Below are 144,179 nucleotides of genomic sequence, written 5' to 3'. Positions count from 1 at the left end.
GCAAATAGCAAGGCATCATTTTTTTTATATCTGAGTAGCATTCTATGATTGTATATATCATATCTTCTTAATACACTCATTTATTGTTGGACACTAAGTTTTTTACATAACTTTACTATTATAAACAGTGTAGCAATGAACATAGGAGTGCGTCTATCCCTTTGAGTTAATGTTTTCAGATTTGGATTTGAGAAAAAATACCTTTTCTGGAAAGATGGAGGATGAATAGGAATGCAGATAGACAAGGCAAGGAAGCTGTTCAAGATGCCACAAGAAATAGACATAGGCCTACGTGAATGCAGAGTCACTAGGGTTTAAGAAAAAGGGAAAGTTTTAAGGGACACTTCAGAGAACAAAGTCCTATTTTTTTAGTTGGACACAGGCTGTTTGCTATCAACAAAAACTGATGAGGGAATGCTCATAAGAGTAGGAGAAAAATAAATGATGAAAACAGTTTCCGTAATAATTCTACTTCAAGAAATAATGTGTGGGGTGGGCTCTCAGATGGTTAGCTAAGTATGTAAGGTATCTTTCTGAGCAAGTGGGTCTGCCATTCAGGTATTTGTATGGTAGTGAGTTTGAAGTGGAGGTGTCAATTGATATGTTTCCTCAAAGACTTTCAAATGCTTTTCTTTTTGAAATGGCTTCTTAACAGAAAACAAAATATAACAAAAACAATAACAATAAAATTAATTGGGCAGATATGGTGATTACAAACTCATTTCATGTTCTCTGATGAAGCCTAACATTCATATGTTGCTCAGGCAATTCCACTTTTTTTTTTTTTTTTTAAAGATTTATTTATTGGGTCCTCCCTCGTGGCACAGGGGATTAAGATGCAGCACTGTGAAGCTATCCGCAGCCTCTGCAGCACAAGTTAGATCCCTGGGGTACAGGTCAGAGGTACCAGGGGTGAGAGGATTCACCAGAGACAGAGTCGGGAACAGAACAAGCAAAGTAACTGAAATACACTGCTGAGGGGAGCAGCGGGTGAGACAGGAGAGGTCTGCTGCACCATGTGGGTCACCTCCCTGGCCAGCCAGGGACCGAACTCGTACTACAGTGGCTGCAGATATCTTCACAGTGTGTGTCTTAACCCCTTGTGCCAGCAGGGAGGCCCCAATTCTATTTCATTAAATTGAGACACTGAATAAAAATAGAGCTTTTCAATATAAATGATTTTCCCTAAACTCCACCACTATCAGTTATTAACCAAAAATATAGAAAGTGTTGGAAATAGTTACACAGAACACCTACCTTCCTTTAGGTTACTAAGTCTTATGAAAGAACCAGCCACTTTCTGAAATGCTTCCTTTTAGAAGGTCCTGCATTATCAACTGGCATTTATTCATTAGTAATGGGTAAATTTGGAGATGAAACTTTGGGGGTTGCTTTGGTGTTGATATGGATATGTAATCCATATGAGAGTTTACTGATCTGAAATAAGGATGCAAGGGTAATTACTGCCATCATCTTTACAAAATCACAGATTGATTCATTGTGTTGTGATCTTCATCCATCACTTTAACTCTGCAAATTGCCAACATAATAGTCTTAGAGTTATTCTAATATCTCTTGAGAAGGAGTTTTTTTATGGATAAATCTTATAAATCAAGAGAATCACAAATGCCCCTTATCCTATTATTCATTTCCTTATAAGCAATTTGTCTCAACTTAAAAATGATTCTTACTGTATACTAGAAATATTTCTCTTTTTATACTATAAGATGATATTAATGAAAAATAGAAAATTAGATCATCATATTTGTATTTGCTCCCAGGTTTCCTTGACCTCCATCTAAACATGCAATTACAGCTTGAGAGTCCAGTAAAAAGCTATTTCTTAGAGAAAAACATTTTAATAATATCTCTGTATTTTAAAACAGCTTCTAATATACAGCTAAATGAGTTAGCCCATTGAACATGAGCAATTTGTCAAACTTCTATTAAAGAAGATGATACAGCAAAGATTATATCTTACTCAAGACTTAAATAAATTACTAAAATACAGGATATTTCATGTGCCCAACTATTCACCAAGGAGTCTAGTACAACTTCTGTTTGTAAGACTCTAGTATCATAAGTTGTGGTTGAGTTTTAATTTAATGTATTTATCTACATGATTTCTGTATAACACTCTTCCCAGGTATTTTTCCTCTGTCAACTTTATATATTGCTAGGCTTCTATATTAACTTCTTAACAGAAATATTATCATACATGTAAACAAGTGAGATTTTCTACTCTTGGGAATTAATAACTCAAAAATGTTGCTTAACGGCAATACTGGTGCAGTTTCCTTTCTTTACCTCTTTCTGTTTGTGTGACACTGCCTCAGTGACTTAGATACATGGTACCTCAGGTTTCCTGTTGGTGAAATGGTCATAACAGTACCTGCTTCATATTTTCTAAGATAATTAAATGAATACACTCACATAAAATTCTTTGTGTAATGCCCTCCAATGTAAATCTAGCTCAATAAATATTAGTTTTGATTAATAGGAATTGAATTGTAAGGAAAGGCAGAAAAAATAGGGCAACTCGAAAAACAAATTAAGAAACAGAAAAATGCTGGGTACTGGTAGTCTGTATAGGGAGGCTGATGCAAATGAAGTCCTTTCCATCAAGAAGACCTGACTGCAGAATGGGGAGTTGACACACAACTAAGTTGCCAGAGGGATTTATCTCCAAGCCAGAGTTTGGAAAACAGAGCCTATCAACAGTCTGCCATTTGATGATGGAAGATACTCCCAAACTCATCTGAACATGTAGTTATGGAGACATGATAAGGGATCATGACATATTGGGTCAGCTTCAGTCTGATCAAAGTGGAACTGAAAATGAGCATAAAGAGATTTTCCTATGAGCAAGGTCAATGGCATACCCATCACTTCTGTTATACATGGATCTGATTTGCAGCATCGGACACTTTTCCACTTTTAAATTTAGATACCAGGGCCTCCCCGGTGGCGCAGCGGTTGAGCGCTGGGTTGCGAAGCTGCCCGCGGCCTCTGCGGCGCCAGTTCGATCCCCGGCTGCTCCCCGGCCACCGGAGGAGGGTCCCACATGGCGCGCAGACCTCTCCTGCCGCCCGCTGCTCCCCTCAGCAGTGTACTTCGGTCCTTCTGCCTGCTCTGCTCCCCGCTCTGGCTCTGGTGAATTCTCTCACCCTCCCGCGCTTCTGACTGTACCCAGTGCATGTATAAACAAAACAAACAAACAAACCAGCAAACAAATAAATAAAGCATGCCTCTATAAAAAAAAATAATAAAATAAAAATAATAAATTTAGATACCAGCATGCTTACATTGAATAAAAAAATTCAAATTTACATGACAAAAAAGGACTAGCAGGTGACCTACTGCTAGACTTTATAAGGTATTTTTGGTAATTACTAGGGCAATGGAGCCTTATTTAAAATATAACCTGAAACATTTTATGCACATCTGTCACCTAAAAATAGAAACAAGTCCATTCTCTTATCACTAGTATCTCCTCTGAGTTCAAAATATAAAGTCCATACTAATTTTTTAAGTCCTGAATAACAGCTTCCAGAAGGGTGATTAGAAACTTGCTGATGGAAAATATACTTGTATATTTGTACCTCGAAGATTTTAATTCCCCAAAATTAAGTGTGGTGAATGAAGACCCATAGTAACAGTGCCTGTGGTGATTAGATTTAAAATAATAAAAATGAATGCAAGAATGCCAATAATTTCTAACATGTATTGAACAATCACTATATGCTGGGCATTATGTATTATCTAATTCATAGAGTTTATATAATGACTACAAGCTGCATTTTATGTAATAAAGAAATATAAGGAGAAAGCATTATGGTTAATTAGAGCAATATGATATGACTTCTCTCTCCCTGATAGAGTGACATGGACATCGGGGGATAATCCATCAGACTTGCCCTTCAAAAGGACTCTAAGGATTCCACTTGTGACCTTGATAATTAGCCTACAACCAATATCTGCTTCAGAAACACAACACTGTAAACTATTTTTCTCTTGGTGACAGTCGCATAGTAATAAAAATAAAAATGTGAAAGTGATATATAAAAACATAGCAATCACAATGTTAATCTACAATAACTATTACAGAGGCAAGAATTTTCCTAATCCAAATATCCAAACTCTACCTCACTTTAATAAGACCTAAATGTGAAGCCAAATATAGTGGAGAGTTAGCTCAGGGTGTAAGTAATAAGAACAAAGAACAATTTAATGGCGAATTAAATGTTAATCAAAATTAGTCTTACTTTGCCTAATACAGCCATCTGGCCACAGGGGTGATCTTGCCCAAGCACGAAAAAGAGGGAATTCTGATGTGTAGATCTGTCTCATTTCAGGGAATGCTTGACTGGACACTGAGGAGATTTGCTTCTAAGGACATACTTTTGTTAGACTTCCATGACTAATCAGTAAATTTAAAATCTGATTTAAATTCTCTATATTGAAATATCAAAACTTATAATCAGGTTATATTCAAGTCCATAATATTTGGAAGATTTTGTCTTTCAAATATGAATGTTTTTTTTTTGATTTTTCAACCTCAGCAAATGTAATGATTTGATTGGCACTACCTTGAGAGGTGGAGGTACATATCTAACTGAACCTCTACATTTGTATTTGATTCTTTAAATTCTGGAACTAAAATGTACTATTAAGTCAATATTCTAATTTGCAAAATATCTTTCAATTGAGAAGTTCAGTGTGCCAATGGTGAGCTTACTGAGTAATTTTTAGAATAAACTTAGCATTATCACTGGAATCACAGAAAAACCAAAAAACACCTGCAGCCGTGATCTGTTTGCTCAGAAGCTCAGCAAGACAAATCCTGTTTTGCTTGACTTTCAGTCTGCAATTGTTACACCATAAATAACTTCTCTTTCCTTGTACATTAGCTTTAAACATGCATACCCACTCATCTCATTATTTTTAACCCGTGTGAACAGCTGGATTCATTAGAAAAACAGAACTTCCTTTTTCTTCTACAGAGAAAAAGATGAGAGAGTAATTTAAAACATTCGCAACAATATTTGAATGAATTGGCAAATAGGTAAGATGTGAATGTCTTTCTGGGTTTCTGTTCCTGCAGCTACTTGTTTCCCAGTAGGCGACATGCTGCGCTTTTCTTAATGAAGCCCAAGTGCTCTGTATTGCTTGCCCTGTAATTCTCTGGACAGAGTGAACTGTTGTCTGTGCCAAGAGAGCTACACACTCCATTATCTTTTCAATAGGCCTGAAAATTATTTGTTTAAAAATCTTTCCACTGTCACTTTTTAGAAGTGTTTACAAAAGTTATTGTTGTAGATGTCCCCCTAATTATAATTTCATGGCTGCTTCCCATTCATTTTCTTCTATATTTCAATAAAAAACTAAACTGGAAGTTTAAAAGTCACCTGTCTTCCATGGCTTTGTTTCTTTCTCAAGAGTCATCCCTCCTTTATTCATCAATATTCGAGTTCACAAACTACTTTCTGCTCATGTATTCAATTATTCCCTTTTCACTCTCATGAGAATGCTGCACATCTCATCTTCTGCAGAACAGGTTGTACTATGCCCTTAATTTGTCTCTTCAGAACCCACAAAGTCATCTCTTAACTGCACCAAAAATTTATCTAGTACAGCATTTGATTGCTGATGTGTTTTTGGTTTGAGGAATGCCATAATTCTGAGGTCTTATTCTACTACATTTGCCTCGTGTTTCAAAAGAATTTCATCATCCAGTCCTCTAAACATTTCTACAATCGTAAGAGTTTTACAGAGATTTGATCTTTCTACAATTTGATTTTTTCCCTTTTAACCCAAATTTCTCAATCTCCTCATTATGGTAGATCTATACAGCTGCTAATGAACAAAACCAATTTGAAATATCATTGATTGCTGACATTAGCATATTTTAATATTTGGTGTAATATTTTTCCTCACCAAATGAATTCTACTCTCATAATTATCCTTCCTTCCCTACTCTTTTCCTAGCAGATAGCAGTTCTTGGCTCATTTTTTAAAATATGTACACATTATCTGAAGTCACTTTCTTTTTCAGACCAATTGATCACAAATGGTAGTTTCAAACCCATTTGCCTGCGTTAGGAGTAGCAGAAAGTTACCAGAAAATGAGTAGAGACTGACGTGAAGTCCTTTTTCTGCTGTGATTTAGTTATTAATATTTGTTAAACCTCTTTGCCTACAATTCTGATTTAAAGAAAAACAAAGCTTCTCTGGAGCAGATTTACTTACATTAGAAATCACTGTTTTACGAAGAATTCAGTGGAATGTTGCCCTTTATCTGTGTGGCAGGAAGGGACGGCTCTCTATGATTCTATGCAGACGGGTGAATGAGGAGTCCTGGAGCCCTCAGTGGCTTTTTCAGGCTTTCATTGAGTTTACCAGGTACACAGCAAAAAGGGGCCTCCCAGCACCCCAGCCCCTGGCGAATCCTCCCTCTTCCTGGGCTCTCTGGAGTTCTCTCATGGGCTTATTCTTTTTCTTTGGCTGGTTCCGTCCCTTCACTTGTTCTTCTGTGGTTCTGCTGCTGGTGTTCTCATGATGCTGCCCTTATAAACCCAGTCTAAGCCCAGGTGTACCCACCTACTATGCCCACATCCTACTCCAGGTGCCCACCATGAGGCATGCATTCAAGACCGCAGGGATCCATCATTAATCCTATTGGCAGAAGGGCAGAAAAGTCTGACAATCATGTACCCTGCATCATCTAAAACTACATATTCTGGAGTCATAATTTAGTATCTTCATTATTCAGATTCTGGTGCAGCTAGAGTTCTTGATTTGATTTATATTTAACCATAAAGATTTATTTATTTATTTTTAAAGATTTATTTATTTATACAAGCATTGGGACTAGTCAGAAGAGCGGGAGGGTGAGAGAATTCACCAGAGCCAGAGCGGGGAACAGAGGAGGCAGAAGGACCAAAGCACACTGCTGAGGAGTGGCAGGAGAGGTCTGCGCGCCATGCGGGACCCTCCTCCGGTGGCCAGGGAGCAGCCGAGTATCGAACCAGCGCTGCAGAGGCTGCAGGCAGCTTCGCAACAAAGCGCTCAACCGCTGCACCACCAGGGAGGCCCTTAACCATAAAGATTTAATCAATAAGATTTGAAAGGTAAAAGTCAAGAGAAAGAAGAGGATCTCTTCCTTTTTCTGTTTATTACAGTAAAGCACAATCTGGCACAGTTTATCACTTATAGCAATAACATTAACGAACATATAATCATGTTTACACCCATTTCTTGAACCTAATTTCTATAGAGTAAAAAAATGAGATTGAGGAGATACCTGCACACACACAATGGGTTATATTACAAGACAGAAACTTTAAACTTGGGAAATCAGCTTTAATGGACAATGATCTTTGCCTCAGGAAAAGACATTATCTATTTTTGTGCTGGACTGTAAACAATTTGACTTGCTATTATTTTTGTATTCCTATATTGCTTGTTATACAAATATATTTGAAAAGATAGTGTGGGACAAAAGCATCTAGCGACTGTGTTGACAAGAAGTACAAAAATGTGAGGAATTAAGAAAATTATTTTAAAAATCTCTACCCCCTCTTTCTATACCATGTCAGTTTCTAATGACTTTTCCCAGAGATTATGTCACTTTATTGATTCCTCTGATGAATCTGCCTGATAGAGTTTTGAATTACATCTGTTTAGTTTGTTTCATATAACATTTAATTAAGGCTATTATAGACTTTATTCCAAGAAGTAAGATGAAGCAAAACTCCAGCATTGACCAGTTATGAGTCTCAAATCCAACTATCTAAAAAAAAAATCTCACAAACTATCAGTCTATCTCAGGAAGGCAGGAGATATTTTCAATAAGATTTTTTACTGACCTTTCCACTTATCCCAAAGCTTAAAATTCATGTTGAATTAAGACTCTGTCTTGACCCTCAAAGAGGAAGACTATTAACCCTAACAACCGTAGCCAGCAGATGAAGATCACCTGATTGTCTTTATGGGTGAAGACAATGTCATTGATCAATTCAGACAAAGTCAGTAAGCAGATTTCCTACCCTCTTTTCTAACTGGATGACTCCTATTATAGGGATAAACTGCCCTCAGGATGCATATAAATAATGAGTCAGTTCTCTCTCCAATAAACTTTCCTGAATAATTATGGAAAGAGCTCCGAGTCTGAGGACTAAATGACCTACTGGCATCGTTACCTTAAATACTTAAAGGCCTGTGAAATACAATTCACCATGTTAGTGTCAAGTTAGTGCCTTATTTTCACAAATGAATTAAAATCCTGGAACACACATGCTTGCCTTTGGAAAGAAAGTACTATTTGCAACAATTAAGATTCTCAAACTGGGCTCATATGTAATTTAGGTAGGGAGCACAAACAGGTTGACTTTACCTGCAATGAAGCTAATAGCAAAATACACCTGAAATGCTCACAAAAATTATAATTACAAATCATAATCATTATCAATGGGAAAACAATGGACAGAAGAATTTACTCATAATTCTTTTCCTACCTGTACAGAGAGTAGATGTTGTTATAATATATAGATATATCTATATCTATATAGTTATATCTATTTTCCCCACTCTTTATTTTATCCACATTTTACATACTTTATGTTTGCATAGAGTGTCAGCACAGAATTGTGACTGTACTAATGAAGAATTGAACTTGAATACTTTCCAAAGAAAAATTCAATGACTGCTAGATTTTTTTTTCCATTTTGGAGAGTTGTTGAAAATTTGTGCTGTTCAGTGATGGTTTCATTATGTCTGATGTGTTTATTGTTATTTCATTTGAGTCTTTCGTAAATTTAAGTATGGAAAGAAGGATACATTTGGAAATAGACTAGAAAGTAAACTGTATTGAATGAGATAAACTGGTATTAGGATAACTTCCTATATTTTGGATGTTTAAAAGCTAAATATTATATATTCCAACTTCTGGATGATTTATGTATGCCCCATAAGATGCAGTTCTGTGAGATATGGAAGACTGGTCATCGTAAAGACTGTTTCTACTTTACTGCAACTGTTTCAGCTAACAAATAGAATGGTAAAAGCAGACAATTTTACAAAGCAGCAATAGTAGATGTCCTAGTTACTAATTTCATGGGTGTTAAGAGACAAGACACAGAACAAGAATTAAGTTGGTAGAGATTGTATGTAACACATTAATGTTTTGGACCATGCAGCATGATTCCAGCCTCCTGCTTAGGGAGTCTTCTTGATTGTGGCAGTGATAGTATAGATCTTAGATCAGTTATTTCTTAGAGAAGAGATAACAACTTTGTTAGTATGGTCCTGTCTTAGCAATATTAAATATTTTCCTGAAAATCCATTTCATATTCTATTAGATTTTCTAACAATTTGTAAGTCCTGTAATAAATAATTACCTGTTTAAAATACCCAAATTGATATCTGTTTCCTGCAACTGAAGTCTGATAATTAAAATGACATAAGTTTACTCTATAGAAATAATTATTTAGATTTATGTGAAGTAGTCACTTCAATGGCCTATAAATTATAAGCACAGCTCATATAAGATGAATACCCTTCATATACTTGTATATATCTAAAATTATCTGAATAACACTAATTTCTTTAAACCTACAATCAAAATCAATTTATTTAAATTCTAATGCTTTGAATAATTAACTTATTCAGGCACTGAATTTTTTAATTGTTTCATTTTCAGAAATGTGTACAATGTGTATGAGATACTTGAAGTTTTTCATGAGTAAGTAATTAAAAATGAAGTTTGTCTTTTTATAGCAAATATTAACATGATTGTCACAGCTGCATCCTGACACATGCAATCTGAAGATGTTTTCCTGGCACTTATCTTTTTAATAAGTTAACTCTGCTTTGTTATTCAATTGAGTAATAGAAGCAAAACTATCATGGACAATGATAGAAAACTGAATGTTTCACTACCTTCAAGATAAAGTCATTTCCATTTCAGCTTTCTAGTGAAATCTGCCTGTACCAATTGCCAGAATTTCTTTTAGAAACTTATGTAGTCAGGAAATCTGTTAACAGTCTTTGGGTATTTAGTATATGCAGAGAAACAAAGTATATACTAGAGCATACATCTGACAAAGGGTTAATATGCAAGATTTACAAAGAACACATACAATACAACAAGGCATGTAATGCAATTAAAAAATGGACAGAACTAAATAGAAGCTTCCCCAAAGACATGCAGATGGCCATCAGGCACCTGATAAAATGCTCATCATTACTTACCATCAGGAAATGCAAATCAAAATCATAATGAAATACCGCTAAACACCCGTATGAATGATTTATGTCAAAAAAAATATGAGACAAAAGTGTTGGCAAAGATGTGAAAAAAAAGAACAATATATTTTTAGTGGGAATCTATAATGGTCCAGTCTTTAAGGAAAACAGTATAGTGTTTTCTTAAAATTTTAAAATTATATCTACCACATGATGCAGCAAATCCACTCAGGTCTCTAAGAATGCCAAAACAGAAATAGAACAAGACACAAAGAAATGGAAAGACATCCCTTGCTCATGGATTGGAAGAATGAACATTATTAAAATGGCCATCCTACCAAAAGCAATATACAGATTCAATGCTATTCCAATAAAAATTTCAATGTCATTCTTCAAAGAAATAGAACAATTATTGATGAAATTCATATGGAATCACCAAAAACCCCGAATAGCCAAAGCGCTCCTGAAAAATAAAGAAGGAAATGAAGGCATCACACTCCCAGACTTCAAACTATACTACAAAGCCATAATCATCAAAACTGCATGGTATTGGAACAAGAACAGACACACAGACCAATGGAATTGAATAGAAAATCCAGAAATAAACCCACAGATTTATGGTCAACCAATCTTTGACAAAGGAGCAAAGAATATGCATTGGAGCAAAAAAAGTTTGTTCAATAAATGGTGTTGGGAAAACTGGGTCGCTACATGCAAAAGACTGAAGCTTGACTACTACCTAACACCATGCACAAAAACCAACTTAAAATGGATTAAAAAACTAGACATAAGACCTGAAACCATAAAATACATAGAAGGAAATATAGGCGAAACACTACATGCTATGCACATCAAAGACATTTTACAGACACATCACCCAAAGCAGTGATAGTGAAGGCAAAGATAAATAGTTGGGACTACATCAAACTAAAGAGCTTCTGCACAGCAAAAGAGACAAAAACCAAAACAAAGAGAAACCCCACCGACTGGGAGAACATATTTGCACACAACACTAATGATAAAGGACTGATCACAAAAATCTACAAAGAGCTGATGAGACTAAACAACAACAAAGAAAATAATCCAGTCAAAAAATGGGCAGAAGAGCTAAAAGAAACTTCTCTGAAGAGGAAATGCAAATGGCCAACAGGCATATGAAAAAATGTTCAACATCACTTGTAATCAGGGAAATGCAAATCAAAACTACAATGAGATACCATCTCACACCAGTGAGAATGGCACATATTAAAAAACTAGCAACAACAAATGTTGGTGAGGTTGTGGAGAAAAAGGAACTCTCCTGCACTGTTGGTGGGAGTGCAAACTGGTCCAACCACTATGGAGAGCTGTGTGGAGATTTCTGGACCTACTAAACATAGAGCTTCCATATGATCCAGCAATTCCACTCCTAGGTATTTATCCAAAGGACACAGAAACATCAATTCCAAAGAGCAACTGTACCCCTATGTTTATAGCAGCACTGTTTACAATAGCTAAGCTTTGGAAACAACCCAGATGCCCAAAAATAGATGACTGGATCAAAAAGATGTGGTACATATACACCATGGAATATTACTCAGCATTCAAAAAAGATAAACATATGCAATTTGCAGCAACATGGGTGGAGCTGGAAGGGATCATGCTCAGTGAAATAAGCCAGAGAGAAAAAGAAAAATACCAGATGGTCTCACTCATAGCAGGAATCTAGAAAACTTAAATAAGGGACCAGGAAAAAGAATAACTATAAGAAAGAAAATATTAAAATCAACAAACAACTATGAACCAGAGACACTCTGGGGGGGTGGGGAAAGGAGGGCTTGGGGTCAAAATAAGGGGGTTGTAATTATAAGGGGAATATAAAAATAAAATTTAAATTAAAAAAAGAATGCCAAACCACTAATTTGAAGGAATATATTAATTCATTTAGTACTATTTAAAATACCCAAGTTATATATACACAATTGGGTAATATTCAGGTATAAAAAATAGATGAAATTTTTCATTTCCAATAGTGCAGATGCAATTGGAGCAGATTAGGCTAATCAAAATAAGTCAGAATGAGGAAGAGAAGAGAAAAAGGTTAATAGATAATGACTGAGAATTTTCCAGAATTTACTTAAAGAAACAATCCACTGATTCCAAGAATGCCTTTGAGTTTCAATTAAAAGTTTTGAAAAAAAATAAGCATAGTCCTCATTAAGAATACTACAAAATAATGGGAAAAACTCATATTCTGAGTGAGGATTGGTAACCTAGGAACTCACCTTCAATTTAAGGGTATGTAATCAGGCACTGGTTATTCACAAAAGTGTTTTGAAACCCACCAGTTCAGTGGAAAGTTGTTTGCGAACAGTACTTAGCTTCATCATAAATAGGCTTGAGTGCCAAACTCTCTTTCCACCCTTCAATGCAGTGTTCATTTGTGGGTAGCAAGAAAGAGAAACAAACAAGAAATAATGTGGAGCCTAGTTTTGTCCAGCATAAGTTTATAAAGTATTTAAAATTTGTCTATGTTCAAATCAAACAATAAATTATTACTTAGTGTTACCATTCTATTAAGATATTAACTACAGATCCATTCAATTTAAACTACTCACAACTAAAATTCAATATTACAGAAATTATAATAATGTCTACTTAATAATGATACATTAATAGTGACACCCTGTAAAAATATAACTTCATTCTTCTAAGCAGAAAGTGAAATTATAAAATCATGCTTTCCAAAATTTTTGAAATATGCTAATCAAATAAATTGAGCTCCTATTAAATGTTAGATGCAATCACTATTCTCCAGTATCAAAGTGTCTCATATAGTACAAGAAGAACACTAATTACAACCTTTGAATAAAAAAAGCAGTAAGATACTTAGTGCACATTTAGCTGTATAAATTAATATTGAAGGTAAAAGGCAAATTATAATTTGTGAAGCCAGGGAAGATCAAGTCTTCAATTCTTGATTATTCTTTTTACTCAAAGTTCAAGACTTATTTCTTAGTCACTGTATTCTGTTACTCTAAAATAATACAGTATTTGCTTCTTACAACTTTACTTCACTTATATATTTTACCTAATATTAGTGTGACCCAGCAAGTATTTTCAGCATAATGTTTATTGAAGACCAGGGAGATATTTTACTTCCATTATTTGTCATCAGTAGGCACGCATCTCCTTCATTTACCATGTGCTCCTGTCCCACTCCAGTTCTGCTGCTTCCTTAACCCTCCTGTTTATGCAATTTTGCCTGTTCATTGTTTGCTATTATCTGAAAAATTCTTTGCTAGAAAAATAGTTGATTGTCATTAAACTTTATTCTCTTTCCAGTACCAAATCCCTTAGGAGAAGAAACGGAAGATTTCTAAGCCCAAAGAAAGCCTTTTGAAACTCCAATTCCTCCCTTTCAGAATCCTTTAAAATTGACACTAAAGTTTGTCCTCTTATATATGTAATCTAAAAAAAAAAAAAAAAAAAAAAAAGACATTTTAAAGAACAGAGTGAAAAGTAGCCTGGGAATGACCAGAAGGAGAGCCAAAACAATAATGATGATGATGACAATGATGATACAAAAATAAGGTAGTTGTTCCCAGGGTTTGTGAGGTAAAGTTAAATTTAAGAGGTAAAGTTACTTTATGAGGTTGGGGTAAAGTTAAAGCAAAATAGAATTAGAGAATTATAGATGTTTTTCTCCTCAGGTACCAATTTCATTGTCTGGAAAGGACTGAATTTTGAGAAAAGTGCTAGGGTGAAATCTTTCTGTAAGCTGTTGTTGTACACAACCTGATTTAAGTGGCAGGCATAACAATGTTTAAATACTGGAGAATTATTTCATTTTTCCATTCATCTGGTATTTCATGTTTATTTTAGTTTTGGAAGTAATGCTAGCTTTTGACCTGCAAGTGTTAGGGCAATTCAAAGTGCTTCATTCAATACTTTTGATCTTTTTAATATTCTACATCTTAAGAAATGATTTAGAAGTTATCCATATGATTATTTTTATCGATACATGGAAGGAGGTATCCAAGGATGTGGATTTTTTTAAAAAAGATTTTTTTGTTTATGCATACAAGAACTGGGGTACAGGCCAGAGGTGTGGAGGATGAAAGGATTCACCAGAGACAGTGAGGAGCAGAACAGGCAGATTGACTGAAAACACTGCTGAGGGGAGCAGTGGGCGAGACAGAAGAGGTCTGCTGTGCCATGTGGGTAGCTCCGTGGCTGACCGGGGATCAAACTCGTGCTGCAGAGGCTGCAGATAGCTTCATGGTGCTGTGCTTAAACTCTTGCGCCACCAGGGAGGCACAGATGAGGATTTTACCTGTAAAGGAACCCCAAATAATTAAGCACCAAAATATTCAATGTAGTTATTGAAAGGGAAGGTAAAATGAAAGGAAAAAAAAAGTACCTCTTTACCTGATTTCTTAAACCAAGAACACTGGATATAATTCAACATTTTCTCAAGGGGCAATTGAGGAATTTAATTTTGTTTGTGGTACATGTAAGTGGTTTCCCATTTCTCTGGTTTCTATCTGCATCTGAAAACTCCCAATAGTTAACATTGATGTCAGGCGGGGGAGTTGAAAATCTTTTCCATTTGACAATGAAAGGGTCTTCATGGACAACGATTTGAGTCTTTGTGATTTCTCAGCAGTTTCTTGGCTTTACAATCTAAAAGCGAGGAAAAACTAACTCCAAAGAGAGTCTATTTGAGTCTTCACTTCTTTTCTAAATGCTTTAGCATGAAGATGACATACATTTTCCATTTATAGCATGTTTTACTTTACATGATTCTGACAAATTCTGGATTATAAATTGATATTAGGGAAATTAACTGGTGAAATACATACGTAGCACTTTGCTGCCTGTAATTTTACTGAGATGGAATTTGGAGTTTAGTACTCACTTCATGATTTAAATAGCATATTTCCCTTGGGCAAATAGCAAAAATATGTTACTGTATTTTTTTAATATTTGATTAAAAAGCATAGGGTAAAAATGACAATTATATTATTTTATATACATGTTCACCTTGCTTAAAATTAACTACAGGTATATGAGTACAAATTAAGAGTAAGGATAATTTAAATAAACTGATTAAATGAACTTTTAAGAATACCTTGTTATACGATGTTTGATAGTATCACTTAATTTTACTATATTTTGTGAAAAACTTCTAAGTGCTTGTATGGTTCTTCCTTTCTTTAATATAGACTAAACGTAAAGCTATAGACAACCAAGCAGAGATCTCCACAATAGAAAAACTAGAAAAATTTCATGAACTAGGGTATGAAATGAAAACATACATACACATAGTGTTGTAACAGGATGGTCTCTGGGAAAAGGGGAGGCTCCAGGCTCCCTGCCCCACTCAAGGCAGGGTGGAGCTGAGCAGGAAGGCGGAGAAGCAAGAAGGCAAGCTGGAGAGGAGAGCAAGGAGGAGACCTGGAGGAGGCACATGAAATAGAGACATGTGAAGAAGCTGTGCTTGCTTTTAGGCCTTGGGCTGATACCAGGGATTTAAGGAAAATGGAAGGAGCTACTTGAAACAGACTTGGATGAGAGACCCTCGGGGAGGTTAACAATGGCAGCATTTCTCTTGATTTTTATTTTGCTCCTTTTGTACAAGATTTGCATGTGAGTCCCCAATAGAAGGTGCCTTAGACTTGAAACAAACTTTCAGGCCTCAGCAGTCCTGCTTTGGGTCAACCCTGTTTAGCGGGGCATTTACCCACGAAGGGATGGGTAAGTTTGGGTGCTTGATTTGGAAACGATATTCTTTCCCTTCTCTTTATTGCACACTAATTGTATTAAAGTTCCTTTCTATTGGGCCTCCCCGGTGGCGCAGCGGTTGAGCGCTGGGTTGCGAAGCTGCCCGCGGCCCCTGCGGCGCCGGTTCGATCCCCGGCTGCTCCCCGGCCACCAGAGGAGGGTCCCACATGGCACGCAGACCTCTCCTGCTGCCCGCTGCTCCCCTCAGCAGTGTACTTCGGTCCTTCTGCCTGCTCTGCTCCCCGTTCTGGCTCTGGTGAATTCTCTCACCCTCCCGCGCTTCTGACTGTACCCAGTGCATGTATAAACAAACCAGCAAACAAATAAATAAAGCATGCCTCTATTAAAAATAAATAAATAAATAAATAAATAAATAAAAATAAAGTTCCTTTCTATTAAAGTTTTTACACACTAGAGTATGTTTGGTCTTGATGTGGTGGATGACAACTTATTTAGAGCAGGCAGGCTTGGGGGTTCTGGGGTACCCCTCACCCCACCCAAGTAACAGTGGTAGAGAATTACTTGTAGACTTCCACAAGTGTCTCTCTACCCACCTCACTGAATATTCTTATTCAATTTTTTTACAGTCTTTTTTTTTTTAAGATTTATTTATGCATACAAGAACTGGGGTACAGGCCAGAGGTGTGGGGGGGTGAGAGGATTCACCAGAGACAGAGTGGGGAAAAGATCTTGTTCAATTTTTTTCATGTAGAACTCACACTGGTGAGTTTAAAACAATGTTAAAGTACAGCTGTTACTAAATTTAAAAAATCAGGTTTGCGTCTGATTAAACTGAAATACTGAGGCATGGGTGTTTGGAACGGCACCATCTGAGAAGACCTGGGAAAAATTCTCAAATCTCTCTTGCTGGTAGAAGCAGAGTTCTGTAATATATATCGGGGGATTGGCATGCAGGGGGTGTGGGAACGGGGAGCATGCAAAAAGAACTTTTATTTTCCAAATTGCCAAGTTATGACCCAAATAGAGTCAGAGCTGCCAGGATGTCTTCACAGTTACTTATTGCTAAAAGTAGATTCTTAAATTATCATATGAGGGTTCATTTTTCCTTTCACAAATGGACAGAAACATTAGTAACTAGATAAGCTAAGATTTGGGAACAAAATGTGGAGTGTGTACATGCATGTTTTCAGGTCATCTTGTCCTACCCTAAAGATCTAATGTGTGTATCAATCATTAGTTTGCAGGAGAGCCTTTTTCCTCCTTTTTAATTCATCTTGGAGGGGGGCATCTGAAAGAAATATTCCCAGAGAAACTTACCATGTTGATAATAATTGCTATTATTTTACTTTTGATATTTAGAAATATCTAATTCAAGTAATATTAGTAAAATAGTAAAAATCAAAAGATGACCTCATTTGAATAATATTGCATTAACTTAACAGATTCAATAAGAAAACTATAAGCTCTCTGGTCTACAAATAGAATGATCAACTAGAGTCTATCTAAAGAAAAAATCTTATTTATTTTATTTAATAGTTTCATGTAAATGTGACACTTTTTAAAATAAAAGTTAGCTTTTGGGGGTAAACTTGTTTTTCCACAGCACCACTTTGAGTGTTAAAGATTGTTGTTAGCAATTCATGATGTCTCCCCACCCCCAACCTAAATTTCAGGGAAAGTTATTACTTTCTGGTTACCCTATAATTTTCTATTTTAAAAAGAAGCTTAATAAACTAACAACATTTAAATTTATATTACAAAATATCAGTGTTATATCCCAGTATAAAAAAACACATTTACAAAACATTCTTGTGAGCAAACATGTCATGAATAGAGTACAAAAAACACAATTTTCATATCAACTATATTTAAATTAATTTTAATAAGTAGAAAAAGATAATGTTTATCATTAATTTGCATGTGATTAGTTAGGAATTTTCTAAACAGCAAGCATTATGACATGTTCAATAAAGGTCAAATTATATTACATACATAAAAAAGTGATGTTTCCCAATTACAACAAGGTCACAAATTATAAATATTATTAGTTCCTGAATGATTTTCTCAAACTAGAAAACCTGTCTTGTAAATACACTCTCACTAAGAAAATTTCCAGTTTCCCTTATGCGGATATTCACCAATCATTGTCGATTGTTGGACCTCTATTATGCATGTGACTTTATTATTAATTTGTAGCAAAGGGAAAACATTTCATTCCTTTTTGGTTTTCCTTCTTTTCTAATTAACAATAAACATGAAACTTTTTTAAGTAACCATTCATGTTACCTCATGAAAATTGTGATTCAATAGTTTGGTTTCATTTAAGCCCACTTCTTCATCAAACTTCTTCATATATTATGTAGGATTTAAAACAACTAACTGCTTCAATGACAAGGTTGATTATTATAAAAATAAGCAACTTGGATGAAATCAATAAGCTATTACACCTAAAGTAAGACTGTGTCTAACTCCTTTGCTTTGCCTTTCTTGTACCATTTGTTTCATAAATAAAATTAGTTGGGAATACTCATATTTACCCAACATTATAGGATTGCATTGCGTGGTGTGTTATGAGATCCTCTATGTAAAGTGTTTCCACTAAAACAAAGCATGAAAAACTGAAAATGTTATACCAACGAAGCTAATTCAACACTTATATCCCAACATTGGCATTTATTTGAGGTCATACTAGGCTTCTTTCTAGAAATACTAATTTGCAATAAAGTGATAAAATCATATATCATCCTTGAAGTTCAATGATTTTAAATTTCATGAAAACAAATAAAATCTTTCCAGAATAACTGGAAAAATTAAAAATAGGAAAAAAAGGGAAGCGCTTATTATTTTTGTGTGCTTCATCAACTGAAAGCATTTTGTACATTATAAATCATTACTTATACATCAAAAAAAAAGTTTACCTTCATAGGAAGGATATTTCTACATGGATGCATGACTCCAGACTAAATCAAGGAATAAATTTGTTGCAGATCTATTGAAAAGCTATTATATTAACTAAGTTAATTGCCTTTAATAAAAGTTACATTTGTTGTTGGACTCATTAATAGAATAAAAGTCTAAGTTTTATAAATTTGTCAGAATTTCTCAAGATTCTTTCTTTCTTAGGAAACAACAACACACACACACACACACACTGCTTCTAATCAAAGCTAAGACCTTTCTGAAGGTTCTTTTGAAATAGTACTATAAATTTGTTAATTATTCTTCCCTATTGTCAATGTTAACTCATGTTATACATTAAATATAACATAAAGTGGTTTGAAGTTTTACATAAAGCTATGTATCTTTTAAAAATGTGTGTGGTTACAAGCATCTGAGAAGGTGTGATCCTGAATCAGGTTGTGTTGTAATGTTACTTATAATGTTACTCAGGTTGTTTTAAATGCAATAAAAAATAAATAAATCTAAAAGTACATTATATATGCAGAGAAAAATAGAACATTTCAACTAAATAAAATTTAAAAGTGATTTAAATATATTTGATAATTAAGATTTTAAATATAAAAATTATTACAAATAGTAGCTATTGAATAATTTATTATTAATTTCCCCAAATGCCTTTCACATGAACTTTATATATTTTAGTATTTTACCGATGATGCTTACCTTGTAATAATGACTGTCAAATATTTCTGTTATACTTATGATGAATAATTTCTTCTCTTAGGACTTAAAAAGGAATATGCTTCACTAGGTTTAATTAGTAACAGACTTATTTTTCCAGGAGTGGGCAGTTTCTCTTGTTCCCTGTTTTGGAGGTCCTAAATTTGTCTTTTAATTTTATGAAAATATGAGTGCTTAAATACTAATGGGGAATATAAGAGTCTTATATATAAATGTTGATTGACACACATTATGGATATTGAAGAATTTTATAAAAGACTGAATTTTATTGTTCAAAACATAGAGAAAAATGTTATTATTTGTTTTGTCCACAATGTTATGAGTGATTTTAAATGTTTCCCTTATTTCCAAGTATGCAGATGCTAAAAATATACCATATCCTTCCCCAGTTTAAGTTTTATGCTTCTGAGTAATCTAGATTAATAAAAGGGAAGTCCATGGTGCTCACAAGACCTCAGTTAATAGGAAAAACAATGGCACTATAGGGTGGTAACGGGTCAGCACACAATTCCCTGAAATACTGACTATTTTTATATTAAAAAAAGACAACTGCTTAAGGAATATGCAGATGGATATAAATGTACCAAAAGACCAAAAACAGGAGCAACCTGTTTAATAAAGATATAAATATGGTCCCAGATTTTATTTATTTATTTATTTATTTATTTATTTATTTATTTTTTGTTTTTGGTGGGACCCTCACCAGTGGCCGGGGATTGAACTGGCGCTGCAGAAGCTGCTGGCAGCCTCACAACCCAGCACATAACCGCTACGCCACCAGGGGAGGCCCCTGGTCCCAGATTTTAAATTAAGTAATACACAGCTTAATGCTTCACAAGCACCAGCTGAGGGCATCAAATAAGGAGGAAAAGAAAAAAAAATACAATAAATGATGAAAGCGCCATGATTTTTCAAACAACTTGAGTTACTTTCATTTTCCGCCCAATGGACTGATGACAAACCATGCCACAAAACGGTACCATGGAACTCATAGAGCTTTGGAGCTTAGTGTTCCTGTAGTATTGTTATAGTATGATTACAAATGTCAGGGTTTAGTTCTTTGCAACCAAAATTTTAGAGTTACATGAACACACATGTGATTTACACACATACATACATGTAAACACAAGTATATACACAAATGTGTATACACATGTATGTATACACACATATTTACAAAGGAAAATCATGAGTGAGTACTTTCTTTGTGTTTTATAAAATAAATTGTCAACTATTGGGGAAAAAATGAGAATGTGACTAAAGGGTGTCACTTCTTCAAACCTGAGAAAAATATGAAAGAGACTGATGCCCAAAAAACCCTGATATTGGCATTAAGTAACTGATGTAAAAATTAACTAAATGGTTATACTAGTTCCTTTTTATTTTGAAACAAATAGGTACATGGATGGGGAAATGCAGCAAACAGCCACCACCTTAGCCAAGTAGTGATCTTACAGCTCATTAAACAGCTCTCAGTTCTAAACTAATTTGCATGTTCCATTTAGTCTTTGATTTTAAGCCTTTACAAGAATGAGATGCACTTTAATTTTCATCTAAGTTCTGTGGGTGTGATAGGAATGATATTAACACCATCTTCACATGCCATGGCACAAAGTAGGAGGCAAAAAAAAAAAATCAGAAATATTAGCGAATCAGAATAGCAGCTTTACAACAATGAGATTATATGTCTACAGACATGTATTTATCTACATTTTATACATACTGCAACTCTGTATGTCAATGTGCAACTGCATAAAACAGGCAGAATATGGGCTAAAAACACCACTATTCATATATTTAAGCATTTCCTGAAAAATGAGTCTTATTTTGATAATTCACATCACTTTTATTTGTGTTTTCATAACGGTTTATGGAAGGGAGACTATTTGTAAAGACCATGGTTCTGTAATTTAAAATCTATACCCATAGAACATTCTCCTTCCCTCCACCAAGCCCAAAAGTTCTTTTTGGTTCATCTAAACTTTAAAGACTTAAGAAATGTGTAAAAAACACACTGAAGCTAGAGAAATTATAGATCTTGAACCACATTATCAGTAAATCTGAACTGTAAGGATGCCATTAGACTCAAATAAGATTTTAATAATTGATACTAAAATAAGAATAACAATAATGGTAATAACATTTCTAGTCAATCTTCCATAAATTTTCATAAAACTGGTGCCATCCATATAGATGCAGTGTTTTGCCCAAAACAAAGATGAGTCATGTTGTCCTACAGAAACTGCTATTTACAACTATTTTTACATATGTACATATTTATAAATTTATAATAATAGGCAGACTTTAGGGGGCAATGCAGAACTTATAAAATTATTTGTAAAGTGTCTAATAATACATACCATACAAAGCATTTTTATTGCCTACTATTGCACACTTCCCTAAACAACACAGAAAACTAATCTATATTTAAATGTGTAAGAAAATAGGATATCTTCTATTTCAATGTATGAATAAAGTACACATTTTCAAACTATTTTGATGACAAAAAATGTTACTGGAAGGAAATTAAATAAATACATTTTTGGCTCAAGTAACAATTTTATTAAGGATTATGGATTACCTTTTGTACGGGAATTTTTAATGCCAAGGCTGTCTTCACAGCAGATTTTGTTAATAAGATGCATTTGTGACCTTGGTATTAATACGATCATGCAAATACATAATAGAATCACACTAAAATGAAGAAAATTTAAAAAACTAAAATGTAAATGAAACAAAGGAATAACAACTTTTGTTGTGATTTTGCTTATTTCCATAAGATATTCCCTTTAATCAATTTTATGAACATATCTATTTATGCACTATACTGAAATACTATACAAAACTGCATGAAATGCCACTATCCAACTACTAATATTTCTATAAAAACACCATTATAAAGGTGTAGCTATTAGTAAAAGTCAACTAATAACTGCTAATGTATACGTGGGTCAAAAGGATTTTTAGTTTGTCAAAAATGTTGAATCTAGGCAAGAGTCAATTATTGACTTTTATTAGCATATTTTAGGGGCATAAGGAGTAATTTCAATATTAAAAGAAAGATTGATTTTACCAATTAATAATTAGTAATTATGTAAAATTGAAAATTGTTTTAATTTAACTACTGTTTGTGTCTGTATTCTAATTTAGCTAATTGTGTGTATATGTGAATGCCTGTGTTTACATTTTGCACATATGAACTAATCCACAATCTGTAGGTGATGCTTTAAAGTTCAGTTTAAAAATGTTCAACTCTTACCAAAACCTCTTCTGGTATACAAAGCTGTTGTAAATTTGAGTCAGCGAAATTTAAAGTTGCAATTTACAAAAGCAGATTTACATTAAATCTTATCTGAAAGAGCTGCTTTCAAGACAGAAAAATGTGCCAATTAACTGCCCTTTTCTTTATAATTAGTGGCTTCTATGTCCTGATGAAAAGAAGCCTTAAGGCAGAATTTGCAGTAAACAGGAAAGAAGAGAATCGTATAAGTGCTCATCTATACTCTTTGACACCTATGAATTCTCCTCGAAGGGAGTTTTTGGCACAGTTTTCTAATCCAATATGAACATTGCGTCACAGCAGCCAAACTGGATTCCTTCTCCAGTCTCCAGCACCAAGAAAATTTAGCTGATCAATTTCAATACAACTCATACCTGGAAAGGGTAAGACACATTTGTCTTTTTTAATTTAAGGTAGTTTCCAATAATTAAAATAATCTGGAAGATTTCAATTATTATTCTCAAATAAAGTCTAATGCTAAAAGTGTAATGACCATGACATTCTGATAGTTTCTAAATTCTAGGTATAATTAACATCCTGTCAGGGGTGACTCATAATTATTTGAGCTTATCATGCTGTTATATGTACATGACTATAGTTACTATACAGAATAATTAAAAGCTGATTTCAAATGTCTAGTTTTTCTTCTGATGTGTGCCAAGCTTCCAATTACACTAGCAGGGATTCTGGCACTCAGGAAGGGAGCTGATGATGCAGATATGAGATTATGGTATTTAGAGTTTATCTCAGAATGAGGACGTTATTTTACATTACAGTTAGGCAATAGTGAAAAACACTCCTGCCTAAGACCTAAGACAAAAGGATCCCTGAAGGGTGATAGAGGATCCCCATTTTCATCAGTGTTGCAAGAATAGGAAATAAGTCAGGTCATTTGAAATTCACTTTTAACCAGGTCTTAGGGTTAAGGTTTTAAAAAAGGCAATGGCTCTTTTGGCATTGGTACTTTCTGTCTGCAGTTCCACGAGTTAGCAAATGCGCGTCTCCATTAGAGGGCTACTGGTGAGCTAGATTGCTATATACACACTGTACATGTTGGTTCACAAATTAGCAGTTATTAGTCAGACTGTACAGAGCAAAACAAATGAAGTTTAATGTTGCTTTACATCCCCAAGGTAACTGTGTAAGGTTCAAGGACTGACCCCTAATACAGGTTCCCTGTTTAAATACGTAGCCCAATAAACTAAATTAAATGTACCAAACAAAACTGGGAAAACTATTCTAGACATTCTGTCAATTTTGCTGACACTGTTGAAGGTTTTCTTGGCTTCAGCTGGCTTGTTTTCTGGCTTCTTGTTGGGTTCTGGCGTGGTTGCACTCTTCGAGATGGTGGAGAGAACCGGATCTTTTGAAAGACTCGGGGCATAATTGGCAACAGCCACGGCATAAGCATTGTTCTGGATCATGACAGAAGATTTTTCTTTTTTCTATTGAAAAATACAAGAATTAATAGAATGTGGGTTGGGCCTGCTGCTTAACATTTTTAAAACTCCATTTAAAATTCTGAAAAAAAGGTATTTTCATAAACATCATTATCTATTAGAAAGAAGACATTCAGGGAAATAAATAAAAGGAATTAACTAAGTCCTAAAACCATGAGGGCAAGGAAACACCCAGGATAAAATTAATGGTATCATTTTCCTGGAGAACCATTTTCTGGTGTCCAGATGAAAAATAAACAATAATAAATAAAACAAATAAATGGTACAACATTTTTTACTCTTACAAATCACTCAAATATTTTGTGAAATGAATGAACAGATGAATAAGTGAAATGTAGAAATATTCCAACAAGATCAACAGTCATCTATAATAAATAATTTTAAGAAATTTAACTTGATAACAGATTTTCTCTCATTCATGTAATTATCATACATCAAGGTTTTACTCACATGGGGGGAAATTATAACCATACACAGATGGCAATGTAATATATGCTAAAAACATAGAAGAAAGTTGAAATACCAACTCTGGGATTTTTGCTTAGTTCATCCACACTGTGTTCCTCTTTATAATCCCCAGTTCAGTTCTTACCCACTCTAGTCTGGGTCATTATTATGTCCCGCCTGGACCATGTGACTTTCTTTTGTGTTCCCCCAGTTTTGCTTAACATCATCCAATCTTTAGACATGCTACAGACACAGAGATAAATTGGATTATGGCATTGCTCTGCTGAAATCTTTCAAATATTATTTCATAGAACTTGCAATAAAATCAACACTCTTACCATGAGTTCTTTCTTCTGCTCATATCAGTTTGAGTAAAATAATTTCAGATTTTACAACACTTATTACCTTTTTGCTTTGATTAATCTTACCACAAAATACCTTGCCTCCATCCCATTTTTCACATGATCGATTCCCTCTCAAATTTTGATCTTGGTTTAAATGTCATTTTCTCAGAAAGACCTTCCCCAACAAAGCTACTCTACCTAATGTAGTTTCTGTTCTCACTGCATGCCCTTCCCTGGCATCCACTTTGTTTTCATCCTGGCATTTATGTGTAAATTCCTTCTTAAGCTGTGATTTGGTCAACATCTTCCTTTCTCATTAGAATATTTCTTCAATGAGTGTTGGTGCTAATTTCATCTTGTTCACCATTGAAATCTTATCAGTTAACATTATGCCTTCCAAGAGATAGGCTCAAAATATGTAGCTGAATTAATGTAACTTGGAAATAAAAATATTTACCTGCATTTCTATGCTAATATAAATGTACTGTTAGTTATCTATTTAGGTAACTAGGCTTTCCCATAGTATACAATATGACTTTGTTGTAATTATTCCCCTTTTTTAAAACTAGAAACTGAAGCAGGGAGAGGCTAAGGAATGTTCCCAAGGGCCAGATTCTCTATAAGCTCAATTTGATATCATTTTATATGGTGTTAGCTATAGCTGAAGAATTACAAACACTATATAATACATACTTTGTGGCAATGAGCCAACAATGAATTATCCTAAATAGTGAATAGTATAACTCTATGGATTTAGAGGATCAATTGGTTCGTAACAAAATTTCAAACATCTATTACTTTTTACTAAGAATTTTCAAAAAGACCAAGTAAAATAAGATAAGAAAGGGCCTCTGAAATCCCAGGAGTATATGAAAACAGGCCAGGATTCCCTGTACTTCACTAGTAGTGATAGAAATTCCAGATCTGGCTGGAATATAAAGGGAAAAAGGGTGAGGGATTACCATTTCTAACTTTATAAAAGTATAAAACAACATATCCTCAGTAATGACATGTATAATTCCTATGCCACAAATGGAGAGTAATCCCTAAGTGTATAACTGATAACAAGATGACAGCTAATGTCTTGAGCACTAAGAAATGTTAGGTTGAGTGTTAAGCCTGTGGGTATCAACTCTGACAAACTTCACTACTGGATAAGAAATAAATTTTATTATTAACCCCATCTTACAAATTCACAAATGGAAGTCAAAGAGATTTTGTGACGTGACATGACAACATCTGTTCCCTACCAAGTGATGTGTATGAATTCTAAACTCTGCTTTTAACACCATGCTATATGACCTTTTCTTTGAAGAAGCTCTTTTCCTGGGAATACTATTTCTTAAAATATCCCAACTGAAGTTTCTATCACTAAGTCAGTCTTCTAAAGGGAGATTTCCACAAAGTATGTACTGTATAGTGTTTATAGTGCTTCAACTCTACCTAACACCATATAAAATTAAATCAGATTGAATTTACAGAGAATTTGGCCCTTGGGAATGTTCCTTAGCTTCTCCTTGCTTCAGTTTGTAGTTTAAAAAAGGAAGAGAATCACAACAAAGTCATATTGATACTTTGGGAAAGCCTAATTAAATAATGTATATTTTAAACCACATCGAAAAGCAGTTTCTTAGTGGAGAGTAGTGACAGTTCTAACTATTAATAAGGAAGAGGGTAGAGAATGGTATACAAGAGTTAGAGTTATAATATTTTATAATTTTGAAAGAAAACATAAACATTGAGTGACAAAGCTCAAGGAAGGTTTTGTGGATAGGAATATTTAAGTTAGATCAGGAATTATAGTATAGGGCTCAGAAATTTAGACAAAGAAATATAAAATACAAATGCCTCTTATTGCAAGAATAGTCTGCAGATTGAAACTGTACTGACTCTTACAAACACCTTCCTGCCAACACCAACTTGAATAACCTTTAATGCACAGTCAATTCTAAAAATACTTAACAAATTCTAGAGCAGAAGTACTAACAAATCAGAACAAATACTCTGACTAAAATGCATAGATAACAGTTATAAAAATAACCAGAAGTATTGTGCCAGCATGCACTAGTCAAATATCAGTCCTGCATATTTGTATATTGGTATTTCTTGTTTTATTCCAACATTGTGAGCACCATAATAAACAGCAATAAAATTAAGTACAAAATATTTTTGTGACTTTTGCTGACTTAGTTTCATCTTATTTTTTCAACGTTAAAGTTTGTCCTCAATTTCTCAATATAAGTATGAAATTCTAAAGCAGACTTCACACTTTGGAAAGTCATGAATTGGCTTCCAAATACTCCCTTAGAACTTGGAGATGTGACTATTTTTAGATGCAGTGGCAAGCAAAGTGCAACAGCCATGAGTACAATCTTCAGTCAAAACCCAGAGTTTGGCACCTATGATTTCTTACCAATTCATTGAAGGTAGGGCAGGGTACCCCCAGCTGCCAGACCTTCTTAATTCATAGTGATAGCTCAGTCAAGCTTTTCTGGCTCAGCATTTTACAAAGTCTCATTTTAAAAGAGTAAAGAACTCCCCTTAGTTCATTTGAAAATAATTACCTACTACAAATCTATGAAGCAATTTATTCCTATCTGTATAAGATTAAAATTATATGTATAGAGAAAAATATTTTTGAATTCATAACAAATTTACAATTCTAAGATCCATTAAAGAAGAGTACACATTAAATCCATATAATGTATTCTATTACTATTCGTTATGAGACATAGGTCTGCTATGAGGGTATCCAAAGAATATCTGAATGCTAGGCCATTACTAGAAGATATTACCTTGTCTGATTCATTACTGACTACAATTAAAAGAACCCAATTAAAACATACATGTTATAAAATTTTCTCAGTAACTCTAGGTTTATACTAGAACTATGAAAATAAATAGTCCAATTCAATATTTGTTATTTCACTATTTGAATTAGTATTTACTGCTATGAAGTACTTTTTAGAATATTCATGTCCTTAAATATTTTGTTTCTTTTAAGAACTAGGCAAACCCAATTTAAAAAAAACCCAATTTCCCAAAATTTAATCTTATTCTGTACTTCTTATTAAGGCTGTGAGGTTGGTCACTTTCAAAACATAAGGTCAGGCATGGGTAAAAATATAAGTGAAGAAAATAATGTTAGATGTGAAGAATAAAACCAAATGGAAGGAGAATGACAGAAACAAAGGCACAGAGTCTCTATTATTTCCTACAATTTTAAGTGACTCTTTTGCTTTCTATATAGATGACTGATAACATATCTCTCATCAGAATTTTAGCCTGTATTCTCTAAGCTGTGCATAATACTACAATTGAGCCAGGAACTGGGAATCAATCCACACTGGTCCCCAATCACAAACATAACATACAGACTGGGTCAGCTCAGAGTACCAACTACTTGAGATATCACTTCCTATTACTATAAGTCTGTCTTCCATGTTTTTCTTCACAACACACTGGTGCTTTTCTCTGTAATTGTACTTATTCCTTTTTTTAACTTCTTTCCCCCCTCTCTTGATTACCAGCTCAATGAATGGATAGACTTCTATTTATATCTTATTTCATAATTTATGTTCATGCATTCTTTTGGTAAGCTGCCTGAAAATGCTTTTGGAACAAGGCAGAATGTTCAAAATGCAAATAAATGAATAAAAGCACTTGAAATTTGATGTTTTCTGTGAAATGCATGGAGTGAATCACAAAATAATAGTACATTTGGTGTTAGTTCAGTTACTATGTTGCTATGTCTGTGATTTTAGTAATTTAGTATCTATTGTATTTCCAGAGAACTATATGCTTCTCTTGGGTAGCTTAGAAACCTGACTCACATTTAAAATGTAAACAATCTCAAGCAAGTCATTTATTTTTTAATTTAATTCAAATAAACTGTGTGTCAAATGATATGCTATGTAATGGTAAAGATGACAGATAAGACAAAACTATTACTCTCTCAGAACATATTGGAATAGAGTTAGAAGCCAATTTATTTACAATAAATGTATAATTTAATGAGGTTACATAAAATGGATTTGTTGCAGGTATAGTTGAAATTATATTTTATGGCAATTAGATTATTTTGAAAAGTTCCAGGATTAAATAAAATTAGATGATTTTGAGCAGTAAGAATTCATCAGGCAGGTAGGAAGGGAAGAGCACCTTAGCAAGAACATTAGTACATCTATTGTCATGAGATGGACAGAGGCAAGTATGCTTGGAGATGTTAGTGATGGCTAGAGGAACGTAAGCATGGATTTTCGATCTGTGTTCAATCTTCAGTACACCACTTATTTGGTAATGTGATCCTGAACAAGTAACTTTACTTCAGCAATAGTACATTTACTCATTTCTAAAATGAATATATTCTTATGCACATAGTAGTATGTTCAGAATAAAATTTTAAAATCATTCTTATTATGTATCATGCTGGAAGTACATGAGAAAGCCATATTAGCTGAGCACCTTGAAGAGATGCCTTCAACTATTCACTAAAGAACAAATTAACTAATTAGATTTCTGTTTTAGAAAGATAACTCTCATAGTAAAAGGTGGATTAGAGAAAGACATGGTTGAAGATGAAGAGGAATAAAGAGGTCCAAAGTAAAGAGAGATGTTCAGGGCATAATATATGTATACAGGTAAGAGAATGGACATGATTTGATGACTGACTAAATGTTAAGGGATACTTAACATTTGTTGATGTTAAGATTAAGTTTTTCCATTAACTGAGGTACAGATGAACAGAAATAGGAGTGGGCAGGGAGAAGATATAAAATCATAAAAATATGCAAATTATAAATATATAAAATTATGAAACTTGAGAGGTTTTTTTTGCTTGATGCTTATTATCTTTTTTAAAAATATGCATATTGAGATATTATATTCATATAGAAATGCCCAGAGAACAGGGTGCATGTATGAAATTGGAAATTCAAAGAAAGATATGGGATGCAGTTGTAGATAGCATATTCTGGAAGGTAATAAAGCATAAGTGATATGTTTGATTTGGTTCTACTTCATTAAATTTATATTATTGACCATGTAATATAATAAGATACTGAGCAAAAAGGCTAAGAATAAATGATTTATTAAGATTAACAGTCATTGTTATCATTATCAGTGAAGAAGCTGAGATATAAATATGCGATTACAAACTGATAAAGATTCAAGTATTAAATAAGATATTATCGACATTTATAATGGAGCCTAATTATTAGGAGTGGGAGCAATGGTTCAGAAATTTCCTGAGGATTGCTAACTATACTGGGGATAATTAGGGACTTCTGGTTGGGGACAGTCTTTTTAGTGTTTCAAACATTCCTACAAATAATTTTCAGTAAAATCCTTAAACTACAAATCACACTGTGAATAGTAGAATTAAAAACAACAGTAAAGAAAGCTGAGAGACTGTTTTGGTGATAAACAAGAGCAGATGCCAGGGAGGTTAGATTCAATGTGAAAATGAAGAGAGAATTACAAAGAATAGAATGAATAGTGGCAGCTGCCAAGATTTAAGAAGAAGGAAGCTGATATTTTGAGACCAAATCTAAAGAGGAAAAGAAGAGAAAAACTTGCTGAAATAGAGTTCTTCGACATAACAGTATTTAATGGATTCAATGGTGCTCCCTTGAGAAAAATAGAAAATTATTATCTGATAAGAAAATGTGGAAGTTATTGGTGTCCTTCAGTTACAGAACAATAAATGGAGAGGAAATAAGATTACCAAGAGTTGAGATTAAATTGAATGTGAGAACACAGTGTTATAAGCAATGCTTTCAACAAACTTGTATGGTGAAAAAGGGTGTAGACTTTGAGGATGAAGTCTTATGGTGACAGGATCTGGAGAGAGTTTGTCTTTGATTTTATGGTAAATTAAGTATAATTCACATAAGCACTTTCATAAATTGAAAGGAAGGAAGCAGGGCCTCCCCTGGTGGTGCAGCGGTTGAGCGCTGGGCTGCGAAGCTGCCCATAGCCTCTGCAGCGCCGGTTCAATCCCCGGCCACTGGCGAGGGTCCCACATGGCGCGCAGACCTCTCCTGCCGTCCGCTGCTCCCCTCAGCAGTGTATTTCGTCACTCTGCCTGTTCTGTTCTCCGCTCTGGCTCTGGTGAATTCTCTCACCCTCCCGCACTTCTGACTGTACCCAGTGCTTGTATAAACAAACAAACAAATAAATAAATCTTTAAAAAAAAAAAAAAAAAGAAAAAGAAAGGAAGGAAGCAGTTGAAAAGAACTTAATGCTTTTGAAGAAATAAACACAGAAACTAATAACTGATGGATCAAAGTTTTGAAAGGAACAGAAAGGAAAGGGAGCCAGTGTTGAGGTGGAAGAGTCAGTCTTAGGCAAATAGAGGAACACTGGGTTGTGGGGTGGTTCCCGAAGAACTGGGGAGATTGCATAAATTGGTAATTTTGTGGATCAAAGTGCATAAAAAATCTGGAGTTGCATCACTTAATTCAGAATAATAAGATTTTGTTGCTAATTTCACACTGGAGGTTAAATAGAAGTAGTAGAAGTCATCCAAGGTTATCGAACAAGATAGGCTTTGTCTTCGAATTGAGGGCTCAATGCAAAACTAACTTTAAATATCACCAGAATACAAGCTACAGGTAAACTCTAATTAAATATTTTTAGATAAATAATATTGAGTGATTATTCTTTTTTTTTTAAGATTTATTTATTTATTTATACAAGCACTGGGTACAGTCAGAAGCGCGGGGGGGGGGGGGGTGAGAGAATTCACCAGAGCCAGAGCGGGGAGCAGAGCAGGCAGAAGGACAGAAGTACACTGCTGAGGGGAGCAGTGGGTGGCAGGAGAGGTCTGCACGCCATACGGGATCCTCCTCCGGTGGCCGGGGAGCAACTGGGAATCGAACCAGCACTGCAGAGGCTGCGGGCAGCTTCACAACCCATCGCTCAACCGCTGCGCCACCGGGGAGGCCCTGAGTAATTATTCTTATGAGCTAAATTCCTTGCCAGCCTATAAATTTTTCAGAACTTTTCATATGTTTTTTGAAAGTGACAGATTCTTTCATTGTATGTACTCATGTTAACTAAGTTTACAAGTAGAGGACTTCTACTAGTCTGGTTAAACTGAGAGAACACCAATATGTCCCCAGGATAAAAACTCTACTTCAATAAAATTTTTGTTTTTGACTTAAAAATTGAATTTAAAGAAAACTAAATCAGAAATAGACTGCACTGAAATAATCTACTTGGTTTTCTTTTACATCTAAGTTCCATGTTGTTTTCTAAGGTAAGTTTAAGAAATAGCTCCTAAAACTCACTTGAATCATGAATGGAATTGAGTGCCCATTTACAAATTTAACACTGCAAAGTTTGTTTTGTTTTTCATTTTTTATTTTTTATTTATACAAGCACTGGGTACAGTCAGAAGCCCGGGAGGGTGAGAGAATTCACCAGAGACAGAGCGGGGAACAGAACAGGCCAACTGACGAAACACACAGGAGAGGTCTGCCTCGCCAGTGGCCTGGCAGCCGGGATCGAGCTCAGCGCTCAACCACTGCACCGCCAGGAGAGGTCCACTGCAAAGTTTTAAAAAGTCTTTCCAAGAAGGCACAGAAGTCCTCTCATCAGCATCATTACATACCAGATTTAATATCAGAAACTAATAATTCTTTCATTCAGTAGGTATTTCTGACTGCCTACTAATGCCAGACATTGTGGTATGAAAAGTGAATAAAAACAAGCAATGTGTCTATTATAATCTTTATTTTAATATAACTACTAGAACTGAAATAATACAGTGTTACTTTTCTTAGAACATCAATGATATTGAAGTAAATTTACCTTTACTATTGTCATTTGACATGTGGATAGACTTAAGTTCAGCATTTTTAGTACTAGGTTATAGTTTTTAGAATGATTTAGAGGTACTTTTATTTTCCATGATTAAAGACTGTGAAGGCATATTATTTAATATACCAAATCACAATATAACTTTGACTGGCACCCTCATAAAATTAAAAAAAAAATCTTTCAATAAATGTCCATATGGGCATTTATACTGCAACTGCAAACCATTATTTAACTTTTGTGACATAATTACAAGGGATTAGCTAGCAGTTTACCTTCAAAAAGTGTTAGCGTGCAACTGGATGGGCAACTAATATTGTTAAAAAGAGTAATTGTATAGGTAGTAATGATTAAGGAATGTATACATAGGGAAAGAAAGCATAATTCAACAATAAACTGAAATTTAAAAGTTGAAATAACCCAGAAGCTAAACATAGAAAATTAATCAAATTCCTTATTTGTTCTTGACTGTTAGTATGCAAAAAAATAACATGCAAAATTAAATACACTATCATTCATTAAAACTTCTTATACTTTACAAAATTAAGGAAAAAAAGAGAAAAGCTTTTAAACTACAGAATTAACTGTTTGGGTGTTTCAAGTGTAATATGGTTATAGAATGAGAAAAAAAATATCCAAATAATTGAAAAGGAAACAAAATCAGCAAGTATGTAATTCCAAATTTAATGGAAGGATTACTTAGGTACCTCCTCTAAGTTCAACTGTTTTTCTATTAAGAATGCTTTATGGTGGGGCCTCCCTGATGGTGCAGGTGGTTGAGTGCCGCACTGTGAAGCTGTCTGCAGCCTCTGCAGCGTGGGTTCGATCCCGGCCAGGCGACGAGAATCCCACATGGCGAAGCAGACCTCTCCTGTGTCGCCCACTGCTCCCTTTAGCAGTGTATTTCATCAGTCTGCCTGTTCTGTTCCCTGCTCTGTCTCTGGTGAATCCTCTCACCCTCCCATACTTCTGGCCTATACCCCAGTTCTTGTATAAATAAATAAATCTTAAAAAAAAAAAAAAAAGAATGCTTTATGGGTTGTCTCAGCACTATCACCACTGCAGTCTGAGTTCGATCCCCGGCCAGGGAGCTAACCCACGTGGCACAGCAGATCTCACCTGTCTCGCCTGGTGTTCCTCTTAGCAGTAAATTGCAGTAAACCTACCTGTTTTGCACCCCACTCTGTCTCTAGTGAATCCTCTCACCCCCCATCCCAGCACCTCTGGCCTGTATCCCAGTTCTTCTACACAAAAAAAGAAGTGCTGCTTTATATCTCATTGTGATATAACCAGTCTCCTCTTAATGCAGATAATTAATAATGTATAGAATAAGAAAAGAATACCGACTGTATCAATGTACAAACCTCTCACCAGCTTGAAACCTAAAAAAATCAACACCAATAATGCCCAAATATATTAATCTGAAAAACAAATAATTTTTATCTTCAAGACAACTTGAACAACTTAAAACTTCTTAGTTGTCTAGCACCTACCTACTCCATACAACATGGGAAAGTCACAGTGCTACTTGGGCTTTGATAGCAAAACCACAGAGCAATTCAACTCACTGATAGGTTTGAAATTCATAACATGTAAAACTTAATGCCACTTTCTTTTCCAAAACTGTTTATTATATAGCAGTATGGTGTTTAAGAGCTTGAACTTAATGGTCAGACAGATTAGGGTTAATGGATAATTTATTAACTAGTTGTGTGAGCTTAGGAAAATAAATAAATTGACTATACCTCAGCTACTTCATCAGAAAAAGAAAATGAGAATTAAAAGACACCCTACTTAGAATATTGTAAAGAGTACCTGAGAGCAATGTAAAAGCTTAGCACAGTGCCTGACACCAGACCCTAGGAAGTGGTTTTAACAGAAGTAATACTAATAAAAGCACTCCTGGAGAATTTCAAGCAGGAGCACACTTTAAAAGAAAACCATGATATTCATATATATTATATGTATATGTAATACATGTCATTTAGATTTGAATGTTCCAATCAATTTTTAGGATTGTTATCTGTTACCAACTAAATATGTTAGAGGAGTTTCTTAATCATGGTGAGAAGTAAGTCTTCACTTACCTTGTCATTTACTACACTCTTTCCATCCCAAGCCCATCCTCTTTTGGTGAAGTAATTAACTGTTGCAAATTCAATGAGGGCAGAGAATACAAATGCATAACAAACAGCAATGAACCAGTCCATGGCAGTTGCATAAGCCACTTTGGGGAGTGAGTTCCTAGCACTGATGCTTAGAGTTGTCATTGTTAGAACCGTTGTTACCCCTGCAGGGGAGAAGATAGGGACCAAAAACATTAACGTTAACAGCACAGCAATTGAAGTATTTTTTTTCCCTTTTTTAAAAAGCCATTTTTAGTGTCATTTTTACCCTATTAAAAGAAAACAAAACATGGATGGTGCTGGAAGGGATCATGCTCAGCCAAATAAGCCAGAAAGAAAAAGAAAAATACTGGATGGTCTCACTCATAGCAGGAATCTAGAAAACTTAAATAAGGGACCAGGAAAAAGAATAACTATAAGAAAGTAAAAATCAAAATCAACAAACAACTATGAACCAGAGACACTTTATTGGGGGGGGGTCAAAATAAGGGGGTCGCAATTGTATGGGGAATATAAAAATAAAAAAAAATTATATAAAAAAAATAAAAGAAAACAAAAACAATAAAGAGAAAAATACTGGAAGAACACAGTGCAAAATTAATTATCAAAAATGGTAATTATATTTCTTGAAGCAATGACTCTGAAATGCTTTCAGTTTTCATTTTTGTTTATAGAAATCTATCTTTGCTATCAATTAGGGTATAGGTTAAAAGTTTGGTAAGATTTAAGTAAAATTTCCTATAAGAAAAAGTAGGCACTTCAAATTGACCCATTGATTATCATCATTATCTTTATAAATTCTACAAAAGTCTCACATTAGTTTGTTCATCATTTATTTGAATTATGCTAAAAGACTGGACCAATCATCCACACCAGTGATCATGATGAAAACTTGATTAATAATTTCTTCATTCAAAGTACAGCTACCTAAGTATAAAATCAATTCTGAATTGCTTAGCATCATGACATCATAATTTCTTTCATAATGAAGCTTAGAATCAATACAAAATAAAACAAGCAACTAAAATCAAAAGCTTATAAAATGTCAGTCACAATTTTTAGAATAATATATACTTCTGTTTGTTTAAAAAATAAGCTGGTTCTTTTCATTGTAAATCTTCTCTGTCAGTAGTTAAGGAAGTCATAATAGTTAAGTAAAAAGCAATAGACCAACCCATGAGTTCTAATATGAGTAGACAAAATGTCTATAATGACCTGTTTTATAGGAGATTTGATGTAAGCTTAATTATATACATAGGGGATATATTAAATTAGAAGAGATTTTAAAATCTTAGGGAAGTATTCAAATTTTGAGGATTTTGTATTGACTTTTTTCATTCCTTTAGAATAAAGCAACTTTGGGCCTCCCCAGTGGCGCAGCGGTTGAGCGCTGGGTTGCGAAGCTGCCTGCAGCCTCTGCAGCGCTGGTTCGATCCCAGCTGCTCCCCAGCCACTGGAGGAGGGTCCCACATGGCATACAGACTTCTCCTGCTGCCTGCTGCTCCCCTCAGCAGTGTACTTCGGTCCTTCTGCCTGCTCTGCTCCCCGCTCTGGCTCTGGTGAATTCTCTCACCCTCCCGCACTTCTGACTGTACCCAGTGCTTGTATAAATAAATAAATAAATCTTTAAAAAAATGCTTTAGAATAAAGCAACTTTAAAAAATATAGAGTTAGTAATTTAAAATAGTGAAATTCTATTAATCATGAGTTAGTCACCCAGGAATATGATAGTAGTAGTAGGAACAAAGGTAAATGTATAAATTAAGTTCACAGTTGCTGAGTCTATATTAGAACACATAGACAGAAACACATGGGGTTTCTATGTGCCAAATTAGGAGAGGTTTTAAATTGTAAAGGTATTTTTTTAAGATTTATTTATTTATGCATTCAAGAACTGGGGTACAAGCCAGAGGTGTGGAGGGGTGAGAAGGGTCACCAGAGACAGAGTGGGGAACAGAACAGGTGGACTGACTGAAATACACTGCTGAGGAGAGCAGCGGGTGAGACAGGAGAGGTCTGCTGTGCCATGTGGGTCAGCTGCGCCATGTGGGTCAGCTCCCTGGCTAGGGATCAAACTTGTGCTGCAGGGGCTGCAGATAGCTTCAGAGTGCTGTGTCTTATCACCTCCGCCACCAAGGAGGTCCCTGTAAAGGTATTTTCTACTGAGAATATGACAAAGGAGAATAATTAAATAGAATATAAGAGACACACCCATACAAACATACAAACCACAACTGTATCTCTCACACACACACACACAAAATGCAAGATAGCAAAACAAATGACAAATCAATATGAAAATATACTTATCTTCACTGACAATCAAGGGGCTACAGTGATAGTGAGAAAACTTTAAAACAAGATTACCAGAAAAGTGGGGATTTAGAGCACTACTTTCCAAAAATAACTCTTAGGCTTTGAGAAAAATATAGTGGCTACCAGATTTGAAGGGGAAAAAGAGGGGAAGAATCAATCCATTGGTCAATTGATGGTGTGTGTGGTGAGGTATACACACACATCACCTGTGAAGCTGCACAACCAAAACTTACATAGTACTGTAAAGCAAAGTTAATGAAGTTTTATTAAAAAATAATTTATGAAGGGAAGAGAAAAAAGAAAAATACAATAATGCTTTTCAGTAGTGTTGAGTTGCCAAATGAATTATTGTATATAAAGCAGTGTCTCTATTATGGATTCCTGAATAATGTGAGGAAAAATATCACCCTGAAAGCAAAGTCAAGAAATTTAAAATGGAAAGATGAAATAAAACCCTCTTTATCTCTGTCAAATGTTTATGTGTAAGTATTTGTGGTTGGGAATGTGAGAAAGTCAGGAAGGAACAATTTCAGAAACTAAACAAACAGATACAAAAACTGCAATAAAACAGAAATGTAAAATTGTTTGATACCACCTACTGGTTACTGTTAGAAATGACAGAAACAACAAACATTTTGACAGTAAAAGTATTTGTTTCATTTTTTCCCCCTTCAGTCCAATGGGCAAAGCAATATTCTCCTCCCCGCTTCCAAAAAACCCCTAAACATTTATAAATACAATATAGTGTACTCTGAAAGGTTGCAATTTTATCTGATTCTGCTTTTGAGTTCACAATTTTAATTCACAACTTTACAACTATATATGATTAAAAACATCAAATCTATGTGCTAGGAGACAGAAATCACAATTAAGATAACGCAGTTTGGTCATAAAACCCAATTAACCCAAATTCCATTAATTTAAACTTTGTGAGAATTTAGACACTTTCATGATCTGTAAAATACTGCTGGAAAGATCAGTTATGGTTTGGACAACACTGTGAGGAAATTACAACCTTTACCTGAATATATTGTGGATTTAATAAATGTAAAAGCTGATATCCTGTTTCCCAAACCCTTTTCTTCCTGAATTCCTCTCAGTGGCAGCCTCCTACAAGTTAAAGAATGCTGTTTTTTGTATTTTGTCAGTATGGGCAATTTATTGATCTGGGTATCATACTGTTTCCTATATCTAAAATCATTTCCCTATCACTTATCCCTCTCTCTATTAATTAGCTAATTTCTATCCCATTTTTTAATAAATCAATGATTGCCTATTAAATGCCAGGTGTTTTTGTATACTCTGGAGACATACCAATTAACAAAATAACAAAGGCTCCTGCACCCCAGAGTGCACATTCTCCTAATGTTGATGCTTCAGTACACACAGCCCAGCTCGTACATTCTGCAGGTCATATGCAGGCCTCTATTATGTCCTTTATGAATATTCTGCTGGTTTACATGGTTGCATACTTCAGAATATTATAAAGTGTTTGTCTTCTCTTCAAAAATTTAAAAGGTGCCTAGTAGAAGGTAAGATATTATTACATAATTTTTAAATTAATTAATATTTGTTGAAACTACTCTTGCAAATGATCTATAATCAGTAAGTACTCGTTTATTAGGCTATTTGTGAGAAATTTATTCCTTCTTTTATGATACAGCTGTTAGGGGGGAAAGGCGGTCCCAAAGCAAATTCCATAAAGGCTTTGTGGACCCCACCCCCACCCCAGGTCAAAGCCAAAGACACTGGGAACTCCAAATCCCATCACCACCAAAGGGAAGGTGGCTGGGACCTGAGGGTGGGGTTAAGCAGCCAGGTGGATACAAAAGGCAGACACGTGGGCTTTGGGGGCGCTCCATTTTTGGGCTCTCGGCCAGCTCGGAGCGTCAGGCCAGCTCTGAGAGTGACTTTGGGTTTCCACCTGGCTGCTTAACCCCACCCTCAGGTCCCAGCCACCTTCCCTTTGGTGGTGATGGGATTTGGAGTTCCCAGTGTCTTTGGCTTTGACCTGGGGTGGGGGTGGAGTCCACAAAGCCTGTATGGAATTTGCTTTGGGACCGCCTTTCCCCCCTAACACAGCCATGAATTCAGTTCCCACTTTGTGCTAGGCACTTTGGATCTATGATTGGAATGTGAGTGAAACAAAGTAAGCATTCTATATTTTTTTTAAAAAAGAGCAAAGTACCTTAGTATACCAACTGCACAAGGTCTATGAGAACCTATAATTATGTGATATACCTACACTGGGAGTTAGTTAAGGTTTTCTTCCCTAAGGAAATAAAGAGACAAACTAAAGGAGTCACTGGACAAGGAAAAATAATACTAGGCCAAGAACAAAGTATGTGCAGATGCCCAGGGACATGCAATTTAAGAGGAATAAGAAGATGACTGCTGTGGATTCCCCAGCCCCCATGTTCTGGGGTATTGTCTTGGTGCCCAGAGTTCCTGCTGGTCAAGCAGGGTGCCTCTCACCAGGACAAAAGTTTTGGTATGAGTATAGCTGCTGAAAACAGCAGGTAAACATTAGAGCCAGATTAGCATAACCAGCTAGACCACCTTGACAGGAAGTTAATTGTAAACAGGGACTAGAGATAGGATGTTTTGATCAGCAACAACAATGGAGCTCCCCTGACAATAGCCCCTATTCAGTCCCCCTAGCTTGTGCCAGACAATTATGTATCCCCAATATACATCCCCACCACATACAGAGTATTATGCATTCCTAATCCACATCCCAACAGGCACATTCCACCACCTATTTGCCCACCTTCCTTTAATCTGATACCCAATAAATGAGAGACAAGCCAGGAAAATAGGCACTGCATCTAAAGAGATGCAAGCCCCTCTGTGTCTCTCTCACTCTACTTGGACTTTTAGTTGTCTTTGTCTAACACCACTCCCTATACTGCTGCTCCTGGAGGTGAAGCCTGTGAGGTGGAAAGGCAGAAAGGATTTTATGGAAGGAAATGAAGCCAGAGAAGCAAGAAAGGAGCCAGACTATTCCAGGTCTGTTAAAGTGTTAAGGTGGTTAGAATTTCTTTTCCAGAGCAATGGGAAACCATTACAGAGTTTATTTTAAAAGGGTAGTGACATGATCAGTATTTCTTGTTTGAAACATTACTTTGGCTGTGGTTGCTCTGTAGGTGGTTGTTTTGTTCATCTATGGTCTTTAACATTTTCTCCTTGCCTTTGGTTTACATAAATGTGTGACTATGATGACGAGGTGAATTTGGTTTTTTGGTATTCTTTTTGTATTTATCTGCTTGGTATTCTTCGAGCTTTCTGGAACTGTGGTTTAGTGTCTGTAATTAACATTTGGTAAGTTCTCAGCCATTGTTGCCTCTATTTCCTCTTCTGTTCTGTTCTTTTTCTCCTGATATTCCAAATGAGTATGTTACACCTGTTGAAAAATGTAGCATAGTTCATGGATATTTTGTTCTGTTTTGTTTTTATTCACTTTTTTCCTGCCTGAATTTTACTTCAGAAAATTACTAAGGAGATATATACAAACTCACTGATTCATTTCTCAGTCATGTCAAGTTTATTGATAAGTCCATTAAAGGCATTCTCCCTGTCACTCTTTTTTATTTGTCATTCCTTTTGATCACTTGAATTTCCATCTCTCTGCTTACATTAACCATCTCTTCTTGCACGCTGTTTGTTTTTCCCAAGGGAGAAATTAACATATCAATCATAGCTATTTTAAATTCTTTGTCCAATAATCCCAACATCTATGTCATATCTGGCGCTGTTGTTTGCTTTTATTCTCCTGTGTTTTATTTTTGTTTTATATTTTTCCTTATGGCAGGCTTTCTAATTTTTTGTTGAAAGTTGATTTGGGTAAGAGGAACCGAGAAAAACAGACCTTTAGAGCAGGATGTGTCTTCATCTGGTTAGAAGTACTATGTTTAATGTTTATTGTCATTATAGGTACCACAGTATTCGAGTTCCTTTCATGTTCTTCTAGTTCCCCTCTTGCTTTTGGACTTCCTAAGTACTCCTGTGAGAGTGTCTGTGTTTTCATCTCTTTCTGCTGTAAGTGATTGCTATTCTACTGGAGCTTTGCTGGTGAGATGTGAAGTATAGCAAAGAGGAGAGGTCTATTTTCTGTTGATTAAATCTCAGTCTTTCAGCAGTCCTGTGTATCAGGCTGTAACCTTCACAAGTGCTTCTCCACCTACACTCTTTATTTCCTTTCCTAGAGGCAATCTGTTTCAATGCAGGGTATCAGCATATGACCCAATCTGTTTCCTTGAAGCTCTGATCTCTGTTGACTATTTATTTTCTTTCCTCATACTCTTTTAGCTGACACAGTAAGGTTAGAGGGGCAGTAGTAGGAGGAATGCCCTTGGATCAGTTGAGATGAGGCTCTGGTCAAGTCCCTTCTCCTGGACACAGGCTTTTATTATGGAGAAGACACTATATATTTTTCAAGAAGGAGAAGGTGTTATTTACCTCTTCCCCTGCCTTAGAGTTTCAGCTTGAGAATCTGGTGGGATTCTTCATGGTCATGAACATGGAAGCTTCCCTATAACACCGTGGTCTCATTTTTACATTAGCCCATGTTCAATTTCAAGCAAATTCATCAAAATGATCATTTCAGCACTCTGCTGGTGCATGGCTTCAGTAGCATCTGTCTTAAGTAGAAGGAGCTTAACTGAGTCTCTCCAAATTTGCTTGTCTCTTCATAATTTGAATGATAATTTGCCTGTAACCTCAACTTCCTTACAAATGCAATAATAAGTCTTTGATTTTCAGTTTGTTCAGATTTTTCTTGTTGTAATGGGAGTGACGACCTACAAGCTCTTCACACGTCATTGAAACCTGAAACTCAGTGCCTTGAATTTAATATGTGACATTTTTCTTGCAACTTTCCATGTTATTAGTCAGGTGTCATTTATTTTTTTCTGGGTTTCTTGTGTTCTGGCCAGTTTGAGTTCAGTAGATAATCACAAAAACTAGGTAATATTAAGCAAGGTACTGTATTGACACAATATGTGTAACTTTCTGGAAGTAAAAAATGAGTTGATATCAGCATATGACTAATATTTAACAAAGCAAATTCACAAACCTCTGAATTTGGCCAGCATAATTAAATTTGAAACACAGATGCTCTAACAGTTCACTGTGTTCCTGCTAACAGAATTTTAAATGGGGAAATTTGAAAATATGCCAAAATGAATTAGAATATTAGAGTATTGTTACAATATTACTGCCTTTAAGTATTTTTAAAATAACTTAAAACAAAAAAAAATTCAAGAAAACAACCAAGTTGTTAAGTACTATGTAGCTGATTTATTCAGTCAGCTTTCCTAATATTTCCTCCCCCACTAACTGACTTGATTATATTTTGTCAAAAATATGATCTATAAAATTTGGTCAAATTATTTAATGTTTCACCACAAACATAAGCAAAATCATATTTAAGATTGGAAATAAAACAAGATCCATATAGTGATGTTACACTAATTTGACATCTATGCATACTAGCTGTTAAATTAGTAAGATGCTAGAAAATTTCATGAATACATGGCCAAATTTATTTGCAACCAGTGCGTGAATATGAAAGTACATGTACATATATACACATGAATAATCTGGAACTCTGGGAAATCAGCTGGAAGCTGTGAGGATGAGTTGATGTTCCAAGTGAAGATTCAGTGTTCCTTTGATGTTATTATACTATACCCAGCTTATTCCCAGAATAAAACAAATTGTAATATATTCATTTGTTTATTTTTCCATCTTCTCATACAGACTATAACCTCTGTGAGGGTAGGATCATATTTTTTTCTTTATCATTGTCCCTGGAAGGCCCAGCATAATAAGGACTACATATTTTTTAATTGAATGAATGACTTAATATAGTTTATGAAGCAAATGCACTGTGTGGTTATAGACATAGAATTGAGTATATGTGTATGCCTATGTATATACAAAAAGGCACTAATGGTAGCTATTTTTCCAGAATTCAAAGACTGAGGAAATGGAGCTTTAGAAGATTTGGGATCAGAGAGATATATGAGCATTCCAACAATTTATGTATTCAATAAAGCTATTCAAATATATATTGTAATACAGTACATATTAGCATGTATAAAATATATATAGCAGTAAGGGAGGCAGAGAGGTATGCTTGATTTCTTGATTCGATGTATACAATAGGATCAAGACTTCTACTACACTGTAAGTTATTGGGAACAACTTATCATCTTTGAAATAAGGTCAGATTGTCTGGACACAGACTGAGTAAATTGGTTGAAAATTTGAGAGAGGGGAAAAAGGAGTGTTTTATATTGATGTTCTAAAATCTCAAGCTACCTAGTAAATAGAGCTCAACCTAAATTCATTGATTGACCTCTTGCAGGCCATTCCACTGTGTTTGCTATACAATTGCACCTTCATGACATTCCCAAGGCACATTTCCAAATACTTTGGCTCCAAATGAATAGAGATTTAGAAGTCAATTAACAGTAGAGATACTGCAATTCCACGACATCCTATCTCTTGACCATCTTCTTTCATTCTCTTCATAGGTTATTTTTCACAACTTGTCACTTAATTGCTTGTATTTCACAGATAACATACTGTTCTTCTACTCTTTCCAATTTACTTTCTTTATTGACAATGTTATTGACTCTTTTTTCCTAACCTGCTCCCATATGATGAAAATTTTTATTGATTTATAAGCACCAGGGCCAATACCTGACCATTTTCTGTATACCTCCACATAGACCAACAAAAATGTATTGAGGCTCCTATATGACCTTCATTTTTTTTTCATTAAAAATATATCTAATCTACTATGGGAGTTACTTTATTATACATGAGTGCATAAAAACATGAATTTAAATACTCAGGGAGAATATACTGATAGTATAAGTGATGGGAAAAGATTGAGACACTTTGAGATGACCTACAGGGCACTTATCCAAGATTCTGGAGTAAGAGAAGGCTTTCTAGAGGAAGTAATATATAAAAGAAAATCTGAGAATGTGTGCAATGAAAACAATACACATTCCTTGGTTTGATGTAGGTTGACAAAGCAAAAACATGGATGCACAACAGGTTGGTCAGGAGAGAACTTATAGAGGTCCTAAATCACTGTAAGCGTTTCCATTAGTGGCCACAATGTGAAACCATGGAAAGGTCACATGCAAGTCTATATAACTAGATCTGAGTTTTAGAAAGATCACTTTTCCACACTGTGAAGAATGAGATAGAGAAAGGGACAAACTAGGGACAGAGAGATCAAAGCACCCTTTATATAGCAATCTGAGAGAGATGGGAAAAATAGAAATATCAAGTTTTAAACACTCACAACTGAATCTATAGTTTCCATAGTTCTCTCTTACAGCTGCTCAATTAGAAATCTAGGGATATTCTGCAATGTCTATATTTCTCTGGCTTTCAGATTCACTATGTCCCACATTATTTTCCCTCCCTAATATCTCAAATTTGTAATTCCCTTTCCACTAATATTCATTGTCCAATTTCAGTCCTTTATCATTTTTTACCCAGATGATGTCAATTATCTATTAGGCAATCACCCTACCCTATATCATTCATATAATTGCAATCAAATTATACTTAGTCCCCATACCAGTCTTTTCTAAATTCAAGTGTGTCCATTTTTCTCCCTTGCAGAGAAAAAACTCTTCAAGCAGTTTCTGTGGCTTTAGGATGGTATGTAAGATTGAATAGGAACCAAACTCTATCTTACCATCCTTACAAAGAAAGAGACCCTTTGTCTGAGATACAGCGGTAACAATTTGTTGTTCATATGCTCCATTTTGCTTTTTTGGTAACTGTATGCCCTCCACTTGGAATTGGCCTTTTCCATATGCTAATTTGCAAGGCTTAGCTTAATACTTCCCTTTGGACCTCCCTGTCTTTCTCAGATATAAGTGCTTCCTTCTTTTTGCCCTTAGTTCTTTGTGGAATATGTCTCTCCTAGCACCTATGATCTTTTACTTCATTTATTTACTTTTCATTTATTTATGTCTGTTTCATTTCTCACTGCTCTGAGCAACTTGTGGGCGTGTGGCTCATTGTGTCTTTTTTTTTTTTTTTAAGATTTATTTATTTATTTATTTATACAAGCAGTGGGTACAGTCAGAAGTGCAGGAGGGTGAGTGAATTCACCAGAGCCAGAGCAGGGAACAGAACAGGCAGACTGACAAAGTACACTGCTGAGGGGGGCAGCAGGAGTGGCAGGAGAGGTCTGTGCTATGTGGGAAGCTCACCGGTGGCCGGGGATTGAACTGGTGCTGCAAAGGCTACGGGCAGCTTCGCAGCCCAGCACTCAACAGCTGCACCACTGGGGAGGCCCTCATTGTGTCTTTTTAAAAGGCTGTTACCTAACTAAGATTCTGGCATCAGTAAATATTCATTATCAGCTGGTTCAATGAATGAATTGCTTTTTAAAAATCATGAACAGTAATACAGGTGAACTTTATTTAAAAATTCTATAAGAAGAAATACAAACATTAAGACTAGTAATCTTTAAAATTAGGCAGAGCAGTAATCACTACATTGAAATATAAATGTGAATAAAAATGGCATAAATTGATGTTTTGCATCTAAATTTCCTATCTTATATCACTCTAAATAAGATAATAAAAGGAGCTGATGAGGAGTATCTACTGTATGGCAAGTCCTATTTCATGTAAGCACATTTCATGTATTAATTTGTTTAATCCTCACTACATCCCTATGACTATCATCCTCATTTCCAGATGAGGAAACTGAACTTAATCCAGGTTGAGTACATTACCAAAGATCATGTTGCTGGGGCACAGAAGAGGTAGACTACAAACCCAGACAGTCTGCTTCCAAAGTCCTCATTCTTCACTAAATTACACTGCCTAGTCTACAAATGAAATTCTCTTCTAATGTCAATAAATCCATATCATGTATTTTTCAATATCATGCAAGCCAATCCTTGCATTTCACTGCTGTAGTCACCAAAATCTTTATACATTTTAAAGCTCCATCTAGAGTGTTTAGATTGCTTGAAAAGTGGTTACACATAGAGACAAATGGACACTTAGGCAAAGACTGAGGTTCTGTTTTTCCACAACAGCTTTTAACTTTTCCAAACTTCAGTTTATCTCCTCTTCTGAAAAATGGAAAGAATTGTTTTGAAGGAGTTGTTTTGGGGACAAAGTGCATGCATCAATGTCTGATACATAAAATTGCCCAACAACTGTTAAATTCCCCCTGTTTCTAATATGTAAGTTATAATACACATTTTATAGACTTATACATTAAATGATGTATGCAAAAACCCCATTTAGAACCTAGCAAATAAAGAAGCAATAGCTTCCTTGTTATTTATGAGTTCATTAGGCGCCCAAACTGTGGATAAAGTTAAGATATATGGCCCCCCCTGGTGGCGCAGGTGGTTGAGCGTAGCGCTGTGAAGCTGTCCACAGACCCTGCAGTGCCAGTTCAATCCTGGCCAGCTGGTGAGGGTCCCACATGGCTCCACAGACCTCTCCTGTTGCACCCGCTGCTCCTCTCAGCAGTGTACTTCATCAGTCTGCCTGTTCTGTTCCCTACTCTGTCTCTGGTGAATCCTCTCACCCTCCAGCACATCTGGGCCTGTACCCCAATTCTTGTAAAAATAAATAAATCTTAAAAAAAAATCATAAACCAAGGATGCAAGAGTCCCATCTAGTGGTGGTTAAGGAAAAATGAAAGGACATAGGGATTGCATTGCTTAAATTGCTTGCCTAGAAAGCCTTGGCCAATCTTATTTTAATCATTCATTTCCCAGTTAGAGAAAGAATTTAATGTGGCTGATTCTCCTCCATTCTTCCACTTTTGGAGAAAGTACAAAATCTTTTCAGAGTGCATCATATACACCTGGTCTTGTTAAACCCATATTCTTCATGATTGAACTACTACTCCATCCTTAGATTTCTAAGAGGACATGATTCAGCTTCTTACTTAGGCATAATTTGATAGTCTGATGCTACAAATGGATTTATCAGTGTCATGACTCAAGACCAATCTCTTGTGAGACCTACTCACCAATCATAATCTTCTATTACATTTAAAAGATGACTTCCAAGAAATCTTGCATGGCTCGTATTGGCTTTCAAATAAAATCAGGAATGAGGTCTAAGTTCTGGATTAAAGTAGAACTAGATCTAAAAACAGATGAATCTTCCTATGTGGGTTATTACTCTAAAGACCATTTTCACCTCTGCTCCATTATCCAAAAAAGTCCAATCAGGTGTAACTGCTAAATATCACAGTGAAGTGTTATAGATGCACATCTATGTTGGCCCAAATTTACATTTTGGGAGCTAATCCCGGATGTGATGATATTTATTTATTTTTTTTAACCTTTTTTTTTTCAAATTTATTTATTTATTTATACAAGCACTGGGTACAGTCAGAAGTGCGGGAGGGTGAGAGAATTCACCAGAGCCAGAGCGGGGAGCAGAGCAGGCAGAAGGACCGAAGTACACTGCTGAGGGAAGCAGCGGATGGCAGGAGAGGTCTGCGCGCCATGCGGGACCCTCCTCCGGTGGCCGAGGAGCAGCTGGGGATCGAACTGGCGCTTCAGAGGCAGCGGGCAGCCTCGCAACCCAGCGCTCAACCGCTGCACCACCGGGGAGGCCCGAATGTGATGATATTTAGAGGCGGGGACTTTGGGAAGCAATTGGGTCATGAGGGTGGAGTTCTCATGAATGGGATTAGTGCCCTGATAAGAAGAGATCAGAGAGCTACCTCACCTTTATGCTATACGAAGATACAGTGATACAAAGTCCACAGTCTACAACCCAAAAGTCGGTGCTAACCAGAACCTCACCATGCTGGTATTTTGATCTTGGACTTCCAGCTTCCAAAACCATGAAAAATAAATTTCTGTAATATCTAAATCATAAGGCTTGGGGGACTTTGGTAAAGCAGCTTGAATTAGAACAGTATATTCTGATTTCATGAATTCAAAAGAAAATAATATTTTCAGTGTGACGGCAATAAGACAATAAAAGAACAGGAAAGTATCCTGTATAAACTCCCCATTGTTATCAAATCCTTTTACTATTTCAATCTTGTAATTGCACTGCCATAAAATGCAAGGTGATTGTTCAGATGTTAATAGTTTTGGTGATTTCTTAGAGCTTCCTGTTGTGACTTAACTGGGTAGATATTATGTTATTTGTGATGAATAATACATTATTAAAGAAATTTTATCACAAAAAGTCACTCAAGTAGAAATCATTTCCTTGACATAGTAGGAAATATTTGAAAATAAGTAATAGCTTTTTTGAGGATTAAGAACAGAATAAGTATGCACTGAAAATTTGCATAGTGAAACTAAATATTTAATGATCAAAGTCTTTATTAAAAAGTAAAATAATTAGAGTAGACCAAATTTTTTTCTTTGTTATTTCAAAGCCTAACTGAAGAAAAACAAAAGCAATATTTATTAAAAGAGAGAGAGAGAGAAATCTTTTACACACCTGAAATTTCCTCCACATGCTCTGTAAGATTATTAAGCTTACAGAGATGAGTTCCAAGATAAAATATGTTACAGAGAAATGGCTTTACAGAATGCAGTCAAAAGCAGTAACCAAAATCTCCACATCAGACTAAACAGACACTTCTCATAAATGCTGTAAGTATCTAGACTTTTAAAGAACTGGAATAACTAAGTAAATTTTGCTTTAAAATTCAGAATTGGGCAGGCCTGAACCTTGAAAAGTCATTTAATGTATTTGTTGTTACATCATAATATAATAACATCAACTTCAAGGAATTGGAAATACATCAATGTCAGTTGTTGATAGTAACAGCTAACTTGAGTTCACCTCTGAATATTCACTTCAAATTCTGGTCTATGTTTAGTAAGCCTGACTCTGCAACTTATCTATGCAGGGAGCAACAGCACAGGGTATTTCTGATTTCAGGGTTTAAACGGAAAAAGTAGTTTGATGGCATAATGGTGCAGTGCAGTCTGGTCAAGTTCTTTCTTGTTACCGAAATGCTATTTAATAATAGAGTGGCCTCTTAACAGCTCCAGATTTCAGTGCTTTTGTCTGAAAGGGAGACATTTTTACTTTCCTAATGGGGAAAAAATTTTGTTTTCAGAATTCAATAATGAGTAAATATGAAGTGCCTAACAAAGCATGTGACACGTAAAAGGTGCTCAATAAATGCTATTTAAATTTTTTCTCATCACTATTAAAACAAAAATTTCAGTGTAGGAAACTAGAGTGGATAAGGTGCTTATATGACTTTAATGTTCATGTAACTATGGAAGTGATATTTGAATGCTCTGTAAAAACCTAAAATTGAAAAAAAACTGACAAACCAATAACATTTACTTTTAATTATATTCTTATGCCCTTACTAATAATTCATTCTCATCAATCACACTTAAGCAACCACCTATATTCCTAAAATAACTTCTAAGCCTGCCTGAAGACTAGAACTAGCTAAGCTTTCTAATTTTCTTTGCCATGGCTTATTAATGTATTTTGCTTCAGTCACTTTCCTAATTGGCAGTGGCTGACTGGGATGAGTCTGTCAGCGGGGTGGAGGGCGGCTGGTGGGCTGGCAGCTTGCTGATTAGCATGTGCTGCCTTGTGCCAAAGTCAATTCTGGGATGCCAGGTGTGCTGCCTGTTAGCACTCCACAGCCCATGCCTTGTGGAAGGCAGGGATTTGGAATGAATTTTGCAGAGATTGTTTCTGCCCTGCCCAGGCTTGCTGTTCATTCGTTTCATATTCTGCTACCACCCAGGCATTCTACTCCTGGTGCCACTTTCTCGCTACATTCTAATTAAAACCATCTATGTCTCTTCCAAGACTGCCCCAATTCATTAGCCTGGACAGGCTGAACCTGTACCCAGGTGACTTTTCATTTTCTCTTTTCTTAAAGTTTTAAAAAATGTGTTCAGCTTTACTGGGATATAAGTAACAATTAAAAACTGCAGTATATTTAAAATTGTATAATGTGCTGAATTGATACACAATGTGAAAGGATCCCCTACGCAGCACTAATTACCACATCCATCATCTCAAGGGTTTTTTAATTTTCTTGTTTTGGTGGGAACACTTAATTCTACTCCTCTAGCAAATGTTAGGTATACAAGACAGTAATATCAACTATCATTATCATGTTATACATTATACATTCAGACCTTATTCTGAAAGTTATACCCTTTTTCAGTCTCTCCTCCATTTTCCCCATCTGCCAGTCCCTGGCAGCCACCATTCTATTTTCTGTGTCTGAGTTCACAACTTTTACTTTGCTTTCCTTTTTCCCCAGTTCTTATGGAATTCTTACCTCTGAATGCCCTGATTCATAGGCTGCAAATTTCCATGTCCACAGGGATGAGGCAGAGAAAACAAATAGGTAAGTTGGGAAGCAGTAGGCAGGGGCTGTGATAACCTAGAGACTAAATACTTCCAAAGCCACTGCTGTTGTTAGTTGCAAAAAAAGGTTGCCATCAAAGAATGATTCTGGCTTTACAAAGTTTTCTAATTTTTTCAATCCTATTTTTAAACAATGGAAACTATTAGCATCTACATTTTTATCTTTATCTGTACACATATAATATATGATTATATATTTTATATATTAAGATATATAAATTTTACTATATACAAATCACCTAATTATCATCTAAATAAAGAAGCATGTTTTCCCACTCACCAATTCCAATATAAACAAGGTATTCCTAATGTTAAATAATTTATTGTACAAGCTGATAAGAGGAAAGGAAAGCCCCAGCTTAGAAATAATGTTGAGGCCTATGAGGAATTAGACAATGACGTTGGAAACAACATAAAATGATGGTAAGAATGGGGAAAGGGAACAGGAAGACTAGAGCCAATATTGATGAAGAAATGAAGAATGAAGATATACTGATAGGGCCTCCCTGGTGGTGCAGGGGTTAAAGGCAGCACTAACAAGCTATCTATCATCTATCGCCAGCCATTGCAGCATGAATTAGAATCCTGGCCAGGGAGCTGACCCACATGGCACAACAGACCTTGCCTGTCCCGCTAGGCTTGCTGCTTCCCTCAGCAGTATATTTCAGTAGATCTGCCTGTTCTGCTCCCCACTCTGTCTCTGGTGAATCTTCTCAACTCCCCCCCCCCACCGCACCTCTGGCCCACACCCCATTTCTTGCATGCATAAATAAAAAAAAATCTTTTTAAAATAACAGGCACACATGTGGTTTTTTTTAACAAGATACATTGATAACCAAAAATGATAATCCAATAATTAGACATTTGACTTTTGGCTTTATAATGTACTGTATATTGAATCTGTCATAATGAATGCTAACTTTACTCAGAGAGGTCTGACCTTTGCCCCAAACTTCTAGGCATTGAAAGGTCATACCTGAGAAGAGTGACTTTACTTGCCTGGGTCCCTTGGCCCAGCCAGACAGTAATGAAATTTAAGATAGGTGGTTTGAATTCTGTCCTATCAGCTCAATTTGCTTCAGAGCTTCTTGAGAGCTAGAAACTGAGACTAAGAGACCAGTCCACTCTGCCAATGTGCTAGAGCCCTAATAAAAACTCAGAACACCAAGGTGCAGGAGAATTTTCCCTGCTGTCAATTCTCTGGGGGTGTCATCACATATCAACACCAGGAGAGTAACCAGGCCTGTGTCTGCATTTGGAGCTTTTCCTTAATTCTAGTCTCTGTGCTTCTTCTCTTGGCTGATTTTATTTTTTTATTTTTTTAAAAAAGATTTATTTATTGGTTGATTGATTTATACATATATGCATACAAGCATTGGGTATAGTCAGAAGCGCGGGAGGGTGAGAGAATTCACCAGAGCCAGAGCAGAAAGCAGAACAGGCAGAAGGACTGAAGCACACTGCTGAGGGGAGTAGCGGACAGCAGGAGAGGTCTGCGCACCATGTGGGACCCTCCTCCAGTGGCCGGGGAGCAGCAGGGGATCGAACCAGCGCCGCAGAGGCCGCGGGCAGCTTCGCAACCCAGCGCTCAACTGCTGTGCCACCGGGGAGGCCCTGATTTTAATCTGTATCCTTTCCCTGTAATAAGCCACAACTGTGAGAGTAAAGCATTTTTTCATTGTTCTAGGCATATCTTTATTAAAATCTGAATAAAGCACTTCAGCAAGCTATTTTTTCTCTTGTAATATAGTTACCCTTCCCTAACTATACCCTTACCCTTACTCTAAAAAAAAAAAAAGCAAAGGGTAATACATGTCATTGATTATAAAAATCTATATTCTCTAATAATAAAAAATTCATTTCCAGTGTGTTTTAGTTATTTCTGAAGAACTCCATTACTTGTCAGTCAATTGCCTAAGATGTCAGTGGAAATATGCATAATCATAGCTAACTATAAAGTATTTAAAGTATAATAAATTCATTCTTCAAGTTTCCACCTTTAAAAGAAAAGAGAATGGGACAGAGAATAATAAATAAGATATAATACTGAATCAGTTAATAAGAAAACAAGAACAACTCCAGTGAGAAAATAGGTCAGACCAGAATTTCTCATGCTCATCACCAGCAGCTCTTCTGAGCTATCAAGCCTGAGGATGATTTGGGGAACCCTCTGCACTTATAGCAGGGTCATAGTAGTGGCAAGCCTTAGCAATGTGTTCTCTATAAACTTCACAGGTGTAGAAATATCACAATATGTAATTTTTCTTTGTTTATTTCTTGCCCAACATCCAGTCAACCCTCTTTTGAAAACGGCACTCTGATTGCCTATGGCTAACCACCTTGCCTCTGTTTTTGTCTATATGGTTATGGTTCTGCTAACCTACTCCTATAGAAGCCACAAATATACGTGTCTACCCATCTGTTTCTCTATATACCTATCAATCAATATAGTCATTTTCATTTATTTATTGCTTTACAATGTCAGAGTTTTACACACAAGAAAGAGAGACAGAGGCATCTTTCATTATTGTAAAATCTGTCTCTCTTCCTTTTTATTTTTTCCATTGAAACGATATGTTCATCCATATGGGAAAGTGTCATATTGCTATCTTACAAAAAAATTCACTCAGAAATATTTATCTCTCTATATGCATGTAAATACTAATATATTCAGATCTGTATCTCACAATAAAGTCTTACATAGTCATTATTTAGACTTTTATGATAGTTCCTGTTACCTGCTATTATGGAAAGAATTTTTTTTTCCCAACTATTGCTATTATGCTGGAAACCTGCGGATCTTTTGTGCTATCTGGTTCTAACCATTTTAACAAAACTTGTCTCTCTGAATTTATAGTTAAATGCTTTTTGTATATTATAATCAATAAGCAATACTAATTTTTATATTTGTGGGATGGAAATCAATAAATATTTGTTAGGGCCCACCATGTCCTAGACATTTCTCTAGGTCCATAGGTTAAAAAAAAAAAATTAGTGCAAATAACGGCTCTTGAAGGTTAAAGTCTAGTGGAAAATACAGAAATATATTTTTCTATAAAATGCTGGGATACTATATTGCAATGGAGAAAAAAAATACAGTAAGACTAGGGGGAGCAACAGAGGATTTGGAAGCATTTCACAATTTTAAGTTAATCAAGTAAGCCTCTTTGAAAAGAAAATAATTGAGAAAAATCCCTAAGGAGGTAAAAGAAAGAGCTATTTAAATATCTAGGAAGTCCAAGCAGAACAAAATAGACAAAGCTGGTAGGTGACTGCCTGTTAATGTTCATGGAATAAGGAGGAGGTCATGTTAGGGCAAGAGTGGGAGATGGAAATGGTAGCAGAAGTTGAGCATAAAGGGGAAGGGAGCTCATACTACATGGAAACTTACTAACTTCTGAAGACTTTTGGCTTTTACTCTAAGTATTACTGGTGAGCCAGTGAATGGTCTGGAGCATGTGTGTGACATGATCTCATTTACATTTTGAAAAGACCAGTCTGACTACTATGTTGAAAACTTATTTCCACAAGGGTGGACGCAAGAGACAGCAAAGAATCTATTGCAGTATCATGGACTTAAAGCTTACATCCCTCCAAAATTCACTTATCAGAGCCCAAAATCCCAGTGTGGCTATATTTGGAGATCAGGCTGTTAATAAATTAATTTAAATTAATTGAGGTCATAACATTGAGACCAGATTCAACAGGTTTAATTTCTTTACAGTAAGACACACCAAAGTGTTCTTTCTGTGTATGTGTGTGTGTGTGTGTGTGCATGCACAGCAGGCTAAGATAGACAGTAGTCAAGGAGAGAGATATTGGTGGCTCAATCTAGGATATAATCAAGGTTATAGGTAGAGTACATTTTGAGAGGAGGAAGAGGAAATGTTCAGTTTTGTTCATATTGAGAGGCAGATCAAAAGAATGTTGCTACTAAAAACTAAATGAAGAAATTCATTTCAAGAAATACCTTCTCAGCTGAGCTAGGTGCCCAGACCAAGTCTTCCCTTAATGAAATGATATAAAACACCCCCCATCCCCCCACCCCCAGCCCTGCCTCCCACGGCGGGTGCCACCAAGGAAACCCTCAATAACCATGTGTTTTCGAACTGGGGTACAGGCGAGAGGTGTGGGGGGTGAGAGGGCCCACCAGAAACAGAGTGGGAAACAAAACAACAGATGTACTGAAATACATTGCAGTGGGAATCAGCATGTAAGACAAGGAGAGGTCTGCTGCACCATGTGGGTAGCATCTGGCCTGTACCCTGACCCTGGTTCTTGTATAAATAAAAATAAATAAATAAATAAATAAGCCTTTAAAAATAATATAAGAATAAAAAAAAAGAAATAACTTCTCATTGAATAAGAAGGATGTACTCTGTCAAAGGCTGCTCAGTCAGGTCAAGTCATTTTATGTGAGAATTTGTGAGTGGATTTAGCAACTGGAGGACCTTCACAGGAGGTTCTGGTAGCGTATTAGAGAAAAAAGCCTAATTAGAGTCAGCTGGAAAGACCATAGGTAGGGGGAAACTGGGGACAAGTATAGTAAACTAAAGTAAATCTGCTCGAGAGGAAAGCAAAAAAATGAGGTGGCAGGCTAAGGGGTTGGAGTCAAGAGAATTTCATTTGAGGATTGGGAAAGTAACACTATATTTCTTTTTCTGTTTTAGAATGATTGACATTAATGGCATTAAAGAGACAAGTGAGAATTGTTGAAATCATGCCCTCAAGAAGTTGAAAAGGATCAAGTTAATAAGGCAAGGGTCGAAAGGCTGTTATTATATAGACACATAGTTAAGCAGAGTTTGTGGGTAAAGGAGCTTTAGTAGATGAGGCTGTGTGATTCTAGGAACATTCTTTCCAATTGCTTCACTTTTCTCAATGACATACAGATCAAGGTCATCATCACAGATCTAAATGAGATGTATTTGAGATACAAAGAGTAGACAGTAAGGATGAGAAGAGTTGCTTCCTTCTAAAAACAGTCCCCAATTCTTCTTCAATTAGGAACTAATCCAATTTCAGAATTGATTTGACAATTTCCACTTGCTCAAGGAGTGAGCCTGTTATATACATATATATATATGTATATATATATACATATTCATATATATATGTCTTGTTAATCGGTGTGGACCTGTTCATGATAATTATACAGTAGAGATGAGAATGTGACCCATGCCTAAACAATAAGACCCAATTCTGGGACTTGAAATGGGATGCAAATCTAAGATTTTTCTAAATGTTTCATGTATATATGAACATATTTGTGTGTTTGTGTGTGCATGAGCATGAGTATATGTTAACTCCATACACTACCTCATGAGGTTGATGTTATTATTCCAATTTTACAAAAGAGTGAAACTAAGGTACAGAGGTTAAAACTTACCAAAAGTCCTCTAGTTTGATAATAATAGAGCCAAGCTTCAAGCCAACACACTCTCCCTTCAGACTGTGTGCTCTGAATCATTTTATGACCCTCATAGCAAATATTTTCTTACTGTAGCAGAAATTACAATCTATGAATCCAATATTTAGCCAATCCATAATATTAGAGCTCTAAATTAATCTGAGAGGATGTCTATATCTCAGACTCTCCAATTATGAGACCAAGTTTGATTAATGATATACAAATAGATCATTGGAAAGACTTCTAGGAAAGCATATTAATGACATACAGAGAGACCTTTTGTTTTTTTCACTTCTTCCTTCCTGTTTCTTGGATTATGAATATTATGCCTGGAGTATCAATAGCGTTTTGGTCTATGAAGCAAAATTCCATGCAAAGAATATCAAAAAGAAAAATAGAAAGTGACAGATACTCGTATTTTCAAACCACTATAGTAAGGGTTCTCTGATGTAAATAGTCAAATTGAATCATGAAAATTTGTTGAAGAAAACTGTGCAAACACAAACATATCCATTCTAGATTTCTAATTACTCCAAAATTTATATAAGACAAGCACTAAGGCTTTTGCATATGCTAAGAACTCTACATGCAATATAAAACATTTGAGCGCCCTATACGAACCTACATCCAAACAGATGTTTTATTTGATTTAATTTTATTTTGTGGAAAACTCTCTGTTCCATATTGAATTTAAGATTAAGAGAAAAATGTCAGGACATATTTTGTACATATAAACTTAAAAACCTACTCATATAGCCTTATGTTCATACATAAACAGTCACATATGCATGTATAAATATCCATAAATGCAAAGTCATTCAGCTTCACATATAGAGATAATAATTGGCACATTCTTTATAATTAATTCCTACTGAAATGAAGTTCTGGAGAACATTAAGCAACCAGAAGCCACAAATCTCACAAAACAAAATAGAAGCACCAAATGAGGTTTTTATGAGTTCATTGCCTACTCGCAGGAGACTTGAAAGCACAAAAACCTGAGGTGTAAGATTGAAAGTTTGCCAATTGCTTTCTTTACACTATTAGCAAAAGAGCATCTACCTCATCGTGGAGGGAGGTCATAACTACTGAAATAAGCCAGGACATGTTTGACTTGGTTTTTGTTCAAGGGTATATCCCCAAAATCTATATCAATGCCGACTGGTAGCATTTGCGGTGTTGAATGAATTGGACATGGACACTCACAGAAAATCAAAGGGGACTTTAATCATCATAGGGTGCATGGGCAGTCGCTCTGAAGAAATAGCTTTGAAAAATATCAAACTCAATCTACAACCACAAAATGAATTCCACATACAAAAAATGATTAGATAAACCCCAATACAATGGAGCAAAGTCTGATATCTTTTTTTGCTGTTTCTTTATTCTGTTCCCAGTTATAAAAACAGACATCAAAGGTTGAGAAAGTGGCATCTGTTTCCCAGGGCACAATAATTTCTTAAATGTAAGAATTCTTTTACTGGGGTGGATTACCCAGCACAGAAAGCCTTAGAGGCTTTCTCTCACTAGCTTGGAAACCTGACTGTGAATTCTGAGAGAAATCTGGTGGGGTTGAAACACTGCTTAGGGAACTGCTGAGCATCAGTCAGATGATGATGTTCAAAATGTGGCAGAAAACAATGAAAGATGGAATAAGGGTGTAGCATAAGGATACTGGGGAGTTTTCAAATACCATTTCAGTCAGGACATAGGAACTTCATTTAGTGGACACACACGCATACACACACACACACACACACACAAATACGGAACACATGAACAGAATTATATAGCAAGCTTTACACAGAATAACTTGTAGAGATAATATTAAGAATGCTTTCACCACTGAGAAGTGTCAATTTATATAAAATATGACTTTTGGATCCTTAAATCTGCATTGTAAATAACTCACAAAAAATTTAACAATTCATAATAGCCTAGATTTTAAATCATATATACATATATATATAGAGATAAACACACAACACATATTATGTTTGTCACCAATTTTTAAATATTTAATACATTTGTTATAGTTAAGCCTAGCAGTAGGCATAACTATGTGTAACACTAACATATGCCGCTTATTCAAAATTAATTTTTTTCATTTATTTCTCTTCTATACCGTGGCAATCTTGTATTGGTTTCTTTTAATATAAAATTTGCATGATTAATGATATGAAATCTCTGTTCTCTTCAATGCAGTATTATATTTTCCTCATAATCTTTATTAAACAAAGACCTCATTTTATATGTACCTCATTCTTTTTTACACATATACACATATTTTAGGACTGAAAAATATTCACATATGGGAATATATGTATGTGTATATATAACTATGTGTGTATGTATGTATGTATGTATGTATGTATTTAACATATTTTCTCCAGCCATTGTTCTATTGATAAGTATTTAAGTTGTTTCCATATCTTGGTTATTGTAATTACTATTGTAGTAAACATGGAGGTATACAATTTTTTCAAGTTAGTGATTGATTTTTATAACTCGCCATTTCTTAGATTTGCTAAAGGTTTATCAATATTGTTGTTGATCTTTTCAAACAACCAACTTTAATCTTGTTAATTCTCTATTTTTCTCTATTTTACTTATATTTAGTATTTATTTTTCCCTACCCTCTATTAGGGTTCAAACAAAGAAAATCAACTTTGTTATTAAATATATTAATGGGAGTGAATGAGGGATCATATACATTCTCAATCCATTCCTCCTTCCCTTTCTCTTCCTCTCTGTCTCTCTCTCTCTCACACGAAATAGTAATCTATTTTTCTTCTCACACAAAATAGTAACCTATTTTTCTTCATCTAGAAACAAAAATAAAAATAGACATAGAAAGCTTAGAAGTATTGCACTGTATACCTTAATATAAAACCTCTAAGTATATTCTCCTTTTTAACATGAATGTTGAAAAGCAAAATGACTTAGCAGAAAGAAGTCTGAATGTATCTCTAGGAAATCTCAATACTGTTTATGACCCATATTGAGTGTAGTATTGACAGTGCATTTTACCTCCCTGAGCCTCAGTTTCCTCATCTACAAGGCGAAACCAACACTCCTTGTCCCATTCACTACATTAGTGTAACAGCATCGAGAGAGAGAGAGAGAGAGAGAGAGAAAGAGAGAGAGAGTGAGAGAGAGCAAGAACAAAAGAGTGCGGGGAGAGAGAGAAGAGCACGCATTTTTGAAAGTATGGCATGGAACAAAAAGTGCTGCACATCACAGTGTATAATTACTCACTCACCAAACACCGTTCTTGCAGGCACAGATTCTCTGTTAAGCCAGAATGACACTTGGGAGAGAATGACAGTCATGATGCAAGGCAGATATGTCTGAATCACAAAATACCCAATTTTTCTTTTCAAGTGGAAATGAGCTGTCATTACAGTATATTCACCTGGAAGAAAAATTTAAGAAGCTTAAGGAACTGTAATAGTCAATAGTTTGAACATTTTGGAAATGTAAGGGATTAAGGAAAGAGCAGTATTCAAAAAAGAGTTATCAAATATATGACATGAAAATTATTTAAGTTTAAATGATTCCCTAGCATGGCAAGGTTATTTAAATAATAATTTCAATATTATCTAGAAACTTGCTTTCCATGTACTATGGTATAGTGATATTTGTTTTTCTTTCTGCAGGCTGTGCTTATTTTACAAGGATTGCATATTCCATAAATTCTCACAACCCATACATTATCTTACAAGTTCAAGACTCATTTCCCCTCTGGCAACAACCACAAGACTCTGCTTTGATTATTCTACTTCAGTCCTCTCTGACAGTTTAAAGTGCTGATCCAATCTTCAAGACTGATATTTTGGTCCATATTTTCCACTTTTAACCCCAGAATTATTACCCATTACGTTTCTCTCGCTGCGGTATGTCTTCACTCTGGAACGTTCTATCTGACCCTTAAAGCTACCCTCCTCTCTACTCTCTGGGTTTTAATGATTGCCTGATGGAAAATTTATACCAAGTAGCTGCCTTTTCTCAGAGCAGTGCAGTCCATAGAAAAGGCATCAGTTTTCCCAAGAAGTTAGTGGTAATTACCCACAAATCAAGAGTAGAATAATTCTCAATTATCCAGAATAATAAGAGAAGAATCAGAAAGCTGAGGAAATTGTAAAATTGTTTGAAGGTAAAATTCATTTTTCTCAGAAGATACCTTTTTTTTTGCATATAAGAAGTAGGGTATAGGAAAGAGATGCGGGGGGTTGGGTGGGTGAGAGGATTCACCAGAGACCAAGTGGGGAGCAGAACAGACAGATTTACTGAAATACACTGTGGAGGGGAGCAGCTGGTGAGGTAGGGGAGGTCTGCTGGGCCATATGTGGGCTAGCTCCCTGTCCAGGGATAGAACTCAGGCTGTAGAGGTGATAGCACTGTGAATTAGCCCAGTAGATACTTTTTGAATGCATAGTATTCTTTAGACTAGTGTTTCTTATACTCCAATGCACACTTGGTGTATCTTCTTGGAATCTTATTAAAATGAAATTCCTGACTTAATAAGGTGTGAGGCCTTAGATTCTGAATTTCTAAAAATGTCCCAAGCACAGTCTATGCTACTCATTCTTAGACCTCAAAAGTAAAATGTTTTTGATAAGCAGACACATTTCAAATGATTTTAATCCATTAATTTACTTTAAAACTAACTTTTCTTTAGATTTATTTTACTAACCTGTACTGGATTTAATTGTTTCCTTCCCAATTGATTGGCCCAGGAGATCATATTGATTTAACCTGGAGCCATCAGGAGCAACTTGCACTGAATCAGATGCATTGTAAGTCCAAATATAAGTGACCTCTGAAGTTGTATATGCATCTGTAGGAAATCAGGAAAAAATAATTTTAATCACTTTAGTAGAACCATCAACAAAGTGCAACATTAAAGATAGGTATTTTATATAATCATTATTTACTATAAAATTGACATATACATTCACACTTTTTAAGGATTAAAAGTATCCTTGAAATTTATGACCTCAATAGGAAGGATGTGAAGCAAACATGTAGAGACATTTATGACTATGAGAGTATTTTCACAGCAGCCAAGTTGAGAGGTGAAGGGCGAGTTTTTCTCTAGAGCCTTCGAAAACTGCTAAGCCTTGAGATGATGTACACATCCCTCATAGACCTAAGCTGTTTAATGAAGACATTGTGGTAAAAGGTTATGAATGTCCACAGTCCATTTAAAAATTTTATTTAGAAATAGCAATCAGTCATGAAATAACAGTCCTAATCCAAAGTTGTATTGCTTTCCGGACATAAAAGTAACTTAATTAAGAATTAAATGACTTCGCTTTCATGATACAATGCATTTCATTAGAAGAATAAAAACTAATTAGTGCAGAACATGTTAAATAAGAATGTCATATTTTTCATATACGTGCAAATGCTTTTTAAAATATGTTCATTTTAAAATGAATTAATACACACAGATGTCATTGAACTATACTTTCATAGCATCCTAGTTATGTATTAGTAGGAAGAGACAAAACACATGCATCCAAGTTAAAACTTCCAGATTTATTTGGCCAATGAGTTAGAACTCAACACAAGTGAGATGACTCTACACTTGGAGTTTAGGCAGTATATCTTGTATTATCTGTCCTCTGGCCCTGGCCTTTTCCTTGTACCTCTATGTCCTGATGGGGGACCCCTGACCTCTCCTTGCAAGCAGAGTATCTCCACAGTTGAATGAACAGACAATTCTTACTATACTTCTGATCTCAATAAGAACTTAAATACACTTTAATCAAGGGAAAATTTAGAAATATTAGGTACTCCTGCTCCTTGAGGAAAACTTAGCATCCTGATCACATTCTCAACTGAGGGATATAAAGGGCCAGCGAGTTCTGGCAATCACCTTGCCTCTAGCCATCCAGGACATCAGAGAGCTCATTTTCCTGCTCTCTACAAGTTTTCTAGTTTAATACTATGGTACTGAGTGGGTCTGGTATGTACCTTGATCCAATTCAGTGACCACAAATCAATTCCCACTTAAGCATCAGTAATAATAAAGGGAATACTTAAGAGTTTGTGCAGTTATACTAGGTCTAATTTTTTATTAATATCAGTTAATCATTGATGATATTGCTGAGATTAAATAATTTACATTAATGATGTGGATAACTAGCAACCTATTTTCAGATCATCAAATGGCTTGTTTAGTTTCCCCCATGAATATATATCATGGCCTTCTCTCCAATAAAAATTCAAATGGCCCAAAACTAAATAAATCAAAAGACAAACTATATGAGCCACTTTACCTCAAAAAGCCTCATGATACTCAAATGTTATAAATCTTATTAAATTATAAATTTTTAACAATTACAACAAATCACTTTTTAACTGCGATGTTGCTTTTCAGTATACATGAGAGAGTGTGACATGATGACATCTTTAAGAAACTAGTGAGACACTGATAAACAGAGACTCTGCTTCATGTCTAAACTTTCAGCACCTGGTACAGTGCCTGAAACACACATATTCTCAGTTCATTCTTGACAGAATAATAAATAAACTTACATATTTGATGATGTTATTATTATGGAAAGAAGAAATCTGGATAGGATTTCTTAACGAATATGTTAAAGAAAGTAACTGATCCTTCCCATGTTTTTATAAAAAACAATTACTGCATTTCATTAGGTAGAGAGAAAAAAATCATACATATATATATATCTGTATCTATCTATAGCTAATCTATATATTTGAGTCTGAGGAGAGAAAACACGCATGAAGTTATGCAAGGCAGTTTAGAAGCACCCCCTTGTACACTAACACAGATATAAACCAGGAGCCATTGCAATGTTTCCCTGTAGAATTTATAAAAAGAGAGAACTGGGGTTTGTTCTATGAATTTGATTCTAAACTCCAGCTCTAAATTAGGTTTCATTAAATGAATTTATTTAATTCTGTTAAATAACCAATTTTTGACTCCTAATCTGTATGAAACATCAATACATACTGATTGATTGATAATAACTGGCAATCCGCCCATGCCCAAATCATTTTTATCAAATTTTATTTAAAAAGACAATTTATCATTTTGGGGGGCTAAAGCAGAGAATAAGCCTAACTCCCATAAGGAAACTTTTCAGTGAAGGAGTAAGAAAATATATAAAGATGTCAGACATCAGAAATAAAACAAAACTGGATTTAAAACTTATAGAAAAGATGCTTCCAATTGGAGACAATGATAAAGTTCCATAAATTCCATAAATTTGGGGGGCAGAAATATGAGAGCCTCTAAGCCTGAAAGAAGTAAATGACTAAAGGAAAAAAGTCATGGCTGCTTCTACCAAGATTGTGTAGCATTCTAAGGTTTGGGTTGAATTGTTAGTCTATTCTTCTTTGCTACTCTCCACACAGTTGCAGCTAACACCTGCTATTGGCAAAGATAAATACAGGAATATACAAATTGTGCATTCAATGTGTCAGAAAATGAACATAAAGAAATCTAAATTAAAAGATGATTGATTGTTCAAACAGAGAATGCCCAAGAATGAACTGTGTGTTGCCCATGTCATGTCAGAAACAGAAAATTATATTCACTAGCACACAATATTCTACTGCTCTGCAAATAAACTATGGGGAGTTTTTAAATTTCATTTAAAATTTTTTCAGGTGTATTTATTTCTTATTCAGAATTGAAACACCACATTATATTTAGCATCTTAATGGCACTAACTGATCCAATGAAAAAATGCTTTTCCTTTTTACGCTGTTACTGCATCTTGAACGAATCCTTTCTTTGGTATCAAGGCTTTTCAATTTTCTCTTTAATGCCACTTATGCAATGCAAATGAGTTTTTCTCTGCTGCATCTGCTGTAGTTTTTTCAGCATCATGTTTATGTTGTATAACATGATTGACTATCTTAAATAATTTTGGAAGAAATGCCAGGATTGAAGAGATGGTTTCCATGACAATAAAAGAAAGCTTTGTAGTTAAACAAAGAAGAGATTCTCAAAGAAAATCGAGAGCTGACACCTTTTATAAGAATGAACAGAACAAACAACAAGATTGAACTCCTCATTCCATCAAACTATGGTCATCAAAATAATTAGGGGGTTTTGCATTCATATTAGTCATCATTCTTCCCTTTTCTTTCACTTGATACAGTCTGTGGGAAGAAGGCACACTGTTCAGTCAAACATTTTTAATCAGGTGAGAGAACTGCCTTTCTATTAAAGAGAATGAAAAGCCAAAAGCTGTTCAGAAAGGACAAAAACAGGGTTGCCAAAAAGAGCAAGGTTTCTGGAAAGGTCAGGCGATTGCACATGCTCGCACAAGACACGCCGCTGAGTGTGTCCATGAACATATCCTGAACCTCCCTGAACGCTCATGGGCCAAGGGCGATGACCTGACCTTCCCTCTTTTCAATTATTTTGGGCAAGTGGATGCTTCTGCTTGACACACAAGATATAACCTCAATGACTTAAGGAATAACTAAATGCACCCAGACTTTTCTGATATAGTTTACGTTCAAAAATGGTGCCTGGGTGTAGCAACCAAGCTAAATCATTGCCTTCAAATTTATTTTAGGAAATTTTAAAAGTCCATACAATCCAGCTTCCTTGCCCACTAGTAATGGAATGGTTGCTACTTTAACAAACAATAGAATTTATCCCTTACAATTCATTTGAAAAGCATGAAATACTTATTTTCATTTTTAATGCACTAACACTTGGAAAAAAGGTAACTGATATAGTCCTGATCTTTAAGGAGATCCTGATTTAAATTTACACACATGAAAAGATGCATGATGCTATTTATTAGCAGTAAAATTCAGTGTAAAAATTCAGAAAAAAATTATTAGCAGTGACAATTTTAACACCTTAGATTAAAACATAATGATTATGAGAATAAAATAGGACTAGCCAATTATTTCCTTGAGAGAAATCAGTATGTCTTTTACTCCAGGTATCTTATTGGGCATTCTATAATACAAGAGGGAACTATAAAATCAAGGAGTGCTCTGGCTATTCCTGATATGACTGACTCAAAATGTATCATCCCCATACTTACAGCTGCCAAATTTCAGAGGACATGAATGAGCATCCATTGGAAAATCCTCCAAGTGCATTGGACATTCAGCTTGAACTGTAAGCCTAAAAGTCAAAATTCCACTCTTTGTTTAAATAAATTGGCAGGTCAAGATAAATCACTCCTTACAGTTGTCAACAAAATTAATGATGAGATAGGACCTACATTACAGCATCTCATTAAGCTAATTCACAATTAAACATGCTTTTGTTCCTTCACATTTAATTTAGATGATCCTTCAGAAGTCATTAACATACACAAAATCTGAGCTCAAGTAAAATATTATTTATAAATATAATTTATTCGCCATTTTTACTCTGTTGTTAAGAAGTAAAGCGTTTTTAAAGGGGTTATTTTCCTATTAACCTTGCTATTCCTATATTTGAAATCTTAGAGAGAAAATGAAAAAAATCTTCATTGTTAAAAGAATGTCATCTTCCCCATCAACTCATCAACAACCATACAGCAAAATCAGTCTTGTGATTCAATAGTGGCTCACAGGAGCTCCCTTCAAAAATAGGTAAATTGTGAATGATTCTAGCATTCAGTGTGATTATAAATATAGAAATCTATATAGATACAAATATTGATATAGACACAAACAAGTATCTTTTAGAAATATCTTGTTGAGGCTAGACTATTGGCTAAATTATGGACACGATGTATAATATTAAGTAAATATTTTTTCTTTTATCCATATGATCACAATAAAAAGCAGTCATAGCAAATTTGTTATAAAGTTGTCAATGCTTTCATTTCACACAAAGGCAAAGTAGATAAACAGGAAGTACATTGAACTTACAGAAGTATTCTTATGATGAGCAAAACAAATGTGATTAACAATTTAATTAATTCAAATTCTTCAAACCAAATGTGATTAACAATTTAATTAGTTTAAAAACTTAGAAGAGTATTTAAGTAGAAGCCTAAGCAGTATTTTCTAAAACTTTGTGTTCCTTCCCTATATTTTATTTACACTTAACATTTCTGATCATTGTTTCAGTCTACAGGAATGAACAAAGTGTAAAATCAACAGGGGTTCTATATCCATATTATAAGATTCAGAGGAAGAAGCTGGAAAAAAGCTAAGCTCCATTTTTAAGGCAATGGTCCATTTTTAAGGCAATTTAGTTATGAGTCCTTGAGAGATTTTTCTCTGAAGATCAGGACTTAGAACTGAAATCCACCACTTAACATTTCATATGAAATGATAATACATAAAAAGCCTGGAATATATATTTGTTTTTAGAAAGTGTTGATGAAATTAATCCATGCATTAAATTTTTCATTAAACATTTAAATTTTAGATTATACATCATTTATTAGATTAGTGATTATTTTCCTTGTTTTAAATATGAACAAAACTTATTTTAAGATATTAACTCATGGAAACAGTTAAAACAGAATGCTGTTAGAGTCAACAACAGTATCTTTCTTCAGATAACTTTTAGGGCTGAATCATAAAATTGATGCTACATGACAATTTTTAATTTATAAAATGGCAACATCTAATCTTATCCAATATAGATGCTTATGGTATCCAATTTACTTATAAGTCTTATTAAATAAAAGCTACCTCTCTGAATTAAATATATTTTTCTTCAGAATAACTTCATAAGGAAGATAAAAATATTAAAATAAAAGTCTGTTTGAATATTTCTTTAAATTTTGATAGGCTATCTGATGAGATATTAAAAATGAAACTACATGCTGGCATAAAGAAAATTTTGAGACACACTATTAAAGCTATGCTTAATTAAAATGTAGTATGAAGTATAGTTGAAAATCAATTCCTATAGGTAAGGCAATTCTAAGTTTTAACACACTAAGAGGGGACACAAACTCATAAATACTATTTATCTAATTTTTCAAATAGCCCAATACATGTGAAACATACTATGGGTACTTCAATAATCTGTTATGAAAATATTCAACTGTACTTATATTTGACAACTAGGTGGCTAGTTTTTTTTTTATTTCTTAGTATTCAAACACAACATAACAAAACTAAAAACATACCTCATTGTGTACAGCAAAGTCCCATCATCCTGAATTCGAAGAAGCTTGTTTGGCATTGTCATATTATGAGCTACAGATTTTTTCCCATTGTGAAAGAAGGTATCTGGAGTCCAGATTTTGCTAGCCATTAAATTATTGAGTCGAAGAATGTTCATTGGACCTTTAAACTTTAGCCGCTCATCTTTCCATTTTTGTCGAAAGAAAACATCAATTGTATATTCCTAAAATATTAAATAGGATTAAAATAATAAATGTTTTAGATACAAGGACATTATAAAATTTCATATGGATGTAAAAAATGCATAAAACAAAAAAGGAGTGCCATAAGTATACCTGTAAAAATGTTCATTAAAATTGCACAGATATAAAAAAATATCATATGGAATAATATACTTTTAAAGAGAGAGCTACAATGAAAGAAGTATGAATCAAAAAAATCTTTATCAAAAACAATTTCTACTTATGAGATTCAAAAAACACTATTAGCTACATATTCTTCTGAAAAGAAAAAGAATAAATTTATTTGACCCTTTTCAGTTGAACAAAATTTCAGTAAAGTTGCTTAACTGCATCGTATGTTTTAGAACTGCTTAGAGAACAGGGTATGCTTCCACAAGAACTGGGTGGATTGTTGTAAGTAGTTTATCTCACGGAAAAATGAAAGGCTGACTAGGTGGGGGGAGGGAAGAGGAGAATAGGGAAGGGAAACAACTATCAAACACAGTGTCACATCTGTATGAGTCATCATCCCCTGCTGCCAAGAAACTGTAGAATAGCATTATTCTTTTATAATCCCTCTCAAATGTTGAGATGTCATATTGTTAGCAAGAATGTATTAAGGAATGATGATTTTAATACAGTTTATTTTGTGAAATTAGTTGTAATAAAAATATTTGAAAAGTTATTAGAATGATGAAAATGTAAATATTTTGCAAGTAAACTCCCTGTGGTTGAAACGTACTTTTAATTATTCATACAGACCAGTTAGTGATCAATTCTTCATTATCATTCTTCAGTACTTTAGTTAGCTAGGTCTCCCCTCCCTTCACCTTCCCTCTCTCTTTCTTCTCTCATTTTCTCTTCCTTCCTTTCTTTCCCTATCTTTCTTAAGATTAGACAACGTACACATTTTAGATGATGTACACAGCCCATATTTGCAATTAACAGAGTCTACCAGATATTTTGTCAATGTATGCTTGTGCAAGCACTCACATGATAAATAACTCTAGTGAGTAATAAATAACTCAATACACCGTGGGTGAAAATTCAGAAACTGTCCTTTGAGCACAAAACCATAGTCATCACATGTTTGAATACAAATGCCACATAATTGTCTATGTTGTTCAATAGGGTAGATTAAAATGATCATATACACATGAAATATAATAATCATTTCTAGAAATCATATTTAAGAGAATAAATGATTCTTAGTGTTCTCTCAAAAATGGAATGGATGAAGATGGTGAGTAGCAACTATAGTTAATGGCATATAGGTCAGAAATGAACAGTGACTCTGGGATACGCTCTTAAATCTTAGAGGAAAATTTCATAATCAAATCAAAAAATTCAATTTTTTCCATTTTTGTAAATTATGGTATATTTTTATCTGTTTCAGAAGCTATTGCTTGTAGTGAAAGATTATAAGAATTAGTTTAGATCAAAGGTCAGCAAACCTTTTCAATAAGGGGCAGTTAGTAAACAGTTTAGGCTTTGCAGGACTTAAGGACAGAATCATAACTATTCTGTTATTGAAAGTGGCTATGTTCTAATAAAACTTTGTTTAAAATAATAGACAGCTGGCAGGTTTTGACCCATGGTCTACAGGATACCTATTGTGGCTTGAGAAAACCAACAGTATTAGAGGAAATTTATTGTATGTGCATCTTCAAAATAACAAGACAGTATCAAACTGAAGTCCCAAAATGAGTCTACATTTATATTTCAGTTAGCAGTATATGAACTTTGTAATTTCTCTAAACTTTGGGATAGATAAAATATTTCATTTCAGTCATTATGATTGGTACCAAAAGGTCCATAGTCTTACCATTGATATTTAATGTTGTCATTGATATTTAATGTTACTCTAATGTTTCATATACCTAATTTCCATTTCTATAAATTGTTCATTTCATGTGCTTAGTTTCCTAAGGTTTGCTGTCTTTTTAACTGAATTATATAAAGTCCTTATACTGAATTACAGGACTTTACATACATGTTCTTTTTATTGAATTATACTGAATTATAGAAAGTTTCTACATACTAATACTTTCTTAAATAAAGTTCTTGGTAAGAACTGTCATGAAGATCATAGATACATACATAATTATAAATAAATTCATGTATATTTCTTAAAAAATTTAGAAGTTCTGATTTTAACATTTAGTTCCTGGGCTTACTATGTACCATATGAGATAAAAATTTAACTTCACTTGACAAAATAAGTTTATGGTATCATTTATTCACTAGTTCATCTTTCCCCACAAATACGAAATATTATTACTCACATATCTAGAGTTCATGTAAATAGGGATCTGTTTCTGAAATTTCTATTATTTTCTATTGTTTATGTTTTTATCAATTCCAAAGTCAGCTTCTAAATTTATATAATAATTACAATTAATAGCATTTCATCAGTATCCAATTGAAAATGTTTTGTTTTGTTTTGTTTTTAAGCTTCTTTTTTTTATAAGATTTATTACCATATAAGAACTGGGGTACAGGCCAAGATGCATGGGAGGTTGAGAGGATTCACCAGAGAACAGGGAACAGAACAGGCAGACTGAAGAAATACACTGCTGAAGGGAGCAGCGGGCAAGACAGGAGAGGTCTGCTTCATCATGTGGGATTCTTGCCAGCCAGCCGGGATGGAACTCACACTGCAGAGGCTGTGGACAGCCTCACGGTGCGGTGCTCAAATGCCTAAACCACCAGGGAGGCCCTCCAATTGAAAATGTTTTATAATTTCCATTATGACTTCTTTTTCTTTATGTAGGATATATGGTGAAGTATATTTCTGTTCCAAATTTATTGATTTGTTTATATTTTTGTCATTGATATTTAATATTACTCTAAATTTATTGGTTTATTTATATTTTTGTCAATGATATTTAATGTTTAGACTATGCTCTGAAAATACCAATTCTTTGCAATTTATTGAAAATATCCTGAGATTTTTTTCCTATTGAATCTGACCATTTCATCTTTGAATTCATTTCATTTGCCTTTATTGTGCTTACTAATATATGGGACATACTCCTGGACTGTATTATTCTAGAAGTGATAAATATATAATAAATATATAAATAAATATATAAGGGTGCTAAATATATAAAGTGATAAATATATAAGGGTTAGTTCATGATTAACTGATAAAAACAAGTAAGGAAAGGAGTAGGAAATTGGGGAAGGGGATGCATAAAAGAACACATATACACCCTAGAGAGCAGAAGGAGAGAAAAGTATCAAACAAATAAAAATAAAACTTTAGAAGCAATAAAAATGTCAATAGTGCTGAAAGAACTCAAAAGCTGAGAAGTGGAGAGGGTAGAAGCCAGATTGCAATGAGCTGATCCATTAACAGAGTATGAAAATGGTGGAAATGATGACTGACAGTAGAGCAGAGAGAATAAAATTGATGGATGTGTTTTAAAAACTTAGTATGACAGTTCAGTAACCAATAGCCATCGACACGCTTCTTAAATTTAAATAAACATATCTTTTGACATATAACAATCATTAGATAAGTACTAAAATAACATAAATTTAGAATCAGATCTTACAAGGTATTTAAAAAGTTCTTTAGAAATGAAATAAAGGGCCTCCCTGGTGACACAGCGGATTGACCGCAGCGCTGGGGAGCTGTCCGCAGCCTCTGCAGTGCAGGTTCGATTCTTGGCTGGCCAGGGAGATTCCCACATGGCATGGCAGACCTCTCCTATCTCGCCTGCTGCTACCCTCAGCAGTGCTTTCGGTTCCTCTGTCTGTTCTGCTCCCTGCTCTGTCTCTGGTGAATTCTCTTACCCTCCGGTGCCTCTGGCCTGTACCCCAATTCGTGCATAAATAAAAATAAATCTTAAAAAATTATAATAATAATAAAGAGGATATTTAAACATATTAATTGACATAATATTATGAATAGCAATCTGAAGTGGGGATAAAAAACTTCATTAATAAACATCATAATTAATGCTGAAAGTAATATGCATTTCAAATTTTTTCATTCCAATTTTTGTGCTTATTTTATAACATCTTAATATATTTTGCATAAAATATATAGGTATGGATTTATACATAAATATGGCCTTGATTCATTGTTTCTTTGATTTTGTTTTTTATGTTAAAACAGCAGGGAAAGCAATCATTTCCAATGAATAAATTAATTGCATAACCACTAAGTACAAAAAGATTTCCAAACAAATTATTTTCATGTGATTCCCTTAAACACATATATAATGCAGTTTCAATATTTGAAAAGACATTCTTGAAAGACTCCTTAAATTTCCTTCAAGCTTACAAAGTGAATATATTAATAAAGTAACACCTGATTTGTGTGTTAAAATAAAATTACTAGAGAAGTACAAAAAAGGCAACTTCCTTACACAAATTTAAGACTTACACCCATGAATCAAGATTCTAAAAAAATAAATAAATAAACAAAAACAAGATAATATACCAAGTTCCTCAGAGAATTCACAAGCAACTGAGGACAAATTTATAAAGAAACAAAGAGGTCATAAGAACCTATCAGTGTGCAACTATTCTATGGCTACATACAGAAGACATGGACTAACTATTGGGGGAGACTGAAGAATTGAAACCTCTACACACTTCAAGATTTGATAAATTGTTTACAGGAAATTCAAGCCAACTTATCCTTCTTACGGATGAAATTATAAATAAATTCATTCAACTTCCTGCTCCCAAACTTCTTTGGGGCAGGCAAGGATGCAGTTCCCAGTTCCACGTTTTCACTATCACTAAATATTATTTCCATAATTTACATTCCAAACAAGGAAATCACTCTCTATTGCACAATTTATTGTATAAACATGATTTCAAGGACACATTAACTTAGTGAAAACAGCATTTTTTTTAGTGCCTGGTTCATTAATTAAGAGTCAATGCTTATAGTCAATTTCTGAAGAATTATATCTACTTGGTAAAACATAACTAAATTGCAGAACTGCCCTAGGAGTAATTTCTCACTTGCTTTGATTTACTAAATGCATTTTAAACTGCCAAAATTTATTTCACTATATCCTTTTTGCTAATAAAACAGTCTCTTCTGAGTAAGTTCTAATCAGTGTGTTTCCTCTATCACAAAGAAAATTGTGGTTTATGAAGCAGGTATGTAGCAATTAAAGAAGCAACACCCTTAAACTATACAAGAATGGGTAAGTGCAAACACTTTCATCTGGTACTCAAAGGGGCATGAAAAACAAATTTAGCCCAATATTAGCATTGCAAAAAATGCAAAAAGCTTAAAAACATATCAGCAGAGTGCCAATAAATCCAATTAGTACAAGATCATAAAATTCTGTTACACAAAGAAGCTCACAAAGGGACAGCATGTTCTGACCACTGTGCAGGTAAGATTTCTGGACTTTCTCTTTGCAAGGAGGGAACGGGCAAGTTGGACAGAGTAGAAATGGATAAGATTCAGATTTTATAGTAGATTAAGCTGTATAATAATCAAATTATTCAAAGTAATAGCTATAATATATTTATAGCAATACACTTGATATAGCTTGGCGTTAAGAATTCATAATAACCTTATTAAATATGCAAAAAATCTCCATTTTACAGGTGAAGAATACTTCAGATGTCATTGTTATTTTAAAAAAGGAGAAAGAGTATAGAGCCAAAATAAAAATTTTATTATGCTTCCCAACACCGTGCTTTTTCCTGTTAGATCATACATAAAAATGATTCTCTGAGGCAGGATATCAAGAGTGAAATTTTCTTCTGTAGACAAATAAAAGGCACTAATCTTGGATTATGGAAGGTTTGGAGTTTTCAAATGTCTGTCAAATTCTTTCCACATTTAAAATTGACTTAAACATAGGGTCAAAGGTTAACAACAACAATAATAAACTGCATGCTATGAAATAAGTTACAAATGTGGGCCCTTACGTCAGGTAGAGCAGGGTACCTGACCTTGAGCAGATTATTTCATCCTTTTTCCAGTGGATTTATCTATAAAATGGAGAACATAATCCAATCCACTGCCTGAACTCTTATAAGGATGGAGTAAGAAAATATACATATAAAGGTTTTGGGAACTATTTGAGTATCAGTGAAGGCAGCTTAGCATAAATCACCTTTAAACTATCCCTCCCCCTTATTTTCCATACTCAACAGAGGATACCCTGATAAGAAAGGAACATCTAGTTGCAAAAAATCATGAAGTAAAACGTCAGGGACCAGGGTGGAGTAGGATTCCACAAGAGGCCCATGGGGAATAAACGCTGTGTTTGACAATAAATAGGTTCCTGAAAAGAAATCACAATGTGACCCCACATGAGAGAGCCTTAACTGATTGACCAATCTCACAACGGCATCATTTACCAAGAAGGAACTACGAAGATAATGAGCTAAATAAAAACATATTTCCCTCCTTTTTTTGTAATCTCCCTTTTCCATGTCCCAAATCTGAAAGACCCAGACAGAGAAAAGGAAGAATACACCGTCACCTCTCCACCACCAAATATCTCCTAGCTGTCAACATGGATAAGAAAAAAGAGATGATCTAAATGGCACAAGATATTGATGTTTACACTGGACTGGACTGGCCTCTTGGATATTTTAAGGTGAACAGAAAACTGCAGAATGTAACCAGATATAGTCATGATGTGGGAAAAGGAAATCCAAAGAATGAAGTTTAAGTGAGTTTGTCCAGTTGAGTTTGTAAAGCCCTTAGGATGACGTCCCAATATTTTCTCATAGTCTCCACGATCTACATGATCTCTCCTCCCTCACTGTCTGTCACCCTATTCAGCAATCCTCCACACACACACACACACACACACACACACACACACACTTCTTGGAGCAGTCTAGAGACTGCAGGGCCTCTGATGGACCGTGTTCCATCTTACTTCCCAAACTCACTAATCTCTATGGCAGTGTCTCTTTCTTACCAGCCCCTATATTTGGCCAACTTTTACTCCACACTGAGAACTGGAGTAGAACCATCTTCTTCAGCACTGTATCACTAGAGTCTAACAAGCTGCCTGGAATATAGGACACAAAAAACTAGTCAGTAATGAAAAAGAAAACCTGACATTGTTACTTAAAAGTAGTAACAAGATACTGGCAACAACTATGCTAAAGGTACAAAGAAGAAAAGCATCAGCAGAGGCAGATAATCTCGGATACCTTATGGCAAACAATCACCTGTGTGCATACCTGATCTTTATATTCACAGGTGTGAAATGTCTGCTTGTATGTGTGTGTCAGGATAGTTATATTAAACTCATCATGGTAGGCCTTCATTCTGTATAATAGTTACATTTTATATAACAACACATTAAAAAGTCATGCAATAATACCTTTTCCAGCAACAAAGGTCTATTGCATTTTAAAATTTCGGATAGGGAAGTTTTATGGTTTGGTGGGGGTGGTAGTGGCAACTGGTTATAAGACCCTTGAATTCTATTTATTTATTTATTATTATTTTTTTTTTCTCGCGCAGACCTCTCCTGCCGCCCACTGCTCCCCTCAGCAATGTTTTCAGTCCTTCTGCCTGTTCTGCTCCCTGCCCTGGATCTGGTAAATTATCTCACCCTCCTGCGCTTCTGACTGTACCCAGTGCTTGTATAAATAAATAAATAAATCTTTTGTTTTTGTTTTTTTTTTGTTTTTTTAATAAATTTTATTGTTATATTCCCCATACAATTGCAGCCCCCCCATTTTAGATCATTGTTCATTTTTAAACAATGTTTTTTTTTTCTTTTCTCAGGTGTAGACCCCATAGACTTTCCACCACACAAAATCACTCATGTGCCATCACCACAGTCCCCTGTGCTCCTCTCTCCCTCCTTCCAATCCATTTCCCTTCCCCTCCCCTGCAAGATGTCTCTGGTTTATAATTGTGTTTGTTTTTGTTTTGTTGTGTTGTGTTTTATATAGTTATTATTTTTCCCCAATGTCTTATTTCCCTATATTCCTCCTATAAGTGAAATCATCTGATATTTTTCTTTTCCTTCTAACTTATTTCACTGAGCATAATTCCTTCTAGCTCCATCCATGTTGGTGCAAATGGCATGAGTTTATCTTTTTGACTGCTAAATAGTATTCCATTGTGTATTTATACCACATCTATACCAGTCATCTATTTTAGGGCATTTGGGTAGTTTCCAGGTTTTACCTATTGTAAATAGTGCTGCAATAAACATAGGGGTACCGGTATTCTTTTGAATCAATGTTTTTGTGTCCTCTGGGTAGATCCCTAGGAGTGGAATTGCTGAAGACCATGAATTCTTTCGAGTTCTTCTCTAGCTTCATGTCCCCCCCAAACATCTTAAGAGTGTTCTAGGATCCATTGCTACTGAATTTTATATCTTATTAAACTCAATGCATTTTACCAATTTGTGCTAAAACACTGTTACTTGTCTAGCTGGCCAATTCTTATTTGTCCTCCTCAGTAATCTTCCTTTTCTAGAAACATTCTCAGATAAAAGGATCCTTTACTCACAGACCCTCTGCTACCATATTAATTGATCAATACTTGATAAAAGAATAATCACACTTTTAAAAATTGATGATTTCTCTTAACTCCCTCCTAGTACATTGTAAATTATTTGAAGACAAGCTCTGGCTATACATCAATATTTCAGCTCCCAACACTATGACAGACACAGTGTAGGTACTTAGTAAATCTTGTTGAAATGGACAAACACAACTCATGCCATCTAGTAGTTCAGACTGCGGTAAAGAAGAAAGACATGTAAAGGTTTTTAAAATCCAGTGTGCAAAGTCATAAAAATGTGTGAACACCATCTGGTGGAACACAAGGACAAGAGTCGCTGACTCTACTTGGAGTAGCCCAGAAAGACATCAGAAGAGATGAAATTTGAGCTTGGTCTTGAATAAATAAAATATCTCTAGTTGGCAAGGAAGGACGAAAGCATAACAAGAACAGAGAAAAACATTTGCAAGGCCAGCGAGTTGTTAAAGATAATGGCATGTTTGAGAACAGTGAGAAGTTCAATGCAATCTTTAAAAATAAAAGTCTCACTGATAGTTATAAAGCCTTAGAGCTTCTGCCCTCTGTCTCGCCTCCTCTCTTTAACCATGCTGCTTAAAAATGTTGCCTCTACTCTTTCTCCATTTCCGCACCTCCCACATGCTTCAACCCACTGCAATCTGTCTGCTTTTACCACGATCAGCAAATATCTCCTTGTTCTTTATCTAATGACACATTTAAATCCTTTTCTTGGCTTTGCCATAATGTATCCTAATGTTGTTATCTCCTTACATTTTCAATGTTTTCCTGCACTGGCATGAAAATTGCATTATCCCAGTACTGTGAGAAACCCTTGGGAAAATCCTCATCATGGGATCTGAGACCTGTATAAGCCAACAACCTATGTGCAAATGTACGGGGGTAACACCAATGGATAATTCCTACTACTCTTAATCAAAGCAGACAAATTCTTTATGGCTTTCCCCAAAAGACAGTTTCTATCCTTGCAAGGTGGTTTCCCCATGTAAGCTCTGCAATTTTTATTTTAAAGATCACTTCATGTCCAGAAATTATAGTTGTTTGTTATTTTGCTTATAGGAAAGAATGGGGGGTAGCAGGGAATGTACATATCTCTCTCTGTCAAGAGAGCTATGACAAGAAATAATACTAAGTTTTTACAACTCTCCTCTCCACAGTAAGGGTGATAAGAGTTAAACTACCTTTATCTGTTCTCTTTTCTGGAAATGTTACTCTACACTCTAGGTAAGGTTTTACTGTGGATAAAACCTACAGGTTAATCCTGAATTACACCACCTACAATGTATGGAATTCGATCTTGACAGAGGCTGCAAGTAATACACATATCTTACTATTGCCCCCTCATTGAATCTGATCAAAGGCAGAGGCCTTTGACTTTTGCTGTTAAGGATCAGAGCGCATTCTAACTCAGAAAAAGAAATCTCTCTTCATTTTGAAAGATGCTCATAGTTGTTACTTTTAATGTTAGTATTTGCCACGTTTGTAGCAGATTTCATTATAAGCTATATTTACAAATGCCAACATCTCATAAGGATTAATGGTAAGTCTATGATTTTTAATCAAATAAAGAAAATTTAGGACTCTTTAAACATCCCTAACTGAAATATGTAATATTTCAATAAATTATGGAAAATCTAAGAGAGAATGCAGTCTCTGTGTTCACAGACGTAAGAAAAGTACTAACCAAGAAGGTAAATGTGATCAATTTTTGATCATATTTATCACGACTCACTAACTTCCTTCTTCTGTATAGTGTAATAATCATTTCTGGATAAAAAATCTTGAGAAAAATGAAAAAATTCCATTGTTCAAGTCCTCATTCTAACATTTAGCACTGCAAAAGGTAACAATTTAAAATGAAGTTCTTAGTCTAGGTTTAAGTGTAGCATTTATAGCTATATATCACTTATGACTGGAGAATATGCATACACAATGAAACTGTTTACTAGTACGGGAAAGGACATCCTATATAGAAACCAAGAAGAAAAGAAAAAAGGACTGAGTTAAAATTTACTGAAATGCACATGCCTACTTTTGTCACTTGTCAGCTACGATACATTCAAAAGTTTAATTATATTCTTACTCATGAATTTTTTAAATGTTGAAATAAAAGATTTTAACTTAATTCTAGAAATTATAATTAGAATCTTTAATTATAATTTAGATCTGCAACTTTCTTTGAACAATAATACTGTCTAATGATTCTGAGACAGCAGCTTGTGTATGTGTACATATGCTCTGTGTGTGTCTGTTTGTACTTTTGGTTCTTAATTCTTTTTGCCATGCTGCCTTTTCCTTGCAAGCTAATGGCAAGATAAATCTACATCACCGACTTGAGCAGGAGGACTTAGGGATTTAGGTCTTGTTAGTGAGCAAGTGCATTGCATAGGAAGAAGTATATCAGCTAAGTTACTAAAAATGTAATTAACTTTATTCTTTACCTACTTCCTGGTTAACAAATTACTTCTGTAAGACATGAATTAGCTAACTTTATATCCATCTGATGTGTGGGTGATAATAATATATGTGTATTTTCTCTCCGCATTATAATAAATTTCTTCCTATTTAGAGTGTTAGTCAAAGGTATTTTCTCAACCTGGTCATCTATACAGTACTAATATAAATTCAAACTTTCCCTCTTTACTGATCTTGATTTCCAGCAAAGCAATAGCATCAAGATTGCAAATCACTCCACTTGATCATCAGGAAGACCAAATCGTATCTCTTTACAAAATGTATATATATTTTAAAATATATCTTCCCCTAGTAGTTTTGTATGTTTGTATATGTTTGTGGTATGCTGGAATGTTGGTAATTCAACTTTTATTTTCCCCAGCTTCACCTTTCTTACTGTCGTAATAGAAACCCCTCCCCATGTCACCAATTATTATGTACACCAATTTTTGGAGCATTTGTCTGTGAACTTCAAATCTGCCTTCCTTTTCCCTTCATTTTGATACAAGAGGACCCTGTAAATATCGCTCATAATTCCATTTTTCTTAGAATGATTTATACATAAACCATTCAGAATGTTAGCATTGTTTGCATGTAGATAGTAATGAAAAGGTACCCACCTTCCTCAATGCCAAGAGAAAATTTTCATTCATAACGAAGCAGTTGAAACTGCATAGACTTCCCTTATAGAAGTTCAAGCATATGACTGAATTCCAGAAAATGGTTCTTAGTAATATAATTATTTTTTTAACAATTGTTTACCACACTGTAGTTAGATATAAAAAAATTAGAAAAGAATATGAAAGATAAAGGGCTAGTCTCAACACCCAAACTGGAAAAGTACACCACAGATACAGATTAATATCCACAACTTTCCATATATTTGGTTAGACTAGAGGCATGAGACAATTACATAACTCTCTAATGCTAAAAATACTTGTTTATTCCTCTCCCCGTTATATAAAGTAAAAATACTATTTAATGAAAAACTCACCATATCTGTATCTGAAACGGGGCCAAAGCTGGTCACATAGATGTTGGTGAAGACTTCAGTAATACTGTCTAATACAAGAAAAAAGAAATTGAATGCAGATATTATAATGAGTGTCACAAGAAAGAAAGGATCAAGTACACAGCAAGCTAGAAAATGATATTTAGGAATATAGTTTTTTGGTTTCTTTTCAGTTTCCACAACCAATAAGAATAGCTGTACTGATCAATTATTTCCTAGGTTCTCACAATTCTAAATGCAAAAAGACGGAAACCACACCTGATTAGAAACATTCTGTTTAAAGTATAATGCTCAGAGTTGAGTGTTTTGAAATCCATCTTAAATGAACTAGTTTACAATAAATCTATTATCTGTACTAAAAACAGAGTATGGTTACCACTTAAAATAGTCCTAAATTTGATTTTTAAACAAATGTTTCTCACATAGTTTTTCAAGATGGTGGAGACTGTAGATCGCAAATTAGTGTATCTTCTCAATAAAGCATAAATAGCTGGTTAATAATTATAAACAGTTCAATTAATATAAAATGATTTATTTTTCAGTGACACAAAAATAAAAGCAAATAACATACATCAATCACAATGGATTAATTCCAAACAAGCTTGCCTTTAATTTAATAATAAGCTTAATTTAATAATTCCTGAAATGCTAAGATTGAATTAAATTAGATTCTAAAGTTATATAACTTATTAGCTTAACAATTAAATGGATTGCACTATCAACTAGGTTATTTAGAACTTTTATTTTCAATAAGCTAAATAGCGATGGGGAAAAGTTCAAAGAAAAATCCTTTCAATGTTCTTATAAGAAAAAATAAATGAATGGCTTATTTCATTCATTATAAACTAAATATTACTGTCAAATTTTTAATTCTATACAAACAATATCATGAAACATTTCTAATATTATATTGGATTGTAATCCCAAAAGTGAAAGAGAGTAAACCAAGTTTGGAATGCTACATCCAAGAAGGCAAAAATGAAAACTTAAAAGAATTTGGAAATAACAGAAGACTTTGCTTAAACTCTTAAAGACTTATAATAACTTGCACGATAAATATATGAAATAAATTCTTTGTTGTCATTCCATATATCACCATACATAAAGGTAAAGAAATGCACGCAATTATCCGCACTAGAGTGGATAGTCAGGATTTAGAACCCAAGCAATCTGGCTCTTGCACCATCAGAGTAAACCAAGCAAGTCACAATCAACAATAAACTTAAAAATAAGAGTTTTCTCTTTAATCACATATTTCCACAATACTCTATGCCAAATACAGTTATAGAGTTCCAAAAAAAGTAGTCAACTTTATTATCACATGTGCTATTAACTCCAAAAATCATATTCATGAAATTTTATTATAAAACTCATTTGAAACATGAATGTATTTACAAAGTTATTCTTGACTGCCACCTGCCCCAAAGACCTGCACAGGGTCAGCTGTTGGGCAGGTCATTTGTGCAGTTACACAACACCCTGTGCTCAGAAAAGCTCCTCTGATCCCCGCCCATGCTTAAATTTCACTCTCTTAAAATTCTTAATTAATTTTTGAATAAAAATTTTCATTTTCATCTCGGACTGAGACACACAAATCATGTAGCTGGTGCTGGACCTGAATTATATATGCTATTAAAAATAAACCATGAAAATAGGACATAGTTGTTTGTTTGTTTTTTTCTCTTGTTCATAGCAAATCAATCATGCTATCACATTTATTCTGTAGGAAACTGAATGAAATTTTAGTCATGATCAATGCTGGTTTAAAATGTTCCAGAGAAGAGAAATTAAACTGTTATGGTAGATTTTACCTAAATATAGACAAGTGATTCTTCTTAGTCTGGAGTAGTAAGAATAGAGCAGAAAAATGACCCAAAAATGTATGAATATATTCATGGCAGGGCTATGGAGAAAGTACTATATGCCAGAAGGCAAGAAAAAGGCAAGGGAGAGTATTATCATTACCCAGTGACCACACAGAGGTGTCAGCTGAGAGTATCAAGAGAGAAAAACAAAATTACCTGAAAGCTCTAAGCAGTAAAAGCAATATCTAATGAAGCAGAACACAGATATGAAAAGTTGCCTAAAAAGAAATTATTACATGGTTTATTATCTTCATAGACATATCTAGAGAATGAATGCATTGCAAGGGATATTCTCCTACCATAGGAAGTCAGAAAAAATGAAAATGAGCAAGCCAAATACTGACTATGAATCTCCAATTAGCAAAGGGATTCTGAGTAATGAGATATTGAGGGTTTCTATATGGATGGATGCATGAAATGCATTAGTGAAATATTTCAGTTGTGATTTCAAATATTTGCTATATCTAATACAACCTTCCAGAGTGCTATATTTGAAGTGCAATCTTTGATTATGCTTTGACTTTTTCCATAAGAGAAAAGAAAGGGAGGAAAGAGTTTATGAATATACATTATTTTCAGATCTTGTAATACTGATTTGTCAGTTAGTCATTGTATCCTTTGGTTATATTTTGTTTTCCCATGTGGATTTAGAATAGGGTTAAATTGTTATTAATAATGTCAAAATAGCCTGATCCATGTGGCAGATGCATGTCACAGAATAAACAAATGAACTAACATTTTGGAGGTGGTAGCCTCAGTCTCCTAGTTTAGGCACCAACAGTTATCTTTTGAAGTCCTGATCCCCTCTTAGGGTAGCACTACGCACTGTGTTGACTCCAACTTTTCACACTGGCAATTACAGCTTCTCTTCCAGTCTTAGTTAATTGCTTCTCTGCCTTTAAGACTCAATTTAAATGTTCTCTCTTCATAGCAGGGATTTACTTTCATGCCTATGTAATATAAATCCTCTTTTCTCATTTCTCTCTGATACTGTGATTTTTTTCAGGATCTTTCAGAATTTACCATTTTTTTCATGTCCAAATACTTTCTACTTGTCTTTGTTCAGTGTTTCATCTGTTTCCCCTACACAGATACAAATTTGCTAAGGGACAGGGGCCATGTCATTTCTGTTCAGCATTGTACCACCAGAGCATGTGCAATACTGGCCCCACATTAGGTGCTTTATATTTGAATAAAATAATTTGTCATCATAGTTTATATAGAAATATATCGTTTCCATAAATAGCATGTCAACATTAAAACTGGCCATGAATAGTGATTATTACTCAAAATAAAAGGGCTCTGCAATCTGTGAAGGTGGAGCCAAACTGTCCACTAATAGAAAGAGGCTAAAAGTCTACAGATTAGTTTTTTAGTGAAGAAACAGAAAGCCAAGCCAAACAAGAAAATGCATTTAAAGAAAGCACTATTTCCAAACAGTGTATTCTGTTTGGAGATGTTAAAATAGTTAAGGCAAAAGAAAAAAATGACACTGAGACTAAGAAAGTATAGAAATCAAGGGAATTAGGATGGGGGGTTATGTAATATTTTTTTAAGATTCTGAAACAGGTCCTTTGTTTGACTACTGCAGGATATTTAAAACCTGGAAATGTAGTTTCAATCTAATTGTACAGATATTTAAAAAATATAACTATTAAATAATAAGCAACTTTTAACAGAAACATCTACCTTGACATACCTCAAAGTAATTATATATGAATTAAATTTTAGGCTTCAGAATTGCCAACAATATAAGATGTAAAAGTGAGGTTATTCTATATAGATTTCTCCAGAAACAAAAACGATAGGGTTAATAATAGGTGCTTTAAGATAAATGTGGAATGTATGTGGTAAATATAGAAGAATGTGTGACCCTTAAAAACAATCATCAAATTCAAGATGGCAGCTCTCATTGGGGAGCAAGGGGAATAGTTTGTAGAGGGATAATGAAGGGTACCTTGTGTACAGCTAATATTTTATTTCTTTTACAAGTGATCTCAATCATTTTTGTCAAAATCTTAGGATTTAATGAAGCTGGCCATTGGTCAAATTTTATTATTCTCTGAACTTCCGTATTTTTGATATACTTTTTAGAAAAAATAAATATTCCTATAGGATATCCAAAATGAATATATAAATTATTTCAAGGGGCACTTAAATTAATGAAAATTGTTCTTCACTAGGCAATGGAGGATATAATTACAACAAACCTTCTTTTAAAAGCCCAAATAGCCTCCCCGGTGGCGCAGCGGTTGAGCGCTGGGTTGCGAAACTGCGCGCAGCCTCTGCGGCGCCGGTTCGATCCCCGGCTGCTCCCCGGCCACCAGAGGAGGGTCCCACATGGCGTGCAGACTTCTCCTGCCGCCCGCTGCTCCCCTCAGCAGTGTACTTCAGTCCTTCTGCCTGCTCTGCTCCCCGCTCTGGCTCTGGTGAATTCTCTCACCCTCCCGCGCTTCTGACTGTACCCAGTGCATGTATAAACAAAACAAACAAACAAACCAGCAAACAAATAAATAAAGCATGCCTCTATAAAAAAAATAAATAAATAAAAAATAAATAAAAGCCCAAATAATTGAGTTGTAAAGAGTTAAAATTTGGTTCATAAATATGGTTAAATATGCAGAACATCTGGTTATTAGGTTGTAAAGAAAGGTGGAGGCTGTATCTAAAAAGACCTGAGGTACCACAGTGATGAGAAAATCGTCTCTTGAAATAAGGATTTAGCAGGGATTTACTGAAAAATTTTGATTTGGAAAATATTATACCCAAGGCTATTTCATTATAAATGTTAAATAACATTTATAAAAATAAGCACACAGCATCAGAGGAGATTGAAAACAGTGTATCCTGTTTGGAACTAACAAAATAGGTAAGGCAAAAGAAAAAAATGACATTAAAAATCAAGGGAATTCGGGTGGGGGGTTATGTGATATTTTTTAAAAGATGCTGAAATAGGCCCTGCATTTGACCACTGGAGGATCCTTAGAACCTGGAAATCTAGTTTCAGTCAAATTGTAAGAAGATTTAAAAAGAGGAGAGAGAATTAGAAAATAAGTGGTGGTCAAGACATATAGAAAGCAAGTGGATAATATTTTCTTGAAAAGCTTGTCAAAAAATATTTGGATGAAGTCATAAATTGTTGAACTGTTCCAGGTGATATAATATATGCGATAGCAATAAACCTAAGGAAAAATTCTAGCATCAGGTAATAATAAAATAATTTAGTTTTGTAAAAACAGATGGACATTTGCGATTATGCATATGTCATGTTGTTTCCAGTAGCTCATCATGGTTGGGTGTATGGCTTTCAACATGATTGAATACAGCAGTGGACTTTCTATTACTTCCTCAGTGAGGTACACCTTACCATCCTATTTTAAATTGTAACCATTCCATATTTCTCCCAGCTCTATACATTCATTACTGATGCTTAGTACATGTTGTCTATATCTACTTAGGGTGGACAGAAGCTACACAAGGCTATCTAAATTTAAATTTCAACTAATTTAAATTTTAAAATTATTTCCTCAGTCACACTAGCCACATATTATCCACATATCAATATGATTATCTTATTAGACTTAACATTTCCAGCATCACAGAAAATTCTATTAGCTAATGCTCATCTATATTCTCCTATTAGAAGTCAAGCTCTAAGACATAGCTTTGCTGTTCAGAAATGTAAATCAACACAAAACAACCCTTGATATAGTATATGCTTTTTAAATTTTAATTATTATTATTATTATTTTTGCATAGAAGAACTGGAATGTAGGTCAGAGGTGTGGGGTGTGAGAGGATTCACGAGAGACAGAGCGGGGAGCAGAACAGGCAGATCTACTGAAATACACTGCTGAGGGGAGTAGTAGGTGAGACAGGAGAGGTCTGCTGCCCCATGTGGGTTTAGCTCTCTGGCTGGGGATCAAACTCAGGCAGCAGTGATGAAATGGCTGAGACTTAACCCCTAGGCAGCCAGGGAGGCACCCTCTTAATATGTCTTTGTTAAATAAATGGATAGATTAATTTATCCTTCTTAGTTCTCAGAGTCATTTACAGTAGACAAAGCTTCTGCTATCACAATGACATTTACTACTGCCTAATGAAGAGAGGTAATATACAAAAGCAAATAAAAATATAATTGCAGGCATGATAAATGCTGTCTATAAAACAAAGGGAAATTTCTTTGCTTGTAAAGTACTTTTTCACTGGATCTCTGGAAAACCAGTCTATTTTATTACAACCTTAATGGTTACTTCTCTGAATCCTCCACTCTTATCATCCCAACCTATTAATATTGAAATGTCCTGACCCTGATGTTTGGTTCTCTTTATTTAAGCTTATTGATGATTCATTTCATGAAGTCAGGGACTGCTGAATTTCTATTTTAAGTCTGTATCTTTTTCCACAGCTACAATCTAGTTGACATCTCCACAGATTTCACAAATATAGGAACTTGTATTTTCATTGCAGTACTACTTACAATATCCATACTATGAAACAATTATGTATGTGTACATATACATATACAGAGAGAGAAAAAGAGAGAGGCATATATATTGATATATATAGATAGCTATAGATAGATATCTAGATATATATATATAGATATAAATATAGATAGATAGATAGATAGATAGATAGATAGATATCAATATGGTATCACTAAAGTGTGGAACATAGACAAACAAAACATAGGGTCAGATAAAACCAAACCAATAATAAACTACAAATCTGACTGTTTTTTATGGGGGGGGGGAATGAGGTTCTTATATTGTCAAATCACAGGTGTTCTCCCACAATCTCTTAATTCACAAACTAGACTATGTCTCTTTTCTTCAAAAAACACTATAATGGTCCCTTATCTCACTGAGAATAAAAGCTACAGCCCTACATAACACTTAATGACCAAAGAAAGTGTGTGAGTGTGAGACATGAGGAAGAGAAAAGCTAAAGTAGTTTTAAACAACCTTTGGGAAATTTGACTGGAAAGTGGAAGAGGACTCCAGCAACATGAAGAAATGGGGAGAAAGAGGCAGTTCTTTGCCTGTTTAAGTTGGAGGATAATTGAGCATAAGACAATGCAGATGGGAGCAGATGAGTTAAGAGAGAGAGGCTGAAATATGCAGGATACAAAAAAGATCAATAACCAGGAAGCTTTCTGATTAAGCAAACAGCTCATTCATTAAGAGATCAACAATAGGTAGCTGGAGGAAAGGAGTAGGGATATCCTTGATGATAACAGGAGTAAAGACAGTGTTGACACAAATGGAAGTAGGTCTTTATGCTTATAGCAGGAAAGTTAAGAAAGTTCCTGGAGAGGAGATAAATTCTAATTGCATGCAAAATATCATTCTTATTATAACTGATGATGGTTCCCAGTCAAAAGTTTGAATATTTAAACAACTATAGTAATAACATTTAAAATATTACATATCTAGGGCCTCCCTGGTAGTGCAAGGGGTTAAGTCCCAGCACGATGAAGCTATCTGCAGCCACTGCAGCACAAGTTCAATCCCTGGCCAGGTTGCTGACCCACGTGGCACAGCAGACCTCTCCTGTTTCGCCCACTGCTCCCAGTAGCAGTGTATTTCAGTCAGTCCACCTATTCTACTCCCCACTCTGTTTCTGGTGAATCCTCTCACCCCCACACCTGTGGCCTGTACCCCAGTTCTTGTGCATAAATAAATAAATTCTTAAAACATATATATCATGTATCTATAGAAGGCCAGCATAGCATTGCTGCCAGTTCTTTATATGCATCCCTTTGACAATCATGCTTCCTCTACATTCTGTGTTGTTCTGCAGTGAGTGCCTATGATTATCTGCCTGAGGGTTTCCCTGGCTCTGTAGGGCAGACTAGAAGTGCACTGAAGTTGGTGGTGCTAGGAGCAACCATCAACCACTGACTATTAGAACTTGGAGGAAATACAAATCTTGCCCTCAGTAAAGACACTTCAGCATGTTCCACACAATTTCCCAGAGGTGCTCAGTGAGACTAAGCCCTAGTTGGTCTCAGAAATAGCCTGCTTCATTAGCGTACCCCGCTTTGGGTCTCACCCCTTACCCTGGGTCATGCTAACATGCTGACAACTCTCCTTCTCTTGGTGCTTCCTGATTACACTTCCCAAATTAATCCATATCTCAGAGTCTGCTTCTGAGGGAAACCAAAGTCAACTTTCACACATCGTTGATTTACTAAGAGAAGGAAAATAATCATATTGAAGACACAGGAAGATATTAATTGTATTCACTGGAGCTAAACTTGCAAGCAATCCTATTTTCATTCATGTCATTTCAATATTAACAGTAATATTAATAAGGACATGAACTTATAATATTGAGAGTAAAATCAAACTATAGATGACATCCCTTCAAGAAGATTAGGATGCTAATAAATTTGCTCATCATGTATCATACTGGAATGTCATGCACATATTTTAAGACAAGTTAGTCATTGCTTTGCTTTACTCTCTCAGCAATAACAAAGACATTTTGCTTCCTGGAATGATTCTCTTAACACCTACATATGCCAGTTGGCATCAATCAATTTCATTAAAGTCAACAAATAGTTCTTAAGTGACTTTTGCGTATATGGCACTTAGTGTTCCCTATTAAAAGCCGAAAACTTTGAATTTGATAATATAATTTGTCACCATTGTACCGTAAATAAATTGCTGCACCTTACCCAGTATCTTCCTCCCAGTAGGCACTCAACATGCTTGATTGAAAGGATGACTTCAAAAACACAGGAACATATTTGGCTGGTCAGAAAAATTCCCATAAAAGCAGGAAGATTTAAGAATAATCAATTCTATGTCATGTTCTGCATACAATCATTTTTCATTATAGTTTTAAGTTTTGGTTGGTCTTTGAATTTTTTGTGACAATTCAGAAAAGTGAAACATCAACATAGATTGAATACATGAAATTTCCTTAGTGTAAGATTCCTGGTACATTTTAATTTTTGCTTCTTTACATATTATTTGTTGCTTTAATTTTGTTTCTTTGATTATATTTTTTCTTACTAATGAAAATGCACTGATTTTTTTTTGAAGATTTATTTATTTAAAGCCTCCTCGGTGGTGCAGCAGGTTGAGCTCAATGCTGTGAAGGTGTCCACAGCCTCTGCAGTGTGAGTTTAATTGCCAGTTGGCCAGGGAGATTCCCACATGGCATGGCAGACCTCTCCTGTCTCGCCCACTGCTCCCTTCAACAGTGCTTTTGGTCTGTCTGCCTGTTCTGCTCGCTACTCTGTCTCTGGTGAATCCTCTCACCCTCCCATGCCTCTGGCTTGTACCCCAGCTATTGCATAAATAAAATTAAATAAATAAATAAATAAATAAATAAATAAGTAAATAAACAAATAAATAAATAAGATTTATTTTTGCATACAAGAACCTGGGCACAGGCCAGAGGCGTGGGAAGGTGAGAGGATTCACCAGAGACAGAACAGGGAACAAAACAGGCAGACTAACTGAAATACACTGCTGAGGGGAGCAGCAAGCAAAACAGGAGTGGCCTGCCACACCATGTGGGTATCTCTGTGGCCAGCCAGGATCACACCTCAGTTGCAGAGGCTGCGGATAGCTTCACAGCGCTGCGTTCAACCACCTGTACCATCACGGAGGTCCAAAAAATACACTGATTTTTTTTAAAAAATTTATATCCTCCATCTTTTTTTTTTTAAGATTTATTTATTTATTTATACAAGCACTGGGTACAGTCAGAAGCGCAGAAGGGTGAGAGAATTCACCAGAGCCAGAGCGGGATGCAGAGCAAGCAGAAGGACCTAAGTACACTGCTGAGGGGAGCAGCGGGCGGCACAAAAGGTCTGTGCACCATGCGGGACCCTCCTCCAGTGGCTTGGGAGCAGCCGGGGATCAAACCAGCGCTGCAGAGGCTGCAGGCAGCTTCGCAAGCCAGCGCCCAACCGCTACGCCACTGGGGAGGCCCAAATACACTGATTTTAAAAGTTTAGTCCTTTTGAGAACCCTGAACAAAAATCAAGATGCTTATATGCTTTTGGACAGGATACAAAATGTCTTAAGGGATAAACTAAAAATACCCCATCATGACAGTGACTGATTACTGCAGATGCTTATCCCCAACAGGTTTTTGGACTATCCTGGCCCATAGACCCACAATCAGATAGATGATTTGTAGACTCCTCTTTCTCTGAATTGTCTTTCTTCATATTTAATGATTCAGCTTATTCTGGTGAAGAAGTTGTAGATACACCTCTCACCTCAAAGCACTAATAAAGGAAATAAAACAGGAAAGAGGAGTGAGTGACTGCACATTGATTCCCATTGATTTTGTGGGACCATTTGGCTCAATACAAATAGCTACTAAGGGTTTACTAAGTACAGTCCAGAGACATCCCCACCCTGACAGACATGGGAGAGAATGTTTCCAAAGGGAAGCAATATGTGGTACCAGAAGCAATTTATTTTCCTCAAGGTAATGTTTCATCAAGTAATTGCTACATGCTTAGTCTGAGACTCTGACAAGTGAAAAAACCGAAGATGTTCGCAAAGATTTCACTTCTGCTACTGCAAGTTAAATTATCTTGTGAAGAGATTCCAGTGACCCAACCTCATTTCGAATTGTTAAACATGGTATCCAGGGCACATGAAATATTCTAAAACAAGAAGAGTGAATTTAAAAATAAAAAGCCTGCTGATATACATTCATATTTTGTTCCCCAATTATATATTAATGAGATGGGTTTTCAATATCTAACATAAAATATTTTTATCTGTATTTTGTATAAATCAAGATAAGTTAAGGAGTCTTAATGCACTAAAAAAAGAAATGCATATACTTTTCTAATATCAAGGGGTTGAAAAAATGTTACTGTATCATTTTCTTTATTATGAAAAAAGATACAAGTGAAAGCATGCTAACTGAATTTTTCTTTTATGACCTTTTTGCCATCTCTACAGAATACTGCTGTCGACAACAATATTTCTGTTTACCTAGCAAAAGTTTTTTGTTTTTTCTTTACTATTTTGTAGAAGCATTTAAATGTAATAGAAGCATTAACATTGAAAACAAAAGCCAAAAAGTTTCAAATGATTGTATAATCCATGGACTGCAAATACTCAAAATTCTGTCTGCTCTATTTGTTGTCTTGGTGCAAAGAGTCATCATCTTGTCAGTTGTCAAAATTTTAGACTCAATCTTAACTTCTTAGTAATAGCCTACACTTTAATTGTTCACTGGGTTATGTCCTACACATATTTCTTTTTTTTTTATTTTTCTTTCCTCCTTGTCCTTACAACAGTCTCTGTAATGGCATCCTCTAATCCTCTAGCTTTGATCATTCTTAATCTGTCCTCCCTGGTACTGCTAAAATATTCTCTCCTAATTAGAAACACAGGATGTCTCTTGGAATGAATTTTTTCACCATGATTCTCTGTTGCTTAATGATCAATTTTAGAGTTTAGGATGGCACATAAGACCCTTCATGATCTGTCTTTGTCCATGTTTCTATCCTGATCCGATGACATTCTATATTATGTACCTTAGCTACCCCACACTACATGTCATTCTCCTTCATGCCATTCTTTTTTTATATTTGCTCTTTCTATTATACAAAATATCCACTTCTTTAAACCTTGTTGGTAAACATTAAGCTCAAATAACACTTTCAACTGTGAAGGTGTCTTTGCCATCTCTGGTATATTTAATAAATCTTTCTGTTGGTTTCAGAAAGTGTTACTTCTTTAAATGAAACAATCAGGGCCTCCCTGGTGGTGCAAGGGGTTAAGCACTGCACTGTGAAGCTATCTGCAGCCTCTGAAGCACAAGTTCGATCCCTGACCGGCCAGGGAATTACTCACATGGTGCAGCAGAGTTTTCCTGTCTTGCCTGTTAGCAGTATATTTCAGTCAGTCTGCCTGCTCTATTCTCCACTCTGTCTCTGGTGAATCCTCTCACCTCCCCTGTACTTCTGGCTTGTACCCCAGTTCTTGTATACATAAATAAATAAATCTTTTTAAAAAAATAAATAAATGAAATAATCAAATCATACTGCAATTTTCAGTGCATGCAAAGTTGTTAATTGGTTGTGTATGTGTTTGGTTACTCTCTTCACCACTCAACAGCTCCCAGTACTTTGTTCTTTGTAAGTAACATTTAGCACCATAGATAATCATAGAATGATGCAAAGCAAAATCCTAAGAACAATCATTGTGCCATTCATTGTTTTCTATCATACAGTTTATATGAACTTTAGAAATAAGGTTTCTAAAAGTAGGGAATTAATTTTGATCTTTTTTTGCAACTCTAAATAATTAGTAAATTATAATTAAGGATAAAACCATACCAATTGTGTGTGTCAAATGACTCAAGTGTGAAATAAATCAGTGTTGTCATTACAACTATGTATAATATGGAACAAATTACTGTAGAAAATTATTATGGGGTAAACCACTGAATAACATTAATCATATATGAAACATTTTTCAAGGCAAGGTTTTAGTTTTAGATGTTAAAAACACAAGATCATCTGCTTTGGTTTTCAGTAAAGTTCAGATCCAATATTTAACAATCCAACATTTTTAATCTTTGGCACTTCAAAATTAAATGGAGGGAGAGCCTTGCTGACAATATCACACACCCTTGCTATCTTTCCCTGAATTCTCTGGATCAGCCTCAAAAAGAAACATGGAGCTTATTGGTATTTTAATTTGATGATAGTATCACTTTCTTCTTTAAAATAAGTTTAATTTAAAATAGAAGAAATCTCCTGAAATAAATAATTTTATCACCCACCACTGGATGCTGTTTCCAGATGGTACGTGCTTTAGAAAATGTTATGATTACAAGATATGGCCACCTAGTATGTAATTGGGAACTATTATAAATGTTATAGCAACCCTTAAGTACTTGTCCAATCTGTGCGATAATAAAAGCAATCTACCATCTATTAAGCATTTACTACATATCTGGACTCAGTTAAATTTTAAATATATGTGGTGTGATTTTATTTCATGATCAATGTGTGAACAGTGTGTAATTATTTCATTTTATTTCTCATCTAAATTCAATAGCTTATAAAACAATGCCACATATTTCTCTCACTTAAAATCCCATGCTCAAAACTGTTCCAAAATTAAAATGGAATTCAAAACACAGTTAATGTGAAAGATTTTTCATGGAGTTTAAGATTGATTATCTGGTATATTGAGTAGTGCCATATAATCAACCCATATATGTTTATCAAATATCCATCATGTGGCTCAAGTCATATATTTAGGAGTTATAATGATCTCAAAATAATAATAAACTTACAGTCTAGCTAAATAGCCAGTGTTAGTTTTGTAAAATATAATGTAAATCAATTAAACTTTGATGTGAAAAGTATAAATGTATGTGTGTATGTATATAGATGGTACATACATAATAACTTTTCATTATATATATCGTATATATACACATGTTATATACAATGTGTGCTACATTCATGTACATATATATGTATATACATGTATCAATATATACATATTAGTATTGAACTGTCCCATATTTAAATCAAAAGACTTCTATCATAAGTCTGGACATTCTATCTTAAGTCTGGGTATTCTAAAGAGGGCTACAGATGAAAAGACATTGAGCAATAGATACTTTCTTTCTTTCCTCCCTCCTGTTTTTGCCCTTCAAATAAAAACACATGAGTACCTGTTCCATATGCAATACATTCAAACAAAAGATTAATAAACAGCATAATATATAGATAGCATCATGGTCTCAGAAGGAAAAGAAACTAGTAAATAGATTATTATCCATGAAGTGGCATGGTAATGCAAGAAGTGGCACCAAACTCAAAGCTGGAGTCAGAGAAGCCTTCCTAGAGCAAGTCCCCACACCATCACTTTATGGACAAAGCCTGCCTTTATTCTTAGAACCTTTCCTTTCACCTTATATTATTACATGGTCTCATAATTGCAGACTCAGAGAAGAGTGGAAGGGAGGAGAGGAAAGGGCAGGTAAGGAAAAAGGGAGGAAAGCTACTAACTGTAAGAATTATTAATACTTTTGATAGGCCCTTTGAAAAAATTTCAGAAGATTTGATTTTTACTAGCACAAAATTCCAAACAAGTAGTTGACAGCAAGCATTTGGATCTTCAAGTGAGTGTGGAAACTGGCAATAAAAGGAAGAGGACAGAAAACATCACTGGATTAGGAAAGAAATGAAATGACAAAAAATAGATACTATGAAATTAAAATGATGGCAGAATTCTCTAGAAGGCTTTCAAACTGGTTTTGGATGCTATACTTCTGGTCAAGATACGGCCACTTTACTTAAAGGCAAGTTCTCAAATTCACGATTTTTTGTAATTCACATTCATTTACTTTACTCCAAATTTACCCCTGAATCCTAATTATGTCTACATTTTTCTCAGAATAAAATGTTTTTTTTTTCTTTTTTTGTTTGTTCGTTTATTTATTTATTTATACAATTACTGGGTACAGTCATAAGTGCGGGAGGGTGAGAGAATTCACCAGAGCCAGAGCAAAGAGCAGAGCAAGCAGAAGGAACAAAGTACACTGCTGAGGGGAGCAGAGGGCGGCAGGAGAGGTCTGTGCGCCATGCAGGACCCTCCTCCCGTGGCCAGGGAGCAGCCAGGGATCAAACCGGGGCTGCAGAGGCTACGGGCACCTTCGCAACCCAGCGCTCAACTGCTGCGCCACCGGGGAGGCCCAAAATAAAATATGTTGTATTTTAAATATTTGTGGCTAAAGACAGAGTAAAGAAACAAGATTTTTTTAAGAAAAAATTTTTTAGAAATATTCGAAAACATATGTATGGGTAATAACATTAAAGACTTAAGCATGAAAAACTAAACTCTCAAGGAAAGTGATTACAGGCCATATTTGAAATAAAAAATGGATTTACTATTTATTAGCCTATACCATACCTTTCATTTCTCAGTTCTGTTTCTATGTTTTATGGAAAATATTTCAGTGTGACTATTCAAATTGCTTTACTTCTTTTTAAGTTGCTTTTAAAGTTTATTCATTTTCCTTCTCTGCTCTTTTACTAAATGAACAGTTGGTTATTTTTTCCCTGTCCTCAATTCAGTTTCCATAACTACTTCCTATAAAAGCTTTTGTTATATAAACTCGTAAGTTGATATACTTGGAGTTTTACCAGAAAACCATTCCCACTTGTCCATCCTTACTTTTCCTGCCATTCCTGGTCATCTTTTAAACTGCTGCTTCAGCTTTCCAGGCAGTTTTGAAAAGCAATTGTGATACAACCTCAGCTAATAGATCAAAGAGATTCACCCCAAGATTGCCTTCTTTAAGCTCAAAATGCAGACTCTCCAGTCTATTGCTGTAAAGGCAGAGAAATCACTGACAAATGAGCCTCTGCACCTCATGCAATAAAAACAAGTGCAGTTTATAGTCATAGGGACAGTTCCAGCTAAATCAAGGTATTTTGTGTATACCCTGGTAGTCCTCACCCACAGCTCTCTTGTTTAGAACTAACACTACAATTCTGAATGCTGTTTACAACTATTGGGCCTCAAGATTTCGCTTATATTTGTGATTTACAGATTAGGAAGGAAAAACAGAAATAGTAAGTAAATTACATAATTTATTTTCCTTTGGTCTCCCCAGAAATAATGTTTTCTTTTCCCCTCTGTGAAAGTTTTTATGTGCCTCATCTGTAAATGTTTACAAGAATATAAATCCAATCCATAACTGGAACATCATTTCCAGCAGTATTGTGATAGTTCTTTAGCTTCTAAGCCACATAAAGAGAAACACTGAGATCCTCTTTGCCCATATAATTGAAATTCTAGACAAAATTTTAAGAATTTATTTAGTCAGGTAATTTCGCCCATTGTCTATTTCCAGCGACTGACAGTCCTTGTCTCTATGTGGCTAGGGAAAAATAAGGCCAGATCACTACTAAGGTTCTTAACAAGGGAGACCATTTTCTGCAATCAAGAAGGCTGTGGGCATCCATATTGATTTTGGAAAATGGCTGTAGCAAAACGCTTGGATCAGCTAGTTTAACGGGTGTTGAGCAGGCAGGGCTGGACCTAGATCTAGCTATAACGTAAAAAGATGTTTTTCTCTGGAAGACCTTAGTATCTTTTCATGCCTGACTGTTTCCTCTGAGTCATAAACTCACCCCTATACCCTCAAAGATTCTACTATCATTCATTTAGCACCATCTTTGCATACACAGTTTTCATAATATCATAAAGGATATAAAGAAGCACAAGTGTATTCACTGCTCTTTCTTAAATATATAAAACAAGAAACCATAAATTATAAAATAATAAAAGTCATCATATTTTCTATAATCCTTCCTGATGATTAGGCCAAAATCTTGTAATTATCTTTGATGTTCTTCTATCTCCACAGCAATTCCATTAGGAAATCTCTTGGCTCTATCATCAAAAAAATATCCACAATCCTACCATATGCCAATTTCTCAACTGTTACCATCCTGTTCCAAGGCATCACCACCTCTCACCAGGATAACAGCACTGAACTCTTAATTTCTCTCCTAGCTTCCATCCTCACGCTTAGATAAGGCTGCTTTCATCAGAGCATGCAGAGTGGGTGTTATGAAACATGAAAATAGAATCACATTATATTTCTGCTCAGAAAAATCCCCCACAACCCCTCCACTCAGAGTAAAAGCCAAAGTCTGATAAATAGCCAAAAAGGCCTCAGTGATGTGGGTCAACCTCTCCTAACTCTTCCCTCTATCAACATAGCTTCCTTGTTCTATACACACACTTACCTTAAAATCTTGGAATTACCAAAGAACACCTGCACCCCTATGTTTATAGCAGCACTGTTTACAATAGCTAAGCTTTGGAAACAACCCAAATGCCCAAAAATAGATGACTGGATCAAGAAGATGTGGTACATATATACCATGGAATATTACTCAGCATTCAAAAAAGATAAACACATGCAATTTGCAGCAACATGGATGGCGCTGGAAGGGATCATGCTCAGCGAAATAAGCCAAAAAGAAAAAGAAAAATACCGGATGGTCTCACTCATAGCAGGAATCTAGAAAACTTAAATAAGGGACCAGGAAAATTGAATAACTATAAGAAAGTGAAAATCAAAATCAACAAAAAACTATGAACCAGAGACACTTTTAGGGGGGCGGGGGCGGGAGGGGAGGGATTGGGGTCAGAATGGGGGGGCTGCAATTGTATGGGGAATATAACAATAAAATTTATTTAAAAAAAATAATAAATAAAAAAAGATTATTAAAAAAAAAAATCTTGGAATTAGCTGCACCTTCACCATCCTAGAAGGCCCTTTTCCCGGTCATCCATCTAAGTGACTCATTCAATCTTCTTTAAATTCTTACAAAAATGTCAACACCTTGGGCCTCCCTGGTGGCACAGGCAGTTGAGCGCAGCGCTGTGAAGCTGTCCGCAGCCTCTGCAGTGCCAGTTCAATTCCCACCGGCCGTGGAGCAACCCACATGGTGCGGCAAACCTCTCCTGGCTCGCCGGCTGCTTACATCAGCAGTGTGCTTTGGTCGATCTGCCTGTTCTGTTCCCCACTCTGTCTGTGGTGGGTCCGCTCACCCCCCCCCCCAACATCTGGCCTATACCCTGGTTCTTGTATAAATAAATAAATCTTAAAAAAAAAAAAATCAGAGATACTTTCTCTGGTCTGACACATGCAAATAAGAAAGATGTAAAAAAAAAAGAAAAGTCAAAATCTTAATGAGGCCAATATTGTTAAACTTGCACAAACTGGAAACATACTCATCCTACTCCCATTGCTGGGGACAGCAAGAGTTGAGGGTCCTTGGTGTGGTATGAGAAAAGAACTTCACTCAGCACTGAGGTGGCAAACAATAGAGTTCACTGGAGAGTGAAAGTGTAAGACAAGGCAAGGGACAGTCAGAAAGCAAAAGATGTGCCCTGTACCTCTACAGGAGCCAGATATATTCCTTCTATCTGTGTTGGGTGGAGTTTCTTTAATTATGCACACCTTTCCCCAAGCCTCCCCCACTTTTCTGCCCCTTATTGGGTCTGGTCAGAACTGTCCAGGTGATTTGGGAAGCAGGGGATAAAACCCCAAGCCCAAAGATACGCTAATTGACTGAAGGTCCCAGAAAGGCAATGGATCCAGCCCACAATAATTTTCAACCTTTTTTTTTTTATAGAGGCATGTTTTATTTATTTATTTATTTGTTTGTTTGTTTGTTTTGTTTATACATGCACTGGGTACAGTCAGAAGCACAGGAGGGTAAGAGAATTCACCAGAGCCAGAGCGGGGACAGAGCAGGCAGAAGGACCTAAGTACACTGCTGAGGGGAACAGCAGGTGGCAGGAGAGGTCTGCGCACCATGTGGGATCCTCCTCCAGTGGCCGGGGAGCAGCTGGGGATCGAACCGGCGCCGCAGAGGCCGCGGGCAGCTTCGCAACCCAGCGCTCAACCGCTGCGCCACCAGGGAGGTCCAATAATTTTCAACCTTTAAAGGGCCGGTTGCTAAGCACCTGTTGGCACCAGCTGGCATTCCTTCCTGGTGGGTGCTCTGGCACCTCTTGTGCTATCCATGACACCACTGCTCATTTCCCTGCTCGACTTTTAATTTTTATTTTTCCCATAGTATTCATCACTTACTGCCATACTAGATAATGTAACTTACTTGCTTTGCTTATATAGTTCTGCTCCATTCACTAAGATGTAACTTAGAGGCAGGAATCTGTTTTGTTCACTGATGTGTTCCGATGGAATAGAACAATTGCTGACACATACTTAGCACTCAATAAACACTCACTAGAAAAAGCAATAAATTTATTTTAAAATGAATAAGAAATAACCATCTTTCACTCAGTGCACAATGCATGTATTGTTTGGGTCTTTTTTTTTGAGTAGAAGAACTGGAGCGTAGGCTAGAGGTGCAGGGGGTGAGAAGGCTCACCAGAGACAGAGTGGGAAGCAGAGCAGGCAGATTTACTGAAATACATATACTGCTGAGGAGAGTGGGGATGAGACAGGAGAGGTCTGCTGTGCCATACGTGGGTTAGCTCCTTTGTCAGGGATCAAACTCAGGCCATAGCAGTGATAGTGCTGAGGCTTAATCCCTAGGCCACCAAGTTAGCCCAGAAATAGAATTTTGAAGTGTGTTACTTATCCAAGGCTACACAGCAGGTAAACAACAGAGCCACCATGTCCAACTCTAAAAAAGGGAATGTTAGCCACTGTCACATGTTTAAAGTGGTAACCTGTTTCACTACGCAGTTCTGCATAACCTTAAATACTATTATATTTGGGGAAGATTTTCAAATTTATTAACTGGAAAGAGGAAGCAATTATGAAGAGATGTTATTCCTGAGTCTAAATTTAGGAAATTTTCTAAATAAAATATGAACTCATAATTTGTATAGAAATAAGGCAGGAGATATACAGAAACATGGATACATTTTCACTTATTATTTTAATTTATTTAATCATATTCTGATTTTCAATTCTCCCCTGGGAATTACTGCCAATTTTTCTTTAATGTTTGACCTTTTACCTTGACCTTCAATGAACGCCATACTCAAACCATTGGTAAATTCAGCCAGTGATTTATTTGAAATTTTCAGTCTGTTTGGAATCATGTGAGCCAAACAACCAGCTCATTCTTAGCTGCTCTCCATGATTCCTTTTGAATTCAGCTATGTTCTAAAGAATGAAAACACATGGTTCATCTTGATAAAAACTTAGTAATCTTTTAGTTTCCCCCCTGTCATGGTTCACTTCATACACTTGTCCCTTTTTTTATGCAATTCCCTTATTTGCCACCTATCTCTTAGATTCCAAATTTCCATGGAAGACAAGAGGCCTGGATATCACTATACACATAAACTCAATTTAGATATACCTTGCAGGCAGCTACAAACTGAGTGGACTCTTAATATGTGCATTCTGATAAAAATAGCCTAGTCTACTCCCTTCTGAGGCACTCTTCACCCACGCCAACACTTCACTTTCTCTCTCATTTGCCTGGTGAGTCATATCAGTGCTGGCAATTTATATTAAATGATTCAATCTCAATTTCTTACTTTCTTTTTTGCCAGTATTTTTTTTTTTTTTTACTGTGAAGTCGTTGCAACTGCAGTTGTTCACTTCTTGTGTTATAAACATGGAGGGATATATAAGTAGTCAAAGGTTCCTGGCATTTCAATAGACTAAATGATATTTTTTTAAGATTAAATATCCATCATGCTTTAAAAATACTCTAGCAGACTGTCTTTCTAAATGGTGCCTTAAACAGCAGTTGTCCCTTCCTTTGGAAGCTCAGTGAAGAGATAATATATCCTTTGGGGTCAGGCTATGCTCCATTTTCCCCCCAGTAGACCCTTTAACTGCAAATAACTTTTTTAAATGGATTCTCAAATTTCTTTTTAAATCAAAGTTGTTATTAAATTAAAGCAAACAAGGGAGGAATCGCTGTGTGTACAAAGCATTCACTTTAGCACTTCCTGCAGGGCAGTTCATTTAAATATGTAGTATTCTTGATTCTTCCATTGCCAAACATCTCCCTTGGGTACAAGAACCTTCTAAAAAATCAGACCTATACTAGGCACATTATTATCAGAGCACTATTGGAAGAAAATACATTACACAGTCTAATACACCACATATTGTCTGCCTTGTTTTCATTTATTTATAATTTCTGGTATCATCTTCAAACACAAATAGGTCATTTAGAGTAGAAGTTTAGTAGTAAGACTTTTTAAAGACTCTTTTTTCATCCTCCATCAGCTTGTTGGACCACTTGGAACTAAATGTGCTTTTAACAGTCTTGTTTACACTTCTCTCCCATTACTCTCAAAATGGCACCAGTGTTCTCCTATTCCAAGAGTCAAGAGCACTCCTCTCTAACTTCACTGAACCTGCTGACATGTGCTATCTTGTGCTTCCCATAAGTTGGCCAGGTCATATCCCTATTAATCGTTATTTGGGATCATGGTACTCAGCGTCCCTGTCTACATCAATTCCCAAGAAAGAATACCACTTCCTTCCAAATTCCCTCTTGAAGCTCCCCAAATCGATTTTTTCAACCACTACACTTCTCAGAAAACTTCTGTAATTTGGCGTTCTCTTGAAAATCAAAATCAGCTTTTTTTTTTTTTTTGATGGTAATCTTTTTTCCTAAGACTCAGATCTAATTTTATCTTCCAGTCCAGTAATTCTCTATGGATTTACCATAGTCAATCGACTTGTTGGTTTTCTGACTTCCCTAAAATAGCCCATTTGAGAGCTGGTTTATTTCCATCTCCTCATAATCCTGCCCAGGCAGTAAACGAGTCTGCAATTAGTTGGTAGGTAAGACAAACTAACTGAGCAAAAGACAGTCACTGGTTTTCAGATTCCCAACTTTGTGGTATCTAACAGCTCCTTTCCTTGAGGTTTATCAAGTAATTATAGGGTTCATGGCAGCCATATGAGAATAAGCATACCTTTGAGGAATCTAGAGACTGCATATCAAAATCACTTCTGAGACTCACATCTACTCTGGGGCTGCTGAGACTGTCACCAGTCAATCAGAAACTAACAGTTTTAGCATTAGCATATTCTGTTTTCCTATGGAGGCAGAAGGAGCAAGATATAACTGCCACCTATGGATACTTGACCTAGAGTTAGAGGCAACATTTATCTCCCATTCCTAACATTTTCATGGGGTGTTCTCTCCCAAGAGAGAACAATATTGAAGTAACACTTCTCGCCCCTTTTACTATGAATTCATATCTCCCTTGAGAAAGAAATAACTTTTGTGACAAATGAGACTGAGAGAAGGAACTGAACAAGTTCAGCTCGGCCACTTTCTTTGGTTTAGAATTCTACCTGCCCTGAGAGAGCTGTATCTTGCTCTCTTCTTGATTCCCATGGTAAGTACACACATCAGTCATAAATCTGTCATCTAGAGCCAAATCTGAAAAAGTGCCCCTTGCTGGCTACACTAAACTGTTGAATTTCTACACACAGGAATGCATAACCAGGAGTATGTTTGCCTCTGCAGACTCAAATGCTTCCCTGGCGTGAAGTATAAGGCAGCTGATTTTTATCATACACCTAAGCCACATTCTCTAATCTAGTTTCATCAGTAATAAATCCGGTATCTTGATCTCCATATGTCTGCTGTCTATGTCTAATTTTTGCTTGAGTGCAGATTTAAGAGACTGATCACTGGCTTCATAGATTTTCAACAGCTATGTAATTTCTCACCCAAAATGCTGAGTTTCACTTGTCTAGGATGGTGTAGAGCTGAAAGGCCACAGTTTTAATCTAAGTACTGTCATTATCTTTATAACACTATACAACCAATTTATCACCTTAGTGACTCAGTTTCCTCAACTGCACATTCAATTAATACATAATGGGCACATATTACGTGCTAGGCACTGCTCTAAAGTTTGAGTATACACAATGGACATATTAAAATGTCCAAGTTCTTGGAGCTTTCATTCTGTAAAATTAAAATAATTCTACAACATAAGGTCAGCATAGTTAAATGAGTTAGCATATGAGAAGCACTTATAGTGGTATCTGGAGCATAGTGACCCTCAATAAGTGATGATGATGATGATGATCATCATCATTGTTTCATACAGGGATGAGATGCCTACTCTAATTAAATATTTCTTGTTATTAATGCATTTCTTCTTTCTCTGTAATTGTCTCTGAGTCTCAGGATGTCCCATGATGCAATGATGATTTCTCAGGTGAAAATATTTTATAACTTCTGATTTTTAATCTCCATTCTCAAACCCCACACTCAGCTCTTTAGAGGATGCGGTTATTTAACATGCTATGCTGCGTCAGGAGGAATTATTTTCTGAAATTTGAAAGTACAGAGCTTTCATTTTGTGAGTTTGTTTTGTTTTGCAACATTTAGGTAAAGCATGCTCTATATAGTGTATTGTACTTTTACCTGGACTGTGATAGGGAATATTGGGGAAAAAAGTATCTTCTCAGTCTTCTTTTTATTATAAGACAATGCTAAGGGCCTCCCCTGATGGCGCAGCGGTTGAGTGCCGGGCTGTGAAGCTACCGTCAGCCTCTGCAGTGCCGGTTTGATCCCGGGCCACCAGCGAGGGTCCCACATGGTGCAACAGACCTCTCCTGCCATGTGCTGCTCCCCTCAGCAGTGTATTTCCGTCGGTCTGCCTGTTCTGTTCCCTGCTCTGGCTCTGGTGAATTCACTCACCCTCCCGCACTTCTGACTGTACCCAGTGCTTGTATAAATAAATGAATAAATCTTTAAAAAAAATAAAAGTGTTTGTATAAATAAATAAATCCTTAACAAAAGACAATGCTAAAAAAAATATTACTAATGATATCAATGAGGAGGTTGAGAAGCAGAATTAGCATTTATTTATTTATTTATTTTTGTGGGACCCTCGGCGGTGGCTGGGGAACGAACCGGCACTGCAGAGGCTGCGGGTAGCCTTGCAGCCCAGTGCTCAACCACTGAGCCACCAGGGGAGGCCCAGAATTAGCATTTATTTAAGAACATTCTAATGATTACCTCACTTATACACACTTACTAGTTAGGGATTTGGGGCTCAAATGTTCACTGAGATGGTTTCAGTATAAAAAGGCCTAAGCTAGAGGTCTCCTGACCACAGGTCCTTACACAGCCACTGGCTCCAATGCAACTTATCTGTTTTTATTTTTTAATGCAATTTACCTAGATCCCATCTCAGATGAAACTGTGTACAATCTTCTGTTACAGAGACCTTCCATCTATATGCCATACAACTTTGTGAGTATCTTATATACTAGCATGGTTATTTGTTAGAATTTGTCCGTTTCAATTGCCATCTAACCATCTGTGTGGATCTATTTATCTCAGCCATACATAAGGAATGACAAATTGTTTTCAAAAGTAATAGAAAACAATCAAATGTAGTTCATTTTTTCATCCATTTATTTAACCTACAAAACACATGTATGTTATTTGCATATGGTATGAACTAAAATGTTATCTTCATTTTGAAACAGGAATTCCAAACTTGGAGAACATAAATCTTAACCGTGAACATGGAGTTCTAAAGACAACAAACAGCAGAGACATTAGCCAAAATATAGTCCTCCTAAAACTCAAAGTCTATCAAATTATAGACACTGTTGAGCAAAGTTTGCTAAAAACACTCCATTTATTTTGGAAAGTCTAAATTCACTGAAAATCTAAGGGGATATTCTGAAAAAAAAAATCCTTATGGGAACTAAGGATTATGAATAACTATCTTATGAACTAAGAATATGTCAAGACATTCTTTTCATTAATTTGTAAAGTCTAATGCAAATCGCTCCACATTTAAGGAGCTAATCTTAAATAACATCTTAATGGAATCTAACATTCCCTGACACTTTAAGGTTTACCTTGAATTGCAGATACTCATGATATTCATTATACTTCAGTTTTCAGGACACAAGACAAGGCACTGTCAGCATGGGTAAGTGTAAGTATAAGATGTCTGACAAGTGTCAGTCACTGTCTTTCACTCTTTTACTCACTAGTGTGTTGCTAAAACAACATACATCTTTATAGTTTCCAGGATCTAATTTATCTGTGAAAGCCAAGTAATATGGAAATAGTTTTTGTGAGTTTGCCATTGTTCAAAACTATATTTTTCCAAAAACAATTCCTTTCAACATGGCATAGCATCTCAAATAATGATTTTTATTTTCACATTACAATGAGTAATAAGAGGATGAAAAAACTATAAAAGCACCCAAGTCCCACTCAAAAAAAGAGTAGAAAGAAGAAAACCAACTATTGAAAAGAAGATTCCCATCTCCTGTCCTACAAGTTCCGACAGCAGTGCAACTAGATAAAATGCCATCTGGCTTATTGGAAATGCAATTTGTTTAAGAAATCTAATATCTAAAAATAATAAAAACAACATCCCTTAAAACTTGGAAAATTAAACTTCATTTTAAAAACTGTATTACATGACAGTGGCTAATTTACATTCTATCTAACAAGAAAATCAAAGTTTGAAAATAGAACCAGCTTCAAAAATACTTAGATGAAATCATGATCACAAACCATCAAAAGCTGCTAAGTAAAAGATCTGAGATTGCCAGATGGTTGTTGGTTGTTAATAAGACAGAGAAATTGAAGTCTTAGCAGACTTACATGCAGTTAAGTAAGAGCTCCCAAAAGGACAAAAGATGTTAAAGTTGATCTGTTTTTTTTCAATTATTAAAGATTTACTGGGTGATAGTCTATGAAGTATGTTGTACTAAGTCCTACAGGGATAAAACAATCATAATATAGTTCAATAGGTTCATAATTTATTCGGGAATCTAAGACATGTACAAAAGTGCAATAATTCACATCTTTCTGATTTAAGTAAAAGTCAGTGGTTTCCATTCATTTGCTTAAGTCAAAAACCTTTGCGATATCATTGATTTTTCCTCTCCTTCACCTCATCTAGTGAGCTTTATTTCCACTACCTATAAGACATATGGAAAATCATGTGTTTTTGTAAATTGAGTGAAGGAGTAGTAGATTAAAAAAAGATTAATGATAAGAAATAGATAGTGAATGTTGGGAATGAAAGAATAAATTATTTCAACACACCATAAAAGAGATAAGTGATAGGAGTTTGCTAAGAATTTATAGAGACATTTAATAGGTAAGCATTAATGGACAGAGTTAGGAAAAGTTTATACCTGCAGAGGAAGAGTAATTGTGAATTTGCCAAGCTAAGAATAGACTTTAGATCTGTGCACATACAAGGGTATCTGAATTCTGAACATGGATGAGACCACCATCAAGAATGAAAATGGGTGCAGCAGACATCTCCTGACTCGCCTGCTGCTCCCCTCAGCAGTGTATTTCAGTTGATCTGCCTTTTCTGTTCCCCACTCTGTCTCTGGGGATTCCTCTCACCCCCCACACCTCTGGCCTGTACCCCAGTTCTTGTATGCATAAATAAATAAATCTTTAAAAAAAGAGTGAAAATGGAAGTAATAGGAGCCTCCCTGATGGCACAGGGGTTAAAGTCTCAGCACTACCAAGCTACTGCCAGCCATTGTGGCATGAGTTCAACTCCCAGCCAGGGAGATGACCGACGTGGCACAGCAGACATTTCTTGTCTCGCTTCCTCAGCAGTGTATTTCAGTAGATCTGCCTGTTCTGCTTCCCATTCTGTCTCTAATGAATTCTCTCACACCCCGACCCCTGCACCTCTGGCCTACACCCCAGCTCTTGTGTGCATAAATAAACAAAAATAAATCTTAAAAAAAAAAAAAGAAAATGGAAGCAAGAAATATCTCCATGATTGAAGAAGGAAGAAAATAAGTCATTGGAAAGAAAGAAGCAAAAATATACTAACCAAAAAATATGACAAGATAATGGCCTATTTGAAACCATATAGTGACATAACTAATTAAAAGAACAATTTAGCAATGAAAGGTTTGAAGAAAAAAATCTAAACTTCATTATATAGAATTTTTAATGTGTAGTAACTGACCCTTTCAGCAATGAAGTTAATGTTATAAGCATAGTTCATAAGATATTAAATAAAGCTATGAGAACATTAACAATCTTAAATTGGTTTTAAAGGACATTAATTCAATATAAGCAAGGGCAATAAAAATAAAATTAAGCATTACAAATGCATCAATAATGTACTTTCAATAGCAGTCACTTCAGAATATGTAATTTTATTTATTCAGATTTATAACAATTTTGAGTCACAACTGACATCTGAGAAACATCTGGATATAATTGAACCTTTTATAACAATTTTAAGAGAAAAAAATGTATTCATCTATAATGGTTTAAAACTACAACTCAGTTGATAATCTTGGAATATAAAAAGTAAAATGAAATTTTTTTTCTTTTCTCTTACTAAAGATTCATAAATAAGATATTTTATAGGGTATCAAATCAGTCTCATATCTTATCCTACAAATGGCAGGTTATTATCTCCATGAAATGACCATTCTTATACAAGGCATGTAAGATGACAAAATTTGGAATCAGAGAAACTAAGTTCAAATCTGAGTTAAATGCTAATAATTCTGTGACCCTCAGCACATTGCTTAAATTGTGTGTGCTGCAATATGCTCACAGATGGGGGTCAGAATGCCAATCTTAGAATATTTTATAGGGTATCAATGAGATGATGTCTGTAAAGTGGATATAAATGAGATGATGTCTGTAAAGTTTCCTATGTCTGGCACAGGTCAAACACTACTATGTGTTATATTTTAAATTATCAACAATAATGATATCAGTCTTATATTGTGTAATAAATTATCACAATCTTGGTAACTTGAAACAACTTATTTCTTAGCACATATATGCATGGGGATGCATACATCTCTTTGAATTCATGTTTTTGAATTTTTCAGGTAAATACCTAAAATTGGGATACCAGGAACATATGGAACTGTTTTAATTTTTTGAGAAATCTCCATACACTTTCCATAAGGACTCCACCAATTTACATTACCACCTACAGTATATAAGTGATTCCTTTCTCTCTATATCTTTTCCAATATTTGTTGTTTCTTATCTTTTTGGATAACAGTCATTCTTACAAGTATAAGGTGATACCTCACTTTGGTTTTGATTTGCATTTCTCTAATAATAATCAATGATAATCTTTTCATGTGCTTGTTGTCTTCTTTGGAGAGGTATCCATTTACATTCTCTGTCAATTTTTGTCAGAATGTTTGCTTTTTTTATTGTTGAGTTTTATGATTTCTTTGTATATTGATCCTTTGTCAGATGTGTGTTGTGCAAATATCTTCTCCCATTAAATAGAATGTCTTTTTGCTTTGATATGACCTCCCTTTCCTGTGTAAAAACATTTCAGTGTGATGTAATCTCATTTGCTTATCTTTGCTTTTGCTTCCCTTGCCATGGAAGTCAAGTCCCTAAACACATGTCTAAGGCTGATGTCAAGGAGTGTATCACCTATGTTGTCTTCTGTGTATTTTACATTTTCAGATTTTTTTTTAAAGATTTATTTATTCATTTTACACAAGAACCGGGGTACAGGCCAGATGCCAGGGAGGGTGAGAGGGTTCACCAGAGACAGAGTAGGGAACAGAACAGGCAGACTGATGAAATACACTGCTGAGGGGAGCAGCGGGCATGACGGGAGAGGTCTGCTGCGCCATGTGGGACCCTCGCTGCCTGGCCAGGATCGAACCAGCGCTGCAGAGGCTGCGGACAGCTTCACAGCACTGTGCTCAACCACCTGCGCCACCAGGGGAGGCCCCTCATTTTCAGATCTTACACTTAAATATTTAATTCACTTTGAATTGATTTTTGTGTATGATATTGGACAATAGTTAGTTTCATGCTTTTGTATGTACTCATATAATGTTATGATGCCATTTTTCTTCAATTCATAAGAAAGGAAGGGAAGAGAAAGAGAGGGGAGGAGAAGGGAGAGGAAGAGAAAGGAGGGGAGAGAAGGGAAAGAAAAAGAAAAAGAAAAAGCACAATCTGGGGAGAGGACCTGAATAGACACTTCTCCCAAGAAAACACTCAGATGGAAAACAGACACAGGAAAAGATCTTCATCATCTCTCATTGTTTGAGAACTGCAAATCAAAGCCACAATGAGGTGTCACCTCACACTAGTGAGAGTGACTAGTACCCAAAAGACAAGGAGTAACAAATGTTGAACAGGATGTGGAGAGAAGGGAACCCTTTATATACTGTAGGTGGAAATGTAAATTAATATAGCCACTGCAGAAAGCAGTATGGAGATTCCTCAAAAATAAAAGGCAGAAATTCCATATGATACACTTATCCACCATCTGGTACTTACCCAAAAAAATACAAAGACACTAAGTCAAGATGATATATGCATCTCCATGTTTTTTGCAGCATTTTTACAATAAGCAAGAATTGAAGACAACCTAAGTAACCATCAGTTGATGAATGGATAAAGACGATGTGGGTGTGTGTGTGTGTGTGTGTGTGTATAAAACAATGGAATACTACTCAGCTATAAAAGTTACAAAATCCTGACATTTGTAAATACTGGGTGGACTTAGAGGGAATCATGATTAGTGAAAAAAGCAAGACAAGCAAAAACAAACACCATATGATTTCACTCATGTGTGGTACATAAACAAACAGATGAACTATATAAAATAAAAATAAACTTTTGTGCTATAAACAAATTAGTGTTTACCAGAAGGGTTTGAAGGATGGAGGACTCAAGAAAAAGGGGACAAAGGTATGTGAGATTTGGTCTCTTAGCAGTGACCTTAATGTGGAATATATACATGCTGATCCTGCATTCTGCACAGCTGAAATTCATGTAATGCCATAATGCAATGTTACTTCAATTTAAAAATAAGGGGGGGGGGCTTCCCTGTGGCGCAGTGGGTTGAGCACAGCACTGTGAAGCTGCCCGGAGCCTCTGCAGCTCGGCTTCGATCCTGGCAGGCCTGGATCCTGCCACATGGCGTGGCAGACCTCTCTTGTCTTGCCCGCTGCTCCCCTCAAGCAGTGCTTTCGGTCCATCTGCCTGTTCTGCTCCCCGCTCTGTCTCTGGTGAATCCTCTCACCCTCTCATGCCTTTGGCCTGTGCCCCAGCTCTTGTATAAATAAATAAGTCTTAAAAAAAAGGTGGGGGAAGGAAGTTCATCATGGCATGGTATGGTTGCATTCACTGCTCAGATGGTGAGGCTAAAATCAATGTGTCATTTGTGCTGTTTTCCTTTATAGGAGGCTCTGGGAAAGACTCAGCTTCCAAATTCATAAAGATTGTTCACCAAATTTAGTTCCTTCCAACTAAAGTTCCCATTCCCTTGCTGGCCATCAAGTCTCAAAGTGTCATCTTGTAGATGAGGTCTGCATTGTTTGTGGCATGCCCCCTTTCATCAACAGAGAATCTCATTCATGTCAAATTCCTTTCCTATTTCAAATTTTACTAACTTTTCAATGCCTGGCCTCTAGAACCATGTTTAAAGAGATCATATGATGACCTCAGATTCACCTGGAAAACCTCCCTTTCTTAAAGGCAAAGTGCTATAAGAAAACTAATGCTGGGATGGATATAGTCACAGTACCAAGGATTATACAGGATTTGTCAAACACCGAGCAAATCAACCAGAACATCTAAGAATTCTATCAACCATAATAATTGTCATTACAGTCTTAACAATTTTTTATTGCGATGATTTTTAAATTTCATTCTTTTCAAGATTTGAAGAAATCACAATCATGATTAGAAACCTGATAAAGTCTCTTTTGTTATTGTACTATTAATGTTTAATTCTTTATACACCAGAAATGCAACATATTTATAGGAATTTGATTGTCTAAAGAAAAGTCAGAACTTAAAGTATAATTTATTTGCCTGCTCATGGTTTCTCAGAAATACCTTACCTTCTTCTTTTGTTCAGCACTCATAGATGCAATCTTGAAAGCCAGAAATTCCCTTTCATTTAATCTCAATGTGTGACAAGAAAAGCCATGCAATTCACAGATCCTGACAAATTTCTAAAGTTTTTTTCTGTGAAAATTTCTACTGGAAGGGCAAACCCAGAAAGGAGTTTAATCACAGCCAGCCCCTAAGTAAGTAGTTAGAGATCATTCAACTCCATGAATTGGCCTCATAAAATAACAACTCATGTCCTTTTTTATTTTTTTTAAGATTTTTTTATTTATGCATACAAGAACTGGGGTGTAGGCCACAGGTATAGGGGCAGGGGTGAGAGAATTCACCAGAGACAGAGTGGGGAGCAGAACACGCTGATCTACTGAAATACACTGCTGAGGGGAGCAGTGGGTGTGACAGAAGAGGTCTGCTGCACCATGTGGGTTAGCTCCCTGTCCAGGGATGGAACTCATGCTGCAGTGGCTGCTAATAGCTTGATAGTGCTGACTTTAAGCCCTGCGCCATCATGGAGGACCACCCATATACTTTTTAAAAAGAATTTCTCATTTTAACTTATTTCCTAATTTGTGAACACATCTCCACGTTAAAATACATTGGCGAGAATGACATGGCGATTGAGAAGTTGGTCACTAATGAGTGCCTACTATATGCCAGGTACATTGATGCAAACATTACACATATAATTTTATTTAACTTTTCACCACTTCTGTGAATGGTACTTATTTATAACTATTTCACCTATGAAGAAACTGAGACTAGGAGAAGATAATTAATGTGTAAAACCACATAATTAGAACAAGCTAGAGCCAAAATACAAACCTAGCTTTATCACACACTATAACTTGTTTTCTTTCTTTTCATATATATATTTTTAATTATTTATGTAAATATGTTTTACATCATTTTTCATTTTTGTGCAATGTTTGCTTTCTCTTCTTGGGTGTATGTAGTCCCCATAAAATTCCTACCAATAACGTACCATCTTTCTAAAGCACACTACAGTGCTTCATAGGATTAGCAACTGTGAGATCTCCTACTAATTTCTAAAGTCATTTTGATCCCCCCATAACTAAATCCAGACCCTGGTTGAGGATATATGTCAAAGTCAGGCTAACGAAAAAATGTGATAATGAGAACCCCTAAACAAATTTAAAATGTGGGTTGTAACCATCCTTCACCTTCCAGATATACTTACACAGAAGCTAATATTACATAATGTAATAAACAAGACCTCCTGACCCCCAGTACAGAAAGGTCCCATTGCCATTCACCATCTTTGTTGTATTTGGGAGATCCTTAATTCCTGATTGGTCAAAGACTCAGAAAAAAGAGGAATTCATTGGGATGCCCATGCTGTCACAAATCAGTTGCGTGACCAGGGGCAAATAATTGCTTTCTGCCTTTCCTTTTCATGCTAGTGAAATCAAGATCATCAAATTACCTATCTCATGGCTAATAATGACCATTTATATGACTGCTTAGCTTATTATTTCACACTCAAAACATGTTAGACATTATCAATAATTTATTGTGATTACCATTATTTTATGTTTAATTAGATAACCTCAGCAAGACAATTGAAAAATTTTGTAGTCACAATGAAACTAATAATGGTTTTTCATAATCTCAATATAGAAAAACACTTTGGGGGCTTCCCTGATGACTCAGGGGTTAAAGACACAGGACTATCAAGCTACTGCCAGCTACTGCAGCATGAGTTTGATGCCCGGCTGGCCAGGGAGCTAACGCACATGGCACAGGAGACCTCTCCTGTCGCACTGCTGCTCCCCTCAACAGTGTATTTCAGTATAACTGCCTGTTCTGCTCCCCGCTCTGTCTCTGGTAAATCCTCTCACCCCCTCTAGACCTCTGGCCTACACCCCAGTTCTTGTATGCATAAATAAATCTTTAAAAAAAAAAAAGAAAAACATTTTCGACTTAATGCTACTATTCAGGTTTTTGAAATCCATTTTTGTGGTTTTGTTATGTCTCTATCACATAAATTTGTCTTTTCCAGAGCTTTAATTTTGGTGTTAGAATTCAGTGCCATATGTCACATAGACAATAGAACCCATGGCGCCTTTGTTCACCATCAGTGCTCATACAGTCCCCAATTCAGCAACAGTAGGACCACTGAATTAGTCCATTTCACTATATTATATCCAAATTCATTCTAATGGTTCTAATTTTATGTGTTACTGAACTTAAAGTTCAGCACAGTAATTGAACCCATAAATCAATCAACATTGTTTCTGAGAAGGATGACTCATTATAAGCAATGTCAGAAATCTAAACCACTAGAAGTTAAAGTTAAAGACAAATCTGATTATTAAATGCCTAAACTGGATCTAAGCACCCAGAGTAAGTACTTATCCAAAGTACAGATACATTTATATATTTTTATGTATATGAGTGCTGGATTCACATATATAATCAATAAACTAATAGGACATTTCTAGGTGTGATGCCAGACAATGAGGACATAGTAGCAAACTAGGAAGACATGGCCTCTGCTCCTCATCCATTTTCTTCCACTCTCCCTAGCAATTACTGTCAGTGGTTTGAGATTTCAGGCTAACACTTCAAAGACTATCTCCACTTAAATACCTGCAATTCAGGCTATGGTTTCACAGCCCAAATGGCAAAGCTCTTTATTCCTCAGATCTAGGAAACAAGGCTTTGAAAGTATATCAAATCAACTGTGTCAAAAAAGCATAACAATTAACTTCATAAACACATTAAGCATATTAGACACAAAACACAGTTATTGAATTATGTATCTTGTAATAATATAACCTGTATCACCAAGTAGTGTGTATTACCTATCACTGTTGAAGATGAATTACAACCTAAGAAATGGGTGCTTTTTGCTAAGAACAGTAGTCATGGAACTGACAGAAACCTCTTGTTTTTTTCATTTTTTGTCTCTACCTCAATTACTTCTGAGAAAATGGTAGAATTACACTCCCCTGCCCTCTTGAAGTCAATTATGTCTATGTAGCTTCCTTTGATAAAGAATCTGAGCAGAAAGTGATGTTGTGTCACATCTGGGCAGAAGTTTTAAGTGACAATATGCTCCCGGCCAATGACTTCCCCCTGCCACAGTGACCAGCAATGTGTTAGATGGAGGTCAACGGTCAGCCTAAGACCATAAGTGAGGATGATGTGTAAGAGAGTGCAAATGCTACATAGCATCCAGCCTCAGTGGACAGTGTCAGGTCAATGAGTAAGATAAATAAGAGAGAGATAAAACTTGATTGTTTTAAATCAAGAGCTGATACGGCAATATAAGACTTAGTAAACAAAAGTAAGTCTCTGACCCTATAAAACTGAGAGCCAGATCAGAACAGTGGTGCACAGAAGCCTCTCTATGGGGTAACTGAGGAAAACTCCAGCCAGTTTTAACGGTGAAAGACCCAACTTACTATACACACTTCCTTTTCACTTTCAACAAAGAGGATGGAAATAAAGTACTGGAGAGAATGGAGGATGACGGATGATACCACTATTTTTAACCAGAAACTTGAAGACAGATGACTCAGCTTCATGTTTAGAACACCAGCCTCAGAATCAACAACATTTGATAAAATACAGATTCCTGGGCCCAAACCAAAACTGACTACATCTTTGAGGATTTGTTAAATTTGCATTTAACAATGCTCCAACTGATTCTTCATATCATTGAGCAATCTCGGCTTATGGCCAGAAGCTGTAAAGTAATAATGCTCAGATGTGTTTTGTGTGGGACACACAAAATATTGTTTTTTTTGGGGGGGCTCCCTGGAGGCGCAGCGGTTGAACTCTGGGTTGCGAAGCTGCCCGTAGCCTCTGCAGCACCAGTTCAATTCCCAGCTGCTCCCCGGCCACCGGAGGAGGGTCCCGCATGGCGCACAGACCTCTCCTGCCGCCTGCTGCTCCCCTCAGCAGTGTACTTCGGTCCTTCTGCCTGCTCTGCTCCCCGCTCTGGCTCTGGTGAATTCTCTCACCCTCCCACGCTTCTGACTGTACCCAGTGCTTGTATAAATAAATAAATAAATCTTAAAAAAAAATTGTTTTTTTGATTTGAATTGGAATTGGTTGACCTTTAAAAATTAAGAAACTTCCCCTAGAAATCGATATTTCCAATAACTTTTGCAAAATTGCTAAAATACCTGGTGAGTCTAATCCCAAACATCAGTATAACAGTAATCAGTAATAATAGAGAACTTAGCCCTCTTCATGCAAGGAATGCATTTATTCCAATTCTTCAGTCTTCAAAACAGAATAAAGAATAAAATTTTTGTTTGTCCAATAACGCCAAAGGAAGCATTATTGTTTGAGTTGCCTGGTTTTGGTTTCTGATTGACATGTTTCACAGACTGGAGATTATGCTCTGCAAAGTAAGGAAATGGAAAGCCCCTAAAAAATGTTGAGCAAGATAATCACATAATCAAATCTAATTTTAAAAAATGGCAGTATGAAAAAGTAGGATAGGGCCTCCCCAGTGGCGCAGCGGTTGAGCGCTGGGCTGCGAAGCTGCCCGCAGCCTCTGCAGCACTGGTTCGATTCCCGGCTGCTCCCCAGCCACCGGAGGAGGGTCCCACATGGCGCACAGACCTATCCTGCCGCCCGCCGCTCGCCTCAGCAATGTACTTCGGTCCTTCTGCCTGCTCTGCTCCCCGCTCTGGCTCTGGTGAATTCTCTCACCCTCCCGCACTTCTGACTGTACCCAGTGCTTGTATAAATAAATCTTAAGCAAACAAACAAACAAAAAAAGAATACCAAAAAAAAAAAGTATAGGATAGGGTTAGACTTACAGCTTGAGTGTATGAATATATTTGGGAGCAGGCTGTATGTAGCATAGCATATACTGGCAGGCAGGGGATTTCACTGAGTGGCATGAACTGAATGAAGATTCTGGCTAAATGATGACTCACTGCCCTAATAGTTAAAGCTATTACTTAGTTTCAATTTCTGTCATCAATTCAATTTTAATTTCAATTTTTGCCATCAGGAATGTCAATCTTGGCTCGCCATATCAGTTATTTTTTTAAAAGAAGACAGAAATTCACATTTTTACTGGCATGCCCTGATTTCTAAAATTTTTTGTTAATTATTTATCAAAAAAATAAAAGCAGGCCAATCAAACTGGCTGCTCTCTGCATAGTAGATGGCAGCAGAATTAGAGTCAGAAGAGTCAGGAGAGTTAGAATCAGTGAAGAAAATTTGAAAAATGATTCTTAGATGGATATTGAGCTCTTGCAGTTTGGCAAAAGCAACACTACTAATCAGGCAAGAGAAGCACAGGATGAAAAGGAATTTCGGGTGGCAAAATTATGAACTTAGCTTCCAGAAGTTGAATTTGAGAAATACATGTATGAAAAGAAACAATTCACCTTTAGTCTATTCCACATATCTATTCAACAAGTATTATGATCACTACTGAGGCATTACACAGACATTGGGGGTAGAAAAACAAGCAAGGAGTCAAAAAGCACCAATAGGTGGAACACAGAATTTCAAGACAGTAAGTACATTGATGTTATATGCCCTATAAATATAGCAGTACATTATTTTTTTCCAATAGAGATATATGTGTATGAGGGGGTAATAGTCATGCAAGACTGTTAAAAATGTAGTGGCAACTTGGCTGGAACCTAATAAAAGGATAGAAATAATAGTCCTTTTAAAAACTTATTGCAAGGGAAAGCCAAATGCATTAAAAAATAAAACCAGAAACAAGGTCAGTAAATCTGGACCACTTCATGTATGACAGTGAAAGTAGCAAGAGATGAGACCAGAAAAGAGGCTAGAGGCTGTGCAGATTACTTTAAGTAATCTGGGACTTGATTCTGAAAGTAAGGGGTGGTGTCAAAGAAAAGAGTTCATCTGGAGCAAATTGGTTCATGCAGCATTAGGACTAGAGATAATTTATATTTAGGTTAATAATTGAGGCTGTGAAATTGAATGAGATTTTTCTGGGAAACTCATTAAAATGAAAAGAAATAAGAGCTAAAAGCACAGAATTTGGGGGAGCACATTTTAGAAGAGAAATGATCATGAAGAACCAAAAAATGAAACAAATGAAGAGACATAGAGGGACCCAGACCCAGGGAAGAGGAGAGAGCTTCAAATACAGGTAGCTCTGTGATGTCCCACAGGTCAGAGAAGTCAAAGAGGAGAAACCTTGAAGAGGTGTGGTTTTACATCACATACATAAAGGGTGTAGAACACTGTTTAGAAACATAAGCATTTGTAAACATAATGTACATTTATCCTACCTTACTTACACTGATCACTTCCTAATCAAACCTTACTCAGCATTAAGAGAAGCTCTTAACTGGAATTTTTATAAAGTGAAAATACCTAGTTCTATACAAACTCATAACTACTAGAGTTAGAAGACCAAACAGCCTTTGTACTCTTGGCTGGCCAGACTTTAGAGGCTTAGCAGCTTTATTTTGCTAGCTTGTATTCAAGTCCATACTCTGTCTATTTCTTTGCAATGAAGAAAAATTGGTTGGAGATTTCTGTTCCAAGAACCTTATTTTCTACTCTATTTGACTTGAAACAAGCCATGAAAAGATGGGAGAAATTTTAGTGGGAAGGGACATTGCAGGTCATTAGCTGCAGTCTCTCTTTATGTTTTAGAAACTGAGGCACACAGATAATAAGTAGCTTGCCCAAGGTCATACAAATTATATGGGGAATATAACCAAAATGAAAATGCATACATTGTTCAAGAATGAAAAATGATGTAAGAATTATATAAAATATTTTAAAAATTATAAAAAAGAAGAGTGTTTGCCCTATATAAAATAGGGTTTTGTATGTTCTTGTAAATTATATTGCCATCACAGTCTCTTCAGATCAAAATATGGGCCCCTTCTTCTCATAGTGTCCTTAAAATTAAAATATAATTGGGTCTTTAAGAACTAAAGATATTCCAGATTTATCATCTGGTCTCTTTCAAGCACTTTGATACAAGCCATATAAGACAGTTTAAAGAAAACCACATTTTCTATCTGTTCAAAATAAAATTTTGAAGCTTCCTAAATGGAACATAAAGTAATTTAAAGAGAGAGCTCTATTATTTTCTTATCCTTGAGATTACACATTTAAAATTTTGCTTATGTCAAATCTACATTCAGAATTAAATTCATAATTTTATGAATTTTATATATTGTAACTGATTTTTTGTAGTAGTTGTTTTAATTTCAATTTGATTTTTTTAAAGATTTATTTATTTATTTATTTATATAAGAACTAGGGTACAGGCCAGATGTGCAGGAGGGTGAGAGGATTCACCAGAGACAGAGCAGGGAACAGAACAGGCAGACTGACGAAATACATGCTGAGGGGAGCAGCAGGAGAGACGGGAGAGGTCTGCTGCGCCATGTGGGACCCTCGCCTGCCACCTGGGATCAAACCACCAAACGCAGAGGCTGCAGACAGCTTCACAGTGCTTTACTCAACCGCCTGTGCCACCAGGGGAGGCCCTGTAGTAGTTTAGTTTTGTAGTAGTTTAGTTTACCGCTTTTTAGTAGTTTAGACAACTTTCATGTCAATGCTTTTTCCAATAAATTAACTGTAATATTAAATGTATCTTTATGAATCAGAGTTCAAATACCACCATGTCATGATGAAAGATTAGCTTTAATTTTTTCACTTTATGTAGATACATTCTTATGTGCAGTATATGGTAGACTCAAAGTATACTGATAATAGGAAAGAGAAATTGTATGTAATATGCAGCATATCAACAGAAATTAATGATCAACCTAGTATTGTCCATCAATATTTTTTCAAACTATCACAAGGAATAAATTTTTCTCTGGGTATAGTCTGATAGAAATTAGGAGCAAGATTACCAGCAGAACTTTTGAATTCATAATTCTGAGAGAAAACCATATCAATAATAATACCAATAATGATATTTAGTGAGCTATTAAGAACCCCTTCTCTTCAATGCATTATATTATCTATGAATGTGCTCTGAGATTACACTACAGGGTAAACTTAGCTGAGTACTCCCTTGCTAATCAAAGTGTAGTCCAAGGACCAGAAGCATTGGCATTACAAGGGGGCCTATGAGAAATGTGAGCTCTACAGAAACAAATCAAACTGTGCATTTAGCAATCACCATGCAGGTACTTCATATACAAGGTAAAGTTTTAAGTACAGCTCTCTCTCTCTTTCTCTCTCTCTCTCTATAGATAGATAGATAGATAGATAGATAGATAGATAGATAGATAGATACTCACCATTGGATCTAATACTTTCCATGTTATAGAGTAGGAAATTGAAGCATAAAAAGATTAATCAGTTCATTAATATTAGTAGATTTGGCAGACATTACCAATAACCTACTGACTAGCCAATACAATTTCTTCTTTTTAGTAAATTGTCATTTTGTTTTTTGTTTTTTAAGATTTATTTACTTTTATATAAGAGCTGGGGTACAGGCCAGACGTGTGGGAGGGTGAGAGGATTCACCAGAGACAGAGTGGGGAGCAGAGCAGGCAGACGACCGAAATACACTGCTGAGGGGAGCAGCGGTCGAGACAGGAGAGGTCTGCCACGCCATGTGGGAATCTCCCTGGCTGGCCAGGAATTGAACCGGTGCTGCAGAGACTGCAAAGAGCTTCACAGCATTGCGCTCAACCCGCTGCACCACCGGGGAGGCCCCATTTTGTTTTTTAGGACAGAAATATACCCAGCCCTGGGCCTCCCCGGTGGCTCAAGGGGTTAAGCACTGCAATCTGAAGCAATCTTCAGCCTCTGCAGCACAAGTTCAATCCCTGGTAGGCCAGGGAGAAAACCACATGGCGAGGCAGAACTCTCCTGTCTCGCCCACTGCTCCCCTCAACAGTGTATTTCAGTCAGTCTGCCTGTTCTGTTCCCTACTCTGTCTCTGGTGGATCCTCTCACTCCCTGCATCTCTGGCCTGTACCCCAGCTCTTATATGCATGAATAAATAAATCTTAAAAAAAATATATATACCCAGCCCAGGTAGGGCACTCATTTTCCTAGATTCCCTTCTAGCTGGAAATAGCTATGAGTTAAAGGTGGTAATAAGTTGCAAGTGTTGGAAAACCTTATTTTTCTGATGAAAGGAATTAATGGAGCTGGTGCCATTTCATCTTTCATTCTAGTTTTAATCACGGATGTGACAGCTGGAGCTACAGCAGTCATTTTGGCATCATAAAGTGACAGCATATGGACAAAACCCAAAACTGTGGAAGAGAAAGAAATTGGAAAGATTAAGATTCTAGGTTCTTTAGCCTTCATTTAAAAATTCAGTCTGTACCAGGAACCACCTACCTCTAGACTTCGTGTTTGTGAGAAAAACTGATGCTCATTGAAGTGACTGAAGATTTTTCTCTTTCTTTTATAAACACACATCCCTAACTGATAAAGGCTACCATGATATTCTTTCAATGCCAGGGAACAAGATTTCCTTTGTGTCCAATTGGCATTAAATTTGCACTATAAAAAGCTACTTGGGATTATTATATCCTCTTCTAATGTCTTCAGACAGAAGTATGTAAAGTGCCACACCATTTTCTTTAAGCAGGTAGGGAAAGCTGAAGAAATGACAGGCCACAAAACTGCTCCCGTAAGGGAAAGGCTATGATGAAGACATTGCTTTCCACCTCACTGCACTTTCATATCCACTCGCTTAAATATGCTTCTGCCCACTTTGTCTGCTGGGAGATTCTGCTTAACTTCTCAGCTATTCCAAGGCAGCAGCAACAGCAGCAGAAGTTGAGCTGCTTCCCACCCCCCAACACTCACCCATCCCACAACAGGTGGCAACTGGATGTCTTAGAGTGAGATGCCTGGGTTAGAAGCTGTCACCAAAAATGACAAAGACTAGATTGGGTGTGGCAGTGCTAAAGGAGAGTGACAGAGGTGGACAACATCACTGTAACCAGCAGAACTGTCTTAAACCACTTCATCCTGAGTTAGCAGCTGGTTCCCACAGGACTTTTCAGCACCCTGTATTTCACAGATAATAATGTAAATCCTAAATGGCCCTCCTTACTAAAGCTAAGAGTCAGACCATCAGCTTGTTGGCAACCAAAAACCCCTTCCAGGAGTTCTTCAGATTATCTGGGAAACTTGAAAGAAAATTGAAAAGAATTCTTCTGCTACAGTAATATTCTCACTAGTTCATCCGCCTGGTCCTTTCCTTTGAGAATTCAGACACTGTTGTTCAGACATAAATGTTTTAAGTATAAGTCAACTTTTCATATTTTATCTATTTAAAGGATGACAAACTCTAATATAAGCACAGCTAATGATAGGGTTCTATATATAGCTTTCTTGTTACTTATCTTTGATCCTGTAATTCTGTAACCATTTTAAAGCAAACTGCTTAAAATGATAAAAGTAAATTAAGTTGTAATGGGTAGTTATCAAGGGACTTTACCATTCTCTTTGTAATGTTTTAATGCTGATATCCTTTAAAAACAATTCTACATATTCATCCCCATTTCTTTATAACATTTTGCCACCTAAACCCTCCCCATTTACTCTATTAGATTTCAAAGTCTATGTTCCCATAATATCTATTGGATGATTCTTTTGCTATCATACAAAGCACAACCCATCATTCTCCCCTATTTCTTTTCTTTTCTTTTTTTTTTTTTGGTTTTTTTGTTTTTCTTTTCTCTGACAATCATCCTCTCACAAGTCCTGGAAAAGTAATTACATCTACCCTCTCATTTCCCCCTCAACTCTACCTGAATACCAGTCTTCTAATTCCATTTTCTTTTAATTAAGATTTCCTCTCTTTTGGTATCCTGATTTTAATTTTCTTTGTAAACCTGACTGGCATTTCAGCCCACTATTTCTTTTCTTGAGAAACTGGCAAGTTTCTCTCTATGTAAATAATCATGGTAACAAAAATGAATATGTTCCATTTTTCCTAATTCTTTCACTATAGATTATTTGCTTAATAGGCATAAAGCCTTCTAAAAAATTATATAATTTTCAAAAAATTAAAGTTTTCATCTCAAGTGAATGGTGTGGCACTTTACATACTTCAAAACCGAAAATCACATGAGTAATTTAGGAATAAACTGGAAACCTCTCGTCTCCTTCTAAAAGTCTCCCATGACGTAGATGTCCTTTCTCCAAGCCAACCTTCCACTTAAGGCTGGAGTTCTCTTCTGGCCTGCAAGTATTCCAGCACATAATATTCTGAAAGTACCATTTACTTTATTAATAGAAGTCAAATGCCTCCCCAACACTTACTAAAATGATGTAGGAAACATTAAAAAACAATCTAAATAATGGGTTTGAGAATGCTATTTGGAGACATTTATCCTTTCCTCGTCCTTTCTGAGTCTTAGGACAAAATTCTACTCCTCAACTCAGAGACAAATTCAATCATACTACTCACAAAATCACATCCTGAATATTCATCAAGTCTATTGGACTTTACTAATCATCTTCATAAAATAACTAAATATAGCATCTTATTTTTGACATATTTTCCTGTGGGTACTGTCTCAGAAGAAAAATCTTACATTTTCTTTTATTATATTTTCAGTGAAATTAATAATACCCTAACTAAACATGCCCTTTCAGAATACTGACATACTTCTACATAGAAAGAATAGCACTACTCATACTCCTGGGATGATATTTGTGCTACATTTTACAAAAATTTCCCTATGAAAAGACTAATATCCTATATATTAATAAGGTATTTGTAACAGTGTACTATGTCTTATTTAATTTTTTATGAAATATTTTGTCTTCAACATGTCTTAAATATGGAAATAAAAAGTGAAATAAAAGTTAACGTCACAGGGCTTCCCCGTTGGCACAGTGGTTGAGCGCTGGGTTGCGAAGCTGCCCAAAGCCTCTGCAGCGCCAGTTCAATCCCCGGTCGCCAGGCGAGGGTCCCACATGGCACGCAGACCTCTCCTGCCCCCCACAGCTCCCCTCCACAGTGTACTTCATCACTCTGCCTGTTCTACTCTCCGCTCAGGCTCTGGTGAATTCTCTCACCCTCCCATGCCTCTGACCGTACCCAGTGCTTGTATAAATAAATAAATAAATCTTAAAAAAAAAAAGTTAACATCACAACTCATCAAATTAAGATTTATTTTGACTCATACTTTTCTATAAGATAGTTTTTATTTATTTTAAAAGCATAACATAGAGAAATATCAAAACTACTATCTAAGTTATTTAAAATGCAAAAACTCAAGAGAATTAGAATCTATGTGTTATAAGTTGATACCCTTAGTTCGATGACATATGACATATTCTTTAAATTTATTTTAAATTATATGACATATTCTTTAAATTTAAACATCAATTTTACTCTTATATCTTACCCCTAAAATAAGACCTATATTCAAGGGACGAGGATATTTCACATTGAAAATAAGTTTCAAAATTCTGTATCACATCAGGAGCATTAAAAATTCATGGAAATAAATTTAATACTTATGTATTATACCTCATGGCATTTATTACATTACATTAAACCTTGTGTCACATTTCCCTCCACAGGACAAGTCTAGTTATAATTCAACTCAGGAATAGTTTAAAACAAAGTAAGCTAAGGCACAAAGTAAGTTTCTGTTAAGAAAAAGAACTGAAGAGTACCCAGAAGTTTTAACTGAAATGAACACTTAACTTACTACCTCTGGGAATGTCACTCTTAACATAAACATTCTCAATACACCTACTACTGACACAGAAATACTGTAGACATCATAATTCACAGTCTGACAGTAAATAAAACTGACATCACTCTTCCCTTTCTGAGAGAAGCCTTACAGCTCAATGAAGAAAACATAAGATGATTATACAATATTCTTAATTAAAGAGGGACAGGATAATCCAATGTCTAGGATACTTGAAAGAGAAAGAGTTAAAATATGGAGTGATAGGAATTTCTGCAAAGATTGGATCTTGTTCATCATAACATTTCCAGCATTTAAAATAGGAACTAGTAAATCCTCTGCCCTTAGTAAGAACATTAGAATGAACGAACTATGCTTGAGCCACAGAACTTGACTAATTCAAATAATATCTTGGCACAAGTGAAGATGATTTCTTTTCTAAACTTTAACAGCATGTTCTTACAACGGGACATGTGTTGTACTCTTTCAAGTTATTTTAAGATTCATAGCCTACCTTATTTGCTCTCCAAGGGACTTCATCCCTTTGAAACCAACATCGCCATGTCCTGCAGAGTATCTGGCACATCCTAAGACTTCACCACACATTGTAAGGAACAGAACTCTAGAACAATTTTATTTGATGCTTTATGGGTTAACACATTGAAAAGTAATGAATTTCTGACTAGTCAAGCTGTTCACTTGGCCCTCCCCACTACCAATATCAATTTGTACAATATGATTGAGCTGTAGCAATAAAACTTAACATTAAAACAAATGGCTCAGTTATGCCTATGGTTCATATTACATAGTGTGTATTGCAAGCAGTGGGGCTAGGTGGTTGCGTTGATTGTGCCTGAACTTCAAAGTGAGAAGGAAAACAATGAAGGAGTGAGGCACACTTGTGCCTGAAAGAACACAGTACTAACCCCTATAAATTATGACTGCGGGCAAGGCCTTTCTCGCAACAGTGATTGAGAGAACAAAACACTATTAGCCAAAAATGTTTTGAGGGAAAAACAAAACCCAGTGTTAGATTATTAAAACATGGGTGGTATTCGCATGCTCTTCAATGTCTCACCTTGAATCTTGCTGGAGAGAGCTTAGGAAGAAAGTACCACCTGAGATAGCCTGTCTGTCTTATTATGAAATTATCCTACTCCGCCCTGTAGAGAGTCCCTAAAGGCTATGTCAGAAGGGAAAAGAAAGTAGATTTCCAAATGTCTCAGGTTCTTTTAGGAGCAATAGCTCCAAGCAAAGCATTGAATGAGGAGGGTAGGGCAAGCTATCACAGCTTTTCTAAGAAGGGAGAGCTCAATGGCTAGAATTTACCCTACTTCGTATGAGACTAGAACTTCTCAACAACTTCATCTCCTCATGTGGTACATATATACCATGGAATATTACTCAGCATTCAAAAAAGATAAACACATGCAATTTGCAGCAACATGGATGGCGCTGGAAGGGATCATGCTCAGCGAAATAAGCCAGAAAGAAAAAGAAAAATACCGGATGGTCTCACTCATAGCAGGAATCTAGAAAACTTAAATAAGGGACCAGGAAAATGAATAACTATAAGAAAGTGAAAATCAAAATCAACAAAAAACTATGAACCAGAGACACTTTTTTGGGGGTGAGGGTCGGGAGGGGAGGGATTGGGGTCAGAATGGGGGGGTTGCAATTGTATGGGGAGTATAAAAATAAAATTAAGTCATATAAAAAAAAAAAACAACTTCATCTCCTCTTTTCTGCTCCTTTTGCAATCTACCCAGCCGTCTTCTTTCCAATTCTGTAGCAAGAGTTCAGACCATTCTCAGTATGTTGTCTCCTTCCCAAAGCCTCCCCTACCCCTCACCTCACATGATGCTGTCAAGCTTCAGTTAAGCACTCTATAGCTGCAAGTTCCATTCAAGTACCTGGCATATCCCAGATTGGTAGATACACTTTCAGCTTATATCCCTAAAATCATCATCAATATCAAAAAGTGACATTTTTACTCTGTAACATATTTTTGCTTCTATAAGCAAACCAATTATAAGAATCGATGGTGCCAAATTGTTATACATCACAATAACTACAATGAGAGATGAATAAGTCATGTTTTTGTGACTGGTTTTGTTTTCAGATATGCTTTACATATACAAAGGTGTTTCTTCAAAAGAACTAATGGCACACAGCCACCTCTCTTTAAACCTGGATCTATATGTGCTGTAGTTAATCCTTTTTCAGAAGACACAGCTTTCATATATTTAAGGAAACAAGGGGTGATGCCTTGTTTTGCAATCATAATAGAAGTTGCATAGTAAGAACGATGATAACAGCATTAATCTTCGGTATTAAGATTATCAAGCAAGAGAGTTCCTCTCTGCTTGATAGATACTGTCCAAATGATTAAAACATTTAAAAAGAAAAAAAAAGAAAAAAATTAATCCTCTCCAAGCCATAAGTTACAAAATTGTATTCCCATTTCACAAACAAAACCAAAGTGTGACGAGGTTGTACAACATTTTAAAAGTTTTAAGTTTGTAGATGGTGACAATGGAATTCAAATCTACAGGTATTCTGAAGCATTTGTCTTAAGTATTACTCTATAAAGTAATATAATGTTAAATTTAGGTCAGACTCCCTTCTAAGTTCTGGGAGGGATCAGATTTTTCTATATTAATTTTTGTCCATGAAATAGGCTACATTTAATTTTTATAAACTTGAGACTACTAAAATTCATAGAAATATCATTCATCTTTCTACAGCCTCTGCGACTAAATATCCAAGAATGAAACTAGAAACTGACCCTCACACCTTAAGTCCATGATATGATATCATGTTTTTTTATGACTTTAAGCATAAAGCTTCTTCAAGTTTTCAGAGTATAAAATAAGAGCACTGAGAGGAAAAATCTGTCTAAACAAATTCCTTGAAACAGCTTTTTGAAATGCAGTTAAGCATGGTACTCAATCTAGATTTTCCCGACTGAATCTATAATTTAGATACCAAGGCTTGTCATTTTTAATAGTTGTCACTGTTGAGCACTGTGGATGTTAGCTGTCATAAATATATGAGGCCTGTCTACACATTTATTTTTCCAATGACCCCATAAAATTGGTCCAAAAAATAAATGTTGCTCCTTTTATTCAGTTAACAATTTGAAAGCCTCTTATGGAATATAAAAATCCATAGGGGGTACCCTGAGCTGTTATTAGCTCCATTGTTAAAAATAGAAGACAAAAGGAAAATATCATTCAGTCATAGTTTTAGCTAATCTGAATGCATGGAGTTGGTACATAAGATATCAAGGCAAATCCATCTCGGGTACACAGGGCCGCAGGAAGTATGTCAATCAAATGCACATGACCAATATTTTCCTGGCATTTTCTAAACAGATACTATCTCCTAAGATGATGTTTTCCTTGAAGAACTCTGTGCTTACTCCCAACAATACTAATCTCTACAATTCTAAGTCACATTATGTTTTTTTAAAGCATTTCAGTTGACTTGTACTACACAATATCATTGTGAGATATAAGTACAGAAAAGAGAAACTCACCCCCATTTCACAGATGAGTAATTAAGTCACAGATGGGAAAAATGAATCACCCAAAATCACACAATTTGTTCACGGCAGAATTACAGGTAACATAAGTGGGGAGTCTGTGTAATCAGTATAATAATTGTTCCAATCCACCAGGAAGCCATCTTAATAAATGTTGATGTTAATAATAAAAAGTTGGTGTGGTGTTATAATTAAATGATAGCTCAATTGATTTTTAAGGATAAGGAAAGTTCTATAGTTCATTTCTTTTCATGGTAGTATGCTAAATAAAATAAAATAATGAAATTAAAATTAATTCAAGAAATATTTTTGTGTGTTGACTATGTGTCAGAAATTGTTTTAAATGCATGGGATAGCTACACCAGTGAACCAAAGGACAAAACAGGTGAAAACCCCTGATGTCTCAGAGCCTACATTCTAGCAAAAGAGACCAAAATAAGCAAGTGGCACGGTGATCACAAAAATAAGCTATCTTGTATACTCAAAGATCGTAAATGCTGGTAAAGAAAGGAAGTTGGTAAGGAGGTAAGGGTTGGGCAGATTGTAGTATTTATTTGCTTGGCCGGGGTAGGATTCACTGAGATGAGATCAGTGACTTGCCAGGTAAGAGAGCACAGTCAGGGAAAAGTGCCGAGCAGTCTGCTGGAGTGTTCAAAGAACAGAAAGGTAGTCAATGTGACTATAGCTCTGTTAGGAAGGAGAGTGGTGTGAGATGAGGTCAAAGAAAGAACAGGGAGACAGATCATGAAGGGCTTTAGAGGCCACCACAACAAATCTGGTTTTTATTCTGAATAAGGTACAAATCATTGCGAGACTGTGAGAAGTAGAAAGGCCTGACCTGACATTTTAAAGAAGATCCATGACTGGTCATTAAATATGTTAACATTCAGCAGTCAATATATTGTATAATCTTTGTTATATATATGAATTCCAATTTACTTTCCTCCTTCCAGAATAAAATACTATTATTCCCATTTTTCCAAAGAAAATATCAAGCCTCAGAATATCTATGTAACTTGTCTAAGAAAAGATTTAGTACGTGGTAGAGTGGGCAAAAAGAACATTTTTTTCCAACTCATAGTTTAAAACCGATTGTTCTTTGGAACTTTAAGTTCCAAAGGAAAGAAAATAATAATTGAAATTTATTACTTAGATTATCCATCAATAGAGATGTTTAGTTTGACATATTAAAATTGATCCAAACCCATTTTCCCCTTATTATTAATTCCTGGGACACAAGCACACAAGTAATTTCCCTGAATTTTCTATTTGAAATGCCATATGAACATTCAGGCTAAGATTTTTGGAGGCAGAAGTAATCAAAATAATTTAAATTTGTAACAGTAACTTTACAAAGATTTTCAAAGTCTTTAAGTTATTATTCATGAACTGTACTATGTATATATGTCATTCTGCTAAATTCTTTGCATATATCATTGTATTGTATATTCACAATAACCTCTAAGAATTTTATTAGCAATTTCATTTTCTAGATAGTAGATGTGGACCCTGGAAGTCTACAGGACTGTTCAGTTCTAGAACTGGGATTTTAACTAAATCTCCAGAGTCTAAAGGTAAGTCCTCTTCCCTAAGCTATACTTCTTCCCACAACATAATGGTCAACATATCACCTCAACATGCCTAACTAAATTGTCAACTACATATGAGTAGCCCCACTTTACAGATGATTAACTGGTCATAGAAAAGTTAATCAAGCAATCAACATTTATTTTATAGCCACAATATGCAAATCAATAGTTAGTTGCTGAGAGGACAGAGGATTTATGATATAATATCTTGCCTCAATGAGCTTACAATCTTATTAAGGCAACAAGAGACATATTAAAAGATAATAAATAACCCAAAATAGCACATAATAAGTACCAAATGAGATATATTGCCAACAAACGTTAAATAAATTCAACACAGTAAAAAATGAATGTGGTAGCTTCAATTCAGTTAAGAAAGATCTTTACTAAAGCACAGCAGTGCTGAGGTAGTCTTTATAGGAAAGATAGGATTTCCATGAATGGAGAGGACTAAGTAATTCCAGTGAAAGGGGAACATATAACCAAAGGCCAAGGGAACAGATGTGAGTAGAATATTAAACAAACAAACAAATATGAATAGATGTGTTTGAAGTGTAGGACGGAGTAGCAGCAAAGTAAACATGAATCCAAAGAAGTAGATCATAATCAACCTTGATGATCAAGTGAGTAATCTAAAGGACAAGGGAAGTAACTCATCATTGGTGAACTGCTAGCATGTGGCAACTTCTTTGTGTGCACTTTTTGTTTATGTAATCCAGTCAACAGCCCTAAAAGGTAGAAAGGTAGCTATGTCGTGGTCATTTTAAATGTAAGAAAACAAAGATTATCTGTCCAAGGTATGATTTTGTATGTAGGATGGAGCAGAAATTGTCTGCCTGCAAGTGCAGTCACTGCATTTTATGCAAGACACCCAGGAACCATCAAAGGTATTTGGTCACGAGAAGAAAGTGACATATGAAAAGCATTGTAAAAGTGAAAGAAGACTAATCTGACTGTGAGATATTAGCATATGTCCAATATCAGAGAAGGATTGGGGAAGGAAGATACTAAGCAAGGACAGCCACTTTTGTCTATTGTATTATCCCAAATAACAGCATGACTGAAAGCCATATTTGAGTGTTTACTGTGAGAATACAATGTAAGAGATTTTACAAAAGAAATACAGAGATAAATGGAATTACCCACATGCTGCAACAAGTAGTCTCTACTACCCAACCACACACCCATAGTGCAAATATTTCTCTGAAAAATCCCAAGGTTTATCTCCAGTTTTAAGATTTTAAGTAACAGCATGTTACTTATTTAAAAATAACACAATCTATGGCTTAGGAAAAATATCTGCCTTAGTGTAAGCCAGCTTTTAAACCACCAACATGAATTATGAGACTCTTTCGTAGGCATATTTCTTTCATATGAGTTTGCAAGAACTCATAACATGATCAGTAAAACCTCATGTTCATGCTCATTTGAACTATTAATAACTAAGAAAATATGCTTTTCCTTTTAGTTTTTCCTTTTAGAAAAAGGAAAATCTCTAAGATTATATCTCTGAGAGACATACTTTGTCATATTTCTGAACATGAATCCTTCCTGATATTTCTTTCTTATAATTCAAGGTAGTGCTTAGAAATCGAGTTAAAAACTAATCACAATTAAATGGCATAGTGTTTAACAGCTTGAGTCTTTTCTGTCTTGTTCTGACTTCCAGGCAATTCCAATCAGACAATTTCCAGATATATGTAAAATTAACAATTACCTGTATTTTTGCAAAATAAAAGTATTTACATAAATATCTAAGTATTTAGTCAATTCACATATTTTCAAGCAATTTAATAGTGCAGAATTATCAACCTCATAATAACCAAGCTATCTATGTAAACCTTTAATTAGATTAAGTGTTCGAATGATATGTCTTAATTTTAAATTGTTAAGCTGATCATCTTGCTGAGTATCACATACATGCAACAAATGTGTGCATATATCGAGAGATATGTGGATAGAGATAGATATCTCATACTAGACTTGAGTAACAATATTTTGATTCAGAATCCTTTTAGGAATTATCTACCTATCCTACTTTCACTGAATTACCTTAATATCACCTAGATATGCTAAAGGATAATTAAAATATAACATATTAGCCAAGCCTAATTTCCTTTACCTTTAAGGATAAAAATAGATTTCTTTTTCTGAGTGGAAAATTAATATTCAAATTTTAAATCAAACTATGTCACAGCCCAATAAAATTAGGTCTACATCTAATGTATTTCTAAGTTTCAAGAATATCAAGCCTTCACTGCGTTTTAGAAATGTCATTTGCATGTACACAGAAATATCATAGAATCCCAAAAGTGCATTTACTGAAATACTACCCTCATTTATGCACATCTGTAGTGGCGTGAAAATAGACATCTGTAAAACATTGTGAAGTAAACCAAAGACACTGCACAAGCCTATCAACGTAAGAACACTAGACTTTAATATACTTCATCTTGGGAAAACTTAGATATTATAGAAATAAACTTATTTAAAATCTATTCATGCAGACCATGTGCTCTATATGACTCTGGCATTCTAATCAAGATATGTTAAATACATTATGTGTACATAATAGGAATCACAGATTATGTTTACTCCATATACCTTCTACTATGTGTGGTTTTCAAAATCATGGTAATACATTCATATATAAAATGTATTGAAACATGAATATTATTACCCTTAGCTTTTAAAGGCATTATTTTGTGAGAGTTTTAAAAAAGTAAAACTATTTTTACCTCCCAGTCCTGGTCTAAGCCGATTATCGTAACCATCCAGAAGTCTGTCTAGAATTCTTGTGAAGATGGTAATGTTATTTTTAGCCTCATCTTCTTGGATGTTAGCCAGCACCAACCTAAACAGATAATTTTACAAGCTGATATAGATACACACACACACACACACACACACACACGTGTGTGTGTGTTTTACCAGTGCCAATAAGCTCTTCCTTGCTTTGAATTTTAAAGCTTCTTAACTATTAGTGTCACCCATTTTCCTCCCTTTTTTCACATCTATATATGCCAGGATATCTGAGGGGAAATCAAAAATGAAAAAGATTATAAATATTGGATTATCAGAAAGTTTGATGTCAAAATTATTTCAGATTTCTATCACTTAGCATTCTGTGTGGACTATTCATTTTTTTCTAAAATCCATTCCCTAGAATGGATTATGATTGCATATTATCACATGCCGACACTATTAGTAACATTATTCTGCATTTAGAAAGGTACAATAACCAAACATTCTTCCCTGATTTAAATATTAATTGGAAAATAAATTGCCTCCTTGGAGGCATAAAATTTCTCTATGTTCCTCATAAATTTCTTTTCCTCTTCATGTCTTTTTCTTTTTTAGACCAAGATTATTTCCTTACTTTGGGTATACCTCCACCCAATGGCCAAGTGCAATATAGACATCAGGGAAACTCCACTGGCTGTGTTCCAGGCTCCACTGTAGGCTGGAGGTGGAGGTGGGCTCTGAGGATCAGCACATGCACAGCTGCACAGAACACTGTGGAAGTCCCCTCCTGCTTCATCTCTAAGGAAAGCTACAGGGGTCACCTGAATATTAAAATGCCAACTATTTGTGTGTGTATGTGTGTGTGTGTGTGTGTGTGAGAGAGAGAGAGAGAGAGAGAGAGGAGAGAGAGAGAGAGAAAAGAGAGAAAGACATTTGTGGGAATAACAAATGGTTTAAAATATCACCAAAAGAGGGTTAGAAACAGTGATTTTCTTCATTATTTCTCCATCAGAAAACCAGGGACCTGATTTTGTGACATCCAGCAATTTGGTACAGAAGCAAGTGGATATATAAAACAGAATGTCCTTTTTCACTGCCATTTTTTTTCCCCCAGAATGATTCAGAGATTTAAATTACTGGCCCCAAAAAAGAATCATTTATATAATAGAATAAATACTGGCATGAACATTATTGGTCAAATATAGAACAGAAATCGAGAAGAAGGCAACATTGTTAAGCACTGAGGATTTTCAATGACTATTAATTGACCATGGTTTACTTATGCCTTTAAATCAAAGATTATATATAATTACATTATTATTGAGGTATATTGTGTAAAATATCACTGCCAGAGTGCATCTGCGTTTAAGTGATTATACAGGTAGTAGCTAAAATAATCATGTATATGAAAAAAAAACCTGTTAATCAATTTCTAACAAATATTGTTTTGAAAGCAGAGAAAATATTAAACACTGATATGAAAGTTGATATTGAAAAAATATGTAAGCAAATTAGTTCATACCCTCCCACATCAAAAGTTCCTATATTGCCCCTATATTGCCTTAAGTTAATTTTTAAGCAATCACTAAGATAGTTTCAGAGATTTTCACTCAAAAGTGGTTTTTAATCACATATCACATTTTCTTTCTTGAGTCAATATTAAGGTATTAAATATAGAGATACATTTCAATTAAAAATGAGGCTTCATAAAGAAGTTTCTTCTCAATTCTAAAAAATATTTTCTTACTTAGGCAATTACTGGGACAGGAAAATGAAAATAAAAAGAGGAATAAAGATATAATAAAAGCATTTTTTAAAAAAGAAATAATTATATAAAATAATGAATCCTGTATTTCAGTTCCTCTGGTATTCTCAAATCTGTATCTTCAAGGCAATAAATAAAAAATGTCCATTGACATGAAATCAGAAAAGACTACAACTAAGATGAAGTTATTGAAAGCAATAAAAATTAATTTCATGTTTGTACTATTTAAGCTAAATCAAATTAGTTGCATATTTGAGTACTCTATAACTTGCCATTTTAGGAACAAAAGCTTTCTAAATCAATAATATGAAAAGTTGATTAATAAATCAAGCTTTTGTTTTATTGTTTGTGATTGTGAAGTTGTTGTACTACCTCCACCTAGAGGTTTAAGATTCACACATCTTTTGGGTTTTCTGTGTTAACTACAAGGGCCAAAACCATTAGAAGAAAAAGGGGTGGAAAAAAGGTAAAAGAAGTTAACACAAACCATTTGAGTTTGTGCTTTTCTGTGTGGTTTAAATGAAAACTGTTGATTCCTTTACTAAATTTTGGTTTTATTTTAAACATATACCATTGAGCAATTCTTTGCAAGATTATGTCATTCAAAGATATTCTTTTCTAGCATTTTTAAAGAAAATGTTTCTGTTCACTTTTGTATTTTATCACTAAAAACAAGAAAACAGTGAACTTTTTATAGTTTCTGCCAGGGCACAGTTCAGTTTCCTGGTATCACCTTTTTCATTAGAAATAATTCTTCAAACCACTCCAGCCTCTCAGAAGCCCCCCACCCCCACCCCTTCATGATGGCATTCAAGAAACACATTTTTTAGCCTGAATTTAAAAAAGTCAAAGACCATGATTGACTCACCTTGCTGGGTCCCACATCAAGAAAAAAAGCAGCAGTAATTGTATATTGTAGATGTTCAATTTCATCTTCATCACCTCTGTTTGTGAAGCCATGGGAGAAAGACAAAATTACACTTAAATTTTACATTCAATCCCACCATCCAAAACATCCACGGAATGAAGAATGCAATTTCAATTGAGAACTGAAGTTACAGCTATGGAGATGATTCTAGTGGAGGGAGTGTAGGGCGTGATGATTGGGGGAGGGTGTTTTTTGTCTTTTTTTTTTTTTTTAAACCAAGTAATCCGACTTTACTCTGCCAGGAACTTCCCCCAGCATCATCGTCAGCAAATACCGTTCTGTGCTCACACACATGTAATAATAGCAAACGGGACCCCGAACTGACATATGAGCTGGAGCAGAGACTGGGCTGGGGCGGAGAGTGACAAGGGGGAGGAGAGAGGGTTACTTTACGCCACAGTTCCCTTAACCAAGACCACCTCCACCACCCGAGCCGGGGAAGCAAGGGTACCCAGCCCACTTTTCTGGTGATTATTCTGAGATTATGCAGGAGCGCGAACTGCCGTCCTCACATCTTCACTTCTTCACTCCCGCTACAATAAAACGAAATAAAAGCATCCCTCTCCATTCCCACCCTCACTTGCCCGAGACCACGACTTGGAGGCAGCCGGGTTCGGATCAACTGCTGCGAAACGAGGCGTTTGACAGCTGCTCGCGAGCCGCGATCTCGGTGCGAGCAGGAGCCCGAGGCTCCCGGATCCGGCAGCAGCAGCAGCAGGCAGCGGAGCTCAGTGTGCAAAGTTGAAGCCTCTAAAAGAGCCGGGCTAACGTGCCGCCGGGCGGGCGTCTCAGGGTAGTTGCAAATATGCTTCTGGTGACGAGGAGCGAAATTATTTTTTCAATGTACTTCGGAGGAAGGGACGACCCCGAGCCTCCTGGGTTTCCAGGGAGCATCAGGGAAGTGGCGTGGGGGGCAATGAGACATGCATGGAAGGCAAAGGGCTCTCCTGGGACCAATGCGTTAGCCTTACCTGATACAGCAAGCAGAACCGAGGGGTTTCCTCCCTTTGCCCAGATCTTGAGGAGATAAGAAACTTGAGAGAGAGAGAGAGACCGAGACGGAGATGGACTGCAGCAGCCGAGCGAGGAGCCAAGGGCTCGTGGAAGCCAGAAGGGAGCGAGCGGAGCAGCGGCTGCGACCAGGAGTAGCAGGAGAAGGCGTTCGTAGTGGCGGTGATGGGCAGAGGAGGAGGGGGAAGCGCTAGCCTCGCGGGCGGGGGTGGGGAGGGGGGCGCTAGCTGGCGGGGGCGCGGTGCGCGCAGGCAGTGGCGGGCACGAGCCCCACGGCTGGAGGAGGAGGAGCCAGGCCCGAGAGCAGGGCTAATGAGGTTCCCCGAAACGCAGGGACCCCAACCCCCGCCCCAATCCCGGGTAACCTCCAGCAGCCCGTCAGGCACCTGCAGCGGCACAGCCCGGGGTGGCTGAGTGCGCCGCGATGCGCCCGGAGCGCCGCTCCCCGCGCCCACGCCGTGCAGGAGGAGCGGAGCCCACGCGCCGCCAGCCCGGGACTGCTCCCCGCCAGCGCCCGCTGGGGCTCCCTCGAAGCCCTGAGGTTCCTGGGCACTGCTCGTGGGTGTCTATGCGCAGTCGGAAATGCACTATGTCTGGGCGGCCCTTAGATCCTTAGGGCCTCGCCCTGCCGCCCGCCCCCCAACATCTCAGGCTCTGGAGCAACGTGGCTGCCAAGGAGAGGTAAAGAGGTACTGCTCCAGCTGGAGGGCGAGGGGACGAATCATGCCTTTACTTAGTCATCGACTCATCCACGCAGGACCAAGTTTAAAGCACGTTGCGTGGAATCAGACCACGGGAAGTTTCTTTGATTTTTCTGAGCCCTCTTGATAAACCACTCATTCCTTCACATCCTCGCAATCAGGACCTCAAAGCTCTAGGGGATGGAGACTTCCCTGGAGCCATTCAGTGAAGCCCATTTGCAGATTATACACCTAGGGAGACCTCCCGCTCATTCTCAGCAGTTCTTTTCCCCAATCTCTGTTCACAGGTGTCCTTCCTACCTGGATATCAAAGTCAATCAACAGCTCCCCAAAAGTTTACATTTCCCTCGAGCAAAATGGGGCCCCGCTGTGTGTGTCCACTACCTCTGCAATTCTTTCCAGGGGCGAATGCAGCAGGTTTGAAGCTTTTCTCCTTTAGGGTTATCTGCTGGCAGATGGACCTGTTGTAATTCCAGTCCTATCGTACAACTTCATGCATTGTGTGTGATCTAGCTCTTTTCTATTCTGTTTTTTTTCTGAAGCGATAAAATCCAAGCGTGCAACTTGAACAAAAAATAGACATTTTCCCTTTTTTGTACAGCACATAAAAATAGCACGTTGTGCACATACACTAAGACAAACAGAGCAGTGTTTATCTCAAGAAGTTGTTATAAACGTTAGACACATTAAAAGGAAAAAAAAAGGAGATACCTATGTGATATGTGTCTGTCATTTTCATTCAGAATCAGTATGTGCCAAACACATCAATTTTGTTAATTATGAACCAAAAATTAGATTCTGTTTTTCCTAGATGGTGCAGTTCTCATAACCACAGGCACTGTTAATCTACAGTAAATCTTAGCTTTGCTTTAAAGATTATGTGAGAAGTCTAAAATCTTTACTTTGTAAATATTTCAAGCTGTTCTTTTTAACCTATAAATCGCCACTTTCTAAATGAGCATTTCATATGCTACAACCTAAATAAACATTCCCTCTCCTATTTAGCTGGCTCTGTAAAGAATGGAACACCACCCAGCTCTCTCCATCATTAATATTCCCTTCCTGACTAGTCCATTGCAGAGTCTAATTGAAATGCACAAAGATAAAAGGCATGCCATTTAAAACCTTGCAACTAGGGGATCTAAACATTCTACTGGTGTGAGCACTCTACTTCCTACTGTATTTTCCTCTTTTCCATTTCTATGAGTTAATCATCATTAAGGTGTCTGTCCTGCCATTTATATTACTACCAAGTTGTTTATATTTTGATAATGTAGATTGGACACCACATGATTTCTTCCCAAACTAGTTGCTATGTTTCAACAAAATTTCTTTCGTAAAAGTCACAATTTCTATAAATATCTTCACAGAGTATTCTCATACTTAACACTATAGTCATTTTGCTCGGTTCTAATGCTAAAATATGAATTTTAGTTTTAATTGATTTATTTCAAAATATGTATCTAATGGAATGATTTGTTCCAAAAATTAGCCTTTTCCATTAGCACCTTATTAAGCTTGTAATCTCATTGCCATATGACTGATTCATATGGAACTTAACATTAAAGTTCAAGCTGTTTTGGATGAGTATCACCTTTCAATTTTTTAAAAACCTGTATTTGAAACAGTGTATAGATTTGTACATAATTACTTGAAAGAGATTCACACTAAAGACTGTATTTTTAAGTCATTATAGTAACTACGATTCTTAGTTATTCTTAGTTATTGCAAAACAATTTTTTCTAAAGATTTATTTATTTATGCATACAAAAACTGGGGTACAGGCCAGAGATGTGGGGGAGGGGTTAAAGGATTCACCACAGACAGAGTAGGAAGCAGAACAGGAGGATTTACTGAAATAGTAGAGGGGAGCAGTGGGCGAGTCAGGAGAGGTCTGCTGCTCCATCTGGGTTCGGGGGTTGAACTTGTGCTGCAGAGGCTGCGAACAGCTTCATAGGCTGCATCTTAACCTTGTGCCACCAGGGAGGCCCTGCTTTGCAATTTTATTAAAGTTGGATAGCTGTGATTTTTAACTATCAGAAAAGCTTATTGCAGGCCCTGGACCTCCACTTTTATTGCTCTATCTATCTATACTGATGTTTTACTATACCCCTACATTTACTGTATACTCTCTGTATTACTATATTTCTAGCATTGTCCAACTTCCCCCAAACAACTGACAAATGCAGTCTGGTTTTCTTCTTCCTTCTCTATGATGGAGTGAACTGCCTGTGATTTGAGAGCCAATCCATGTGGATTGTGACTAAGCTCCCTCTACCTACTCCTTTGGAGCATGTCCTAAAGCAACCCATCCAGTAGAAGAATTGAGACTGGTTGCCAAAAAATCCATTCCTGCTCAGGCTAGGGTGGGACAAAACCTTCTATTTGAGTTTATTTGAATTACTCATCTACAAATGGGATTGGAGGGATCACTTCTTATATCTTCTCTATCCCAAGTCCCTAAAGAAACTTCTACATGAGAACCAAGAATAAAAGAAAGATGAAGCATTGGAAGAGTTTGGTTTTGTTTGATTTTTCTTTCCTGATAGCTCACAATACTATACCTTTATAAAATTCATTACATACTTTTTTTTTCATGTTTTTGATGATGTGTTTTTCAGGATTTCCCTTTCTAGGATCCAGCTATTTAGAGACTTGGCACTACTGCTCCAGAGAACTTCAGGAAATTTTAAGTTCTATGAGACAATAAGTGTTAGAGGTATATATGTAAATATATGTATACATTCACACTTATCTGTTGATAGCTATCAAAATTAATAAAATAGATATAAGAACTGTAAAGAGAATAGCATTTATGTAACTTTTCTACAAAATGCATTTAGTCTCACTACTATGTAACTGGATCATATATTCCACATATTCACCACATAGCCATTCAAAAACAAACAAAAACCTAACTGGAGCAAACACCCCTTTGGTAATTCTCAATTCAAAACCATAGATTGATCAAACTCCATTTTTTTCTGTAGTTTTAATTCAGATATAGTTTTTAAATACTTTGATGAAAAGTACCAGCATTACTTCAACAAGTATAGCACTTCACTGTATTTACAAATTTAAAATATATCTGCATGTATTCCATATAATAAATTTATTTATTCTTTATTTACCTTCCTATGTGAGTCATTCATTCAAATAAGTCATTCATTCAAATAACTAAAGCACAGATTATCCTTTTCTCACAGAATTAAATACTAGTCTATACTTTATCCCCAAAGTGCAAGTCTGTTCTCATATATTCACCATAGTCTTTCAAAACAAACAAAAACCTAAATACCGCTTTGGTAATTCTCAAGTCAAAACCATAGACTGATCAAACTCCATTTTTCCCTAAGTTTAATTCAGATGGATAGTTCTATTATGTCCAGTTGGCTCCAAGATTTTGAAAAAAGCAGCAGCTGGAAAGTGGGAGTAGCTAGTCTTATAAACAAATTATTCCAGAATTACTCTGTTACATTAATGTATCTAGGTCACATTTCATTAGAGCTAAATATAGCATGTATACTAGTTTGTATAAACTATGCACATTACCTTCTTCAGAGTAACTCTTTATAAATTTACAAATCCTTATCCAACTTGCAAATCAAATATATCATGAATTCATGATATTTTCATGATGATTTCTGATATTGTAGAAATGAACTGCATATATAAAACATGAATAGAGTAACTTGTAAAGAAATCATTTCACCTCCCTTTTGTGAAATTACAAAATTTATTTTTCAGATTCTTTAATTGCTTCCTATAAGAAAGATTAAGGTCCAGTAATGTAAATCAAACTCTTTCCCCTTGGAAAATACACAAAGCATTTAACTGAAGAATCTGCTATATGACTGACAGTTTTCTTCCCATGAGAAATGTTCCACTAATAATAATCACAGTAATGAAAAAAATAAATGTAAATCCATAATGTCTTCATTTGTTTGACAATTTAGAACCCATTTGAAATAATTTTCATGTATACATTTAATTATTCTTCATAAGTAAGAGATAATCTTCATTCCCATTTCACTGATGAGAAACTTGAGGCATAGAAAGTTCACGGTCTCCAGTGGTGGAAGCAGGAGTGGAGCCCAAGTATATAATACTAAAGTGTCCATCCATAACTATCATACCACTGTTTATTCCTAAGTTATTTCAAGCCGACAAGGTCTAGTTTATGTGCACTCTCATCATTGAAGGTTTGGACAAAATCTTTAACATTGGAGGTGTTGATGTTTTCTGGATAGTATAAATCTGTTAATGACAGTTGCCCATTCATTCAATAAGTCTTGAGTATCTTCTATGAACAAGACACTCTGTTAAGTATCACTTGATCCACTTGATATAATTATGATGAAGTCATGGTCACTTCCCCTCAAGAAGCTTATAGCAAATTGAAAAAGCATGAAATAACATGTGCTGTTAATTGCAAAAATAAAAAAATCTAAACTAAAGTTTTTATAGGTTCTCTAAATATAGCCCCAACAATACTACGTACAATAGTAGTAACATGAATTTTAAGAAAAAGTATGCAGGGTCACCTTGTTGGCTCAGGGAGTAAGTCTTAGTGTTCTCAAGCTATTAACAGCCACTGCACCATGAGTTGATCCACAGCCAGGGAGCTCACCCTCATGGCACAGTAGACCTCTCCTGTCTCGCCCACTGCTCCCCTCAGCAGCATATTTCAGCAGATCCACCTGTTCTGCTCTCTACTCTGTCTCTGGTGAATCATCTCATCCCCTGCACTTCTGGCCTACACCCCAGTTCTTGTATGCATAAGTAAATAAAAAAAATCTCTGAAAAAAAAGGAGAAAAAGTATACATTAAAGGAAGTCTTTTAAAATTAATTTAAAAATCCGTTACCATATAACAATAAGTAGGTTTTTATTAGGAATATATATTAAGTACTTTCTATGAAACAATAAGACCAGAAAAAATGTATATGTCCATAATGAAAAAATATCTATTTTATATTAATATTTTCTGAATAAAAATACTTGATCATGCAAGCTTATTAAAAATAATACTAATAACAGCAACAAAATCAGAGGATAAAGCAAGTCCAGTACCTGATTTTGACCCAATTACATCCATCTCAGGTTTGATAAAATTGGATAAAATAATCCTGAAGGATTATTTCAAAAATCAATATTTTTAGCATCAAAACTCTTCTATCTTGAGAGGAAGAGAGGATATACATACTGTGAAGATATAAATGAAAAATATAGTCAGGCTATAAGCATTTCACATTCAGTCAGAAAGCTATTAATGAGAAAATGAAAACCAATTATTTCTAAGAAAAAGTGAATAATGCCATAGAGAATTAATTATGGATCTCAAATGATTTTAAATAGTAATATATAGATCATTTCTCCTTGCTAGAACCTCTTTTTATTTGCCAGAGTAACTTTCTCATAGGTGCTCAATAAATAATTGCTGACTTCTTTGTAAAGTTAAGTACTTTGGGATACAAATTGCCAGAGTTAAAAATGGCATGACCTTGGGCAGCCTCAGCTATAATATACTGGAAACACTCAAAGCTCTCCATCTATTAGCTCACTGTACATCAGCACTAGTCACCTGATTTCCTCTAAAGGTGTTTTTTTCTGGTGTCTCCTACCTTATCACCGTCCTCCTGCCAAAATCCTAAAACCTGGGAGTCATTCTAAACTTTTTCCTCAGTACCTCACCACACATACCCCATATACATTTACCGATGCTGAGAAAATACCTCTGCTAGCTATCCATTATCTGATCAGTTCTGCCCACTGCAGATTTCATGGCAATCTCTCTGTTTTCACTTGGAATACTTAAGTAACAATAAGCAATAACCTACTAACTAACCTAGGTTTCTCTGCCTGCAATCTCAGCTATATCGTTTGTTTTCATAGAACCAAGAAAAAGAATCTCTCAAAGCCAAATTGATAGTGTCACTTGATCATTTAAAATCCTTTCTTGATAAAAGTATAAGGGATAAAATTTTTTGCATATCACATCAAACTGTTTATATCTCCAGCCTCCACTCTGCCCTTTCAGTAAACACTTTGTCACACATGTGCACATGCGTGTGCCCACATACTACATATACACATTTGTAATCAACATTCACTTCTCAACATCCTATTATTTTCTATGTTCCCAACAAATGAAAATTTTTACATTTCTCTCAACCATCAGTTATTTTTTTTGTCCTCTAATTTGTTGCTTCTCATTGTCCCTCAACTGAAATGCCACTTTCATACTGTCTACCTTCAAGTCTCAGTCCGATAAGTTATTCTCAGCCTTCCAGATACCTAACTTTGTACTCCTGCTGAACTTAACACAGGTACTTAATGTGAAGTCTAGAATATATAATTAAAGGTACTTATTAATTTTTCTACTTCTCTCTACTAATGTGTGAACTCTTTAAAGGTGAGTCTCATCTTAATCATCCTGCTTTCCAAGTGCCTAGTACAGGACCAGACACATTCAATCTTTCAGAGTGAAAGAAAGAACCAACAAATGAATGGAAAACCTAAAGAATAAACAAGAAAATACATGAGCATCTGTGCCTTCATATGCATATGAGAAGTACTATTCTTCCTCCAGAGGAAATGAGATGCATCAGAGAGAGTGGTTAAGTGCCCAAACTCTGGAGCTAGTTCTACTGCTTACTACACAATCTGGGATAAACTCCTTAACCTCATCATGCTTTAGTTTTATTTCCTTTAGAATTTAGATAACTGTAGAACCTACTTCATATGGCCATTGCCAGTGCTCTGAGTTGATGTGTGCAGAAAATACTGGATCATAGACAACACGACTCAGTGTTTGCTGATATTTTACTGAAGTATTTGAACTGAAATTTTGCACTTAAGAATTAGTTGCACTCTTAAAAAAAAAAAAAAAAAGAATTAGTTGCACTCTTAACCCCGGAATCTACTGAATCTTTTACTCATATGTTCCCGTCCACTCTTTCCATGTCATTCAGGTTCCCACCTTTGTAGAACAGTTGTTCAGAGCCATCTGCTTTCTCTTATGTTACCTGCCTTTTTTCCTTCTGAATGCATTGTTTCCCTCATTCTCTCCCTCTTCTCCCTGCATACCATGCCTTCCTTTTTATTCTAATTCAGTCTGCATTTTCACCTTTTCTTAGTTCTCTAGAGTCCTATTTTCCTCCTCCTTTCTCATATATTCATATATATTATATTACATGCCATAAGTCTGAGGTTGTACATACTTGTCTCTTAGTATGTAGAAGAAGGTAAGTTTGTCAGAGTCCATACAGATGAGAAATTTTCTATTTACTCAAATAGGACAGTGTGTGCCTATGCCGCAAATGCATGGGCAACCCTGCCTATGTTTCTGTGTGTAGGTCTCTGTATAAGTCTCATTATTTAATCCACTCAAATGATTTATTGTATGTATTGAATAGAAAAGTCAAGTGGCTTTCTCTTTTGAATTGGCTACTACTATGCCTGTAATAAAGAAATCACTCCATGTTGGATCTTTCGTTCAAAAATGATGCTATCTGTTAACATGCAGGGAACGAAAGTCCCCCATCAGTATAAAAGGCAAGCTGCCCTGCTAATCAATCATACCTCAGGTGAAATATGGTTATAAGTCGTTCCTTATATTTCTGTGACATGCAGGTAATCAATATCCTTACACTGTGTAGTGGAAAGAGAAATAATGGAACATTTTACATTATGTTAGGAGTTACCATATTGCCCTAAATGATTTTTTTGAAGGAAAACAGTTTAAAGGAGACATATAACAGACATTAGTGCTAACCAGCAAACTTTCTCAGTTTCCAGTCTAGACTTACGAAGACACTGAATTTCCATAGTCTCCTTGAAATTAGAAGTGGCAATGAAACTTGCTTTATGCAATGAAAGATGAGCAAAAGAGACATGGGTCATTTCCAGATGAAGGCTGGAAGAGTCAGTGTCAGATTCCCCATGCCACCTTCTTTCCTATTCTATTATCTGGTGCAACCGGCAATAATCCAAATGGTCACTCATTGGGTCACTGAATGAATACAACAAAGATCCGAGCTTCTACCTTGCATTTAACATATAATATAAAAGAGAAATACATATTTTACTGACTTAAGCCTCTAAAATAAGGAGTGTTGCTTGACCACAGAATATGTGGTCTATCCTGACTGCTGAAGGATGAAGAAAAAAGGAAGTTTTGCTCTGAATTATTTTTTAATAACAAATATTGAATGATGGAGTGGAACATAAAATTTTCCACGCAAAATTTTCTGGCAGGGTAGACTTTCTTAAAGATCCTGAAACCTTAGCATATAAATAGCTGCTTGTCAACGTCTGAATCAATTGATTTCCTTGGTCTTCAGTGACATTAGAGCTTTGTTTCCATCTCTTAAATGTTCTTCACTTTCATTCTCCTCCTAAACATGCAGAGGGGCTGAGAAAATTACTGAACTATTCTAGATGAGCAGTGCTTCCAAACCTCTCCTTCATCCTTCCCCCACAGCAACTCAGACACTTGGATGTGGTGACAGGGAGCAGGGAATATAGTCATTGAGTTTCAACAGCAACTCCCATTCCTGGAACATCTGACAGGTCCTAGAAATGGAATGGAATGTGATAAAAAGAGGAGTGGGAAAAGAGACCTAACTGGGACAGCAATCACTAGATGTCAAAGTTAAAGGAAGATAGGGCCTCCCTGGTGGCACAGGTGGTTGAGCGCCGCACTGTGAACCTGTCCACAGCCTCTGCAGCACAGGTTCGATCCCAGCCGGCCGGCAAGGGTCCCACATGGTGCGGCAGACCTCTCCTGTTTCACCCGCTGCTCCCCTCAGCAGTGTATTTCATCAGTCTGCCTGTTCTGGTCCCTGCTCTGTCTCTGGTGAATCCTCTCACCCTCCCACACAACTGGCCTGTACCCCGGTTCTTGTATAAATAAATCTTTAAAAAAAAGTTAAAGGAAGATAGATAAGAAAACTGGTTTAGGATAGGAATTCATGTAAGGGATATAGATCCATATCCCTATTACATAAAGAAAAACAAAAAGAAATTGACTCTGACTTACAGTGTGAGAATTTTAAAGCCATTTTCAGAGATTTCCAACAAGGTAGAAAAAAGCTAGTGAGTCACTGATTTTAATACAAATTCTGTTGTTGTCATTATGCAATTCACTGGAGCAAAAATTTCTAGGTTTGAACTCCTTTTAGCTAGTCAATCAACATCATTCAAGTGCAAACCATTGCAACAATTTAACATTCAAATGTGAGAAGAAAAATATATTTGTCTTTTATAAGCTCCTGAGGAATCAGAAGCTATGATTTATATCTCTTTTGAGCCCTCACTGTGCTTCTCATATTGTAGGTGCTCAATAGTGGTTACAGAAGGAAGAATACATGAGTGAATAAATAAATTAGTAAATGCATAAATGAATGTAACACTGTGTCAAAATGTTCACAGAGCTGTTGTTCCCTGTAGATAATCTCTTCTCCCTTCATCCACCTGTATCCCCTGTAGGCAGTGGTCTGATTGATCTTTC

General features: G+C 35.7%; 1 protein-coding gene across 1 annotated transcript; it reads right to left on the bottom strand.

The window, feature by feature from the left end:
- Nucleotides 1-24,042: 24,042 nt before the first annotated feature.
- GABRA2 (gamma-aminobutyric acid type A receptor subunit alpha2) lies at nucleotides 24,043-132,986 on the bottom strand (the record flags this gene model as incomplete). The annotated part of the gene is made up of 9 exons (XM_084233493.1): nucleotides 24,043-24,339; nucleotides 35,054-35,256; nucleotides 59,481-59,633; nucleotides 60,915-61,058; nucleotides 65,269-65,351; nucleotides 67,306-67,526; nucleotides 79,479-79,546; nucleotides 130,255-130,370; nucleotides 132,895-132,986. The coding sequence occupies 9 exons, from the start codon at nucleotides 132,984-132,986 to the stop codon at nucleotides 24,043-24,045; spliced, it is 1,377 nt and encodes a 458-aa protein (XP_084089619.1).
- Nucleotides 132,987-144,179: the final 11,193 nt, after the last annotated feature.

Source organism: Talpa europaea (assembly GCF_964194135.1).
Source record: "Talpa europaea genome assembly, chromosome: 5".
Lineage (NCBI taxonomy): Eukaryota > Metazoa > Chordata > Mammalia > Eulipotyphla > Talpidae > Talpa > Talpa europaea.
Note: the sequence above shows the minus strand (reverse complement) of the source record. Positions and strands in the feature narration are given on the sequence as shown.